The following is a 129,584-nucleotide window of genomic DNA, read 5'->3' on the forward strand; positions in this document are numbered from 1 at the left end:
TCTGAGATAAATATTTCAATCCAAATATTCCAGAATTACCTCCACATCAGCCTAACTCCACTGAACCAAAAATCAATCACAAAAATTCAATTTTTTAGTAAATAGGGTAAATCATCAAAATTCGTCTAGTTAGAACCTTACCCAAAAACAGAACCTTATGAGCAAAAATGCATATGCATGACCTATTTTATACCTAAACAGAGTGTAACATAAAATAAAAATGCAATCACAAGCAAAACAATATGTTGACGAGTGTAGTGTTGCCTCTCGTGTTGCCAACATCAACTCCAATACCATAGTTTTTCAAAAAGTATTTGAGACATACACACTTGATTACCCTTGATATAGAAAATTTCAGAAGTGGTAGCTTTCACACTAATCGAACAGTCTTCATTGGACTCAATTAGGTAGCTTTTTCCATTTTCTTCCAATTTGGATAAAGTTCGTATTTATGACATTGGTCAACAAACTTCATAAAAGATTATGACACTGAATTTGCGAAACCACCTTTCACATGGAACAAGAACATGGAATACACGTACATCCCTCAACTACTTAGTGGTTTAGTCAGAGTCTATTTTGCAAGGGCCAGTGTGTTTCAATAACAGTTTGCAGAAAAACTTGGCATTGAGTGAATCAACGAACCAGAGATTTAAACACCACACAAAACAGAATGAGTGCAGAATGTCTAAAAACCTTAAAAAATGCATGACAAGAAAAACAACAGTGTTGCCGGTAGTGTTGTAACACCGAAGACAACACATGCAAGGGATTATAATGCACACATGCTGAGAGACCTTCGAAGAGTTGAAAATCTCTCATGATCTAATGCTTTAGTAAAGATGTCTGCCAATTGGTTATTGGTTCCAACAAACTCCATTTGAATCATACCTTTTTCTACCAAATCTCGAATAAAGTGATGACGAATGTCAATGTGTTTTGTGCGTGAGTGTTGAACTGGATTTTTTGATATATCAATAGCACTCGAATTATCACAATAAACAATGGGGGGTTCACTCTTAAAACCATAGTCTTCAATCATTTGGTTCATCCAAAGAAGTTGTGAGCAACAACTTTCGGCTGCCACATATTCAGATTCAGCAGTCGAAAGTGGCACACAATTTTGCTTACGACTATACCATGAGACCAAATTATTGCCAAGGTAAAAACACCCACCCGTAGTGTTTTTTCTATCATTCACATCACCAGCCCAATCGGAATCACTAAAACCTACAAGGTTAGTGTTGGTTTCCCTTGTATACCACAATCCCAAGTCCAATGTACCCGAAACATATTTCAAAATTCTCATGACAGCTTTTAAATGGGTTACCTTTGGATCAGATTGGTATCTAGCACATAAACACACACTGAACATGATATCAGGACGACTAGCAGTCAAATACAAAAGACTCCCTATCATGCTGCGATACATGGTGTTGTCAACACCAGCCGTAACACTGTCTTTTCCTAATTTTTTACTCGAGCCCATAGGAGTTTTCATGTTCTTAACATTCTCTTTGCAAAACTTTTTCACCAAGTTCTTTGCATACTTACTTTGACAAAGAAAAATTCATTCATTTGTTTGCTTAACTTGCAATCCAAGGAAAAAAGTTAACTCTCCTACCATGCTCATCTCGAAAGTAGAAGACATGCATTCAACAAAATTATCAACATGTTTTTGGGAAGACGCACCAAAGATAATGTCATCCACATATACTTGACAAATAAGAATTTCACCTTTGGCCTTTTGAATAAAAAGAGTTTTGTCAACTTCACCTCGTTTGAAGCCAATTTCGAGTAAATACTCGGTCAACCTACCATACCATACTCGTGGAGCTTGCTTCAAACCATAGAGTGCTTTCTTCAACTTGTAAACATGATCCAGGTGATGTGGATCCTCAAAGCCTTTGGGTTGCTTCACATACACTTCCTCATTCAAAATACCATTCAAAAACGCACTCTTCACATCCATTTGATAAAGTTTTATACCCATATGACATGCAATAGCTAGCAATAATCGGACTGACTCAATGCGGGCAACAGGAGCGAAGGTCTCATCAAAATCAACCCCCTCAACCTGCGTATACCCTTGAGCAACCAACCTTGCTTTGTTCCTAATGATGTTTCCTGATTCATCGGTTTTATTTTTGAAAATCCATTTTGTACCAATAACATTACCATGATCAGGTGGTGGAACCAAAAACCAAACATCATTTCGGACAAATTGCTCAAGTTCTTCATGCATGACATTTACCCAAAATTTATCATTCAAAGCATCATTGACATTCTTGGGTTCAATATTGGAGACAAAACAGGAATGCATTACCTGAGAGTACACAGAACTCATGCATACTAAACCAACCATCTTGCGGTAGTCAACCTTGTCCTTACCTCGAGTTTGCCTTGTTCCATGCACATTTTCAATAATCTGTGATGAAGGATGATTCTTCTGTATCTTGCTTGGAGGGTTCTTTTCAGTAATCATTTCAGCTTCCTCATTATTTTGGGAATTTTCCTCATGAATTTCTGAAGGAACCAGTGTTGTGTTTGGTGTTGTAACATCTGAGGCAACACTGTGTTCTTCGGGAGAAATTTCTAGCAAGCCTTCAACATCATCTTCAGCAGTTTTTCCTTTGAGATCTACACCATCATAAAAAACAACATTAATGGATTCCATCATTGTTCTGGTCCTAAGGTTATACATCCTATATGCACGACTATTAGTAGAATAACCAAGGAACAAACACTTATCACTCTTGGAATCAAATTTTACTAGGTGATTTCTATCATTCAAAACATAACACACACAACCAAATATATGAAAATAGTTAAGATTTGGTCTCTTTCCCATGAGTATCTCATAGGAAGTCATTGAAGAACCACTTCTCAAATAAACCCGATTGGAAATATGGCACGCTGTGTTCAATGCTTTTGCCCAAAATCTTTTGAAGATATTTTTTGAGCTCATCATCACCCTAGCCATCTCCTGCAACGTTCTATTCTTCCTTTCGGCAATTCCATTCTGTTGAGGAGTTTTTGGGGCAGAGAACTCTTGTGAGATACCCATCTTATCACACAAAGAAGAAAACAATGAGTTCTCAAATTCCTTTCCATGATCAGTTCTGATCCTTGCTACAGTCAAAGTATGTAGGTTAGTAATCTTGGTAAACAACTTCTTAAAAACACCAAAAGTATCTGATTTTTCTCTAAGAAACCTTATCCATGTAAAACGAGAAAAATCATCAACACATACCAAAGAATACTTTTTACCTCCATAACTTTCGACTTCCATGGGTCCCATCAAATCCATGTGCAAAAGTTCGAGACACCGTGTTGTCCCACAGTAACACGGGATGCGCAACACGGGTTTGCTTACCTTTTTGGCATGCACCACAAACATATGGAACACCAGTCTTTAGATTTGGAAAACCTCTGATAACTTCATACTTACTCAGATTCTTTAAGGTCTTGAAATTCACATGTCCAAGTTTTTGGTGCCATAGACTAAACTCATCAATCTTTGAGTGTCTACATGCCAAGTCTTCACCTAGTTGGTAGCAGTTATCCACTGATCGTGTACCTGTGATAACACAACGATTAGCATTATCAAAAACTTCACAAGTATTTTTATCAAACTTCACATGCAAATCATCATCACACAGTTGGCTAATTGAAATTAAATTTGCATTAAGTCCTTCAACATGTAAGACGTTGTGAAGCTTTGGAAACCCTTCCACATTGAGTGTTTCTTTGCCAACAATCCTTCCTTTTGCACCTCCTCCATAGGTCACTCTACCACCATTCTGTTCAAGGTAGTCCGTGAGGTGATCTTTCAAACCTGTCATGTGCCGAGAGCTTCCACTATCAAAATACCAATTACCTGCAGTGTTAGCTTTCAAGGAAGTATAAATAACAAAACATCTAACATCAGGCTTTTGTATCCAGACTTTCTTCATAGTGGGCCTCTTTCTGCCAGTGTTGCTCTTGGTGTTGGACAACACGGAGGGTAACACTTGCTTAGATTCCCACAAAACATAGTCATTTTTAAGCTTACGACAAAAAGGCCTGATATGACCAGATTTGAGACAATAGTGACATACAAAAGGACGCTTCCATTGTTTTGGCTTAGGAACAGAAACATCTTTTTCAACAATGAGTTTCTTACCTTTCGAAGCAGTTGAAGGATGGTTCAAGGAATCATTACCTTCCTTCACAAACACTGGTGTTTTGGAACATTCACCAGTTTCAAAAACACTTTCTTTAAAACCAAGTCCAAACTTATCATTCTTACCCATAGTCAAAATGGAATCAAGTTTGCTCGAACTGGAATTAAATTTATCAAGTGTAGTTTTTGCTCTTTCAAGTTCAGAATTCAGCAACCCTAATTCCATATCTTTCTTACTCATGAGAATTTCCAGTCTAGCCACAACAGCTTTCAATTTAGTATTCTCTTTTGTAAGAGTTGTGTTCAACTGATTCCTCTTGTTCCAATCACTGTATAACTCTTCATAGAGTTTTTGAATACCTTCCAGAGTATAAGGATCAGCTACCTGTTCTTCATGATTGCTGGAATTGACAAGGTTAGAAGCAACAAAACAAACAGATTTTTGAATAGTGTTGCGTCCAGGTGTTGCAACACCGGAGCCAACACCAAGAGGATTAATCTGAAAATTTTTCTTACTCTCCAGTAAAGCAGTAAAAGATATGAGATCTATCTGTTCAACCTTTTCTTGTTCTTCTTCAGAATCATCATCACTCAAAGAAACATTCATACCTTTCCGAAGGCGATTTGCGCATTCATAAGCATAGTGGCCATATCCCTTACATTCCCTGCATTGAATGTTATCAAAATTTTTGCTTGAGGACTGAACCTTACTATCATACCTTTGACGAGGTCCTCGAGTAGCAGCAGGTTTTTGAGGCTTCTCTGAAGTAGGCAGTCTAGGAAAATTTGAGGATTGTGCACTTTTCACATCCTTCTTTTCTTTCATTACCTTGAGATAATCAGTAAATTTCTTCGAGATCAAGGCAATAGAATTTTCCTCAAGATCAGAATCCTTTACTTCCTGTTGAACTTCAGCAAAATCATTGTAAACATTATTAGATACTTGAAAAGCAATAGACTTACCTTTCGAGTCATCTTCGGCTTCCAACTCCATCTCATAGGTGCGAAGAGAACTAATTAACTCATCCAAACCCATTATAGATGTATCTTTTGATTCATCTATAGCACAAACCTTGGTGTGAAATCTTTTGGGAACAGAACGAAGCACTTTCGATACAAGTCTCTCGTTCGAAATAGGATCACCAAGAATAGATGCTTCATTAGCAAGGCTCTTCAACCTTCCATTGTATTCCATGATGGTCTCTGATTCCTCCATTCTCATTTTCTCAAATTTTGAAGTTATGAGACGCATCCTTGTCTTCTTGACACTAGCCGAGCCTTCACAGTGGGTTTGTAGTTTCTCTCAAGCATCCCTAGCACAAGTACAAGTACCAATTAGATTAAACATGTTCATATCAACTGAAGTGAACATAGCATTAAGAGCTTTAGCATTATAAATAGCCGCAGTATTCTCTTGGTTGTCCATTGTGATCTTGGCTTTGGTCCTAGTACATCATCATCTCTCATCGGTGGTGTCCAGCCATCAAGAACACGTTGCCAAGCCCTGGACTCAATGGATTGAATATACATGCTCATCTTCAATTTCCAAGGGCCGTAATTTGTTTCATCCAAAATAGGTGGACGAATTGCACTTGTGTACGGAGTGTTCATAACTAACCTGTAACACAAACCAGGAACTCACTTAGTAAAGTCAAGTGGTGGCTCTGATACCACGTGAAATAAACGGTGTACATGGTTGTTATGTAAAATAAGACAGTGTTGTACTTCGTGTCGTAACACCAAAGACAACACAGTGCAACGGAAATTTAAAGCGTAAATAAAACTCAAGTAATAACTTTTGCATGAGTATAAAACTCGTGCGGGTGCCTTATGGCTAAATATCACTAGTAAACGTAAGAGCAGTCTTACAAAATAATCCTAGTAATTTTACGAAAAGTCATTAAATACTAAATTTTTCAACACGTTGAGAAATCAAACTTGCATCCTAAAATACGACAAGGTATAAAAACTATTGGATGCAACTCCTGTGGCCTAAATTGAAGAGACAGTAAAGATCTTCGAACAACACTATTCCCACAGTGTTGTCTCTGATGTCTTCAACACGAACGGCAACACGGGGACATGCAACAACGATGGTTACAAACCTTGCTTCAGAATTCTTCAAGATCTTCACTCGAATTCTTCAGAGTATGCGCAGAGTAGTTTTCGTCTGAAGCCCTTATATTTCTTGTGCGTGGAAATCCTCTTTTATAGATAATCATCCAAGCTTTGAAGATTTCCTTAGATTGAGTCCTACAAGAATAGGTAACAATCTTTTAGTAGGAAATAAACTCTATCAATACATGGAAATCAAATCATGATAATATCAAATTATATTTTATCAATTAATCACATTATCACGATATGATTTAAACTTTGGCAAATATATCTTTAACATATACGAGATATACATGGAATATTTACCAAATAATCTATCTTGTCTAGAAAGCAAAATCTTCTAATTTCCAATTAATTGGGGCCGAAATATACAAGGAATAAAATTCCTTTCAGCCTCCCACTCTTAGCCTAATGGTGTGTTGTGACGGGTTGAATTAATATTTTGTTAACCTGCTTAAAAGGTGGGCGACTTGCCTTCATCCTGTCTAATGACAGGTTGTAACGGGTCATGGACCAACTCGCCCACCAGTGGTGGACCTACATGGTCCCGAAAGGGTGCGATCGCCCCCTCTGAAATTTTAAAAAAATTTAGTACTATATACATAATATCACTATTAAATATAAATTTAATTGTAACTGCATCTTTGAAATTATTTTTAATAAAAACTTAGTACTATGTATATATATATATATCTAAAATATTAATTTAATTTTATATTGATTAAAAGATCTTTGATGAATAAGATAAGAATAAATTTATTTTGACATATATATAATAAATTTGGCATTACCCATATCTTTTTAAAGAAAAAGAAAAGTCTTTTTGACTTGAATGTGATAAGGGAAATTTATTTTAATTATCCATCTGATTTCATCAAGTTAAAGATATTTTAGTACCAACTTGATAACTTTATTTTTTTTACATTTGAAAATAACAATTAGTTCTCTGAAGTTGTTGAGATTAGCGAACTTGCTAAAAGAATGGTTCAATAAAAAAATCAATTATATCATTTGGTATACAGATTTACTTTTAAATTTAGCATTATTATTATTGTTGCAACTGTAAAAATAGAGTTATCAGTAATGAAAATCATAAAAACATCACTTCGTAATAGGTTGAGAGATGATATGTTGTTAAATGATTGTTTGATACCATATATTGAGCGATGTGTGTTCGAGACAGTTGATAATATATGTATTATTCATCATTTTTTTGATTGAGTATTATTCATTATTTTCAGATTATAAAATCTTTGTAAGTGTTATTGTAAAAACATATGAAGTTAATTATATATGATATTTGTTATATATTTTGCGTTGTATTAATTTTTTAAATTTGTTGAGTTCGCCCCACCTGATTAAAAATCCTGGATACGCCACTGTCGTCCACTGACCCATGTTTGACACTTCTATAATGTGTAATAAACTATAATACCACTTCGGGGGGAAAAAAGAAAAAACTATTAATACCACGAGACAACAATTAGATTACGTTCGTATTGCCTTTGCTTTTCAAGCATTACACTTGATATAAACGTCCACAATTTTAATTGTAACTTTTAATTATTTACTCTTGTTTTTGGTTTAAAAAAATCAAATTAGCAAAATTCAATAAATTCTATGGATCTTCGCAACTACTTTACTAATAAAACCCATGGCACTTATATATAAATGATAATTATGGAGAAAATAATCTTAACGTGTTTACTAGCAACATGTCCAGCAAGTGTTTGAGTTTTTTCATTTTTATAGCCTTCGTTCTGGCGTCAGGTAAATAAAAAAAAACATTTATCTTTTCCAACTCTCCAGTTTTGAGTATATTTATTCTTTCTTTGTAATATAAATAAAATATTAATGGGGAGAATTTTTCAAGCAAAACAGTAAACAAGAAAAAAAAATACTAAGATTTAAGCACCATTTGGAATCAGCATCACTATCTGTTACTAGTCACAATTATTTGCATGCACAGGTGAACGTCGGAGACATACCATGGAGGGTAAAATTGACATTTCACCGCTCCTCGCGCCGCCGAGAAGTGCTCCTTCCTCAAGGACGGCGACGTATCCGTATACGTGTGTGAGTATTTTGGGAGTTTGTGGCAAGACTTTGAGCCCAGAAAGATGCATACAGCTATGCAATAATTACTATACGGGCCTTAATCCATATCCACATTGTGACCAATACCCCGGGATTGATGAGGTCTTTTGTTACTGTGAACACTACTGTTTGTAAAAGGCGGAATATATTTGAGGAATATTATATATGATTTAAAGAAATTATGTATCAAGATGCGATTTAATTTTAGATCATATGTTAAATTTATGAATTATGTTTTCTACAAAGGAAGATTACGTACATTTTCGAATGTTTTCTTTCACGCAAATTAATACTAGTTGATGAAACTAAAGAAATAAACTTTTGGATTTGATGGAATATATATATATATTGGAGAGGCCATTTAACTAAAAATTTCTCGAGGATGAAATCTTCCACATCTCCACATATTTCTGACAAGTCGAGGCTACCGCGATATTAATATTAAATGATTTATGCTCTGCATGTGTACATTTGAAAGATACAATATTGGTGCTGCAAGGATTGTTTATATGATGAGAAAGAAAGGGTATTGTTGAAAGAAAAACAGCAGTAAATATACAATATAAGTGGAGAGAATATAATTTATTTAAGATAATCCAATCGATGGAAATGTTCTGCCTTTTGTAGACATAAAATGAGAAGCCACATATTTTAATTCTCTCTAACTGATTTCAAACAAACTAAGAAATAATCAAATCCTAATTAAGATATAGCTACAGATTTTGACCCACTAACATTTGACTTGGTAACAAATAATTAATTAATTACCATTTATTCTAATAACTTAAGAATGAAATAAATAAATTTATTTAATAACTGATAAGTATTGATGTTGTATTTCAATACTCTCCCTCAACATCAGCTTTCTTTCTTTCTTTTCTTCCAAGCTGCTGGCGAAGTCTTTCGAACTTGTTTCCACTCAAGCCTTTGGTGAACAAATTTGCAACTTGACTTTCTGTGCTGATGTGATTCAAATCAATTTCCTCTTACAGAATTTTTTCTCCGATAAAATGATAATGCACCTCCACATGTTTAATTCTTGCATGAAAGACTGGATTTTCTGCCAAACGTATTGCCGACTGGTTGTCGCAATACAATGGGATTGAATAATCTGTTGGTTGATGTAATTAAATCCTTCAATAATTGTAGTAGCCAAGGACTCTCTTGAGCTGCCATAGCTGCGGCTCGATACTCTGCTTCCGTTGTTGACAAAGATACAGTAGGTTGCCTTTTGCTACACCAAGAAATTGGTCCTTCTCCAAGCATAAAAACATACCATGTAGTTGAGCGTCGAGTGTCATGGTCACCGCCGTAGTCGGCATCACAGTAGCCAACTAATTTGTGACTTCCATCCTTTTTGTACAATACACCATAATCAAGTGTATTCTTCACATATCTCAAAATTCTCCGAACAACATCCAAGTGAGGCTTTTTTGGAACTTGCATGTATCGGTTCATCACTCCAACTGCATAAGAAATATCAGGTCTGGTTATAGTTAAATAAATCAAACTACCCAGCAATTTTTGATACATCGATGCATCTTCCAAATCTCTCCCTTCATGAGCACACATTTTGGTATTTGGATCCATCGGAGACAAAATTGACTTGCACTCAAGCATCCCAAATTTCTTCAGTAAGTCTCTTGCATATTTTTGCTGACAGAGAAATATTCCCTCTTGAGTATGATCAATTTCTAGACCAAGGAAGTGTTTGAGCTGTCCAAGTTCTTTCATTTGAAAACGAACGGATAAATTCTTCTTTGTTTGAAGAATTTCTGCTTCATAATTTCCTGTTATGATTAAATCATCCACATACACTAGCACAATAGCTAGCTGTCTTCCATCATATTTGACAAACAAACTGGAATTACAGATGTAATTAAATAACCATTATGAATTAGAAATTCTCCAATCTTACCGTACCAAGCCCTCTTAACCCATAAAGTGCCTTTCGTAGCTTACACACATATTCGGGATGAATTTGACTCTGAAAACCCAAAGGTTGATTCATGTAGATCTCTCGATCCAACTCACCATGTAAGAACGCATTCTTTACATCCATTTGCCACAAGTTCCAAACTTGACTGGCTGCAAGTGCAAGTAAAACTCGAACAGTTGTAAGCTTCGCAACTGGGCTAAACGTTTCATCATAGTCTAGTCCATATTGTTGAGAGAACTCTCGAGCAACAAGTCGAGCCTTGTGCCTTTCAATTGAACCATCTGAGCGACGCTTTATTTTATACACCCATTTGCAAGAAATAGGCTTCACATCTTTTGGCTTCGGTACAAGCTCCCAAGTTTGATTTTGTCGTAATGCAACAATCTCCTCGTCCATTGCTTTTTGTCATTCTGGATTTTGTAATACTTCTTCAAAAGTCACCGGTTCTTTTTCATTTGCTTCTTCTATTATTATAGCATTGACATATTTAGCATTTGGTTTTCGAACTCTTGTCGATCTCCTAAGAGAAGCTGAGTCTGCCACTCCACTGGATTCATCTTCCATGCTTTGTTGTTCAAACACACCTGTCCTCCAAGAATTTTGTCTTGTTCTTTCTTGGATATCATCCCCAAAATCTGTAACATCATTTTTATCTATGCCCAGCTGGATTTGAGAAGATTACAGTACATCTTTAATGAGATTTTCATTTTCCAACAGCCACCAAGAAGATGCTTCATCAAACCCCACATTTTGAGATGTATAGCACTTGCCAGATGTAGGATCACAACATCTCCACCCCTTTCTTTGATTGTCATATCCTACAAAAATACACTTAACAGCCTTCTTGTCCATTTTGCTATGTAAATGATCAGGTATAAACACATAGCAAACATAACCGAAAACTCAAAAATAGCTGACCGTAGGCTTCTTATTCCATAATAATTCAAAAAGAGAATGAAAACATAACCTTTGTTGAGGAAGCCGATTGATTACAAAGGCTGCAGTTTGCATTGCTTCTGCCCAAAACCGTTTAGCAACATTTCTGGCATGAAGCATACTTCGACATATTTCAGCTAGATGTCGATTCTTCCTCTCCGCAACCCCGTTTTGCTGTGGAGTGTTTAGACATGTGAATTGATGATATATTCGACATTCTCGAAGGAAATTTCAAAACTCGTTTGAGGTAAATTCACCTCCATTGTCAGTGCGAAGACAATGAATTCTTTTACCCATTTCTGCTTCTGCATCTTTTCTGAACTCTTGAAACTTTGAAAAAGTTTCAGACTTTTCTTTCATGAAATACACCCACAAGTACCAAGAGAAATTATCGATAAAAGTTACCATGTATTTCATCCCACCAATGGAAGTTTGCGTGATAGGTCCAAACACATCCGAGTGGATTAATTCCAATGGCTCCTTTTCTTTAAATTTGGATTCTTCATATGGTAATTGATGTGTTTTTCCATATTGACACCCGACACATATGGTGTCTGTCTTAACTTCATGTTCAGGCAGCCCCTTCACCAATGCTTTTTTCATCATCTCATTTAGCTTGAAGTAACTAACATGACTTAGCCGCATATGCCATAAATTTGTTGTCTCATTTCTTTTAGTTTTATCAACATAAGCAGTTTCTGCAGACATTACATAAACGGACTCCAGTCGTCGTCCCTTCATCATGGGCTCTTCCATGATCTCAAGATTACGATAAACCTTTACATCTTGCGGACCAAACAACACACAATGACCTGAAGATGTTAACTATGATACCGAAATGAAATTATTTTTCATACATGGGACATGATATACATTGTGAAGTGACACTTCTGTGGCATTATTTTGAGGAGCGACTATCGTATTACTGATATGAGCTATCGGTAATTTTGAATTGTTTGCTATCACCACCACTTTCGACTTCCCTTATATTCTGCCAAGTCTTGCAACTTTTCTTTATCATCGGTCATGTGATTTGAACATCCCGAGTCAACAATCCAGTCATTTTCATAATCAATCTGTTCCAAATTTGTTGTTGTGAGAGCTAGTTCCTCGTCTTCTGCAGCATATAAGGCCTCGTCATCCCACTCATCTTCACTTTTCGAAGCAGCAACATTAATCTCCACCAATTTTTTCTTCGAAGGACAAGCTTTCGCCATATGACCTTTCTCGCCACAATTGTAATACTTTCCTTTAAATTTCTTGCCATAGCTGTGATTTTTTGAATCACCCCATGAACAGGTATGTTCACTGCCTTGATGATCTTTTACCTTATCATTACTCTTTTTAGACCAACCAGCTTTGTGTTGCCTAGAGTTCCCTTTGTTTTTATCGACGTAGAGTGCTTCCTCTTCACCCTTAAGCGAAACTCCTCCCATTTGCTTAGCTAGTGCTTCTTGTCCAGCAAGCAAATTTTCAAACTCTACTAGTGATGGCTGATTTTTCCATCTTTGTACAGCAGCAACTGAAACGACCCTAACTCTATAATAAATAAATATGCGGAATTTTTTTTTTTTTTTTTTTTTTACTACTAAATAAAATATGTACATATATGCCCATACATATATGCACAGAATAAAATATTTAAAATAGATACATGACTAAATAAATAAACAATTAAATACTTAAGTAAAATGCATTTTTGAAATAAATAATTATCTGAGTCAACCTCTATAATTCAAAATGTACTGCATAAATAAAATAAATAAAAAGTGTGCATGCACTAAAATATTTAATAAAATATTCAATCACCTCAACCCATGAAAATATTAAAATGTATCATAACATAACATATATGGTGACTCAGAAGCTGTCACGGTCACGGGGCTACTGCAGCACTGCTCATACGTCCTCACCACCGGTAGGAGTAACCTGCTCCTCTACGTACTCACCTGCACCATATCAGTGTAGTGAGCCTAGAGGCCCAACATGCATACTAACAAGGGTTTAAAATAATTTAAATCAATTTAATACTAATACATACATATACACGAATGAGCATGCTTAAAATTACATAACATAACTTACTTAAATAAACATAAATAACATAATACATAACATACATAATATCATACATATTTGAGTTGTTGAGCACTTATTTTCTTAACATCGAATGGTCCTATCCGTAAGTGTGACCCATACTTATAGTGCGACTGATCAGTCTAAGAAACCATCGTACGAGGCTGGTGGCGAACCACCCATACATAAATGGCAGAAAACTGCCCATACATAAATGGCAGAAACTGCCCATACATAAATGGCCACACTACTTCAATTTCCACCTAAAATATTTTTATTTGCTCAACCATAGAATTTCAATCATAGCATAAAAATTGATTTCATGAATGCATGTACTTAAATAAATTGTGTGTCCTTCATTTATATTTAAGTTATTTTCTAATATCATATAAATATTCAAATAACTTTTCATGCATAAAAATAATTAAATATAAACTCAGGACACATGCAAATTTCTCATGGTTTGATTCAGCTGCTGGCCCTAGACATGCAAGCCCATTAACTTAAGACTTGGCCCAATAAATCAACCAAAGCCCATTAAGACTAAATTAGGCCCAATAACACTGTCCCTGGCCCAATGGGCCCTAAAGTCCAATAACAGGCCCAATAACTTTCATGGGCTCCCAAGCCCATAAAAATTTCTGGCCAACTTAAAAATTTAAATAAAAATTATTAAAAGCCCAAAAATAAATAAAATAACCCAAAATAATTTAATGGAACCCAAATAAATTAAATGGTACTAATTAATTTTTTTTGGGAATTTAATTAGCCCATTTAATTCCTAATTAACTTAAAAACTTAAAAATAAAAATACCCGAGCCCAATTAAAATAACCCGGACCCGGACCCACTTAACCCGACCCACTAACCTACTGACCCGACCCGGACCCAAGACCCGACCCGAAAACCACCAGAAACCCTAAGCCCGACTTCCCCCTCTCTTGTTACGTCTCGGCCGAGAGCAGCAGGCCTTCTTGGCCTGCTGCCGGCCGGCTCCGGCCGCCCCTGGCCGGAGCGCCGCCGCCCGGACGTAGCCCACGTCCGGGCGGACCTAACCTGACCAGGCCCCAGCCCCCATGCAGCCAGGAACCAGGAACCCGAAGCCCTCTTCTCCCGAACCCTAGCCTGCGCCGTCTGCACCTTTCTAGCTTAAATCCATTCGGCCGAGCCCTTCTCAGCCCCAAACCCTGCCATGGCTCGATCCTTAGGCACCCTAGGACCTTACCTGACCGAACCCTCAGCCCCGAACCAAGCCATGCCAACAAAATTTTCGTGAATCATGAATCATGCGTGCAATCAACAACATTAAATCGATTTTCTGAAAAATACTTAAAAGATTCAGATGCCTACCATAACTTACATGATATATATACTGATATAGCGTAAAAATAAGAAAAAGATCATGCCTTTCACCGTAGACGACGAGAAACACGGGCGTGGGACGGTTCCGGGACGGGGCGACAAAAAATGAACTTTGGAGCTTCAAAGATCTTGGCTATGGTGTCTTCTTGAGCTGCTGGGTCGAGGAAGGAGAGTGGAGGGGTGGGATGGCGGCTGATGGGAAAGTGACGTGTGGGTGTGTGTGGGGTTGGGTAGATTAGGTTTTAATATTTAAGAAAATAGGTTTTTAGGTTAATTAATAATAATTAAAAGTTTTAAAAAAAATAATATAAAATTTAAAAATTCTAAATAAAAGTTCAAATCAGAAACTTAAATTATAATTTATAAAATCCCGAAATTAGAAATTAGGGGAATTTTAAAAATACTAAAAAGTCAATATTTTGACTAATTTTGGATAAAAATGACCCCTAAAATTAAATAAAATTAAATACTTAAAATTTTGAGATAATAAAACTCAAAATAATATTTTAAGGCTCCAAAAAGGTTCATAAAATAATTTGGCTAGAAAGTTGTCATCTCGTCCGTCCACGGTCCCGTCTACGCGATTAAATAATAAAAATACTAAAAATCATAAAAATCACTAATTATGGGTTAAATGCTTAAAAAATAAATTAAATCATGCATAACTAATTCACATAATTATTTAACCCATAAATCATAAATTTAAATAATTAAATATCCTAATTATGCAGGCGGATTTACGTATTTAAAAATACCGGGTGTTACAATTCTCCTCCCCTTAAATTGAATTTCGTCCTCGAAATTAAAGTACTTACCCGAACAACTCCGGGTAGCGAGTCCTCATATCTTCCTCAGTCTCCCAAGTAGCTTCCTCCTCCGAGTGATTCAGCCACTGGACTCTGACCATCGGTATGACCCGTGTCCTAAGCCTCCGCTCCTCTCTAGCCAAGATCCGCACTGGTCTCTCCTCGTATACAAGATCCGGTGGCAACTGTAAGGGCTCGAAATCCAACACATGCGACGGGTTGGAGACATATCTCCGAAGCATGGATACATGGAAAACGTTGTGCACTGCCGCTAGCCCTGGAGGTAGAGCTAAACGATAGGCCAACGTGCCCACTCGCTCCAAGATCTCGAATGGCCCTATATATCTCGGATTAAGCTTGCCTCTCCGTCCAAAACGCGCTACTCCCTTCATAGGTGACACCTTCAAGAATACGTGATCACCTACTGCGAACTCCAAATCGCGTCGTCTGGCATCTGCATAACTCTTCTGCCGACTCTGCGCAGTCCTCATCCTCTCTCGAATCTGCGTCACGATGTCAGCTGTCTGCTGCACAATCTCTGGACCCAACAAAATCCTCTCACCAACCTCATCCCAATGCACCGGAGATCTGCATCTCCTCCCATAAAGTGCTGCATAAGGAGTCATACCTATAGACGACTGAAAGCTGTTGTTATAGGTAAACTCCACTAATGGCAGTCTAGTCTCCCAAGATCCTCGAAAATCGATGACACAAGCTCTCAGAAGATCCTCGAGAACCTGGATCACTCTCTCAGACTGACCATCTGTCTGGGGATGAAATGCTGTACTGAACAAAAGCCTCGTCCCCAAAGCTGTGTGCAGACTCTTCCAAAACGCAGATGTGAATCTCGGATCTCTGTCTGACACAATAGACACTGGTATGCCATGCAGTCTAACAATCTCTCTGATGTAAAGCTCTGCATACTGTGTCAAAGTATAAGTAGTCTTCACCGGCAAGAAATGAGCTGACTTGGTGAGTCTATCTACAATCACCCAAATCGCTGTGCAACCTCTGGCACTCCTCGGTAAGCCAACCACAAAGTCCATCGTAATATTCTCCCATTTCCATTCCGGAATAGGAAGAGGTCTAAGAAGTCCTGCTGGACGCTGATGCTCTGCCTTGACTTGCTGACAAGTCAAGCACTCTTACACCACTCTCCCGATGTCACTCTTCATCCCGGGCCACCAATACAATAGCTGCAAGTCTTTGTACATCTTCGTACTTCCGGGGTGAATGGAGTACGGAGATGTGTGAGCCTCTGCCAAAATCTCAGCTCTCAACTGATCGACGTTCGGTACCCACATCCTACCACGGTACTGAACAATACCATCCTCCACTGTATACAAGAGATTACCTCTAGCCTCATCTCTCTGTCTCCATCGCTGTAACTCCTCATCAGTAGACTGTCCCTCTCTAATCCGATCTCGCAGAACTGGCTGCACCGTCAACACTGACAAGCTCGATGCACAACCACTCGGATAACACTCCAAGCCAAATCTCTGAATCTCGCTCTGTAGTTGTAACTGTACGGTCAAACATGATACCACTGACGACTTCCGACTCAAAGCATCGGCCACTACATTAGCTTTACCCGGATGGTAGCTAATGTCACAGTCATAGTCCTTCACCAACTCCAACCATCTGCGCTGTCTCATGTTCAACTCCTTCTGTGTGAAGAAGTACTTGAGACTCTTGTGGTCTGTGAAAATCTTGCACTTCTCGCCATACAGATAGTGCCTCCAGATTTTCAACGCAAATACCACTGCTGCAAGCTCCAAATCATGCGTCGGATAGTTCTGCTCATGAATCTTCAACTGTCGCGACGCATATGCGATAAATCTGCCACTCTGCATAAGTACCGCGCCCAAACCAAGCTTGGACGCGTCGGTGTACATCACTAACTCCTCATGTGGCACTGTCATAGCTAACACAGGTGCTGAAGTAAGTGCATCCTTCAGTTGATCAAAGCTCCTCTGACAATCTGGACTCCAAATATACTTCGCGTTCTTCTTGGTTAAGGACGTCAAGGGTACTGCAATAGAGGAAAAACCCTTGATGAACTTCCTATAGTATCCTGCTAAACCCAAGAAGCTGCGAATCTCCGAAGCATTCTTTGGAATCCCCCAATCCCTCACTGCCTGCACCTTGGACTGATCCACTGCAATCCCATCCCTAGAAATAATGTGGCCTAGAAACGCCACCTGCTCCAACCAAAACTCACACTTACTGAACTTTGCAAACAGTCGATGCTCCCTCAAAGTCTGCAAGGCTGTATGCAAATGTTGTATATGCTCCTCAATGCTCCTCGAGTAGATCAATATGTCATCAATGAATACAATGACAAACTGATCTAGATACGGCTGGAAGACACGATGCATGAGATCCATAAAAACTGCTGGAGCATTGGTCAACCCAAAGGGCATCACCAAGAACTCATAGTGCCCATATCGTGTCCTAAAGGCAGTCTTAGACACGTCTGAATCTCTGACTCTCAGCTGATGGTAACCAGATCGCAAATCGATCTTGGAGAATACCGAAGCTCCCTGCAACTGATCGAATAAATCCTCTATCCTCGGTAGTGGATACTTATTCTTCACTGTGACTCTGTTGAGCTCTCGGTAGTCGATGCACAATCTCATGCTGCCGTCCTTCTTCTTCACAAACAACACTGGAGCTCCCCATGGAGAAAAGCTAGGACGAACAAAGCCCTTCTCCAACAGCTCCTGAATCTGCTCCTTCAACTCTCTCATCTCTGTAGGAGCAAGTCGATACGGTGCCTTAGAGATAGGCACAGTATCCGGCAACAACTCAATACTGAACTCCACCTCTCTCACTGGTGGAACTCCTGCAACATCGTCAGGAAAAACATCTGGATAATCACGTACCACCTCTATATCTGATAAAGATCTGCTAGAAATGTCTGAGGTAGTGGCCACACTAGCAAGAAAGCCCTGACATCCATGGCGCAATAATTTCCTCGCACGAACAAGTGATATCATCTGAGGAATACTGCTAGACTGAGATGCAAAGAAAGTAAACATCTCACCTCCCGCTGGCTTTACTGACACTGTCCTACGTCGGAAATCAATAGAAGCTCCATTAACTGATAGCCAGTCCATACCCAAAATCAAGTCAAACCCGGTCAATGGAAGAACCACTAGATCTGCTCGAATGGAGTGTCCCTGCAACTCCAATTCCAGATCCCTGATGACACTAGTGGTAGTGATAGTCTGTCCGGATGGCATGGTAACATCGTAACCACAGTCGACAACCTCCGGTGTAATGCCTATCCGTCTGATAAAATCTCGGGAGATAAACGAATGCGTGGCTCCTGAATCTAGCAACGCAAACGTGGAGTTGCCTCCAACTAGAATTCTCCCTGCACGCAGAAGATTCCCAACAATTCATACCACTACGCTCCCAAGGTTAAAACACTACAACCCTTAATTCTAATCACAAAGAAACAAAATTCTTATTCTAGCATGCTGATAGTTAAACTCAAGTAACAGGCATTCAAATATAATCGCAATAAACAAAAGCAAAGAATTGAAAAAGGTCTAGGGGTTAGGTATACCGGTGATCAAGGAGGTATCTGGGTCAGCCTCCTCTGCCTGCATCACATATACTCGCCCACTGACGTTCTGCCTCTGCGGGCAGTTGGCAATCTGATGCCCCGGCTCTTTGCAACGATAGCAGACTCCTGCTCCCATAAGACACTGCCCGGAATGCATCTTCTGACACTTTGGACATACTGGATATCTCCCTGGAGTAGGGGCCCCGCCCCTAGTCTGCTGCTGTGGCTTCCCCTGAGGCCTCTGCTGATTCGGGCCCTTAGATGGCCCTGTAGACTGCTTCTTCGCAGGTGGCTGCGAAGATGGTCGCTGATACCCTGTCTGCAGAAACTGCCTCTTACCCTGCTGCTCTCTCTGTATCTCTCTCCGTCCCTCCTCGGAACGCAAGGCCCTGCTGACTGCAGACTCATATGTAAAGACGTCTGCCATACGCACGTCATGCCTGATCTCCGCCTTCAGGCCCTCCACAAACTGTCGCAGCTTCTCCTGCGGACTATCAGCAATCATGGGCACAAAGTGACAGCCCCTCTCAAACTGGCTCACGTACTCCACAACAGACCTGTCCCCCTGACGGAGACTCATGAACTCCCGGATCATGCGACTGCGCACATCCTCAGTGAAGTACTTTGCGTAGAAGATACGCCTGAACTCGGCCCACGTCAGTGTAGGTAAATGGACCCCTCTAATTGCACCCTCCCACCAAAGGGCTGCATCGCCTCGCATCATGTACGTCGCACAGCTCACCCTGTCGGCGTCTGTGATCCCCATATAATCAAAGATGGACTCAAGAGAGCGAATCCATCCCTCAGCCACCAAAGGATCGGTGGTACCAACAAACTCCTTGGGCCCCTTCTTCTGGAACCTCTCAGCAACGTCCTCCTCATGGGACAGTCTGGGACGTGCAGCCTGCTGCTCCAACAGAGCAGTAATACCCGCCATCATATTAGCATTGGCCTGCTCCAATGCTGATAAAGGATTCTGCGGAGGTGGCGGTGGAGGCGGAGGTGAAGGTGGAGGTCCCCCACGTCGGTTCACTGGTCTGGGAGGCATTCTGCACCACCACATATTACTTTACGTAAATCGCCATGCATAACTAAGTGGTTTAAAAGTAATGCTAACTTAAATTCAAAGAATTAAATCATGCTATAAACACTTAAAACTTACAGACCGGTAGCGTGGATTTCTGAGCTAGCATAGCAGTAATGACCCCTCCAAGGACCGTGCTCTGATACCAACTGAAACGACCCTAACTCTATAATAAATAAATATGCGGAAATTTTTTTTTTTTTTTTTTTTTTTTACTACTAAATAAAATATGTACATATATGCCCATACATATATGCACAGAATAAAATATTTAAAATAGATACATGACTAAATAAATAAACAATTAAATACTTAAGTAAAATGCATCTTTGAAATAAATAATTATCTGAGTCAACCTCTATAATTCAAAATGTACTGCATAAATAAAATAAATAAAAAGTGTGCATGCACTAAAATATTTAATAAAATATTCAATCACCTCAACCCATGAAAATATTAAAATGTATCATAACATAACATATATGGTGACTCAGAAGCTGTCACGGTCACGGGGCTACTGCAGCACTGCTCATACGTCCTCACCACCGGTAGGAGTAACCTGCTCCTCTACGTACTCACCTGCACCATATCAGTGTAGTGAGCCTAGAGGCCCAACATGCATACTAACAAGGGTTTAAAATAATTTAAATCAATTTAATACTAATACATACATATACACGAATGAGCATGCTTAAAATTACATAACATAACTTACTTAAATAAACATAAATAACATAATACATAACATACATAATATCATACATATTTGAGTTGTTGAGCACTTATTTTCTTAACATCGAATGGTCCTATCCGTAAGTGAGACCCATACTTATAGTGCGACTGATCAGTCTAAGAAACCATCGTACGAGGCTGGTGGCGAACCACCCATACATAAATGGCAGAAAACTGCCCATACATAAATGGCAGAAACTGCCCATACATAAATGGCCACACTACTTCAATTTCCACCTAAAATATTTTTATTTGCTCAACCATAGAATTTCAATCATAGCATAAAAATTGATTTCATGAATGCATGTACTTAAATAAATTGTGTGTCCTTCATTTATATTTAAGTTATTTTCTAATATCATATAAATATTCAAATAACTTTTCATGCATAAAAATAATTAAATATAAACTCAGGACACATGCAAATTTCTCATGGTTTGATTCAGCTGCTGGCCCTAGACATGCAAGCCCATTAACTTAAGACTTGGCCCAATAAATCAACCAAAGCCCATTAAGACTAAATTAGGCCCAATAACACTGTCCCTGGCCCAATGGGCCCTAAAGTCCAATAACAGGCCCAATAACTTTCATGGGCTCCCAAGCCCATAAAAATTTCTGGCCAACTTAAAAATTTAAATAAAAATTATTAAAAGCCCAAAAATAAATAAAATAACCCAAAATAATTTAATGGAACCCAAATAAATTAAATGGTACTAATTAATTTTTTTTGGGAATTTAATTAGCCCATTTAATTCCTAATTAACTTAAAAACTTAAAAATAAAAATACCCGAGCCCAATTAAAATAACCCGAACCCGGACCCACTTAACCCGACCCACTAACCTACTGACCCGACCCGGACCCAAGACCCGACCCGAAAACCACCAGAAACCCTAAACCCGACTTCCCCCTCTCTTGTTACGTCTCGGCCGAGAGCAGCAGGCCTTCTTGGCCTGCTGCCGGCCGGCTCCGGCCGCCCCTGGCCGGAGCGCCGCCGCCCGGACGTAGCCCACGTCCGGGCGGACCTAACCTGACCAGGCCCCAGCCCCCATGCAGCCAGGAACCAGGAACCCGAAGCCCTCTTCTCCCGAACCCTAGCCTGCGCCGTCTGCACCTTTCTAGCTTAAATCCATTCGGCCGAGCCCTTCTCAGCCCCAAACCCTGCCATGGCTCGATCCTTAGGCACCCTAGGACCTTACCTGACCGAACCCTCAGCCCCGAACCAAGCCATGCCAACAAAATTTTCGTGAATCATGAATCATGCGTGCAATCAACAACATTAAATCGATTTTCTGAAAAATACTTAAAAGATTCAGATGCCTACCATAACTTACATGATATATATACTGATATAGCGTAAAAATAAGAAAAAGATCATGCCTTTCACCGTAGACGACGAGAAACACGGGCGTAGGACGGTTCCGGGACGACGGGGCGACAAAAAATGAACTTTGGAGCTTCAAAGATCTTGGCTATGGTGTCTTCTTTTGCTGCTGGGTCGAGGAAGGAGAGTGGAGGGGTGGGATGGCGGCTGATGGGAAAGTGACGTGTGGGTGTGTGTGGGGTTGGGTAGATTAGGTTTTAATATTTAAGAAAATAGGTTTTTAGGTTAATTAATAATAATTAAAAGTTTTAAAAAAAATAATATAAAATTTAAACATTCTAAATAAAAGTTCAAATCAGAAACTTAAATTATAATTTATAAAATCCCGAAATTAGAAATTAGGGGAATTTTAAAAATACTAAAAAGTCAATATTTTGACTAATTTTGGATAAAAATGACCCCTAAAATTAAATAAAATTAAATACTTAAAATTTTGAGATAATAAAACTCAAAATAATATTTTAAGGCTCCAAAAAGGTTCATAAAATAATTTGGCTAGAAAGTTGTCATCTCGTCCGTCCACGGTCCCGTCTACGCGATTAAATAATAAAAATACTAAAAATCATAAAAATCACTAATTATGGGTTAAATGCTTAAAAAATAAATTAAATCATGCATAACTAATTCACATAATTATTTAACCCATAAATCATAAATTTAAATAATTAAATATCCTAATTATGCAGGCGGATTTACGTATTTAAAAATACCGGGTGTTACAGCAACAAAGCCCCTATATTCAGGTCTTAAACCATGGATAATTATTCTCTTCATCCTGGTTTCTCCAATTGAATCACTTGGATCCAACTCGGTAATTTCACGGCATAAAGTTTTCACCTTGTGGAAGTATTGAGAGATCGTCATGCCGCGTTGAGCTATCGACAAAAGTTCACTCTCCAGAAGTTGAAGCCTCATGTCATTTTTCTTTGAGAATAGTGTGGCGAATGTATCCAAAGTGTCTTTGGGAGTTTTGGCATCCTTTATATGCTCTAGCACATCTTCTTCGACCGTAGTCTTTAACACAAACATTGTCTTGCCTGCTTTTATCTTCCACTTTCTTAATGTACCATGTACATCCTCTGCCTTCGGTTGCACAACTTCGCTTCCATGGACAACCTCCCACAAATCTTGGCCTTGCATGTAAGACATCATACATGTAGATCAAGTATTGTAATTTTGATTGTTAAGCTTCTTGATTCTACCAATAACTTGAAGATCACTGATCTTCTCAATTGGAAAAGAAAGAAGAAATATTTTGTTGTCAGCAACCGCCTGGCTTTGATACCACAATGTTGAAAGAAAAACATCAACAAATATACAATATAAGTGGAGAGAATATAATTTATTTAGGATAATCCAATCGGTGGAAATGTTCTACCTTTTGTAGGCATAAAATGAGAAGCCACGTATCTTAATTCTCTCAACAGATTCCTAACAAACTAAGAAATAATCAAATACTAGCTAAGAAATAGCTACAGACTTTGACCCACTAACATTTGACTTGATAACAAATAAATTAATTACCATTTATTCTAATAACTTAAGAATGAAATAAATAAATTTATTTAACAGCAGATAAGTATTGATATTGTATTTCAATAGATATATCCTAGCTACCTTCGTGTCATACAATTCCATCATACATGGTCTATGTAATGACCGCGATTGCCTGAGGGCCTTTCAATTGTTATAACTCAATATAATAATAATAATAATAATAATAATAATAATATGTATATGTATATCAATATATGATTGATATATATTGATGCAGATTTAAAAATTTATTAACACGTGTGTATACATTTTAAAAAATTTATTAATACAAATGTGTGTGTATATATATATATACATATTATATAAATAAGGATACTATATAAAAATTAAATATATTTAAATTTTATAGAGTTATATTAATTTATTAATTGCAATAAATTTAATACGATTTATCATTTTTTTAAACCAAATTGATATGTAAAAATTATTTACATTGATATATAAAAATATTATAAAGAAATATAAATAGAAGTTATTGACACTCGATTAATAATTCTAGTACATAAATCAAAATTATAAATTACAAATTTCATAGGGTTCTAAAAAAGTTTATAAATGTCAATAAAATTTATGAAAAACAAATCTGCAAGATTCTGTGAAAATTTAAAAGTATGTGAGATTCTATAAAAGTTTGTAAAAATTCATCAACTGCACAAAAGTCTGTCATTTAAAAAAATTCAGTAAATCTATGCAACGAATACACTCCCCTAAATTTTCAATCTTGTAACTTGCATGTTTTTTTTTGGGTCATGTTACGTTGAATTTTCATTTTTAGTCATCTAACTTGTGTATCGTTTTCATTTTTCATCTTTTAACATGTATTTTTTATTTTCGGTCCTTTTAATAATGAACGATAAAAAAAGGTCAAAAATAAAATTAGTACAAGTTAAAGGACAAAAAATACAAACAATATATAAGTTACATGACTAAAAATGAAAATTCACCATAACATGATCAAAAATGAAAAACATTCAAATTACAAGATTAAAAATACAAATTCATTGTTAACATGACCAAAAGTAAAAAAATTACTAATAACAGACCAAAAATATAGTTCTCTTTTTTTTTTTTTTTTTTTTTTTGGCTCTTTTTTAGATTTTTGCCCCAACATAGAGATTAGGGGGTCGTTAGCCGAACCCAGGTCGGAAGATCGATTTGATCTGGTTCGTTTTTTTCCGAACCACTTCAGTTAGTTTCAAACTGTTTCGGGCCTTCTGCTGGATCTTTATAAGCTTTCCGATGCTATTTTTGACCTATCTTGAATGACCCTTTAACATGTTTTATCTTTTAAACTTGTAAAACAAGATTCGCGTCACTACACATTACGAATATTATGAAATTAAAAACTAGAATATTACATGCAATCCGCTCATCGTTTATGAAGGAAATTGATTATACAGATTTTTACTCGATGACACGTGACCTTAGCCACATTCAATTATTGATTAAATAAAGTATGTTTAAGTTTACATGTATTGAGTTAGCATGAAGGGATTACCCAGGCCAATACATACTAAAAAGCAACGGCGGTAGGTCTAGGAATGGCATACCGGATCAAAATATCGAGTTTTCGGCATATCGTACCGAAATTTTTTTGATATACAGACATTTTTTTGGTATACCACATTTTTTCACTATCTATACGGTATCAATATGGATTTTTTTCGTACCAAAATTTTAGAATTTTTGTATCAGTATCGGTATGAATTTTTTTCATACCAATATTTTTGATACGGCATACCAAAAAACCACCCCTAGGTAGGCCGACTCACCCCGTTCCGCCTAATAATAGGTTGCAACGGATCGTCGACTGACCCACCCCACTAATCTATTTTAACACTTCTATAATGTGAAATAAACTATAATACCACTTCTTGGGGAAAAAAAAGAAAAAAAAACTATTAATACCACGAGACAACAATTAGATTACGTTCGTATTGTCTTTGCTTTTCAAGCAATACACGTGATATAAACGTCCACAATTTTAATTGTAATTTTCAATTATTTACTCTTTTTTTGGTTTAAAAAATTAAATTAGCAAAATATAATAAATTCTATGGATCTTCGAAATTATTTCACCAATAAAGCCCATAGCACTTATATATAAATGAGAATTATGGAGCGTAAAAAAGTCAACCAAAGTTCAAAGATACAAAAATAGTCTTAACTTGTTTACTAGCAACATGTCCAGTAAGTGTGTGAGTTTTTTCATTTTTCTGGCCTTCGTTCTGGCGTCAGGTAAATCAAAAAAAATTTATCTTTTCCAACTCTCCAGAATTTAGTATATTTATTATTTCTTCGTAATATAAATAAAATATTATGGGGAGAATTTTGCAATGCAGTAATAAACAAGAAAAAAAATACCAAGATTTAAGCACCATTTGGAATCAGCATCACCATCTGTTACTTGTCACAATTATTTGCATGCACAGGTGAACGTCGGACACATATCATGGAGGGTAAAATTGACATTTCACCGCTCCTTGTGCCGAGAAGTGCTCAGTCCTCAAGGACGAGGACGTATTCGTATCCGTATCCGTATCCGTATACGTGTGTGAGTATTTTGGGAGTATGTGGCAAGACTTTGAGCCCAGAAAGATGCGTACAGTTATGCTATAGTTACTATACGGGCCTTAATCCATATCCACATTGTGACCAATACCCCGGGATTGATGAGGTTTTTTGTTACTGTGAACACTACTGTTTGTAGAAGGCGGAATATATTTGAGGAATATTATATATGATTTAAAGAAATTATGTATCAAGATGCGATTTAATTCTAGATATGTAAAATTTATGAATTATGTTTTCTACCAAGGAAGATTACATTTTCGAATGCATTCTTTCTCACAAATACTAATTGATGAAACTAAAGAAATAAACCTTCGGATTTAATGGAATATATGGAGAGGTACATAAACATTTAACTCAAAAATTTCTGGACGACGAAATCTTCCACATCTCCACATATTTCCGACAAGTCGAGGCTTAAAAGAACGCGATAATATTACCTCATCTTCTTGAATCTATAAATAGAGAGCCTGAAACTTTGATCACTCCACCCTGTTGGTGCATGTGAGGATTGCAGATTTTAGTTCTTCTTTGTTCAGTGAAGTTTCCACGATTACCTGCCAAAGTCATGCAGATATATAAACACTTTTATTAGTTCAGTTTTATCATTTTTTGAGACAAAAGGGTTGTTGATCGTAGGTGGAAGAAATTGGGTTTCTGGGGGATTGGGCAGGACTCTCGCGAGCTAGGTTTTGGCTCGAGGTCAGGGGCTGCTTCGAGAAGGACTTTCAGTTTGGAGGTGAAGGCTTTGGTTGGGCTTGAGCTAGGTCCGGGGCTGGAAAGCTTGTTAGGGTGGTTCGAGGTTATATACAGGAATGCTAGCAGGAAACCACTGCTCAATCAAGAATGGTTTGTCTACGATCTCCACTCAAGTGTTTCTAACCGAGCGATTGCTAATCGAGCGACTTCTTGAATTAGGTTCAAATGCTCACTCGAGATTGAGTACTCAATTCTAGCGAGTGGTGCTATGGCTAATTGAACCAAGCTCAAAGATGGCAATAATTAGCTTTTGATCGACTTTTGTGAAGCGAAGTATGCACGTTAAACGAGAAAACGTTTCTCACCATGCCCCTACAACCTCGCTCCAACCCCACATCAACACACTCTGACATACACAACAAAAAAGCGAAAATTCTGATTCCTTTGGCCCAGTTCAGAAAACATTGTGATACATAATATATCTCCTTTTTGAATAAATAAAAAAATTATTGCATTTCATTTAATTAACAAACAAGCTGCAACTAAATGGAGTTGGGAATGTTTTACCTCCTGCACCCTATTTCCTGCCCGAGCAAGCAACTTGTATTGTTTCTCGAACATAGATGCCATGTAAACCTACAAAAATTGAATAAACAAGAGTTCGATTCCAGTATGCAAAACCACAAAACGATTAAGCTATTGCCATCTTCCATTGTAGATATGCAAATTTCTTTTCACAGATAAGCTATGCAATAGAATTTGCGTAAAAAAAATTGGAATGCAGACAAATATATTAGTATCTTACCTGAAAAGTTGGAGCCAAACCTGGGCTCAAAAAGTATCGTCCTTTCGATACAGATTTAATTCCTTCAAATTGCAGCAGTTCTTTGATGAGAGATTCCACATCGGTCCACTAACAGATATTAAAATGTCAGGATTTCCCTTGTCTCTTGATTCAGAGATGCAACTATAGGAACCAAAATATTTCTTCTATTACGAAAGATTTAGATATAACCTCCTCTGAATTTGGCTGAGCTGCTTCAAGTTTATCACCTAAGGAATCATGATCGCCAACAACAGCCTCCAAGGCCTCAATCAGTGGATCTGGCTGCCATGTAAGCAAATATTAGATCATCTTTTATTTCAATGTAAACTTAGTTAACCAATAATAAAATAATATAAAGTCATTGACCATGGAGAAGGGTTACCGTTATTTCCTTCAAAGATAAAAAGATACGATCAAGAGAAAAATCCAGTTGGTGAACTTTGGCATCAATAATCTGAAACCAACACGGATTAGATAAAAGTATAAGAGCATCATAAGGAGATTTATGACAGAATCTGTTGGATTAGTTGAGTAGCAATTGTCTCCTTAGTTCGCTAATATGGTAAACCTATGTGGCATGTCAATTGAAACATGAAACTTGATATACGATTTAAAATATTTTGAATCCACCATTATAAACAATTATAGACATTTGGTCCAGGATAAGCAGTTCAAATATAATGTCAACCAGAAAATATATTCCATATGTTTTTAAAATACCTGGCCTACTTTAAAGTATGATTCAGGATCCAAAGTGGCATCCCACGAGACTTCAGATTGATGAATGAGTGCAGGCACACCTTCTACCTATAACATATTTTTGTTCGTAAATAAATACTCAGTTGTCGAAGATGAATTGTCATAATCAATTTTGCTTAGAAAATTGTTGCACAAAGCATTTGTTGTCGCAATATATCATAACTTGTAAGAAGAAGAATTACATATCAGTTTTCAAGTACGTAATATTTTACCTACCTCCACGAAGACACCAAAATATGTAATTTTTTTAATGCAACACTTGACTACATCTCCAACGCTTAGTTGTGCCTGCAATAGAAAACAATCTACATACTCAAGAGGTGTAGTCTGGACAAAATAAAATATCTTACTTCCAAAAAATAAAATATCAAAGAGAACAGAAGCAATGTGGTAATATTATTTTGAGTGAGAAAGTAAGAAAAAAATTTCCCGAAATGAAGTTTCTCTGCAAATGTTGCCTCCTTATATAATATTTTACAAGTGACGACAAAGAGTAATCGGATCAATTTCATCAAGCTATACGTGATCTAGGCCCTATATTTCATGCAAAGTAGAGATGATTAAAAGTTTTGTGAGAACCGATGTCATCAAAATGATAGACTCGCTAAAAAATCATACTAATGGGTCGTAGTCAGTCAACAAGTTTAGCGGTAGATTCATGGGTTTCTCAGGATATGATTGGGATGACTCCAAGATTGAGAGACTCGATAAACAGCACCAAAATACATGGATAGGGGTTGCCATTGATATAAAGGGTTGTAATAACCGTAACTTTTAAATTTCAACCTTTGCAGCTCATCAGAAGTAGATAAATATGCTGTTAATGCTTCAAACGTAGAAAAAGATAGAATAAAAGAAACAATTACATTATGAAACAAGACTTTTTTTACCATGAGACTTCTCTTCTTTTCGACCAGTTCTTCTTTCTCTTTTGGTTTTATAGAAAATATTAACCTCCTAGAATTTCTGTCGACCAATACTGCACCAACTTTAATTTTCTGCAAGAACAGTTGTACTTGTGAAATGTAAATAAATAAAAATGATGATTTTCTTGATGCCAAACATTTTCATACAAACCTGACCAACAAATGAAGATAAAAATTTTAGTTTCTCTTGGTCGTAAATCATGAGAAGTTCTTCAAGTTTCATGTCAGATGATATCTCTCTGCTACCTTTATTATCAAATTCTGAATCAACTCCTGATTCAGAGGAATCACTCAAGCTAGTAGATTCGTAGTTTCCAATTACACCAAGATTTTGCCTGTAAATAGATGGATCTACACCTTTCCTTCTCAACCATGACTCAAAAGCCAAGAACTTCCACCGAGCAGCAAGATTGCGATAAGGTAAGAATCCTATCAGGGAACCAAAAGATACCTGTACATGTAGTGGAAAATTTTAAATTGGTGAGCCAGATATAAAACTAAATTAGCAACACTTCACCACACAAATATTTGTTGGATTAATCGAACTCACAACAAATCCTCTAGTGCTGGAGCTAATCAATTCCACTTCTTCCCGATGCCCTGTCTTCACAAGCTCTTCAGCTCTAGCCCAGTCATCATCTTCACGCTCCTAGATGAGTTGGCAACATTAAATCATATGAAACATCTTATATGAGTATCTGATGAAAGATCACACCAACCTTAACCGGTGAATTTGAGATGAAATTCTCAAGTTCCACAGAATTCCCCAAATTTTTGACATTCAAGGGAACCCCCTCCTGAATTTTTTGATTTTCTGCTTTCCGAGGAACGTCTAATCTGCAAATAGTATAATAGTTAAAAATAAAGAATTAAAAAATTAAGCCTCATAAGTGAAATCGATAGTAGAAAAACATAGTTAGCTCTGAAAAACAAATGCATATGAAAAAGAGGGTGCAGAGGTAGACAGATATTACAGGCCTTTTAGGTTTTCCAATGAGGACAGTATTTGCAGATGTTGCAGGTGTACTTTGAGAAGCTCCATCCGAAGATATTTTCACATCGGACCTCATATTAGACTGTGATTCTTGAAAAAGAAATGGCATATTCGATTAAAAAAATCAAAGTTTAATTATTCAAACCTGCTACATTTTCTGAGCCTAATATGCTAAAACTTTACAAATATAATTCGTACATCAATAAGATTACCTGCTGCTGATATATTAAATGAGTTGGAGACCAGGGACTTATCTTCAGCATCAACGTCACTAGAGCTAGGCTCGCTATACTCCTCAGATAATTTGTCTTCTTGCTCATCCTTCGAAACATAATGTATCAGCTCTGGCTTCTGTAAAAGCACACTAGGTTTCGAAATTGTATCTTCAATTTCGTCCTTAACTACAGATTGGGCATCAACAGAATTGGAAGTCTCCGTCCCTTCCCCTCCATCCGGGTTAACTGTCATCTCAGGTTTCTTCAACAGAGTTATATCACTAAACCTCTCCTTCTGTGGCTCTTTCCACATATTCAATGTTAGATTTGGCTTCATTCCAAATCTTGAATATTTTTCATTACCATCATCCTCATTAAACAGTTTCGGTTTTCGCAAGATAACATCAGGAACATTGCTTTTACTCTCTTTGGTTCCCGTTTTATTCGGTTCATTATATTTTTTATTGTCTGATTCCACTGGTTTATCAGTTGTCTGAAATTTGGCCCCTCTCTTGGGAACTGGCCTAACCAAATTTAATCCTTGCACGGTTTTTGTCGGATTTTCCCCCTCAGATGCATCAAAATGGAGCTCCTTCGTTTCATCATTCGATGTTTTACCTTTCTTCTCATCTAATAACTTCTCAATATCCAAGTAAGAAATATCTGGATTTGACTTCCTACCCATGATCTAAAAATTCAAATAAACAGTATTAATTTCTATTTCTGCTGAAGCAAACAAAGGTTCTATGAATGAAAAAAATGAACAAATATAATCAATCCCATTCCACTAAATAATACTGGAGAAGAAAGTTCTTAGTTTTCACCCCAAACTCTCACATGATTAGAGAACTGCTCGTCTGCTCCCTTGAACTTCAGATTGCATCACATTGCCGCTTTGTGATCTTCAAAATCATTTAATAATAAAAATTTGGTTGATTTGCTCTAACTTTGTACTCTACTTGACGGTTTAATGTGATTAAATTTTTTTCCAATTTCCAAAAGTAGAAGAAAATTACTTCTCTTGTTGAACTTATCCAATACATTTGCAACTTGCAAGATTGGAAGAGGCTAATACAAGAGTTTCTTCAGTTTCCTGGAGAGCTTTATAAATGTCAGGACTGAAACTATCCATTAAGTACAACTACATCAGTGGGAAATGCTTGATATTAATCTGGTAGTGGTAACAAATGGCAGCACAACAGTTAGCAAGAGCAAGGCACTAGAGATGGGTAACTGATGCATCATCTTCTACCGATGTGAATTTCCAGCTAACCCTCTGGCTTCCCACAAAATATTAACGAGGAGTCGAGGACAACAGCAGCTGTACTGCTCGTCTTGTGCAGCATAAATGTAAGGAATATGTATGAGTTATAACTATAACAGCTACTTCCCGAACCCGATTTTATCTAGCCTCACCCACTATAAATACTAAAGATTTAGTCGAGCCTTCACCAGCTGCATTCCCGAACTCAGCCACAAACGCACACTCAAAAGGATGCAAGAAATGTTAGAGACAGCACTTCACAAACCGGTCACTGTGCAAGACTTGCAAAGACCTTACATACAGTGAAGGAAAGTCATGGTGATCCATCCACCATATAGTATCACTGATCCACAGGATACATGAATGTGGATGGTATCAACCAAACTGTCCTGGTCTGAGTATACGAGTAAAGGTACAAAGTGATGCATGTCGTATCTCATCATGAGAATTCAATGAGTGACATATGCTGTATAACAATGACAGTGGTACATGTTAGATATGCAAATATCTCGACTCCACAATGCAGTTTTCCAATATTGAGCTAGAGAATACCACCTATTGTGATTATGAATATCAATTCATTTTTCTCCATGATCTCCTATGAGACTGACTTACTTTCAAAGACCTCAAACCAATCATGAAAAGCACCTCATAGTTGTGCCCACACTAACAAAATTTAATATTTCATCGTTGTTTTATAATTTTTTTTAAAAAAAATATTATTTTCACCCCAAAATACAATGGTTCGCCTCCTTTCCTTCCCTCAGCCTTGTATACTAATTAACTTGGACTGCTCCTCACTACAAACAGTTGCTAGGTAGTACATATCTTTATCAGTAACTTAAGAAACAACATGACGGAAAATTATGAGCTAAAGAGACAGAGCAAGAAACACAAAAGTCCAATATTTTAAAAATAATCCACTTAAAGCAGCACGTTGATAAGATAGTAACAAAAGGACCTTCGCCAACGTTATTTTGGGGTCTTCACCGATCATTCTCCCGAACTTAAGCTCCATCTGATCCCATTCATCAAGACTGGGCTCATCTTTCGAGGCAAAAATGAAAAACTTTCTGGGTTTTCTACGAGGAAAAGATAAGATTCTTGATTTATTGGAAAAGGATAAGAGTTGAGGAAAGAATTGAAGTGCAGATGAACAGCTTGCCGGGGAACTCTTGCTGAGAGTAATTCCATCCATTATCTTTGAGTAAATAATGCGAAAAATTTATGTGAAAACAGTCAGAAACATCGCGAGAAGCTTCAATTCAGTGAAATTTGACGCAGTGGAGCGGAAATCGGTGAGAGTTGCTCAAGAGAAAGAGTGATTGCTTCCATCAGTTTATCCACAACAGAAAACGTAAACGTGATTAGAAAACGTAAACGTGATTGGCACGTGAGTGTGACCAAACCGGAAAACAATTTGTGCTCTGTTTTTTTGTTTATTTTATATTATATAATATAAACTAAAATACGTATTATATCAATTATAAACTATATTCAAATTAACTTACAATGGATCTTTATGACATTTCATATTTTGATAATAATTCATCGTACAATCATTTAATAACTTACTAAGTATATATTTTTCAATATATATCGCATAAAAGTTATATCATTGATCTATCGACTATCATTATGTTATGAAGTTGATTTTTCACAATCTTTATAACTTAAAATGTTCTTTCTAGTGTGATAGTACGACAGTCAAAATCAAAGTCAATGTTTAAAGCTTGTAAACCAATAAATACACTAATTTTCATCCATATGTCAATTTTTTTTTATGAGTGATGTGTTGAAGACAATAATTGAATACAATTTATTTTATTAATTTAACCCATACTAATATCATATCAAAAAAATTTTGAGGGGCGTCAATGCCCCCTCTGGACCCTTAATGGGTTCTTCGTTGAGCTAAAACATGAGTAATATAATTTTCGTTTCTTCGAATATGGTATCGTAACCCCTTGAAAAGCCCTTGGTTTTTTAATTAAAAAAACAAATTTCTAAATCATCTGAAAAAATTGTAATTTTGCTTGAATATGTGTATTTATTTGTGAAACTCAATATCAATGAGTAATTTTTAACGATTAGTATCCTCAGGTTGGAAATGAGTAAAATTATTAGAAAAATAAATATAAGAAACTAAAATTGAAAATTTGACGATATAAAAACCAAAATCACATAAAGATAAAAGAAGTCTATTGTGCTACAGTCTCACGGATCGATATATGTGAGACAAGTTGATATGACTTATTTTTATAATAAAAAAATAATATTTTGAAATAAAATAATAATATTTTTTTTCATAGATCGGGTTGAAAAATAAATATTTCTCACAAAATCGACTCACAAGATCGTCTATTTTTTTATAAAGATAAATATATAGAAAATACATATTTTTTCATTTAATTTTTTTAAATAATTTAAAAAATATCGAGAGGGAAAAAAATTGAAAGATCACTATCCGAGCCTCGGTCCCTCATTTAAACGGACTTTCCGAGTTCCGACGGTGGTGATTTGCAACCGGTCACGCTTTTTGAAATTCCTACCAATCATATCCATAATTCTTGAAAAAGGGTTGACCCCGAAGGGGACCCCATCCCACATGAGTTAGAGGCTCATTGGCTCATGCGGGGTTAAATCGAGGGATGTGTACGAGTAGGCAGGGACCTAAGGAAGGGAACAACATGGTCCAACCCCCAGAGCATACCCCCACATGTTTCAACAAGGAATATGCTCCACACGAGGATCGAACCCGCAATGCTAGGGAATTTCTTCCCACGTCACCTCAGGTCTTACCAACTCGCCTATGCCTATATGGGCATCATATCCATAATTCTTGAAGATAACTTAGGTTGGTGTTTGCAACCTCGCACTCAACACCAACCTCGCACTTAATTTTATTTTTAAAAATATATTCTTATCTAATAGTTGGCGATATAATCAATATTATATATATCTCGGGATGTAGTACAATATTTTTTTTTTTAGCCCATTATTACAATATTCTTATTAAATATAAAACTGAACTAAATATTTGATAACCTAGTTAATAAAATATATATATACTTAAATATAAAAACTTGACTTAGGTAGTGTTTGGAAAAATTTCTACGAAGCAATTCTCAGCTTTTCATTAACAAAATTTCATTTTGTTAATGAGAAACTAAGCTTTCTAAAAATTCTCCCGTATACTACCTTAATATTTTAAAAAGTTTTCATAATCGAGACATGAAATAATTAATTATTATTATTTAATGAAATGGGGCACATGGGGCACTGCTTGTGCTCTACTCCGTGTTCGATCGATTAATCCAACTGGAAATGTTCGATTAAATGCGCCTGTGGAGAATCCAACAATGGCGCCACCCCAAATCCACAACTCTCGCCTCTTACATTTCACATTCCTCCGCCGTACTTGAGACCAAGATTTCGTCTCAGTCGCAAAATCGCTTGTCGGAAGAAAACGGCGAATACAACATCGGGCCTGTCAGCGTGAGCGACGCAACCTACTGGACGCGACGCATTCACAACCTCTGCACCGACGTTGACGCCGCTCTCCGCCTCCTCCATCTTCTCAGTCTCCGGGGATACCGTCCCAACTCACTTAACATCAGCAGCATACTCCACGCCCTCTGTGATGCCAATCGATTCGATGAAGCTCACCATCGCTTTGGTCACTTCGTTTACTCACATTGCGCACCAGACGAGCGCACCTGCAACGTTCTTATAGCGAGGTTGCTTGATGGACGTGAACCTTTTTGGACGTTGCGCGTGATGAATGCGTTGGCTGCAGAGAAGCCTGAGTTTGTGCCTTCTTTGGTAAATTATAATCGTTTGATCGATAATTTGTGTCAGTTGGGGAGATTGGAAGTAGCCCATTTGATGTTGTATCATACGATAAACCGAGGACACTGTCTGAATGTTGTTTCATTCACAACTTTGCTTGATGGGTATTGTGGAATTGGTGAAGTGCGGTCGGCTGAAAAGTTGTTTGATGAAATGTCTGAGTATGGAGTGAGTCCGAATGCGCTCAGTTATTGTGCATTGTTCCGTGGGGTGTTGAGGAAAAAGGAGTTTGATTACGGGAGAAGATTGATGGGAATGATTTGGGAGGTCATGGAAAGAGAAGAAGCTACGCAGGTTAATAACACGGCGTTTTGTAGCTTTATTGATTCTTTGTGTAGAGAAGGGTTGTTTCATGAATTATTCAAAATTGCTGAAGATATGCCTCAAGGAAAGAGTGTTCTGGAAGAATTTGCGTATGGACAAATGATTTATGCTCTGTGTACATTTGAAAGATACAATGGTGCTGCAAGGATTGTTTATATGATGAGAAAGAAAGGGTATATCCCTACCTTTGTGTCATACAATTCCATCATACATGGTCTATGTAACGACGGCGATTGCTTGAGGGCTTTTCAGTTGTTAGAAGAAGGAATGGAGTTCGGATATATTCCCTCAGAGTTCACCTATACAGTCTTGGTCGAGGGTCTTTGTCGTGAACTAGACCTTGCTAAAGCAAAGAAAGTTCTAGATCTAATGTTGATACACAATGCCATAGAACGAAATAGGACTAGGATATACAATATATATTTGAGGGCTCTTTGTCATATCAATAACCCTACCGAGCTTTTAAATATACTTGTTATGATGCTTCAATCCCAATCCAATCCAGACGTCATTACCCTTAACACTGTTATAAAGTCATTTTGCAAAATGGGGAGAATTCCAGAGGCCTTGCAGGTGTTTGGTGATATGACGACAGGGAAATTTTGTGCTCCAGATGGGGTAACTTTCACTACTCTTATATATGGACTCTTGAATGTGGGAAAAGTTGAGGAAGCTGTTGATTTCTTGCGAAAGGCAATGACTGAGAATCATTTTTCTCCTGGTGTCGTGACTTATAATGCTATGCTTCGAGGATTGTTTAAATTAGGCCGAGTAAACGAAGCCATGGAAGTTTTTGATAGTATTGTCCATGGCGGGGTGGCAGCTGATTGTGTTACTTACACTATTATAATCGATGGGCTGTGTGAATTTTTTCAGATAGATGAGGCCAAAAGGTTTTGGGAAAATATTGTTTGGCCATCAGGAGTTCACGACAATTTTGTTTATGCTGCCATACTTAAAGGCCTTTGCCACTCGGAAAAATACAACGAGGCCCATGATCTACTATATGAGTTGGCTGATTGTGGGATTACTCTCAACACTGTAAATTATAATATCGTTATTGACCATGCGTGTAGGTTAGGTTTGAAGCGAGAAGCTTATCAGATTGTTGGTGAAATGAAAAACAATGGATTAGTACCGGATGCTGTAACATGGAGAATATTGGATAAATTGCACAAGAATCCATAAAAGAGCAAGCTTGGATTAACCTGTTCAATCAATTGAGCTTGCATTATGAACCGCTAGCTGCCAAGATCATTTGAATTGTTTTATAGAAAAAGATGCTGGAGTCTGGACTGATGGTCTTTGATCAAGGAAAACGGCATCGGTCAAACTTCATTTTTAAAAATAGCCGTCCTCAAATGTATTTGAGCAATAAAGCACATGGCGAAATGGATGTATTGTCTCATCCATATTGCGTGTCCACCTGTATATGAGGACGTATACCTGAAATTTAGTGCCTGTGCAGGTATATTTATCTCTTGCTTTGTAGAAATACTTAGATAAATGGAAAAATAACCTACGAACTAGGAAAGCAATTCGTTGTTACTCGATTCAATTTTGATGTCCTCTTGATTTTCTTTTCAGGGTGATACACATTGGTACTATTTTTTTATTTTGAACTGCTTCTTTGATTTCCATCTTATCTTTTCTGTTTTATCTGCATATAAATCTGAATTATAGGTGCTTTAATGTGCTTTATGATAGCTTTCAGGTTCAGGCCACTCTACTTGTTTCTGTTTATGCATTGAGATTGAGGCTGAATATGTGACGGTCATCGATGCTGCACAAGCTCAAAACCAGCGTCAAGATAATCATGGCATGGATTTGCAATAGCCGAAAGAATTGGTCTATCAACGATTTACTCATGGATGGTTCAAAGTTCAAACCGAAGAAATCGGACTCTAATTTAATCAAATCTGTAGTTGCCTCACATGAAATTTTCTGGTGAATATCCATCTTCTATAAACATGGGATAAGTCTTGGTAATGAGGGAATTTATTCTCTTTGTTTCTTTTTGGATTTTTATCCTTCAGAATTTGAAATTTTGAAAACCCGTGTATTATTGTGGATGATCGGAGCAAAACCGATCCACAGATTTATCCCATAACGTATATGGACTTGGTTAAATTTTCATTTGATTAAGTGAACATTATACAAGTTTCATCAATACGAGGTCATCTATCTATTTCAAGGAGCAATGTACTAATTGTCAATTACTTGTAGTTGATCTTGTTTCAAGATCTGAAGTTTGAAATGAAGTTGATCTTGTTTCAAGATTCTGAAGTTTGAAATGAAGTCTCGAGTTCGAAACTCAGTTGTAACAAACTCTTTTTTACTAAATATACACATATATGTGTGTGTGTGTATAATGTACTAAGCATACATTTTTGTTGCATCGTCTTCCTTGTAAAATATCAATAAAGAACCATTCTGCTTCTAAAGAATCGATTAAATTTATTGACTACGAAGAAGTTGGTAAAATTCAGGGGACTGAATAGTGTTTGCAAGCAAAAGTTAAAAACTGAAATTAAAATTGATTAGCGTTTGATAAATAAGTAATTCTAGTTCTAATTGGAGGCAGAATTTGTGCAGGTTATTATTAGTTCATCATTATTTGAACCCAAAACAATTACCATTGATTTGAGAATTCAGATCATGTCTATGTCACGGGTGACGTTAATGGTTAGTGATCCAAAATAGTGGCCAAATTTCATAATCATGTATCTACTCAATTTACTCAAAATCATCAATCAATACTACCAGAAACTACATCAAACCGTAAATACAAAAGACACGGAAAAAAAAAACCCCAGAAAAGCTAATCACAATATCTTGCAATCAATTTCCAGAAACTGAAACTGTACTTTCACACATAAAAAAAAATAAATAAATCAGCACCCAAAGCATGGAAACAGCTTCTTAGGCACGTGACCGGTGGCACGGAACGACGCAGACGCCTCCTCCACCGTGAAAACAGCATGCTCGCGATCAGCTGCAGCAGTCGCCCGCATTTCTTCAGCTGTTTTATGAATTATAGCCATCTTATTCTTCATCTTTTCCCCATATTTCCCCTTCTTATTTTCAAAATTTTCCTGATTTAGTTCAGAGTATGAGACAGAATTTTACATGTAAAATTAACTCCAATGTAGTTAGCTAGACACAATATGAAACCTATACTAACACAATGAATCAATGTGCTAGAACCAAGACATTAATCCCAAACATTGTAAGGATCCATACATAATCATAGCATTCAAATTTCGACCGACAAAACTCATCGAGTCGCCACCTCGCTCGCCCGTGTCTCGGCCTCCTCCCGGATCAATTCATCAAATACAAAATATGGAACACAAAAAATAATAGAATCTGAATTCTTGAAAATTATTTTCACCTCAATTTGCTTGAGTTGAGCATCGATAAGTGCTCTTTTGGTGTTCTCCCATGCATCTATAGCAGCCAACTTTTTGTGAGCCCTGAGTTAATATGTAATGAGCAATCAAGAAACATTTTACCTTATATATGTATGTATGTATAACATATTACATATGGAACTAAATAAAATACAAATTTTTATAACATTTAACCTCAAAGATGATCAAAATCAAGAAACCTACTTGTTGTCTACTTTAGTTTTTTCATTGTCTTCCCAAGCTTTAATCAAGGCCAATCTCTTTTCCATCTCAACCCTTGCAAGTGCCGAATCTATTAAATAGAGCATCGAATGTATATAAAATTTTGAAACAAAAGACTATCAAAATCAAGAAAATTTATTTCCCGAAATATATAAAAAAACCAAATTACCCATTCCTTTTTCATCTCCATCCTCTGCTGCTTCCTCTGGTGGAAAAAAAAACATTTCATGGACAATTTGGAAAAAACTCATAAATCACTCAAAAAAAAATTTGAAAAAAAAAACTAAAAACTAAAAACCTTGAGGTATGAGAGGAGGCTTCGAGGGTGCTTCTAAATCCTCCTCCTTGAGCAGTGAAACAAGTGCTTTTTGCTCATCAACTTTCTTTGTTTCTTCTTCTGATCCCATAATTAATTGATATATAAATATATATTTTGGGTTCTTTATGCTTTTCTTTCTTCTTTTTTTTTTTTTTTTGGTCCCAAGACTCAAGATATGTCAAGTTTGGAACAAAGGAGTCACAAGATCTTCTTATAGAATTTGGAGGCAACCGGCAATGGTCACTCGGATCCGTCTCCTCCTAATAATAATTTAATTTAATTTATCAGTTACAATTTAAATTTTAAATACCATAAAGTATGAAACCTTTATTATATATATATATATAAATATATTCTCATTCACTTTTATGTTGATACAATTTTATTCTTTTTTATATATAAAAATTATCTCTTGCAATAATATAATCTTCATTAATTTGTTTTATACTATGTCTACAAAATAACGAAGATCTCAACGCACCCGTCAGCATGTTTTATGTTTGTAGCACTCTCATGTCGTCCATGCCAAAAATTTGATATTCGTATCATATAGGATTGATGTTATTAATAATAAAATTTATGATAGAAAAGATATGATATCTATATTATCCCTATTATTATAGGCGTGTACTTGTTATTATTAGTATTAATTAATAAAATCTTTTATATTATATATATATGTATATATTATAATTTATATTTATAATATAATAAAAGAGTAGTGGGTGGTAGGTGAGTATCGTTGGAAAACGCCAAAATAAGATGAGAGAACAGTTATGGGTGGCAGTATTTATTGTGTTTCTGTTTAATTTACATTACCAAAGAAAAGCACATGGATGAGTCTGTTATCCATTTAAGTAAATAAATAAATACTAGTTAATTAAAATAATAAATAGCATAAACTAGGAAAGTAACATTTATTACAATTCAATTCTGACATCATAGTCTCGTACTTTATTAATAATGATTAAAATAAATATTACAATATCTCCGGTTGGGGAAAATGTTGATGCTGGTGTTCAAAGAGTAGCATCTATCACTTTTTTTAAAGTATGTGACACAAAAAAAATTAGATCGTTAGTGTCAAGGATAATAATCCCAAAAATCAAGGCACGATTGATTAGAAAATCATATCAAGAGCAAGATTTTTTTATATAGCTAATCGGCATTATTTCTGACAGACGATTTTGTATATTTTTGTCAACATATTTTTTCCTTCTTTATCAAACCTTTACATGTATTTATATTGAAGAGCCGATGATCAATAAAATAAGAGAGCTTCCGCTTATCTTCAATTATTCTCATGGCATCAGAGCCAGTAACCCAAAAACAAAACGCAAAGACTTCATCTTCTTCTCTATCGAAGCAAGAACCTGAACTCAACCTACAATCTTTTCACCAATGTTCTAGTTTGATCTCTATCAAACTAAACTCTGGAAATTTTCTCTTATGGCGCTCTCAAATCATCCCTCTAATTCACAGTCTTGGTATCTATCATCACATCACTGTGAATGAAAAACCTGTTGAAGAAATTATGAATGAAAAAGGTGAAAATATCTTAAACTCCCAATACCGAATCTGGCTAAACAACGATGGACTTCTAACTTCATGGCTCCTTGGAACCATAATTGAAGATGTTCTTAGTATGGTCTTTGGAGACGCAGAAACAGCTTTTGATCTATGGGCATCGCTCGAGCAAAATTGCTCCCTGTCACCATTGAAAAAGAAGGAAATCTGAAGAATCTATTGATGGTAATCAAAAAGGGCTCTCGTTCACTCGAGGAGTACCTTAAAGAATTCAAGTTCATATGTGATAATCTTGCAGCAATCCAAAAGCCAATCCCAGATCTTGATAAGGTCTTCCAGTTAGCCAGAGGGCTAGGACCCCAATATTCAGAATTTCAGAAAGCATGGCTCACAAAGCCACCATATCCTACCTTCAATCAGTTTGTTCTAGCACTTCAAAGTCATGAACAAACATTAGCATCACAACGTGAGGAGGAAAAGACATATATTCAACATGCTCAAGCCTTTCTTAGCCAAAAGGCTCGAGGGCAAAATGGACGAGGAGGACGTTTTAACTCTCGTGGCAGAGGTTTCACACCAGCTGGACGATACAATAATGTCCATAATGTTGCAGCTCGACAACATCCCAACACCCCAAATCATCCACCCAATTTGGACCTTCAGCGAACCAACAACTCAAACAGTCATGGTAAACCTACTTGCCAAATATGTGAGAAACCTAATCATGTTGCCATTGATTGTTGGTACAGGTTTGATCATTCATACCAATCAGAAAATTTGCCACAAGCTCTTGTTGCACTAAATCTTAATAATGACAGTGATCCTTCATTCTATGTTGATTCTGGAGCTACTTCCCATATGACCAATGATGCAGGTAAACTATCGTCATTACAGTCTTATATAGGCAATGATATGATCTTTGTGGGTGATGGAAATTCATTACCAATATCTCATGTTGGTGACTCGTATGTCTCTACAGAAGATGGAAATTTCAAATTAAATGATGTTCTTGTTGTTCCGCAACTAAAAAAAAATCTGATATCAGTTGGAAAATTTACATCAGATAATTTTTGCATATTTGAGTTTACATCTTCTAACTTTGTTGTTAAGGACCAAAACCAAAGGATAATTGCGAGGGGGCATAAAAAGGGACAACTATATGCGTTGGATGGAGTCTTTCATGAAGCTTTGAACGCAATAAGGAAAAGAGGTTCATCTTCTGCTATTTGGCATCAACGACTGGGGCATCCTAACTCAAAGTTATTGTCTTTGTTGAAAGAAAAACATGTCATTGATGTTTCTCATTGGACAACAAAATCTCACATATGTACTAGCTGTCAAATGGGTAAAAGTTGTAGACTCCCTTTCAAAATCAATAATAAAATTTCAAAGTTTCCCATTAAAAAGTTCATTGTGATCTTTGGGGACCGGCTCCCGTTACTTCAAGTCAAGGTTTTCGCTATTATGCAATTTTTGTTGACGATTTTAGCCGATTTACTTGGTTATATCCTTTAAAGCGAAAGCCTGATTTTCTTAATTGCTTCATCAAGTTTCAGAAATTTGTGGAAAACCAATTTGATCAGAGAATTAAAATCTTTCAATGCGATGGAGGCGGTGAGTTCAGTTCGATTTTGTTTATTGAACACATTCAAAACAGTGGCATTGAATTACATGTCTCTTGTCCTGGAACTCCTGAGCAGAATGGTATAGCGGAACGAAAACACAGACATATAGTTGAAACAGGGCTTACAATGTTATTTCATGCTAATCTGCCATTATCTCTGTGGGTTGAAGTTTTCTTTACTGCTGTGTACATAATTAACCGTCTTCCATCATCAGTTTTGCGAAATGAAAGTTCTTATCACAAGCTTTACAAGAAGGATACAGATTACAATGCTTTACGAGTGCTAGGATGCTTGTGTTTTCGATCTTTGAGACATCAAGGTAGTTCGAAGTTTTCCAAGAAAACATATCCATGTGTTTTCATTGGATATAGCCCCATGCACAAAGGGTATCGCTGCTTGGAACCAAAAACAAAGCGGGTTTATATTTCAAGGCATGTCATTTTTTATGAGGAAACTTTTCCTCTCAAACCAACTCAAGTGATCCAAAGTGCTCAAAAGTTTACATTTTCAGAATTTCCAGACCTTGATGAATGGTTTGGCATGTCAAAAGCTTCCCATACAGCTTTTTCCAATGAAGAAAACTGCAGAAAGGATCACTCTCAAATTCTCATTGCTCCTGATTTTACAAAATATTGTGACAACGTTTCAATTGCAGGTCACTCCTTGACAAATGAAGATATCACTCTCAGAACAGTGGAACATCATATTGATGATCAAACAAGCTCACAAAAGAACCATAATTCTGATCTAGGAGAAGAAACTTATGTCAAAACACCAGAACATGCCACAGTGCAATCTGAAACAGTGGAAACTCAAACACCAATCATTGAAAGCCCGGAGCCAAATTCTGAAATTATCTCTCGTCCAACTCGACAGCACAAACCACCATCTTATTTGCAGGACTATGCTATTGTTGCAACTGAAGGACAACATTCATCTTTGCCATATGAACCGCATACCCTCAAAGCTGCCATGCAAGATAGGCGCTGGATTGATGCAATGGAAGATGAAATTTCTGCTCTCAAAACCAACAACACGTGGCAGTTGGTCCCCAGGCCATTTGGAATTAACATCGTTGGATCAAAGTGGGTTTATCGTATTAAACGAAAGAAGATGGAACGATTGATTGCTTCAAAGCACGATTAGTTGCTAAAGGTTTTACCCAAATCTCCGGCATCGACTATGAAGAAACCTTCAGTCCAGTAGTTCGACCAACTACCATCCGGCTAGTGATTGCACTATCCCTATCACTTAACTGGCAGATGAGGCAGCTTGATGTTAAAAATGCATTCTTACATGGCAACCTTAAGGAGGTTGTTTATATGGAACAACCACCAGGATTTGTTGATTCTACCAAGAAAAATCATGTTTGCGTACTCAAAAAGTCAATCTATGGATTAAAGCAAGCACCTCGGGCTTGGTTTGATAGATTATCCAAATATCTGCTCGAACTTGGCTTTTATTGCAGCAAATCAGACGCTTCACTCTTTATCTATCGCAGTAATGACATTATTGTTATTATTCTCATATATGTGGATGATGTTCTTCTTACAGGGAACAATCCCGTGTTTGTCCAGAAATTAATCGACAAGCTTGGTCGCGAGTTTGCAATAAAAGATCTTGGATTGTTGCATTATTTTCTTGGTGTTGAAGTGACAAATTTTCAGGGTGGTGTTTTCCTGTCCCAGCAGAAGTACACACGCGACTTGCTTCACAAGACAAAAATGCTTGAAAGTGCTTCCTTTGCTACACCAATGGCGACAAAAGACAAAGCCCAAATGTCACGCTCCGAGATTGAGACGTGCCACCGGCGTTGTTTCAAATTCACACAAATTATAAAACAACCAGCCTCGTAGTACAGTATAAACCAAACCAGTCTATTATCATAAATAAATTCCAAAACATTGTCTTTACAACTCGATAAATCCAACAATAACAAAACCAATGCGAAAGCGTCTAAAAACTTAATAACAAAATATTAATGTGAAAATCCCAATAATAAAAATAACAAAATTTAGTCTTATTGATCATCTATCACCATCCCCAAACATATCTTGTTCACGAACTTCTACATCATCATCTTCATCATCTGGGAGGGAAAAGTAAGGAATGAGTGTTTTGAGAAACACTCAGCAAGTGGGGGCCGATCGATCATATCAAATATATACATATATATATATATATTTATTTCAAAAACTCATAGCATAATTCAAAGCGTAAACATTTCATATCATGTCTTAACATAGCATAGCATGAACATCATCATAACATAATTGACATGACATAACATAGCATAACATAACTTTGGCCAGACACTGAAATTCCTCTCATTATTCGTGGCTAACTGATCAGTCCCCTATATGTAATCCCTCTAAGGGGTGAGGTCATAGAACGGTTATTATACCCACCGTATCAGGGCCATAACATAACATGGTTCGGAAATTCCCTTTCCACTCCTAATTCGATTCATAACAGTGTCAAAACATATTTTCAGCAAAACATCATCATGAACAATATTAAATAACAAAATTTCAATGATTAGCATAAGCGATCGAATTTTTAAATCATACATAATAATTTTAAAACATAAGCCCACTTACCCAGTATGTTGGTACGAAAATCAATGACTTGAATAAACAAAGCTTTGACCGAAACTTCAGAGAGCAATTCCCGAAAATTGGCTTACTGACTTCAATAATTTTTGGTAGAATAGATTGGACTTCTCTTCACAACTCTCCACTCTCCTTTTTCAAGCAATTTCCTTTCAAATCCTAGATTATCCCCACGTGAGATTATGAAAAAAGAAAAGTTGACAATTTCCTTTGACCCAAATCTTTGCAGCCTTGAATTCGAAAGTGGTCTGACACAACTTGAGACAAAATTTCAAAAATAAAGAAAAGAGGGTGGACCGAGTGATGACTTTAGGTGGCAGCCTTCACGCAGAACATGGGCAGAATAATTGTAATTTGCTGCTCTCGAAAATATGGAGAGGAAAATGAGAGAATGGGTAGGATTTTGGACGAAGGGTATTCTGAGAGCTGAAGGGTGGTTCTTGCACTTAAATAGGAGACTAAAAATCGTCCAAAAAGGAGGAAGAAAATCTCCTTGATTTCGTGCATTAAGGAAGGAAAAATCTGCATCCATATAACTTGGTTCGGTTGCTGCCAATACAAAGATTTGTTCCAAGATTTTCGCCATCACCGTGCACTAATTAGAATGAAATATTTGCCTTCCATGCTTGAGAGTTTTATTCCTTGTTGAAGGAACTTGGGGCCAACGTTTTGGGTTTTTACACCAATCATCTGATTCAAAACCCGTAGATGAAACAAACTTTCGAAGCATAGTTGGTGCCCTTCAATACCTTACTTTCACCAGGCCAGATATAATTTATGCAGTCAACAAAGTCTCTCAATTCCTTAGCAATCCTACACTAGTTCATCTAAAGGCAGTAAAGCGAATTTTGAGATACTTAAACGGTACTCAAAACTTGGGTCTCCGTTATATAAGCCAAAGTCCTACAACTCTTGTTGAATCTCACAGCAGAAACAAGAACAGAGAAATAACCAAACTCACAAATATAACAGCATAACAAGAAACAAGCTATCAACTCAGAAAATCAACACGAACACAGGGAATTACTTGGTTCGGATTATAACAAATCCTACATCCAAGGTTCTGGGTTTTCACCCAAATGAATTCACTAATACTCAATCAAAGATCTCGTCCTTTACAACCCCAAATCACATGAATCAAGAGCTACACCAGAAACTCAATTGATATACACAAGAACAAGAAGAATACAGGGATAATCGATGTTCCAGCTCCTTCAAGATGCTCCTCGACTTTCTATCTCCAAGATCAGGAGATTTCCCTTATCTGTTCTTCGAATAAATGATTAGGCGGAAAAACGATGATCCTCTCTCGTGGCTAGCTCTCTCTGATTGTTTTAATCTTCCTTGTTGCAGTTCGTACCCTTAATTCTGTTTTGAGCTAAGTTAACGATATCAACTAACTGAGAGTTAATCCAAGCCATTGGATCAAGACTTAACTCCAAGACCAATCTTGACCCTCCATTGCAACTAATTGCAAAGTCAATCATAAAGTCTTCACAAATCTCCACCTTTGACTGAATTTGTTGAATCAAGTGAATCCATCTGAGTTCCTCTTAAAGTAAAGCTTTGATTAATCCAGTAGCTTGAGCATACCCAATGATTGATTGAGTTTGCTCAATGGTACTACTTTCGTCAGCATATCTGCAGGATTGATCATCGTATCAATCTTCTGAATCTTTACTAAGCCTCTAGATATGATGTCTCTCACAAAATGTAATCGAACATCTATGTGTTTTGTCCTTTCATGAAAAACAGAATTCTTGGACAGATGTATCGCACTTTGTGAATCACAAAATACTGTTACATTTTCCTGCTCAAAACCTAATTCAGAAATGAATCCACCAATCCAAAGACTTTCTTTCACTGCTTCAGTCAAGCTAATGTATTCAGCTTCTGTTGTTGATAAAGCAACAACACTTTGTAAGTGTGATTTCCAGCTTACTACATTACCACCAACTGTGAATACATATCCTGAAATCGATCTCCTTTTGTCAAGATCAGCCGCGTAATCTGAGTCACAATTACCAGTAACTTCACATATATTTGCAGTGGTCTTTGAGTATTTTAACTTCAGCTTTGTAGTTCCTTTCAAGTATCTCATAAGCCACTTAACTGCCTGCCAATGCTCTCGACTTGGTCCACTCATGAATCTACTTAAAAGTCCTAGAGCATATGTGATATCTGGTCTTGTTGAGACCATCATATACATAATACTCCCTACTGCATTAGAGTAAGGAATATTCTTCATATGAACAGCTTCAAGCTCCTCTTGATCTTGCGTCACTGCCACTAACTTGAAGTGTGCTCCAATAGGTGTATTTACTGTCCTTGCATCAGTCATTTTAAAGAGATTTAAAACCTTGTTTATGTACCTCTCTTGCGACAAGAACAAAGTTTTCTGTTGTCTATTCCTCATAATCTCAACACCTAATATTTGTTTTGCTGCACCAAGATCTTTCATTTCAAATTCAGTATTGAGTTGCTGCTTTAAACTTTGAATTTCCCTAGGATCTTTACATGCTATGAGCATATCATCTAGATAGATCAATAGATAGATGTATGACTGATTTTGAAGTTTCTTGAGATACACACAGCTATCATACTTTGATCTATAATATCCTAGTTGTAGCATAAAATCATCAAACCGTTTATACCACTGCCTAGGAGATTGTTTAAGGCCATAGAGAGATTTCTGTAACAAGCATACTTTTCCAGATTGATGTCTAACTTCAAAACCTTTTGGTTGAGACATCAGAATCTGTTCTTCAAGATTTCCGTGTAGGAATGCTGTTTTAACATCTAACTGCTCTAGTTCAAGGTCTTGTATTGCAGTGATAGCAAGTAGAATTCTGATAGAAGAATGCTTAACCACAGGAGAGAACACTTCATGATAATCGATCCCTTCCACTTGTGAAAAACCTTTAGCAACTAATCTGGCCTTAAACCTTGGTTCTTCAACTCCTGGAACTCCTGGTTTCCTTTTGTATATCCATTTACAACCAATCACCCTTTTATCTTTAGGCTTATCAACCAATACCCAAGTGTTGTTCTTGATTAAAGACTTGAACTCATCTTGCATAGCCCTTAGCCACAATGCACTGTCCCTACAGTGCATAGCTTCTGTATAGGTGGTTGGCTCTTCCAGATCCACCAATTCAGCCACATTAAGAGCAAAGGCTGTAAATTCAGAAGATGCAAATCTTGATGGCAGCTTTATTTCTCTTCTGACTCTGTCCCTTGCTAGTTTATAATCTTCCAGATTATGATCTTGATCCTTATCATCACCTTGTGGATCTCTGTTTTCTGTTAAAACATGATATTCTTGATTTTCCATGTGACTGATATCATAAGAATCCTCAGATTGTTGGTGATTAGCTCCACCTTCATCCTTATTCTGAGTATTGCTGTATGAGTGAACCTGATCAGTTTCCTGTAAAGCCTGCTCAGCTTGTTTAGAGCTGGCTGCTGCTGGGACATCTTTGTTAGCATAAAAGACAGACTCATTAAATACCACATCCCTACTGATTATGCACTTTTGCTCATCTAAAAGCCAGATTTTGTATCCTTTTACACCAGTAGGATATCCTAAAAAAATACCCTTCTTAGCTCTAGGACTTAACTTTCCCTGATTAGCATGAATATACACAACACAACCAAAAATCCTTAAATGCTTATAATTTGGTTTCAATTTAGACCACTTGTTTTTAGGCACCATAAATTCAATGGCAGAGGAGGGTGACAGATTTATCAAATAACAAGCAGTAGAGGCTGCCTCTGCCCAGAATTTTGGTGGCAAACCACTTTCACTAAGCATGCACCTTACTTTGTTCATTATTGATCTATTCATGCGCTCTGCTACTCCGTTTTGTTGTGGTGTGTAGGTACAAGTCCTATGCCTAGCAATACCATTTTTAACACAATATTCATCAAACTCATGATTACAAAACTCTAAACCATTATCAGTTCTCAAGATCTTTATTTTATTTCCAGATTGGTTTTCAACTAAGGTTTTCCAATCTACAAACTTAGCAAAAGCTTGATCTTTTGTTTTTAGGAAATAAAGCCAAACTTTCCTAGAGAAATCATCAATAAAGAAAATAAAATACTGAGATTTTGATAGTGATAGAGGTACCTGTGGAGAGCCCCAAAGATCAGCATGTATATAATCCAGAGGTAGTTTCGTATTATGAGAAGCTGTGTTAAAGCTCAATCTATGAGTTTTCCCAAGGACACAATTTTCACAGAAGTCCAAAGCAGTGATCTGTTTTTGATCCAGGAATCCTTGTTTAATGAGTTCTTGTTGTCCTTTCAAACTCATATGGCCAAGTCTTTGATGCCAAAGGTGTGTATGATTCTTGTCAGTTGTAGTAACATTGATTTCTGATGTCAAAGTAGTTCCTTGAAGAATATACAATCCATGCCTTAGAATGGCCTTCATAATAACCAGTGATCCTTTTACCACTTTAAGAGTGCCACTTTGTGCTTTATAACTCAGCCCCTTTTGATCTAAGGTACCCAAAGAGATCAGATTTCTCTTCAAGTCTGGAATATATCTTACATCTGTTAAGATCTTGATGGAACCATCCCACATTCTCAGCTTAATAAAACCAGTCCCTTGAATTTTACAGGATTGATTATTCCCAAGAAGTACATATCCTGAATCTGCTCCTTGAAATGCAGTGAACCAGTCTTTCCTTGGAGACATGTGATAAGAACATCCAGAGTCCAATATCCATTCTTCCTTAGGATCTTCAGTGGAGATGGTTAAGACCTCAGCTTCTTCATATCCTTCAAGGATATTTGCAGCATCTGTAACAGGAAGATTCTCCTGTCCTTGATTCAACTTTCTTAAAGGGCAGAACCTCCTAATATGGCCCTCTTTCTTACAGGACCAGCATGTTCTCTTTGGTCTTGACTTAGATCTAGACTTTGATCTACATCTACTTGCTGATCCTTTTCTTTCAAGTGACCTACCTCTTATGTTCAAACCTTCTCCAGTAGATTTATAAGGCTTGCCATTAGCCTTCAAATCTAGTTCCTTGGAATAAGCAGCTCATGTTACTTCTTCAAGAGTTAGAGTTTCTTTGCCATACTTCAAAGTATCTCTAAGATGATCATAGGCCTTCGGCAGAGAATTAAGTAAGAAAATAGCTTGATCTTCTTCATCAATTTTCACATCCATGTTCTCAAGATCTGATAACAGTTTTGTGAACTCATCAACATTCTCATCAATCGACTTATTTTCATCCATATTATAACTGTAGAACTTCTGCTTTAGATAGATTCTATTAGGCAACGCTTTTGTCATGTATAATTGCTCTAATTTGAGCCACATATCAGCTGCCGTTTTCTCCCTTACCACCTTCCTGAGAATTTGGTCACTTAGGCTGAGAACAATAGTGTTTCTAGCCTTCTTTAATATTTCAAGCTTATTCTCGGTTGTGTCTGGAATCCTTGATTCTCCCTTCAGTGCTTCATCTAATCCTAAGTTTCCCAGGTGTGCCATCATCTTCTCCCTCCATAGATTAAAATCATTCTTTCCATCGAATTTCTCCACTTCAAACCTTGATGTGGGCATCGCTAACGAATATCCATGGCCAGTAGACATTCCTTAAAGATTGTTCACTCAAGAGATAAGAAAGAAAAGGGAATGACCGGACAATTCAGATTTTGAAGAAAAAGGAGATCACCTACTCAGAATCTTCCGCCCCAAGATCTTAATCTTGAGGCTCTGATACCACTTGTTGAATCTCACAGCAGAAACAAGAACAGAGAAATAACCAAACTCACAAATATAACAGCATAACAAGAAACAACCTATCAACTCAGAAAATCAACACGAACACAGGGAATTACTTGGTTCGGATTATAACAAATCCTACATCCAAGGTTCTGGGTTTTCACCCAAATGAATTCACTAATACTCAATCAAAGATCTCGTCCTTTACAACCCCAAATCACATGAATCAAGAGCTACACCAGAAACTCAATTGATATACACAAGAACAAGAAGAATACAGGGATAATCGATGTTCCAGCTCCTTCAAGATGCTCCTCGACTTTCTATCTCCAAGATCAGTAGATTTCCCTTATCTGTTCTTCGAATAAATGATTAGGCGGAAAAACGATGATCCTCTCTCGTGGCTAGCTCTCTCTGATTGTTTTAATCTTCCTTGTTGCAGTTCGTACCCTTAATTCTCTTTTGAGCTAAGTTAACGATATCAACTAACTGAGAGTTAATCCAAGCCATTGGATCAAGACTTAACTCCAAGACCAATCTTGACCCTCCATTGCAACTAATTGCAAAGTCAATCATAAAGTCTTCACAACTCTCTATGCCTTTAGTGATGCAGATTCGGCTGGTTGTCCCATCACTCGCAGAAGCACTACAGGTTTTTGTGCTTTTCTTGGTGCCAACTGCATTTCATGGTGTTCAAAGAAACAACCTACAGTGTCTCATTCCAGTTTTGAAGCTGAATATCGACCCATGGCCTCTGCAACTGCCAAAATAACATGGTTAACCTTCATTCTCAGAGACATTGGAGTGACATTAGCAGACCCACCACAATTGTTTTGTGACAATGTTAGTGCACTCCATATGTCGGTGAACCCTATGTTTCATGCACGATCAAAACATATTGAGCTCGATTATCATTTTGTGAGGGAAAAAGTTGCAATGGGGAACCTCATTACACGACACATTCCCTCCTTGTCTCAACCAGCTGATATGTTTACAAAGTCATTACCTAAAGATGCTTTCCAAAAATTCAGACACAAATTGAGTGTTCATACTCTTCCACACACCAGTTTGAGGAGGCGTGTCAAGGATAATAATCTCGAAAATCAAAGCACGATTGATTAGAGAATCATATCAAGAGCAAAATCTTTTTATATAGCTAATCGGCATTATTTCTGACAGATGATTTTGTATATTTTTGTCAACATATTTTTTCCTTCTTTATCAAACCTTTACATGTATTTATATTGAAGAGCCGATGATCAATAAAATAAGAGAGCTTCCGCTTATCTTCAATTATTCTCAGTTAGATCTAGTATATATATATATATATATATATATATATATATATATATATATATATATAGTATCGACGAACTATCGTTTTGGATCCTATATCTAGAACTCAAATATTTAGTTTAAGAACTACTAGATGATCGATCGATTAGATGTATTTTTTCACACATTCATATATTACATTACATGGATAAAAATAATTAGAGTATATTAATATATTTTATAGCGATTGGATAAAAAATTACGATGCATACCATAAAGCAACATAAACAAATCTCTTCAATTTATTTTAAATAAATTAAATGCCACATGCGATTTCACGTGCCTTTCAGAATTTTTCAACCGGAAATGACTTTCGGCAGTGGATACATTTAACCAACCGACCAAATCCAACTCAGACTTTGACGTGTTTTCACATTTTTTTTTATACTAGCGGCGGATGCGTGTTGCATGTATATAAAATTTTATTTTTTAAATTAAATATATATATATTTTAAGAATAAAATATATATTATTTTTAAAATCTTAATATGGTGAAAATTTTGTACACAATCATGGAAATTTTTACGATAAATTTTATTTTGAAAATGATATTAGATGATTTCAAAATGTTGAAGAAATAAATACTATGAACTATAAAAAAATTGGAAGTTAGTTAGTGGGTTTGTGGTGTATGAACCGTGTGTTTGATAAGTAGACATGTGGATTTTTAGGACTAATTTGGGTATGTGTATTAAATGTTTTTACTCTTTTTTTAGTTAGCAACGTATGTAATTATAATTTTAGAAGAAGGATAATTCTGTCTAAACAATTAAATTATCAAAACAGTTTTTCTAAAGGGTGGAGTCATTATAATATTTTCTTTATATATTTACTTAATTATTTATTTATTATTATTATTTGGTACAAAAATATATTTATTTTGTATATGCAGATGATCATTTCGAATTTAAAATAAATTTATTGTATATAAATAAATTTAAAATAAAAGAAAAAGGATTTCATTTATATAAAAAAGATTAAAAAAAATTATGTAAACTCCGCTAACAATATCGCCTAAAAACTTCGTTAACATTTACGATCTATTTCGTTTTTTATTTCTATTTATCAAACAAATTATATTAATGCTCAACAAATCGTTTTTTATTTCTATTTATCAAACAAATTAATTATATTTGACGCACTAGAATACTACTCCACTCATGCAAGTTTAACCCAACAAATTACGTACCCAAAAAATTCATTAATATTTTTTATTTTCGAATAATCTTATTATGTGAAGATTTACAAGACAATATCATGAAAATCCAAGTTATTGCCAGCATCATATAATTATAATCAGACCTTTTAATTTTTCACCATATTATATATATTATGCTGGAAATAAGATGGATTTTCATGTTATATATCTTTTAAATCTTAATGGTGAATTAATTTATAATCTCAAAAGTAATATAAAACTTTATAAATAAATAAATATATAATTCACACAAGGTTTTATTTGAATTCGAGTAATCTAATTGTGTGAAGATTTACAAGACAATATAAAAATCCAAGTTATTATCTCATTTATCTGCATCATATAATTTAATGTGACTTTTTCACGGGATTATATATATGATGCTAAAAATATATAACATGGATGTTTATGTTATCTTGTAATTTATAATCTCAAAATTAAAATAAAACTTTATAAATAAATAAAGATATATAATTCACACAAAGTTTTATTCGAATAATCTAATTGTGTAAAGAATAACGAGACACCATTATAAAAATCCAAGTTATTGTCAACATCATATTATAATTTAATCTGACTTTTTCACCGGATTATGTATATGATGCTGAAAATAACATGGATGTTCATGATATCTTGTAAATCTTAATGGTGAATTTATAATCTTTAAATTAAGATAAGATTTTAATTTATAAATAAAATAAATATATATATCGATTTTAATGGAAAAGTCGTGCGTGTTTAAAAACGAGTGGAAGGCGAATTCAGCCATAGGAAGACAATGGTTGCTGTCAATTTAACGTTTTCCATTCTCTTTGTCATGTTATTTTTCTCAGGTGAATTAATCCAATATTTCTTACGTACACCCCTTTCAGAAATTCAATGCATATTTTTTTATATATATAAAGAAAGAAATTATTTTAACAAATTTGAAAACGGCAAGCATTCGATCCGATAAAAAGTTTAAACTATAGTTAAAATTATAAAGATGAATATTTGGATTGGTGCAGGTGCATCACTTGGTAGAGATGTATGCGAAGAGGGGATATCTGTATGCGGAGAAAAGATATGCGACTTAGAATGCTGCCGCAACAAGTGCATAAATAGGCACACCATCAATGATGCTGGCGCAACATGTGCACCTATACCTGGATTTGGTCGTGTTTGTACATGTTTTTATTATTGTAATTAGATTACCATATTTTCGCTGGAAGATGAATTATATTTATATATATGTGAGAAAATTGCAATTTTAATCCGTTATATATTCAATTTGCAATATTAGTGAAGTAAGTTTTTTTTTTATTATTTTTATTTTGATATTTCAGTCTTATTTTGTCCATAAAAAAAAAACCAAATTCATCGGGATTTGATGAACTGACATCTAGATTGATCATGTCGCAAAAAAAAAACAAACAAACAAACAAATTGGGGATCTGACCAAATTCTATTTCCGCCTATTGATTATATAAAATATCAAATTTTCGATTCATTAAGTATCATAAAACATATTTTCAACAACAAAAATTTATCGTATAACACAAATACCAAACATAAAAAATAAAAAAAAAACATAGTTTTTTGTGCTTAAATCTTTAGTTTCTAAAAAACGTGACTCATACAATATGCAAGGTCATAAAAGATTTGATTTGTATTATTATCTCCCAAAACTTTAGTTGGAATACCGATAAAAAAACAATAGATATGAATTAAGATAATAAGAATGAAAGACAATTTCTTATTGCTCTTCGAACATAGGTTGTTGAGTAACAATAGAACAGTTTGAACGGTATTCTATTGCTAACAATTTACGTAAACAAATTTGTAAAAACTAATCATATTTTCACATATAAATGCGAACATGGAGCCACCCATAAATATGGGTAGGGTTGATCCGTCCATCTCACAAGAGACCTACTCATTTATTCATTCAATATTTATAATATAATAAGGACTAAAATAATTAATTGTTTAAATAATACTCATGCATGATTATCTTGCAGTTTAATTGGAAATACTAAAGCTAGATAATAAGAAAAAGTTGGATAACAAGAATCTATTATAAATTGAAAAGAGAAAGAGAAATGCTAATTCATGAAATAGTCATTAAAAACTGGTTTGATTAGAGAAATGAGAAGATCAAAAGAATTAAAAAAAATATTTTTTTCTTAAGAATCGTAATGTTTGGTTGCAAAAGCGGTTTTAAAAGTGTTTTTCTAAAAGTTAGAAACTTAGAATCTCTAATTTTTCGGTTTTTGTTTCTAATGATACATAATATAAAAATAATATTTTAATAATTATCCAAAAATCAAAATTACATTTACTGTAATTTTTTTTAATAAAAATTGGACTTCTTTAAACATTTTTTTAAAGTTGCAGCTTCTTATTCAAACTGACTCTAAATCGTTCAACTTTAAATAGAAGTTTCTATGAGTATTGAATTAAGAGAAGAATGTCACAGATCTCAGATTTAATTTCCGAAAATTTCTTCAAACGATTTTCTAAATTATTTCTTAAATTGAGACGATTAACTAAATTCAGAAGAATTTGTTCGCACTTTTCATCACCAAGTTAATGGACTTTTATCTTTAAATTTACGCGTACAACATTTCCGAATATTTCACATAAGATATTCGTAATTTAAGAATATAATCTCTGTAATAACTTAAATTTTGAAGTTTATTAAAGTAGTCATCCTGTGGTAAAAGCAACCATTAAAGAAGAAAATACAACTATATATATGTGACACAGTCGATAAATTAATCCTAAATAATTTGAAAAATTGAAGCCATCTGAAATGGGTGTTCCCAAACCAACATTTTACCCAATGTTTTCATAATCGGACCGGTGATCGAACCGGTCTACCTTCAAAAAATGGTCCAATCTGTCCGACCGTTTTAACCGGACGGTCGGACCGAAAAACCGTTTATATAATATAATATAATTAATATTATCTTTTAAATTTTAAAAACCTAAAATATGTATATAAATAGACAATAATATATTTATCATAGTTTAAAAATAAAAAACTATATAAATATATTCAAAATATTAATTATAGTTATATATATATTTTTAAAAATAAATTAACTAATTAAAAAAACTCTAATAATACTAAAATAATATTTTTAACGAAGTACAAATTTCAAATAATCATGTATATGTATATAATAAAATATTAAATTAAGATTTTAAAATTTTAAAAACTAATTTTTAAAAAAAATAAAAAAAATTCGAAAAACCGGTTCGATCGGTTTTTTGCCCGGTTCTTGGCCGGTTCGACCGATTTTGACCGGTTCTGAGCGGTTTAACCGTGAAAACGGTTTTTGGGGTGTTCCGGACCGAACCAGAGACCGGTTCCCGGTCGAACCAGTCGAACCGGCCGGTCCGGCCCGGTTTAAAAAACAGTGCATTTTACTTTACCTTCTCCTTGTTCTATTGCTTTCGTCAGGTAAATCAATTAATTTCTTCTCATAAGAAATAATTGACTTCGAAATATATATTACCTGTACTTATAAAATGATTGTCAATTATTTTGTATGATAAATATAATTCGATTTTACTGAAAAACATACCATTTTATCAATATGATGCTTGAGAAAAAAATTATATAAAATAAAGAAAACAAACAAAAATACTTGAGTGATTGAAATGTCGGAAATATTTTCGCTATATATCTCACTCGATCTGTTTCATTCTCAATCATGTTGTCAAGTGCAACTCTTTGGTCCATAATTAACTCGAAAATATAATAATTGTACTATATTATAATAGTTGAGAGGGCTAGAAAAACCGTTTGTTTGAGGACATCAACTTTCCTTTATAATTTTGTCTTTCTCTTCACATTTTTCTCACGTAAATATAATTTTTCTCGTAACTTTTTTTTCACATTTTTTTGACATGTTGACTAACTTTCTCATGTTTGCTTGTCTTTAATTAGTTATTTTTTAATCATATTTTCTATCGTACGACGTACAGTTCATTTGATCAGTATGAAATATAAAAATATTTTAAAAAACATCCCGTATGAAATCATGTTGTGATCGGTATAAAAATATTTTGAAAATAAATTTTTTTAAAAATTTTTTATGAAGATAATAGATACTTTAATATCTCATAGCACATAAGTTTCTTGATTAATACTAAATTACAGTCGAAAGAAAGATGAAGGTCGAGGCGACAGAATGGTGTGTGATAGGGCTTGGTGTATGTGGGGAGAGAGTTTGCAACGATTATTGTTGCCAGAAGAGGTGCTCCGACCGCTATCCGGCATCCGTCGATCCAAAGGGAGCTTGCATAAAGACAATAGGAATTCCAGTTAGTTTGTGCAATTGTTACTTTAACTGTGGATCAATAATATAACCTATAAACTAGTTTAAATAAAAAAATAATAATGAATAAATCAAGGCAGGAGAAAATTATTTGGGTTGAAAATCATGATATTTGTGATTATGTTGTATTTGTATATCTAAATTATACGTGCAAGGATTTATGTATTTTGACTATTTTCACAAGATATATCATATATATATATATATATATATATGAGTTTCTTTCAAATATCCACCTACCATTCTCACCACCATGCCCACCAATGAAGTGGCACTATTCTATTGACCTACAATTTATCACATCTTTATCACATCCAATAGAATAGTGTCACATCATTGGTGGGCATGGTAGGTGGGCACTTGAAAGAAACTATATATATATATATATCCATATAAAATCTTTTCACTACTTTTTTTTTTTTGTAAGTTGATCATTGATAAACTAAATTTCCATCCGCAAGGTTCTCAATTTGTAAACCAATACAAAATTTCATTTTGACTAAATCTTTCATCTCAAATTCTCTTTTCAAGACATCAATTGTATTTTCAAGTTCGTCTGGCCGACTTCTGATGATATTTTAATCATCAACATATACAACAATAACGAAAAATTTTGATATGTTCTTTTAAATAAAAATGCATGAAAAAATTGGATCATTTTTTTAGCCTTCTTACAACAAATAGTTGACAAGTAGCTTGTACCATATGCGCCTGTATTGCTTTAATTCATACAAAGATTTTTGCAGTTTCATGGAGCAAATATTTTTTAAAATTTAATTTGAATCAGTTACTTCTGAAATCTTAAACCCGGCCCTTCAGGAATTTTCATGTAAATATCATTATAAAGTTTTCCGTAAAAGTATGTGGTAACAACATCCATAATACGAATTTCAAATATTTCTTGTACGACCATGTCAATTGTTAGAGTAGATGTTCTGCAAGCCATTTGTTGGCTAGAAACTTTAGTGACTTCAAGTGTAATGAATAGTATTTATTTTAAATATAAGTATTTTTACTCAATTTTGGCATTTATTTATCTGCATACTCATGCAAGCTGCATAGATAAAGACCTTAAAAATATTATACTAAATAAATATGAGGTTGTACATGTGATTACAATCATGAAACACGTATCTTAAATTACTGTATATTCTAAAACGAGTTCTTGATCGATTTGGGCGTCCAAAAAAGGATAAGGATTGCTCGAGCTCGAGACTAGAATCTGTAATGATGTGTACCACGTTTCATTGGTATGAACATTGAGATGTTTAACAGTACAAATTGACGCTCATACGATGAGTTCACTGAACTACCCACCCTCGGACATCCCGAGTGGTTATCATTCATCAAGTGGATAAGTATGTGGTCATGGTTGTACACCATTAGTTAACCCGAGAAAACAGTGAGACTCTACGTGTTAAGTGTAACACCCGGTATTTTTAATACGTAAATTCGCATGCATAATTAGGAAATTTATTTATTGAAAATTTTAGATTTATGGGTTAAATAATTATGTGAAATTATTTGTGCATGTTTTAAGTTATTTTTAAGCATTTAACCCATAATTAGTGATTTTCATGATTTATGGAAATTAATTGTTTTGATCGCGTAGACGGGACCGTGGACGGACGAGATACCAAAATATTTAGCCAAAAATATTTTATGAGTTTTATGAGCCTTAAAAATAATATTTTAAGGTATTTTGTCAAGAAAATTTTAGTATTTAATTATATATTTATTTAAGGGTTGATTTTTAGCCAAAATAAGTCATTTTAATGACTTTTATTAACTTTTAAAAATGCCATGTCTTAATATTTCGGGATTTATTAATTTTATATTATTGTAACTTGTATTTGAAAGTTTAAAAATATTATCTATATGGTATATTATCTACCCTAGTTAATAAATATGTAATTACCTTATATTATCTATCCAAATCCCCTCCCTATCTCACGCCCGAAACCCCTAGCCGTCTCCATCTTCTTCAGCCCCCATTATCACGTTTTCAGCAGATTGTAGAAGCCTCCATAGCCGATTCTTTTAGTTCTTGAGAGTTCTTCATTCGATCGTCGTCCCGGAAACGTTCTACGCACTTGGCTCTATTGATTCTATGGTGCAAGGCATGTTTTCTTTCTCAAATTTTCATGCCATATCAGTGGTTAATAGTGCGCGTGTGTATGCATTAGAATTATTCAAGAAAATTTCAGAAAAATCGTTTGGTTTTGGTTGTTATGCACCTTGTTCATGTATTTCTTCCATCATGCTCACGTTTTTCTTCCTCCATGACTTGTATGACTGCTGGTCAGGGTCCTTCAGGGTCCCTAGGTTGTGTGAAAGGGGTCTGGACTCGAGTGGCTCGAGTGGTTCGAGCCAAACGAGCCCAGGTAGGCGCTGGTGCAGGTTCGGCCTCCATGGGTGCGTAGGTTTAGGGTTCTGAGAAGGGGGTTCGGTGTTGGTGATCTAGGCTGCATGGGGCTGGGGCCATGGGCAGGTTAGGACCGCCCAGACGTGGGCCACGTCTGGGCGGCGGAGCTCCGGCCAGGGGCGGCCGGAGTAGGGCGGCAGCAGCCCTAGAAGGGCTGCTGCTCTCGGCCGAGCAGAATAGGGGAAAGGGGCGTCGGGTTGTGAGGGTTTGGGGGATCCGGGTCGGGTTGTTGGGTCCGGGTCGGGTTCAATAAGTCATGGGTCAAGTCTAGTGGGTCCGGGTTAAGTGAGTCGGGCTCGAGTATTTTTATTTTTAAGTATTAAGTATAATTAAGTGTTAAATGGGCTCAATTAAATTCCAAAAATTTAATTGGGTTACATTTAATTAATTGGATGGAATTTAATATTTAATTGGGCTTAGAAATGAAATTTTTGGGCTTAAGTTTGTTATTGGGCCAGTCTCAGTGTTAGTGGGCCAGAATTTAAGAAAATGGGCTTGAGTGTTAGGGCCAGCAGTTCAGTACAACCCATGAAAAATTGCATGAGTCCTGAATATATATTTAATTATTTTTATGCATGGAAGTTATTTTTAATATTTATATGTTAGTATGAAATTAAATTAAATATATATGAAGGACACACATTTTATTTAAGTACATGCATTCATGAAATAATTTTTATGCATGATTTAATGTTTGAGGTTGAGCAAAAGAAAATAATTTTATGTTGGAAGTTGAAGTAGTGTGACAATTTAAGGGGGATTCATCCCCATATGTGAACTATTGAAGGGCAGTTTACTGCCAATTTAAGAGGTGATTCGTCACCGCCACGTACGTTGGTTTACCACGCTGATCAGTATTTAATGTATATATGGTTACACTATGGATGCGACCTTTCGATGTTAGAAAATACTTTGCTCAACAATGTTTATGTATTATTATGATATTCAAGTTTAATTTAAGTTTATGTTATGTTCATGATATTTTTAAGCATGCTCATTCATGCATATGTTATGTATTAGTATTAAAGTGATTTAAATTATTTTAAACCCTTGTTATGTTAGCATGTTGGGCCTCTAGGCTCACTATACTGATATGGTGCAGGTGAGTACGTAGAGGAGGATGTAGTACCCACCGGCGGCGAGGACCTATGAGCGGACAAGCAGTAACCCCGTGACCGTTGTCTGAGTCTACGTCATGTTTTGAATATTTTTATCATTTTATACATTTTTATTTATTTTCAGTGGTGGATATTATTACTCATCTTATTTAAATATTTTCAATGCATGCAAATTTTATTTATTTTGCTTATGTCAGTATTTTATTAAATGTTAGACTCAGATATTTAATTTATTAAAGGTTGCATTTTTATTTAAGTTATTTATTTTTAAATCTATTTATTCTGTGCATATATGTATGGGCATGTATGTACGTATTTTTACTTAGTAAGTATAAAACAAAATTTCCGCATATTTATTTATATTTAGAGAGTTAGGGTCGTTTCATTAAGACTGTGCTTTGACTCGTTTACCGACTCCATGAGGGTCATCAAGTGGCGAGATTGAGTGCAATTGCGACACATGTAGAAGTTAGAGCATTGTAGTCGGGAATTCACCGCTCGTCTACGTGTGGATATCCTATGTGATCTAATGAGATGATAGTGCATGAAAACTCTAGCCAGAGTATGAGATATATGTGCATTAGGGTAAAGTGGTTCCCTAGTTGCACATGCGATGCTACTATGTATTCTCAAAGATGCATCACATCGTTATCGAACTTCACATGCAATCCTTGATGAACCAGTGATTGCAGATTCGATCGGGATATATAAGATGAAGGGACTGTACTGTACGATAACCATAATCGATTGATCTTGTAGGCACTATCAGTGATACATAAGAAATTCCAGTACGTTTGTGTAAGTGTTATTTTAATTGTGGATCACGAATGTAACCTATAAACTAGCTGGATTCTTTTTTAAAAAAATAAATAAATAAATCAAAGCAAGAGAAAATTATTTGGGTTGAAAATCATGATATTTGTGATTATGCTGTATTTGTATTATCTAAAATATATATGTAAGGATTTATGTATTTTCACAAGATATATACTACATGTGTGTGTGGGTGGATGTACAATACACAATACACACATGAACGCATCCTCAATTCATTCATTAGAATTTAGAGTCAATATCTTTCTCCAAAAAAAACAAAAACAAAAACCTTAAAATGAATTCATATCAGATTAAATAAATTAATGGGCCAAAATACAAAACACACTTCTGATAAGTTCATGGCCCAAAAGTTAATATAATGGTCTGATTTAATTACCCAATTACGAATCAACATTCAATTTATTTAAACCCCAAAAGAATAGTCCACATGGACCAAATCTTCACTCATAGGACATGGTTAATCTCCCATATCAACACCATTTCATTAAAAGAAAATTTCTTCTATCATTGTATTTCTCAACCTCGTGATATGACAAAGGTAGCGTTCGGTACATACACGAGATGATCGAATAACATGGATGTATAATATAAGTGAAAAATTAATTAAATACAAATATTTTTTGTATCATAATTATTTATATGATATTTGTATGAAAATGCTCGATTATTTTATAATTACAAATAATATGGTTAGAATGCCTCGATATGCGAGACACGTATGGCCCACCAGAGAGCCGGGGCTCCCATTTATTAACCTATGAGTTAAAATCTCCACTCACTAGTTTTTTTATATTGATGTGACAAGTCATGGAGTACCGAGTATTCACTATTCAGAGGAGCGACCAATTTTTTTATTTTTTTTGTTTGCTTTCTTTTATAATTTTTAAAATATAGTCCTATAAACTAATTAATTACAAAAAAATATTTGTGTAATTAATTTGTAGTTCATTTACAACTACCATCGTTAATAAAATATTTTTAATTTTCAATATTTTGAAATGAATATATCACTAAAAACAAACTGGTATTTTAAAAATAATAAAATTAAAGTAATAAAAATACTATCATATTTACATAATTATTATTTTCAATTAAAAAAATTTATACAAAAAGATATCTAAAGTTTTAAATGTTATCATAATTAGGGGTGCAAACGAATCGAATCGAGCCGAATAATGGTAAAATTTTAAGGTTCGAATTCGGCTCGATACGAGTATATTCGAGTTCGAGCTCGATTCAAAGTTCGATAATTTCAAATATTTTGGCTTGAGTTCGGCTCGAAATGAAGTTCGAGTTCGAATTCGGTTCGAAATATTCGAACCTATTCGTGAACTATTCGGATATTATGGTTCGAAATGCTCGAAATGTATATATATTATTATATAATTATATTATATTAATTAAATATTAAAGCCCGCGAACTATTCGCGAACTATCGAACAGAGTAATTTCGGCTCGAGCTCGACTAGAAAAAAAATTCGAACATGTTCGAATTCGGCTCGAGTTCTATAAACTCGAATACGAATCAAATATTTATCGAGCAAGCTCGTAAAGCTCACGAACAGGTTCGTTTGCACCCCTAATCATAATCTTTACACTTTTTAAGTTTTTATAAAAAAATATTTAATAAAAAATTACTTTATATGCAACTTATTGCATTCAAGAGAATACTAATTTATACAAAACTAGGGCCTAGGGGGTCAATAAATCTTACGAGTTAAATTAAACTCTTCATTTGATTTATTTCTATGTAAATTTACATTAAATTCATAAACTCATACTTTAATTTGTATTCAGTTTTTCTAAAAAAAAAAAAGGTTTTTATATCCCGTGATCTAAAAAAAAAATCTGTACTCCTAGACTCATATGTTTTTTATCGGATGAAATTTGGTACAAAACATTGAAAATATGATACAAATATATGATATTTACGTATCAACTGTTTGAGATTCGGTATTATTGTATGATTTTTGAATACTCAAATATGTATAAAAATATTGATATTAATGATACATTTATCTTATTTTGATAAAAATCAATAAAAAAACATTGGAAAAATGATATTAATATATGATATTTGTGTATCAAATATGTTAAAACTTATACAAATATATGACTTTTGGTACTCAAACATATATTACAAGTGTTAGATATTAATAAAATTATTCATATTTTATACTCAAAATATTATTTTTTGTATCAAATCTAAACAAATTAATACTCGAATATTATATATTAGTACCATATTTTCAATTTTTTGTACCAATTTTCATCCTAGAAAAAACGTGTAGGTCCGGGAAGTGCAATTTTTTTTTTTTTTTTGACTTAAAGAGTGTAAACACCTGTTTTTTCTTAGAGATACTAAACACACATTTGAATTTGGATTTAGAAATTTAAAGTAAATTTATCCTTGATATAATCACAATAGTCTTAAATTAATCATTTTTTAATGTCGCCCCTTGCATCAAAATGTTTTCCCCAAGTGTTGTCACAAGACTCACAACTTCATATTTGATATTTCGATTTCATTCCATGTACATATTAATTTCAAAATTTTCACTAATTTTTTCCACTTTCCAATTAGCTACACAATTATAAATACAACAAATCTTTAACTAAATGAAGTATTTAATTTTATTATTTTGTAAAAAATAAAAAAGATATTACACATATACATGTAATATTAGACGTATGTGTACTGTTAGCAGTGTATATATTAACACAGATGGACAAAGTATACAAAAGTACGAGGCCTGACACGAGAGTCCTCTGCTTCTGGGCATGGCGACGAGCATGAAAGGTTACTACTCAAAGTTTATGTCTTTTTGTCCAAAAAAATAAAAATATTACGCAATCAATTTTTTTTAATTTTTTTAATATGATATGAAATTAATGCTTAAATAGATTTCGACTCACTTAAACTTCAATTCGATTTTCCAAACAATACTGGGCTCTCTAATTATCATAATATATTTATTGAACCTTTTCCATGCATAACTAAGTACATTTTTCAAATTTTAATTTCAAAGTTTCAAATTTTATTTCAAATACTACTCCCATCTCAATTATACATGCCACTTTTGTTTTTTTTAAATGCTTTTCCCAAATGTATAATCTTGTAATATATTCAACAATATTTTTCTACCCTATTACTAATATATATCTCTATGCAAAATGTGTTAACTATTTTTGTTGAAAAATGAATATAAAATATGTATATAATTTATTTTTTCAATATTTTTTCTTTTGTCATACCCCAAGAGAGATGAAAAGAGAGTATATCTTTAACTATTTTAAATTTATTATTATTATTTTTTTTTTGAAAAAAATAGATACAGAAGTATACAAGTAGCCGTGCAACCCCTTCCTCCTTCAAACCTGTTAAAGGCATTGATTACAGTAATTTTTGCTTCGTACAATGACGAAAATTAAAAGCTAAAAGCCCCACACCCACGCACCGCACCCCTTCTTGAATTAAATTTACATACATTTCAGTGCTTTGCTTTTGCTGCATTTCGTTGATTCCATCTCACCCCTGTTCATTTTCTTGATTTGTCAACAACGCCCTTCTTTTTTTGGTTTCTGTTTCTTTCTGGTTTCTCACTTCAAGTGGTAGATTTTTTGTTGCTGAAGGATTGGATTCAGATACGACTACCGGTATTTCTTTCAGATTACAGCAATTTTTCAAAAATTTCTTGAGTTATTTGGTTTTGTGGCATTTTTTTTTGGTGTGTGTGTCTTTAAAGGTTCATTTTTTGACATAAAAAAAAAACCGATTTTGTGTTGAAATTAGAAAACTTTGATGGGTTTTTTGTTTTGTTTCTGGTAAAAGATTAATCTTTCCAGATTTTTAACTTCACCACACACATTTGTGCGTGTCTCTTGTCTCGGGCAACGTAAATTTAACTTAATTTAAAATTTTGCTGCTCTAGATTACGTTGATCTTTGTTTAAAACCTTTTCATATCTAAGTTTTTTAATGATTTTTATTTAATTTTTTTGAAAAAAAAGTGGTCTCTTTTTGCAGAGATCAAAGTACTTTGGCTTTCCTTTTTGTAATTATACTTATTATTTATATATCATTCCTTATCTCTTTAGTTCCTTTGTGGAGTATATGCAGTTTAGACTCAGATGTGACTAAAGTACATGCATCTTTTCTTTTTCTTAAGCAAACCCTTAATCTTCAACAAGCATTTTGTATTTGCTTTTCCGGTTATTAATTGTTTTTCAATTTCAAGAATTCTTTGTTCGAGTACATGGATCTCTCCTCGAGGTGCACATGAAACTGTTGACCCAATCTTTTCCTTTCTTTAAATAAAAAAAAGTAAAAAAAAAAATCTCCAAGTTGTTGCCACCAAATTTTTCTTGAAAAAAGCAGTGTTCTTTTTGTTACACATATTAGATAGAGTTTAGTTATATTTCTGAAGTGTAATTTGTGAAAATTTAAGTAAAGATTATGTCATGTACTGTTGAATATTTTGGATGCTTTTTTTGCTGATCTTAGGTAGGTGGACTTTTCAATGAAAGTGATTTCATTTCTTGTCTCTATTGCCTATCAATCTTTGTTTTAATAATTAGTGATTATTGCTACTTTAGCTTGTGGGCCTGTCAAATCCATTCTCAAAGACAAAATTTGGATTTCGATTTGCACTAAAATAATATTTGTTCAAGTTAGATCTGCTTATGTGCCACAAAATACTGTTTTAATAACTCAGATCTTTCTTTTTCTAATATAGGTGGATCAAATTTGGTACCATTCCCCTCTGACCTGAATATTAGACTTTAATTGAGGTTGTATTTTTACTTGCAAAGGTCTTGCATTGCAGCTCGTTTTATGAAGTTTATTTCTGCAAATTTTGTCCCATTCATTATTCATGTGACTTAATATCTTCGTTTGAGAGGTGCGTTGTGGTGCACCCTTTAATCGAAGTTATACGGCAAATGTTGGTTTTGTTGTGATTAAACATGCGTTACTCGTGTATTGTATTTGTCCTTTCGGTTTTCATTTGAATACTTATGCTTGGCTTTTTCTGGCATAATTTTTTTTTCTTTCATTCAATGCTATTGTCTGAAGACTTGTTATTCAAGTTCCAATGGTTTTTCTTTGTTGTTGTTGTAGCAATCAGGACCTGGAAACTCATCATTCTTCGGAGCGTGATTTTCTCATCGACAGCATAGTGCAATTACTATGGTAGACCTGAAGATAGGAGTTGACGTGATTGGTGCTCAAAATCTTTTGCCTAAAGACGGACAGGGTTCATCTAGTGCCTTTGTGGAGCTTTGCTTCGACGGTCAAAAGTATCGTACAAGTATCAAGGAAAAAGATCTCAATCCGGTGTGGAATGAGAGTTTTTTCTTCGATATATCCGATCCATCTGCCCTCAACACTCTTACTCTTGATGCTTGCATCTACAATAATGTGAAAGCAGCTCAAACTAGGTCCTTCCTTGGAAAAGTAAGCATCAATGGGACTTCCTTCGTTCCCTACTCTGATGCGGTTGTCTTGCAGTATCCTGTTGAAAAGCGCAGTATCTTTTCTCGTGTTCGTGGGGAGCTAGGACTGAAGGTTTATGTTACAGATGATCCATCGATAAAGTCATCTGCTCCTGTTTCTGAGGTTGAGGAAACTCAAGTGACCCCGGAGCACGTTGCTAAACCTATCTCCAATTCAAGTCAAAATGTTAAATCAGAGGCAAGACACACATTTCACCATCTCCCAAAGCGTGAAAAGTCAGAACCACAGAATCATGCTTCAGCATTTTCAGTTCCTCATCAAACAACTAAATATGTGGCAGACGAGATGAAGGCTGCTGAACCACAGCCTTCAACACTTGTTCGGGTTCAATCAGCAGCATCGGCACAACCAGTCGACTTCTCGCTTAAGGAAACAAGCCCTTTTCTTGGAGGGGGACGAGTTGTTGGGGGTCGTGTGATTCGGACAGATAGGACATCTGCAGGTACTTATGATCTTGTTGAAAAAATGCACTTCCTTTTTGTCAGGGTAGTCAAGGCTCGTGACCTTCCTGCCATGGATGTCACTGGGAGTTTAGATCCGTATGTGGAGGTGAAAATCGGAAACTATAAAGGTGTTACCAAGCACATTGAGAAACAGCAAAATCCATTGTGGAATGTGGTTTTTGCCTTCTCGCGGGAGCGGATGCAAGCATCTGTGCTTGAAGTAGTTGTCAAGGATAAAGATCTCATGAAAGATGACTTTGTCGGCTTCATCAGATTCGACCTCAATGAGGTCCCAATGCGTGTTCCACCAGACAGTCCTCTGGCTCCTGAGTGGTATCGACTCCAAGATAAGAAGGGAGAGAAGACAAAGGGTGAATTGATGCTTGCAGTTTGGATCGGTACTCAAGCAGATGAGGCATTTCCTGATGCATGGCACTCTGATGCAGCTACACCAGTTGACAGCTCAGCTGCTGCATCTGCTCTCATACGTTCAAAAGTTTATCATGCACCACGCTTGTGGTATGTCCGGGTACATGTTGTTGAAGCCCAGGACTTAGTACCATCGGAGAAAACTCGATTTCCTGATGCTTATGTTAAGGCACAGATAGGCAATCAAGTTACGAGAACGAAGCCGGTTCAGTCACGAAATTTCAACCCCCTATGGAATGAGGAGCTGTTTTTCGTTGCTGCAGAACCCTTTGAAGACCATCTTGTTCTGACAGTCGAGGATCGTGTGGCTCCTGGGAAAGATGAAACGATCGGGAGGGTCATTTTACCATTGAGTATGGTTGAAAAACGTGCTGATGATCGCGTTATTCACTCTCGTTGGTTTAATCTTGATAAGCCAGTTGTCGTGGAGGTTGATCAGCTCAAGAAAGAAAAATTCTCAAGTAAGCTCCATCTCCGGGTTTGTTTAGACGGAGGCTACCATGTTCTTGACGAGTCGACTCATTACAGCAGCGACCTTCGGCCCACAGCAAAACAACTTTGGAAGCCTCCAGTAGGGATCTTGGAACTTGGTGTGTTGAATGCTGTTGGGCTTCACCCAATGAAAACTCGGGATGGGAAGGGCACTTCGGATACATATTGTGTGGCAAAATACGGGCACAAATGGATCCGAACCCGTACTGTTGTTGACAACCTTTTCCCGAAATACAATGAGCAGTATACATGGGAAGTTTTTGATCCAGCAACTGTCCTGACAGTCGGTGTCTTCGATAACAGCCAATTGGCCGAAAAGGGTCCAAATGGAAACAAGGACTTGAAAATTGGAAAGGTTCGTATTCGAATTTCAACTCTAGAAACGGGTAGGGTCTACACACATTCTTATCCACTGCTTGTTCTCCAACCCAACGGTGTCAAGAAAATGGGAGAGTTGCATTTGGCACTACGATTCTCATCAACTTCTTTCGTAAACATGCTCCACGTTTACTCGCGACCCCTACTTCCGAAAATGCACTACATAAGGCCTTTCACGGTCATGCAGTTAGACATGCTACGCCACCAAGCTGTCAACATAGTGGCCATGAGGTTGGGTCGAGCCGAGCCCCCACTTAGAAAAGAGGTCGTGGAATACATGTCTGACGTCGACTCACACCTTTGGAGCATGCGCCGAAGCAAAGCCAACTTCTTCCGGCTAATGTCGGTCTTCTCAGGCCTGTTTTCTGTAGGGAAATGGATGGCTGATATCTGTATGTGGAAAAACCCTGTGACAACCGTGCTCGTGCACGTTCTATACCTCATGCTAGTCTCCTTTCCGGAGTTGATCCTACCTACAATTTTCCTTTACATGTTTCTGATAGGAATATGGAACTTCCGGAACAGACCAAGATATCCACCCCACATGAACACCAAAATCTCACAGGCCGAGGCTGTCCATCCTGATGAACTCGACGAAGAGTTCGACACATGGCCAACGTGTAAAAATCCGGATCTGGTCCGGATGAGATATGATCGACTGAGGAGCGTTGCTGGGAGGATTCAGACCGTTGTGGGGGACATTGCGACTCAAGGAGAGCGGTGCCAATCTTTGCTAAGCTGGAGGGATCCTAGGGCCACGGCTATCTTTGTTACTTTCTGCCTCATCGCAGCTTCAGTTTTGTATGTCACGCCATTTCAGGTCATTGCAGCATTGGGAGGTTTGTACATGATGAGGCACCCGCGGTTCCGGTACCGACTGCCTTCCGTGCCGGTGAACTTCTTCCGGCGACTTCCGGCTAGGACCGATAGCATGTTGTAAACTATATGTTATATATATGTTGGTTTTGGACATTATTTTGGATTGGGACCCTATTCTAGGTGTATGTTTGTAATGACTTTCCATGTGATGATTGGCATTTTAAAGTCGGACTTAAATTTATTATTATTTTCTTGGACCAACGGCTTAAATTATTGTACTTGTTATTTGATCTTGTTATGACAACAATTTTTAAAACAAAAGAGTCTTCTTATGCATGTTCAGTCTCTATATTTGTAGAGAAAGATAATATTTTTTTTGGCACAAAAAATAATATATTTCACGAGTTAAGTGGAGTATTATAAGCACGTGCACGTATTTTAAATACTTAAAAACTTTAATTTCTATGGTATTGTCTTGCTGACTCAATTTTGTAAAATTAATTTATAACTCATGAAAAAATATTATTTTTATGCTATAATTATTATTTTTCATTTCAAATATAGATCGGATATAAACTCGTCTCATAAATGTATATATGTGAAATTGTATCATTTTGATTCAACATCTGCACATTATGAATACAAACATTTGACTCTCAAAAAACACAATATTGTGATTATCATAAATATTGAGAGTTTCATTTGAAATTCCATATAATACATATGAATTCTCGAGATTTATTTTTTCGAAACAAATCAAAGTGAAAAAATTCTTGAATTTAAAACATTTTCAAATGAAAATTTGCTAACTTACAATCCAAAATGTTGATTGATAACATAAAGTCTTGACTTTTTCATAGACATCCCACAAATTTATTTTAATTTTTAAATTAGACAGGACACACAATTTTGTAGGAAAACAAATCTTGATTTCCGCCTCCAAAATTAATTTGAATCAATATATTTCATTTTCAAGTAAAGTCAGGTTCAGCAATTTACGTAATTGGTTCAAATACCAGAAGCTAGATTATAGAAGGTAGCCAAAACATCAAATGAAAGTGGATCGTTTTTTTTTCATTCCCGAGGAAGTGCATTACCTCTAAGCCCGAGACTTTTTCTCCTCGGATCGGAGTCGGTCATTCTACTTACCGCTTCTTTTCCCAGCCAGCCTACGGCACCTGAGCTGCCATCTGATTACCCGTGGGATCTAATGGAACGCGAGCACTGGCGTATAGCCTTCTTGGCTTAGGCTTTCAACTAAACAACATGGCCGCTCCTGAAATCTTGTTGCTGGAACCCCCCCGCAGGGGGCCGGTGGTGGGTTGAAATAGCTTCCCCCTCGTGTAAAAATCTTAATATCAAATCTCTAAAAACCTATTTTATTTTAAATCTTAACTATAAATAATAGATGTCCTATATTTCAGTTTTTTTTTTAAAATAATTAATATATATTATTTTTATTTTGAAGTTGTATATATATGTTTTTAATTGGAGATAAAATTATTATAATTGAGTTTTGAATTTGATAGTTGGTCTACATACCGATCTATTTTATGATCATAAAAATTGTCTAACATGAACATATACAAGTAAATAAATATTTTATTCGATTTATTATTTAAATAAATATTATATCTTATGTCAAAAATATTAAATTTTATTTTTCAGTAAGTTTTGAATCGAGTTATGTGATATGATAGCCGACTGTGTTTTATGATTTGTAGAGCTTAGCTGTATGCACATGGTGGGAGGCTATGCTTCCACGTAGCTCTAATTTCACCGTACACGTGATAATACGCAACCTCTATTTATTCTCTTTTTTCCCCTTTGGATCTTTATGTATTCTTGAGCATTATGCTCTATTTCTCGACTCGGCATTTGATTAATCTGAACAAATTCGTCGGACCTTTGAGTTCTTTCTCGATTTTGAAGAATACCCATTTCGTTTCACCACCTATTCCTTCGTTCTCTCTTCCTTCGCCGCCAGCCGAAGCTAGATTCGCGTGTACTTCAGCTGTCTCCGCTGTTTTCAATTCAAGAAAACCTTTGTTTCTGGGCGTGAGAGTAGATCGCACGATGGCCAGCCAGTCAGCCCCGCCTCAATCAGTTCACGACTTCACTGTGAAGGTACTTTTTCTTCTCTCTAATGTTTAACCGAGTGGGTTGAGTTCTTTATATGTATATCCTTTTTTTTTTTTTTTTTTAATTTTATTTTTGCTCTTTAGTTTGGTGTGAAGGATGTGAGGTTATTATTTTGTTGATATTGGAATTTCTGATATATTTCGTGCTTGGAGAGGGTAATTTGTTTGGTGTGATTGAAAAGATCGTGGGTTAGGTAATGCCGATATGTTGGTGGTTGAAATTAACTTAATTGGTTAGAGTTTGGAAGAAAGAAGAGGATGAGTTTGTAGTAGGGCAGGCTTGTCTGGCTGAACAGCCTCAAGATTTCAAATTGCATTTGTAAAAGCATTAGATATGATCTTAAAAATTTGATGAGATTTCAAATTTAATATAGAGAATATAAGTTTCACTCCCACAGATTTGTTTGACTAACCCCTGGTCCAATGTCCAATTGAGATGTCCTTTCCTACAACTAGCTTATGCTTTTCTTTTTGTGTCCATTTTTTCATTGATAATGTTGGTGGTTGCAGGATATCAAAGGAAATGATGTTGATTTAAGCATTTACAAGGGAAAGGTCCTGATTATTGTCAATGTCGCCTCGGAGTGGTATGATTTAGCTATTTTGCATTTCCCTTTTCTATGTTGTACTAAAGAACAATGGTTTAGAATTCGGGCGTAGGAAAGGAACCCTTCCGTGTGCCCTCGAACCTTTATGTTATCTTGCATGCTTGGGATTGCTTTTTGACTTGTGCTCACTATTTAGGCCCTTTCAAAAAATATTCTTGGGAAGCTAATGTTTAGTTGTTTTTCTTATTTGTTTGACATGCTTGAGACAGGGATACAAATTTTTGAAACATGCCTGCAGGTATAGATGAACCTAGATAGTCAAGTATTTATCTACAGTATACTTGCCACGTATTACTGGCTTCTGATGTCTAAATATTTTCTATGATATACATGCAGGGATTTTTCTTAATTATTCAAGCTTTTGTGCACCACTTGAGTATAAGCCATTCCAATTTAGTTTCTGTTTGAATTAGTAGTGCATCTGTTTACATTCCCATGAAGAATTGGATGTGATTTCGTCTCTTATCATTTGCAGTGGCCTGGCCAACACAAATTACACTGAGTTGGCCCAGTTGTATGGAAAATACAAGGATCAAGGTCTGAAATTTTTTGTCTAATTCTCTTTCAATTTTTTTTGTTGCATTTTGTATTTTGGAAGTAGCGAATTTACTCCTGCTACAGAGCTTTTCAAGACTCAAAAACAGGAGTTCAAAAAAAAAAAGTACTCCTGTTTTGAGGCTTGAAAAGCTCTGTAGCATTATTTCTTACAACAAATGCGTATTTGAAGCTTGCTGTGTGGGGGTTTAATTTTATCCCATAATTCGTGTAATTTTATCCCTGTATGATAAGTCTCCATTATGAGCAGGTTTGGAGATCTTGGCATTTCCATGCAATCAGTTTGGTTCACAAGAGCCTGGCACCAATGAACAAATTCAAGAGTTTGCTTGTACTCGCTTCAAGGCCGAGTATCCCATTTTTGATAAGGTAAAAATTATATACATCGTGGGTTTCCTTTAGTTGGTGTTTCCCGGACTTCTCACTTTGATCAAATTATCTGGATCGTGAAATATCTCCTCCCTATCGTTGGCTAAGCTGTTCCAACATAGCTACAAAACAACCTTTACCTGTCGTGTCAAATGTACAGGTCGATGTGAATGGCGCCAACACTGTCCCATTATACAAGTTCCTAAAGTCAAGCAAGGGTAGCCTCCTTGGGGATGGTATCAAATGGAACTTTGCAAAATTTCTTGTCGATAGAGAGGGTCATGTTGTTGATCGTTACTTACCCACCACCTCTCCTCTCAGCATTGAGGTAAAGACCCGAAATCATGTATATGTAGGTTTTTTCTGTTTTGTGGCACTAGCTCCTTTATAAACAGATAACTTACAAATTCCTTCTCGTGAAAACTTTGCAGAAGGATATTAAAAAGCTTCTGGAGAAGGCATAAATAAAGCCGTTTTCGGGTTTGTTCGGGCTTAGATGAATAAAATTCCCATTCGAGGATGTGGATTCTGAATAAAACGTTGCGAGTTCGCGAGTTTCGTGCGTGTTTAGGATTAATGCTGGGTACGAACTAATGTGAGAAACCTTTTATGCATATGTAAATGTATCAGTATGTATGGCAGCTGTTGTGCTATGACATTTTAGCTGAGAATTCACTGGTTGCGATTGACTTTTCTGTTGTAATATTTTGTATGCTGATAATAATTTTTATGGCACGTCTCTCCATAGAAACCAGTAAAATATTCACCTTCACATTTTAAGGAATACTTCATCCATTTGAACGGTCTTTGCATAATAAACGAATCGAATTGAGCCGAATAATGGTAAAATTTTAAGATTCGTATACGGTTCGATATAAGTATATTTGAGTTTGAAGTCGATTTGAAATTCGATAATTTCAAATATTTTAGTTAGAGTTCGGTAAATATTCAAACTCATTTGTGAACTATTGTTCGGATCGAAATATTCAAACTCATTTGTGAACTATTGTTCGGATCGAAATATTCAAACTCATTTGTGAACTATTTTCGATCAACTATTGTTCGGATCGAAATATTCAAACTCATTCACTCATTTGTGAACTATTGTTCGGATCGAAATGTTTGTAAATGTTTGAAATATATATATATTTATTATATAATTATATTATATTAATTAAATATTAAGGCTTTGCTTATAAAATAATTTTGGCTCGAGTTTGGTTGAAAACGTTTATTTTGTCTCGAGTTTGGTTGAAAACGTGCGAATTCGGTTCGAGTTCGATAAGTTCGATTACGAATCAAATATTTATCGCACGGTTCGAAAAGCTTACAAATAAGTTCGATGCGTTTGCATCCTGTCACCTTGCTCCGGTGGGATTCGAAAAATGTTTCCAATATTGTAAACCATACGTGAGAGGAGTGGCGGAATACTACAAGGTTCGCTTGAAAAGGTAGTTAAACAAGCAAATCAAAGAACATGAGATGTAAATAAATAATAGGGATGTAAGTAAATCAAGTCGTTTGTGAATAATAGAGATGCAAGTAAATCAAGCCGTTTGTGAGTTATCCAAAGTTCGATCTGAGAAAAGTTCCTTCTGTCCAATATTGTAAAACTTGAAGTTAGGGATTTATTTTAAATAAATCAGAGAGACGTAAGCGAATGGAGTCATAAAGTTTGTTGGGTTCATTGAACAATGTTCATTTAGATGAATAATTTAAGTTCAAGTTTTATAATATTGAGTTCGTTAGCTCGTAAACATGTTTATAAACAAAGTTCAAGTTTTACAATATTGGACACGTTTGCTCGTGAATATGCTCGTGTGAAGGTTTGTGAGTTAGCGTTTAAATTAAAAAAATAATAGTTATGATATTTGATTTTTAGATTTAAATATGATAAATGTATAAAAAATTATTAATTTTATTTGTCAGAATAAATTATAAATTTTAATAAGATTATTATATTTTTCGCAATTTAGCTGAATTTAAGAAATAGAATAAATTATAAATTTCAATAAGATTATAATATATTTCACAATTAAGCATTTACTGAATTTAAGAAATATTTAAATTTATAATTTAAATTTCTCAAATTATTTCTCAAATTTAAAAAATTATAAAATCTAATGAAATCTTCAATAAACTCGTAAGTCATGAATATATTCATTAATTTGAAAATAAATAAGTCATTCAAATTTTCGACTTGACTCGATTACATCTTTTAAGAGAACATTTAACAAAAATTTTTTTGCAAGACTTGAAACTTACCAGAGCCAGAGGATACTTGAACCAAATGACAGTTTTCGCCTTTTCGGAGGTTAGATATCCTGATATTAAATGGAATATGTGTTCATACTAGCACCGAATGATACTTTTGGATTTCCTCAAAGAAATGACAAGAAAAGAGAGTACATACCAATTTGTCGTAGCACAATATCGAACCCTTGTTCAGTCGATTCATTTTACGTACAAGTAGCATGTCATGTAATCAAGTCATCCTATGGTGGCAGTAAAACAAATTCACCAAAAAAAACTAATATGTTCGGAAGTAAATCAAATGAATAAATCGATTAGCAGAGATCTGTATACAATATCAGCTGTTTTGTACATAAAAGAATGGAGAGAGAGTCTCGAGCTCTGAACGTTTTCGAGCCACTCTTCTTAAAGTTTTTCTGTTCCTCCACAATAATCTATCACTACCACTAAAATTTCTAATAGTAGTCGAATCCACATCGATAAAAGTCTTCTTTGGGAAGGACTTGTGTCTCTGCGAGTTCCTCCTCAACTCAGAGCGCCTCAATGGTGTATGAGGCTCTTCAAATTTGCTACAAGAGTATCTGTCAAGTGAGAGGATGAAGACTTGAGGAAAAAAAAAGCCATGTGGATGCCAAATTCACATCTAATTTTTACATTTTTTGTTAAGGTTCAAGAAATGATTAGTGCATCCATCATGCACAGGGGGATTCCAAGTATGTAAAGGGAGAAGATTTACATAACCAAACTTGCCTCTCTTGTGTTATCGATTTTGATGCACAAAAATCTTCATTTGGTTGAAGATCACAAGCAGGACAGATGTAGATCTTTGGTGCCAATGAGATTTCTACGCAATCAAAATGATACCATTCATCACATTTATCGCAAGCAACCATTGCTCTTCGATCATAGGGTCTTCGGCAGATGCAGTAAAGCATACTTCGATCCCTCAGTAACTGAAGCAGCAGAAGCATCAGGTCAGAAACAAAAAGAAGTGCAGCTGAATGCCAGAAATAGTTGTTATAACCACCTTAAGCTCCTTTCCGCAATATACGGGTAAATTTTCACCCTCCGAGATGAGTTCAAAAACTTTATTCAACTCAAGCAATCCCCCATCCATTGAAACCTGCTTTCATTAAAAAAATACAAAATAAAAAATTGCGCAGTAAAACCCTGAATTTTCAACAAATGAATCAACTGGAAATAGACCTTTTTTGCTGTATTTGCCCACTGCAAGCCCAGATTTCCAAATTCTTCCAGTTTCAGTCTATAATAATCTTCGGGAGGAATGTTAACTGCATCTCCCTAAAGCATGATTTGAAGAATATTAATCACTAATATCTATATCGACTTGGATATTTGAATTGCCACAAATTTATGCCTTCTTAAGGAAACTGGACACAGAAGCATCATTGCGCTCCCTGCCACTAAAACTAGGTCAGGGACCATAAGCACCCGAAACTAGCTCCAGGGCTGAAACTTGAGACTGAAGTAATATGATCAAATTAACGCTGAAATAAAAGGTAAGAATATAAAATTAACGACCATTGTACACATCAGGGGCATATCTTAATATTTGGCCAGCTTTCGTGTTTATAAAGAAAATGACGAGACACATTGATTGCAAGTCAGAGATCACTGTGTACAGAAAACCTTCCAAGTATTTTATGGCACCAGAGCCTGCACCTTCTACTTATAGTTTCTAAAGAATTTAATCTTATTAAGAGTTACTATCCTTTCACTCAGTTTAAATGCAAACAAGTGTTGAATCGTTGATCATGCAATATTGCTGTTTATTTTAAAGAACCAGTTCTATTCTTCAACAAAAATCTAGATATGTTCAATCTGTTAAAAAAAAAGACATTGGACAAATTTGAAACACAGTTTAAGTTGGAAACTAATGGATAACATACTTCTTTCAGATAATGCTGAACTTGTTGTATCGTTGGCTTCTCTGAGCTTTCTAGTAATTTTTCAGCTCTAATTTTCCATGAATTCCGGGTCAATGCCAGATCAAGTTTTTTAATTCCCGGCCCATCACAAGCAGCTGCCACTTCCGTAGCCTGTGCATGATAATATTGCTTAAACTCAATATTTTCAACTTTGCTTCAACTCAAAACGTACAAGACATGTCAAACCAGAATGCAGTCAAGGCATGACAAGCACTTGAACTGAATGCTTGCCTATGACAATAGCACCTAAAACCAAATAAGCTTCTAAAAAATATTGGCATGGCAACCAATTGCATCTAGAGGCCCTGTAACAAGTACCTTCAAAGCAGTGCAAAGCTTTCCAATGACAATTGTAAGATCTTTGGCAACATAAGCAAGTGCAAAATCTACTAATTCTGTTAAGAAATCATTGCATGCACGTGCTTTCTCAACAACTTGGTGCAGTACCCTCCTTTCTTTGTTCCTGTGAAAATAGCATAACTATTTCAAAAATAAAAATAAAGTGCCCTCCATATTTCTTTTGTCCTTTAACATAGATAGAATAAAACTAGCACATAACCAAATGCGTCAAACATTTAATGACTTAGGTAAGCTTTTCTGGTTATCCTTTTCTTTTTATGGAGCATGTGGAACAAAAATATATATCAATAACATTTCCTGCTCCAATATTACACTAAATTCCGTATAGTAAGAAGTAGGAGTAGCATAAACAGAATAATTTGTGTGGGTCCTCTGTGAATTCTTGTCGGATTACCGCTCTACAACTCTTATTAACATCTTTTACTTGACAATCAGCAATTTTTTAGCACAGCGGGGGAGGGTGAGTTGATGTATTTTGGAGACCAATGCTGTATGAAATATTTTCAAGATCATCAAAACATACATTCATCATGAACTTGGTAGTATTAGACATGCTTTCAAACTACATTTGTTTTCCAACGCTGAGAATAAAATGAACAGAGCTGTACAATGTCCCAGAGTCGATACTTACCCACATATCTGCACAAACACTTGTGTTTTGTATATCCCATTAAAATAAATCCACAAACTCGGCTCACAAAAAGGGGGAAAAAAGACCAAGAAACTTGAAGGTGTATTATTTATTGGAAATGACCACACAGCGATTTATATCGACTTCCATGGCCATCCAATATCAAGATGAAATCAACAAACAAAGAAAGCCCAAAAATAAGTGAGGTTTACATGGAGCATAAAATCAAATATTGAGCAAGAACCAAAAGTGCAACGCCAACTAGAAAAAGGAAGGACCCATCTGCAACCCCAACTTGCAAAATGGAAGGACCCAACTGCAACCCCAACTAGATAAACGAAGGACCCAAGAGAAACCACGACTAGGAAAATGCAAGAACACAAGTGTCACCCTATCTAGAAAAAACGCAAGTACCACAGAGGATAAATGCAGACTCGTAGGGTCCACCTCCAAAGATAGAAAACATAGAGTCAGAATTCATGAGAATGACAAGTGTAGAAACGTAGTTCCAAAGGAAACTTTCTTGAGAGGTGAAGAGTGATAAATGGGTTGCTGCTCCAAATGAAGACTCACAAACTAGGGAGCTACAATAGAAAAGAGCGGCGAATACACTTAAAGATAGATATGGTTATTTCATTATTTGAAGAACTCAAAAAATTTCTACTCAATCTCTTCTCTACCTTTCCACGTTCTTGCTTTCATTTATAACCTCCCCTAGATATTGCTATTTGTAAATCAACCAATATATTCCCAAACAGTTGCAATCAAAAGTGGATCACAGATGCCCCAAAGCATAGACTTAAGATTGCTAATCATAAAACCATATTGGTCATAATTGCCGGTACAACCATAAATCACCAAGAATGTGCAAAACCATATCCAAGAGTCATTACTTCTTCGATCAGAACATGTATAGTAAAATTTCCTTATTCAATAAACATACAGAGGCATTTTGTAAGATCAAGTGGCATGCTCCAAACAACAATATGTGGCGATAAGCTCAGCAATAAAATGAACAACAGATATTCAATTCTAAGACTGGGAAAATCCGGATTATGCATCAAAACAATATGGAATTCATACCACGTACAAAGGTCATTGGCATCTGAGAGAAGAATAGCAAGCTTATCCAATTCAAGATGCTTCAGTCCAGCTTTCTATGCATTGAAAGAGAGAATCAAGAAGAGAACATTTTCTGAGGTTTAACTCAATAGTAACGAATGGTTAATTACAAACCAGAGAACCAAATCCGCCATGAGGAAGTATGGAACTTTTCATAAAGTTGCAAAATGCGCAAACAGACAACATTGCATCTTCTAATGATGGTGTTGAGCAATGACGATGAGAACTGCGAAAACATAGGAAAAACATGGGCACTTCATCACAACTAAATTTTTGTTTAAAACCTACGAGCCATTGAGAGAAAGTGGGAGTATCAACAATTGAGCCAGAAAGCTAACCCCTCCTTGCAAACAGAACATGTCAAAAGCTCTTGTTGCTCAACATTGCTGGAGCAGCATGTGCAAAAAATTATTGCCGCACCATTTTTAGAAGTACTGTATATGTCAAATGCTTTCTCGAGGGTATCTTTGATCTGCAATGGTGTACATGTTTTTAAGATCTATGCAGAACCAAAAAGCTAAATTTCCAAAATCATATTATCAAACAGAAACAACTGATCTGCATAAACCTCAATGAGAGCAAAAAGCAATGGAATCTCTTTGGTGACAGTCGGCTTAATTACGTCCTCGCACTCCAGCATCCACTGCTCAACCTTATTTACTTCAGAAAGAATCTTCTTTAGTTCACTACATCTGAATGCCTCAGCATTCCCAACTTCCTGAAATTCAAATCCTTGTCTAATTACATCTTTTTTTTTTAATAAGAAACTGAAATATTATTAGAAATCAAAGTAACTACAAAGGAGGTGGACCAGTGGTCCACTAAGGCAAGTTCTGAATATTAAATAAAAATTAGAAGCTACTGACGGGCTAAATTCCAGTCCCTGTACAAATCCGAAACTGTTAAAGACTTGAAGTGTTTTGAGATTTGTAACCAAGAAGCTACTCTCAATTTGATCTTGTCCCAAGTCTCTTCACTCGAAACCTCTTCATCTTCGAAAATCCTCCTATTCCGTTCTAGCCAAACGATCCAGCAGATGCATTGTGTTATTGTAGTCCATAGAATTCTCCCTCTAATGCCCAGATAAGACCCAAGATTTGCTGCGAACAGTTCCTTCGTGTTCTTCGGTGTCACCCATGATAACCCAAGATCTTTCAAAGCTAGCCACCACATGGAAATTGTGAATGGACAATGCGCTAGCAAATGATCCTGCCATTCTCCCTCTCTCTTACACAGAACACACCAGTTTGGGTTGAGTAGACTCTTTGGGAACTTCTTTTGGATCATGTCGCAAGTCGGCAGCCTACCCAATACTCCAGCCCAAGAGAAAACCTTAACTTTTGAAGGAGTTGAAGCTTTCCAAATCGATTGAAAAAGATTATCTTTTGGAAACAAGTCGGCAGCCTACCCAATACTCCAGTCCATACCCTTGTCTAATTACATCTCACAGAAGAAAAATTGAAAACCAATGTAAAAGAAGGAATTATTTTGTTTATGGCCAAAAGTTTCACATGGTACTTCCAACACAACTAGAAATCTTGCAAGCCTTCGAAATATTATTTTTCCAAGTCCAAATATTCATAAATTATACTTGGGAGTAAATAGATATAAAACAAAAATGAAAGCGCATAAACCACCAAAAGTATATAGTCTAATTAGAAATTGTGAAAAAAAAAATTTATTAAGTATGCATAATCAAACCTAATTCTGACGTAAACTAAAAGGAAATGCGAAGATTATGCACTATTAAGCCTAAGATAACGGCGGCAGATAACTCTGGAACAGAAAAGGTAAAAAAATCAGGAGTTTAGGACACATATACTTTATAAGTTCTCGCCTTACTATCCTACTCGTTGAATCGACTTCCATTTCTTTAGCATGTACTGTCAAATGTATGATAAGGAATATTAAGTCAAAAGAAAATACAAGTCAATCTTATCATAATTATTGAACCGCTCTTGAAAAACATATCAATTCAACAATTCCTACATAATACCACTAATAGTCACAACTTGAATTATCCATCGCAATACTATATTTTCCAAGATGTACATTTTTTTTGAATTAGAATTTTCTCCTCGATAGACAACTCAGGACTAAGTAGTCACCTACAAAGCACGCAGACTTGATCACGGTTTTAGAACTCTGGGTATTTTATTGCATCTCAATCACCAGTGTAAGCTGCTTTTCGAGTATTTTGGATTATCACAATTCACAATAAGCTAAGAAGAACAAAAAAGAATGGGAAAACTCGACATTGACTGAACAAAACATCTAGAGCACCCCAGTATCAAATAGCAGGAATAAACTTCAAGGAAAATTTCAAATTTTATTGAAAAAAAGAAATAAATCTTATTTATCAGCTTACCTTCAGTTGCAGCAACACATTCCATGTTCGATCTTCAGAGTTCAGTCCAAAAAATAGAATGACTTGCTCCAGCCACAAACTGCAAAATTGCGAAGCATGTCAAAACAGAAATTTCAGACATCCGAAAATAATGATGGTTGATGAACTATCGATGGGCAGTCCACGACACTAGATTTAGGTACATTTTATGAACAGAATAACAGGCCCAAAGCAGTCGGAGCATGGAAAGTAAGGCCACTATCCCCTCAAGGAAGATAAATTTGATGAATGAATCTGAAGATGATAATTGTGACCCAAACTTCTACAATGATCTGAACTGTAAACGAAGGCAACTTGTACCACAACACAGGTGAGTAGAAAAAATTGACACCTAATTTAATTCAGAGAAATTTCCATCACCAATTATCAAGCAACCACAGATAGGGCATAGTACAAAGTCCTCCAGCAAGAAGGTAACACTTAAGCTTTCAATTTTTCCCAGAGTTGCACATCATTATTCTTTAAGGTTACGACTCCCTGCAATCCATCGCTCTTTCTTAGTTCCCGTAATCATCAATCATTTCAAGCGATTTCTAACTTATAAACTCCAATAAAATATTGCTCTTTGTTGTATTACCATTTTCCTCATAAATTTCAATGCCACTATCCCTCAGGGAAGATAAATTCGACGAATGAATCTGAAGTTGATTTTAGACTTCAATAAAATCATAAATTTCATAGACAACCATACATAATTTATATTAGTTATATGTCTAGTGCCTCATAACCTTTTTTTATTGCCCCAAGTGGCAAGTGACCAACATCTGCATTCATTCAACCGTAAAGCAAACTCCAACTGTATATGATATGTTTATATTACAAAAAAAAAGTTTTAAGGGTGCCCAAACAAACTTTGAGATTGATTGACAATATCGCACATGGTGGAGCAAAGTAGCCGATAACAGGAAAGTAATTAGTCCTCACAAAATGTTTTCCAATACCTTTTTTTCCACTTCTTTGAATAATCAAAATAATCCAACGTGAGAACAACCAAAACCTTTTACTTACTTGTGTTTCTGAACGGCGTCACGAAGATGGCTAACAATAGTTGGAAATGGTATATATATTTTCTGCAAATTCAATAGATCATATCAATGCAGATTTTAAAAAATGAAGACGAAAGAGCGCATATTGATAGTATTTTTCATCTACACTAGAACTTTCGCGTGCGCACGTGTAAAATAGTTGACGTAACATAAATTTATATTTCTATTTTTCGCAATCTAAACTATATTGGAAAAACAATTATTACTAGAAAACATATATATAAGAAAGAAATAAAATTAAATTATAAATGATTAATTATTTTAAATACTTTTAAACATAATTATTAATTTTTACTCCTTTAAAATAGGAGGAAGAAGTTTAAAAATAATGTGGGTACTTTAGGTAAAGCAAGAAAACTCTCTCTTAATTAATAGCACTGGATATTTGTAGCCAAAAAGCAAAAGAAAATAGTAGACGACCTCAGATAAAACAAGAACTTCTTCAACACTGCCCAGCTCCAACTGTAAGCGACCACGAGGATGAAGACATTCGAGGGCTTGCCCGAGCCAATTTAGCCCATCAATCAACGCGACCACCAAAGTACATGATTTATACTCCAAAGGAAGTTTGACAGCAGCATCAAGCATCATTCCAACTTCCTAGAACAAGATAATTTGTTACATAGACTGCAATCTATAAAAATAAAAACTTCGATCCAAATGAAGGTATTAATCCAATAAACCTAAAATAAAGAAACAATCAATGTAATTTTCATCATTCAATCTCACTATGGAAAAAGAAAGATATGTAAAAGAAAAAACTAAAGTGATAAATTATCACATAAAGCAGTACACAGATTGGTATCAACAAGAATGCGAAAAGAATGCATCATTACTAAAATAAACAGATCCTAAAGCCATAATTTAATTGGACATAAATCAATAGAAACACAAAGGATGAGTGTCTTAACAATAATTTCCCACAGAATAACCATTTAGCTTTGTTGATTCTGAGTGAAGAATTTGAATATCATAAAACCATGAAGAATGAATGCGACACAACAAAGATTATAAGTCGTTTGCCCATTAATGCTTACACTGAAAAGACAAAGGCAGGATTAATTATAACCTCTTATTTAGACCATAATATCTTTGTGAACTATGGTAAACAATCTTTCCCAACTAAATAACAATAAACTTATCAAAATTTCATTACACTCTAAAAATATCAAATTGAAGTATAGAATATATTCTTGATTTTTGAGCTCCACTTAAATCAAAGATAGAAACCCGAATTGATGAGCTCAACAGGAAAACATCTTGGAAAACATAAAAACCTTGCATCGTTTTGCGTTCAAAATCAGAGAAACAGAGAGATAAAGATAAGATGGGTGGGAGATTCTTCGGGTTTTTCTGAGTCAAATCTTTCTGACGAGTCCTTCTTTCCAGACAGGGATTTCCTTCATTTCCTCTCTTTCATATCGTTTGGAAAATGCCAATCCCATCGAAGGCACAACTTTTTTCGTGGATTGCGGTGCAAGAAAGCTTTCTGCCTGTGAGACAATGCAAAAGCGCTGGCCCACGTGCTATCTTTGCTCGAGTTGGTGTGTGTAATGTCAGCAAGAGGTGGAGACTCGAGACCATATCTTTATCCATTGTCCTTTATGTCTAAGGTATAGAGCATTGGAAGAGCTGGGTCTAGTTTGGGTCGCTCCGAGGTCAACAAAGGACTTATTTGTGGCTGATCTAGAGAGACCTTGGGTAAAAGGGGGAGAATTTTTTGATGGTGGTGGTTCACTGTATTGGCTAATATGTTTGGCTGGAGGGGAATCAGAGGATGTTTTATGATATCGAGGTTTCGAGTGAAGCGTGTTGGCAAAAAAATTAAGATTCAGAAAAAATTAAGATTCGGGCATCCACTTGGACTTGGAAGCATGAGGAGTTTTGTTCCGCTTTCGGTTTCAGATTTACTCAGAAATTGGAGCTACATATATTGTTAATATGTTTGGTGATGTAGGGGATTCGTGTGCTAACAACTTATCCACTTCTGTAATTAAATTAAATTAAATTTTTTATATAATATAATCTTGTTTCCTATATATATGAAAATAAATAAAAGGAAATATCACTACATTGATGTCATTGAACTAAATTCCACAATTAATAAATATATGTGATTTTAACTAGGTTGAGGTAACTAGAAACTGCTTGGAATATTCAGCGACAACAATATTTATAAATGACAGAACAACCTCCAAGTAATTGTGTAATCATCAAGAAGTAAAACAGGCAGTTTGTCTTGTACTGGTCAAGTCAATTTTTAATGATCAAGCTAGCAAGAAGTAAATGTAACCAACAAAAAATGAAGGCACAGATAGACTATTCGACAAACAAGCATGGGAAGAGAAAAGAGCATGAAACATGTAAACATAAGTTTGTCGATATTTGTAAACACAGGAAGAGAATATCACCTCACTGGTGGGGATAACAAAAGAAAAGGAGAGAGCTTTAATGAACCACTTGAGCATAGAACAAGCATCTTGAAGTTTTGGGATCATAGTGAACACAAGACCAAGAGAAAGACCAGCTTTCATGGCAGTCTCTATTGAAAGAACTTGACCCTCAAGTTCAGAAATGAAACTGGTGATTCCATCACCAATAATATCAATTTTCCATAGCTTCTCCACAGCTTGGAGTAATGAGCTGGCATCCTCCTCCCAATCAGTGCATTTCTTCAAAACTTTGTCAAGCACTGATCGTTCTTCCAAATGAATCTTCAGTTGCTCCGACTCCAACACCAACTCCTGCAAAACTAATGTTCCATCATGCCACATACTTCAATTTGGCAATTAACTTTTTAAAAAAATTAAAAATAATAATAATACCTTCAAGACATCAACTCGAGGACATGACTCTGAAGCTGGTATATCGGATGAGTCATGAATCAGAAATGGTTTGGACTTCATCAACCAAACATTAGTCACTGATATTGCATCAATGACATCATGGAGAGATGGTAGAATAATGCCAATGTCTTCAGAAGCCCTGAAAAATTATGAGTGTAAAAAATACTAGAATAATAGACAAAATATTTGATAAAAGAAAATAAAGTTAGGAGCGTAACCTCAAGACATCCTCAAATTCAGATATCTCTCCCCTGCTTCCTAGACAAAGTTTGGCTCTCTCTTCCACTGACATTGCAACTGCAAGTCTTTGGGAGAGGTCAGTAAACAGCTTTTCTTTCTCCATCTGTAGTCTGAAATTGGTACAAAAATTTCAAGCTTCCATATTTCCCCTACACGTCTAAAGAATATCAAATAAAGCAACAATTTCTTCTATGAAAAGATGCAAAATGGAATCATACGTGGTTGCCTCCAACATCAGTTGTCGGATAAAGTCCATGGACATTTTACTGCGAAATGCCTGCGTGAATATACTCATAAACAAAACAGTTGGGTGTCCACAACACATTATAGTCTATAGATAGCTCTTGGAAGGACAAGTGGAACTCAATATCCTTACGAGATACACTTTAAAATATAAAGCTATTAATAACCCACATGATATCAGAACACAGACTTATTTATATTCTTCATTCATGACAATCTCGTGTACACCTTAAATATTTAATTTTGGGCCTCCATTCTTGAATCTGGTTTACACATGAAGGGACGTGAAAATATTAATTCTAGCATAGATTCAAAAATCATAAATGGAAAAACTACACTCACCCTAGATATAGTATTTGAACAACAAAACAGAAACATTTCTTCAAACACGTCCAAGAAAAATAGAATTTTTAATATAATGATAGGCAGGTAAAAATGAGAAATAAAAATTAGTGTAAGGAGAGTTGCCCCCTTCAAATGAAAGCATGTTAAAATTTATATTAATTAATTAAATTTGACAACTAAAAAACATTGAATCAGCCCATCCATGATTAGAAGGTAGAGCTCCAAAGAACAGCTCTTGCAACATTACCTTGATTGCTTTAACTCGGCAACAAGCTTTGGTATGCTCAAGTTCAAGACAGGGTAACTCATTGACTACATTGAAAGTAAGAAGGAAAAATGGTGACATGAAATTAAGCAAGAGAGCTAACAAGTATGCAGCTACATGAACAAGAGTGTAGAATGATTCAAGAATAAGGGACCTTGAATTTGAAGCAATGATGCATCTTTCTGAAGGATTATCAACTCATCAACTACATTTTCTTGATCCTCCTGATCCTGAATGTTCATAAGAACTATATTTACGCGGGATTTCCATGATGTGGTATCATCATAGTATTTTCTCAGAAGGTTAAGCTCGGGAATATTAACAGTAAAATCTTCGAATTCACTAAGAAATTGTTCGACTTCCTGCACATAAAAAGAGGGAGTAACTTCCAATGTTAGTTTCGCATCAGTGCCCTCATAGAATATAAAGCTCGAATTAATAAGGCGCAACCTCTAGTGTGTTCCGATTTTTTAACATATCACTGCAACGAGACTGGCAAGATTTAGCTTCCCTCGTCAAAAAAGTAAGCGGCTCAGTTTCAGGAACCTGAAGCTGTAGGTCTAAAATCTGGAAAGTATAAACGGAAAAGAATAAAATATGAACCCACTACGAAAGAGATGTTATTTCAACGATAGAGCAGTTGAGGGACGTAAAAAGAGAACGGGGAAAGAGTGTTTGAACGACCTCTGCCTCCAGCTTGCAGAGCATATCTATCTCCACCGAAGAATGAGATTTCTGATTTATGCAATTTCTGGCATTGTCCAACCAAACCTAAACAATGTCACAAATATATTACCACATCAGAATAAACAGAATCCTGATAAAACATCACGCAATGGCACAGGAAGAATTTTATGTGCCTGTTATTTCCATTAATACATTTACCAAAATGCTACATCAGACAATCAGAGTTCCTGGCTACAAGATTAAGAAGGATCTCACTAATAAAAAATACCATATGACTTCTCTTTTAGAGTTCGAAGATGAACATGTAGATCTTATCTCAATAAGTTCCACACCGCATCAAAGTAAACAGTGTTGTTAATTTCGCGAGAAGGATCACAGAAAACTGCCAATATATTATCAAGAGAACCAGCTGTCTGCTAAAAATTGTTTCAACACATAAATATCAAAAGAATGTACCTTCACAGCTGATAGCTTGTACTCTAGTTTCTCACTTTCTGGTATGTAGATTGGTGAATCAATAGCCTTAGAACATAAATTTTGCAAATCCGCCACCTGAAGAAACAAAAATACAAGCAAAGTAGAGCAGAGGTCATATAGAGTGCACTAAATTTATTGCAAGTCCAACAAATCACATATCAGCATCCATTTGTCAGGATGCACTTGAACAAGTTAGATGACGTGTAGAAAGAAATACAAAAATATAGGCAAAGATGCCTCCATAAAATAAGGGGATGACAACCATTACACTGCCAACATCTTTCAACTGAAATAAAATTGTGGCAACTGAAACAGCTCACTCACAGAAATTTCAGAATGTTCAGATAGAGCAGAATTAATTTCGTTGGTCAGCTTGCTAGCTTCTCGTTGGTGTTCCTACACATAATTTAGCCAAAATTAGTGAGAGCTCCAGAACCCAACTCATGAAAGAGAAAACCCTGAAAACATTTGGACCTGTAATTGAAGATGGCCAGGCTCATTGCAAGGTACATTGCTTGACCTCAGTAACTTGTTAATTTGATCCATCTGTATCTTTTTAATGTCACATTTATGATCCTTGGACCATAATTTGACCATAGAAATGCATTCTCTCACATCTTCTGCCCACTTCTGTGCTTGAACCAAGTTGTTTCTCATCTCGCGCACCTATTGGGCACAGATCAGACATCACAAAATAGCTAAAATCTGGATGGAAACAAAAACAAGGGAATTTTGAGCTTACAAAATCCATTTCAGAACCAGCCCAAAGAAATTGCTCAGCTTCCTCTATCGCAGTGGCATATGCATGCCTAGAGTATGGATGCTCAATAATCTTACAAGCCCTCAAAATCCACTCTTCAGCAAGTTGTACAAGTGTAACATGACCACCCTTTACCTAAACAGGGAGAAAAATGAAAACGAACAGTAAGTATCAGTCACATGAAACCGAAAAGTCATGGCCAATGATAGACAAGGGGAAACTAAAAAAACTGTGGCAGTATGGCAGGCTAAACAAGATTTGTATATACAAAACAAATTTATGCACATATACAACAAGCATGCATGATTTCAACTCATAACTATGGTGAATGAAATTTAAAATAATTATAACCAGTAACACTTTTATTCGGGCAATAGCCTCTAAACAGAGTTCGACAAAACTGTATGCTCCTTCCTATTACATAGATTGAAACTTATTTTCCAAGCGGCATCATTGCATTGTTACTATGTGATTCTCCCTTCCAAAAGGAAAAGGAACTAAATCAATCACGCACATGGTCAAAAATAACAAACTAAACGGCGATCATCACAAAAATTTAATTTAAAGACATAAAAAAGGCTATCATAATTTTCCGATTTACATAAAAACTAAAATCAGGGAAGATATGTGACAGCACACCAAAGTTTAACAGTTTAGCGCCCTAAGCATGAGGGATAAATAAAATAGACAATAACATAAATTCAGGCTACGATGCAGCCAAAGTAGGCTTGGAGTGCCAAATTAACAAAAGAGTTTGCACCAAAGAAACTACACCCATAAAAATAGAAACCGATGTCAAGTTAATTCTATCGGTCATGAATAAGATTGAGTCACCACCTTTTTAGCCAATGCTACTGCTTTTTCAGCGCACGATTTCCTCCGTAAAACGCTAGCTGCCTCCTTTGAATCCGGTTTATCGACTGTATGAAGCAAATCATTCAGTTCCGCCAGAGAATGACGATAAAAAAGGCGAAGTTTATTTGGCGTGCATTCACAAAGGTGTTCCCAGTGCTGCATAAAAGGACAGTGAATTCCATTGCTTGATCTCAAATAGTCTCATAGTTGTTCAAAATTCAAAGGGAAAAATGGACTTGAGCATAGAGTGCGTCATATGACATTGAATTGAAAATAGTGTAACCATTACATCATCAAAGGGCTTGACAAAGATATAGGTGCAACATCTACTCACATTTTGAAACAAAACTCACAGCAAAAGGGAGTCACGTTTTTTAAGAGAACTTGTTAATGAGTTTCTAAAGATCTAGGTTTTCTTTGAAAATCCATAAACTCGACCAAAATAAGTAAACTGCATACTTACAAACCAATCAAATGTATGTCCATTCTAGGAAGTTTGAGTGCAGCTAACTAGCTAAGTGAAATCATTCTCACAAGATTTTAAGATTTATAATCAGCAAAACATAAATCAATGCTCCTACTCTCTTCTCCCAAGGTGATAAAGATAGTGGGTCCAGAGGTCCAGCCACTAGATTTATTTGAATTGCCTGAACTCTTATGATATCAACATAGTAATCCCAGTCACTCACCTCTAAGCAGACGAATGTCAATGGTCTGCATGTGCAACCTACGGCTGAAAGATATAAAAATTGCTGGCAAATGATGCACATAGAATCCTTCAAAAGAGAGAGAGGCATAAATCAACAGCAAGATCCTACTAATCTAAACTAGAGATCACGAAAATCAACCTGCGTTTCAAATGGCTTACTCACCTCTTCTGCGCCAACGTACTCGGGCCGTTTTCGTGAAACCATCTGGGAGGATCTAGTGATTCCATTTCTCCATAACCTCTCCCTCCAAGTTTTCTCTTGATCATATATCCTATGCAATTCTGTTTTTAAGTAAGCTGATAATCTGGCATCATTCTCATTCTGCAAAGAGAAAACAGTATATAAAAGATACAAAAACCCTATACTACTAAAAGACAACAACATTATTTTATTTTATTTTTTTAGATTACAAGCATAATCTTGATCAAGATTACAAATATATAATGTAATTGTCTGCACTGCTGACGGGACTTGAGATGAACTCGAGTCTTGTTTATCTCAACAAGAGCAGAGAAATTACAAAGAAAACTTCTAAAGACAATAGCTTATAGTACAAAATATGAGCACAAAGCTGACAAGGAGACAGACTGTAATGCATGCACAATTGAAACTAATAAGAATGTGGATGTAATTTTATTTTAAGAACGTAAATTATCACAGCACATACTTAATATATATCTTTAATGGAGAAAAATGAAGGGGGAAAAAGGATCACAGGGAACCCCTCACGATTTCATCACCAAGAATATACCAATTAGATTTTTTTCCTCTTAAATTGCAGTAGTCAAAAGCTACTCTGGTGTCCAAATGTTAGTCAAATTTATTTCCTCTATCTATCTATACCATGTACAAATTTCATGTCTCATGCTCGACTTCTTTCAGTTATGTCCAGCTGTAGCATTTTATACGAGATCTCCAAGTATTATGGGTTTGGGAGACGAGATCATTAAACAAAATGCAAAGGCCATACCGGATTATTCTTAACTTTAACGTGAAGGGGATAACATTCAAGAGGATATATTATTTAAGGCTAAAACTCAAGAATCCATTAATTGGCCAAGGAAAACTGAGCTCTCCAAAACTATCTAGCATACTAGATCGACAATTTAAGAGTAAGCAAAAACTAAGAAATCTGTTTTTCTTTTCTTTTGATAATAAACAATAATATATTACATTGATAAGAGCTATAATTACATAAGAAGGAAAACTCCAGTCCCTATATGAATCTGAACACAAAAAAACCTTAAAGTCCTAGTACTTCCCAATCCAACTAGGGGCCCGAAATTTTATCTTATCCCAGCACTCTTCCCGTGTCCCTTCCAAATTATCAAAAATCCTCCGATTCCTTTCAAGCCACACTGACCAACAATACAATGAACGATGACTATCCAAAAAATTATACCTCTCCTACCCAGATCGCGATCAATATCCGCTGCAAATAAATCCTTAGTTGATCTCGGAGTCACCCAAACCGAACCAAACTCCTCCAAAGCTTTAGACCAAAGATAACTCGTAACACGACAATGAATAAAAATGTGATCTTGAGTCTCCACCTCTTGCCGACATAACACGCACCAGTTAGGACATAAAGAACATGTTGGCCATCTTCTTTGCAACATCTCACAAGTTGGTATCTTCCCCAATACAAAACTATCCACGAGAAAGACATGCATTTTGGATGGGATCGGTGATTTGTAGATAATGTGATAAAGAGGAAAGTGGGAAGACCAACTAACCGGGAAGAAAGACTCGTGGAAGGATTTAACTGAGAATATCCCCGAAGATTCCAAAACCTATTTTCTAACATCTCCAGCTCTTTCAACCAAGCTGATCCTCTCTAAAGCTCCTAGCAAACCGCTCAAGCATTCATTTCCTCATCCCTCAAGTTTCTTCGCAGATGTAAATCCCAAGAAAGGAAGGAGAAAATGGATGAATGATCAAAATGAACAAAATAGGAGATCGGTTTATTCTGCACTGTTGAAGTCTGAAACAAAGAAGGAAAAAGATCCTGGAAAGCTGATTCCACCCCCCCTCCCCCCCCAAACACACACACACACCACCTGGCCTCCCAAAACCTAGTCTTGTTACCCCATTTCACCACAACCCTCGGTGACTGAAGAAAAGCCGGATAAATCCAAGAAATGAACTTCCAAGTGCTCCTGAAAGTCATTCCTCGCTAAGCCCACATCCTATCCATTCGCGGTCCAACACCCCATAACATGATACATATTGTTGTCTTGTAACAACTTGGAATCAGAGACAGTGGTTATGGTGGACTTTCGGGGGCTACAAGAACAATTACGACATATCTCAAAAGCGAGAGTATAATTGCAATATCCTTGAACTCACAAGTTCACAACTAGCAAACCAGAAGGCGAATATCAAGAAAAGCCCAAATCATAGTTGTTAAAAGTCAAAATGCGAATGTTTGGGCAAAAGGCTCAACTAGATTCATCCGCTGCCTTGACATAGGTTGAGCACATATCATAAATCATAAGCCTTCGTCACTTTAAAGGCTCAAGTCACCATTGAGACAGGCTTTTAAGTGTAGGAATACCAAATTGAAGAAAAAATCCAATGATTAAGTCCACATTACCTTTGAAATTGAATAATATGTCTGTTGATACCCAAGTTTATCATTAAGAAGTTTAAATAAGCAACTGCGAAATACATCAAACAAGTGAGAAATCGAACGAGGAAAGCCAAACCTTGGCAGCCACACACAGAAGCTCCTCATGAGATAGAACAGCAGCTTTATGATAATGTCTATAAAGTTCAGCTCCAAAACCTCCATGAGGTAGCCAATCAGCAGGAGCAAAATTAACTGCCTCAGCACAATTCAAACCTGTCATTCCAAGTGGAATTCAGGAATGCCAAATGTATGCACCACAATAACGTATGGACACTATGCAAGGTGCGCCACATACATGCCAAGACTTGAACACTAAACCTACATAAAATAGAAGCAAAATGCCAGTTTTGACTAACCAAAGTTAAAGCCTCCATGATAAGACCGAGGAAAAGTGATAACAAAGTTCCCAGGCTCCTGCCATAATCAATATCATCATGCAAACAATTTCAAGTGCATGAAAGAAATATAGGCAAAACATAAATCAAAAGTAAAACATGAGGACTAAATACAAGAACTTTCAGCCTCATTTCCTCAATATTTGAGAGTCCTAGCATCTTGGTCTGAATCATGAGACTTGTTTCAATGCATCAGATTTTGAAAACGTAGAGATGACCACAGAATAACTGTTTAGACGAGATATAGTATCCAATGTAATAGGCTCAGTTCTGGAAGTTAGTTCACGACAGTTTAAAAGAATAATATCAGTTAATGATGCATTTGCATAATCCAGCAACTTGACAAATTTCAAAATTTTCAAATAAGATTAATAGAAATCAATGAACAATTTAAAAATTAAATTTTTTTTTAAAAAAATAAAATCTAGTTAAATGCCAGGGCAAGATGGATAGACATAATCCAACGGTTTTTTTTTACTAGATTACTGGCAATAGTAAATACCAGCTGGGACTGAAATCATGAAGCAGAAATATGATTTCTAGTAAACCTTACAAAAGAGAAATGAAAAGGTTTTTTATTCAAGTGTTAAAACGGTGTACCTGCAAAATGCTGCAAACTGGGACTCCTTTTGCGAGCAAAACAGATGGATTTAGCATGGTGACAAGCTGGAACAATAGATCTGGTTGTGCTTCAAACAGATCCGGCAGACTATCTCGCATAACCTGCATAAAAGAGAGGTGCAAGTAATATGCATGCTTGTGACCAAGGGATCAAATAGAATATGAGAAACCAGGCTTTGTATCTATCAAACAAGCACATATAGGACCAAACATTTCTCAAAAGTAAAATCGTTCAACCTTCTAAATTATAACATTGGAACAATTGGTTGTTGGGAATATTTGTTTGAGGGAATAGGGCTTTGTTGGGAAAATGGTGGTGGAGGTTTTATGTTGAGGATAAACCGGTGTGGAAAAGAGTCATATTGAGTAAATACGGGTTACAAGAGAACGGATGGGATACGGGGTTAGCGAAGAATGTCACATTCAGATGTCCATGGAAATTCATTTCTCGATCTTACTTGGCTTTTCACCAATTAGTGAGGACAGTGGTTAAAGGGGGAACAAAGGTCAGGTTATGGGAAGATAGGTGGTGGGGGGATTCTTCATTTCGGGATTTGTTCCCATCTTTATATCAGATTTCGTCGGTTCATAATTTACCTATCTCTTTTTTTGCATCCTTTGGTAATCATTCGTCCTCTGTATCTTGGGATTTGCATCTTAGAAGGGTTCTGAGGGATGATGAATTAGATGAGCTAAATGCTTTGATAGATGTCTTAGATAGGGTGAGATTGGTTGAAGGGGTGGACGACATAAAAGTGTGGGATGGGGATTCTTCAGGTGTATTTTCAGTCAAGTCTTTCTTCGAGTCCTTCTTTCCGAGTACTGTTTTCCCCGTTTTTTCATTATTCAATGTCATTTGGAAGGCACCGGTTCCAACAAAAGTTCAAGTGAACGCAGTGTTGGGCAAGGTGTCGACCTCAGATATGATGCAAAAAAGGTGGCCTACTTGTGCTCTATGCCCCAATTGGTGTGTGTTGTGTCGGAAAGAGAGGGAAACACAAGATCATATGTTAATTCATTGTACTTTCACGAGTGGGCTTTGGGCTAGGGTCTTGACAGAGATGAGGCTGGTTTGGGCGGCTCCGAGATAAACGCAAGACTTATTTGCTTTAGATCTCGGACATCTTTTGGGCAAGAAAGGGATAATCTTTTGGAGGGTGGTCGTTCACGGCGTCTGTTGGTCAGTGTTGCTGGGGAGAAATAGAAGAATTTTTGAAGAATTTGAAGAGTCGATCGACGAATGCTAGGAAAGGATCAAAATTAAAGTTTCTACGTGGATAGGATCTCATGTACATTTTCTATATATTTCCATCTCGGATATATTACGAGACTGGGCGTTTGCATTTTGTTGATAGGGATGGATTCATGAAAGTTAGGATCATGAAAGCCTTCTTGGCGATGGCGGATCACTTGTCCGCATTTTGTACATCAGCATTTTATAGTAATTAATATTAATATAATATGTTTCTTATCAACAAAAAAACAAAAACAAAAAACAATCGGTATCCATGTATTTATTAGGTAAGTAGGTAAATTCATTGACGAGACATTCAAACAAAAAGCAATCCATGTTGCAACCAGTAATATGACAAAATATTAATTAATGGGTAAAATGTGTTGTGAAAACTGATAATTCGCATGAATGGAGTAATCATCAGGGCCTAAAAATATAAGAAAACGATCTTTCAGTCCTAATTGTGTTGTCTTGTCATTGTTTACGATTTACAGAGAGAGAGAGAGAGAGAAAGAGAGAGAGAGAGAGTTTCATAGACAAAGGGAGCAACATCTTAAGGATGAACGAGACAGCTAACCAGTTTAACCATAATTACATGCATGACACACTCGATTCAAACAAAGTTCATCAGTTGCAAGAGGAGAAAATATATACATATATACATATGGTCATTATCTATAAGAAATACCTTTTCAAAAGATTGGGCTTCATTGCCCGGGACACTGTACCAACATTTTGGTTCTCCCCTAAAAAGATACACAAAAATGAGTCTTGTCGTGGTATTAAAAAAACAGCATAACAAATTCACGTTGAAGATATTAAATTCATTCTCAGACGAAAAATATGAGACAAGGAAAGGAAAATGGTCCACAGATATAGGACAAGTCGCATTATGAACAAGTATGTATTTTTCCCGAGTAAAGAGAGGAGTGAAATACATTGAACTAGTATATAATTTAGTTCAATTGATCAAGTTGGATTACGAAAATCTTGAAAAATTAGAAACTAGATATTATTTGTCAGCAACACGTTCACATACTCGTGTTACAACTTTTCAGTAATGCCTAACATATTCAATTCACAAGCTTTGGGCAGCATGAATGAAACATTAACACAATGCAAATATCTGTCACGCTCCGGGCCCAGGCCCGCTCCTGCGCGACTGCACACACAATGGGCCCCTATAGCAACTACTTCGTATTCGTCCTCGATTTACGAAAATGATTAACTCAAGTTGCTATAAAAGTCCATTGTAGCTCATTATAAACTCATTTTAAATCCTTCATTTTTCTTACGTGGGACAGGGGTATCACAATCTCATTTGGGATGTTTCGGGATCTCTTGAAAGCATCAAACAAGAATAATATGATTTTGTCCATGCTAAAGTTATTATATCACAAATAAAAGAAATAAATGAGTAAGCCTCTGTTTGTATGCTGCGCCAATAATATTACTAGCTTAAACCAAATTCTTGGTTGTAATCTACACACTTATCAATGCCAAATGGTATAAATCAGGAGAAAAACATGACATAAAATTTCTCATGGTTCAATAGGATCAATCGAGTCACTTGTGATGCCAAAAACCGATAATTCTGTAGAAATTCAGAAAAGGATATATGTGGTGCAAGTAAACATTATGCAGCGGCGTCAAACAAAACAAAGAAAATCAATACAGAGAGATGTGGATTGTAGCATGTATCAAGCAAAAAAATATGCCTCAAAAAACTCTACCCTATAACCGAGCAAGCATTAATATCTGAAACAAGAATCATTCTAGGAGATGGTCTAAAGTTGAAGATAACATTTTTAAGTGGTTAATAATTTCAAAATACCTTTAAGTAGAAATGGAAGAGTTCATCTTGAACAATTCTTAAAAATAACACCATACAAGATGTCATTGGAAAAAGGTATGGCAAAACTCTAATGTGCATAAACTCTCCCATCAAATAAAAATTTCAAGACTAATAAAATCACAGTATCTTATCGTTAGATAATAAGATCCATATATGGTGGTTATGGATGGCAAGCGAATTTGAAGACTGATAACTAGAATGACTTAAGACCAAAATCAAACCAAATTCTTAGCCTGATCCAGAAAAATGTATCAGCAGGATTCACACAAAATTAAGCACCTGCTTCTTTCTCATATATTTGAAAAGTCTTTGCTAAAGAGAGTTTTTAAGCCAAATAGAACACTATTTGCAAATTGATTAGAGTGCATCAACATATATCCTGCTTTGCACGTACTTCATCTATGAGTTACCAATCACTTTCTTTGCTTCAGCAGGTATTAAAGAAAAAAGAACATAGATAGCACTATCCATAATAATATTCTTATCTAAATTTCTAGATTTATCTAATTGCATGCCAATAGAGGCACAAATCCATTATTTCTTTTCAGTTTGGATACCGATAGATAGACCAAAGAAAAAATTAAAGTAGCACTTCCTCAGAAATTACTTTTGCCGAACTCTACGGAGTTGATCAGTAACATACCAATGGAGGTAATTCATTGAGTAAAAGCAGTGGTCCTCAAAATGCCAGCAAAATGAAGAGAATAGCATCCCAACATAAAGCCAAGGTACCATGACACCAGCGATGTTATGATGCACAGATCGAAGCATCGAACCTTGTAACCTAGGTAGGTTGTTGAGATTCCATGGGCTAGAGCAGTATTCATTCCAAATGTTGGCATCTACAGATGATGGTTTTTTGTCAATTGCACGAGGAAACCCACTCCCATAAACGGAAGTATCTAAATCACTGCCATACATTATTTCCAATTCACCAACCGAACCCTCCACGATTTCCCAGAACTTTTGTTCCACTTGCATCTGTGAAGTATGCGCTGAGCCAAACCACTTTTTCTTCAAGCGATCAGCCACACGCCTAAAACCTTCTAATGAAAACTGCTTACCCTGCACAAAACCAAAACTATCCTTATCCGAATTCAGGCACTCAAAACAGTACCAGTTTCCAGGAGGAATCCTCTTTAATGGTGGCGACAAACAATAAATGTGCCAACCCTTGTTACACCTATCACACAACAACATAACTTCCCCGTGCAACCCACTTCTGCACTGTTCACATATTTGACCAAGCTCCTCTTCCTCTACTTTCTGAGCTTTGACTCTCTCACCCTCTTTATTTCTTCGTCTTCTCTTGTAACCCAAAATTTCATCCTCTGTCTCACATTTCTTCCCACAATTCAGATCTCTCTTACAACTCTTATTTTTCTGTCTATTCAATCGATAATAATACTCTTCATAGTCATGCAAATGTTCCCAATACAACTGAGACAACACATGTTTCGAACATTCCGAAATCTTCCCTCTTGCCCGCACGAACCTAAACACCTCTCCCCACTTTTTCGCCCTAGTAACAGCATCATGCCCCCCGAATCTCTTCACTGCATTAAACAACTTGCAGAAGTCCAACAGCTCCCCCTCAAACACAACTCGTTTCTTCGCCTTCTTGCCACAATGCTTCTCCAGAAACCGGTTATAATCTAACGCAAAAGTTTTGGGATCAGAAGAAGCACACCGAGCTTGCAACTGATGAATGGCCTGGGTTTTTGTAGGAAATGCGAAGGAATCCATGTCCAGGGCAAACGGGGGTTTCCAACTACTAGGCGGGACAATCTTACATATCCCATAGGGCTCTGCTTCTGGTCTGATCGTGTTTATATAGTCTAAAGGGTCCTTGAATTCCTCCTCGCTCGGATAAAACACTGGCCCTGCGGGTATGTTCCGTGGCCCCAAACCACTCGATAAATCATCACTCCAGCTTCCCATTGAAACCCTCTTTCCCTCTTCCCTCAGCCTCCCCTTCCCCATAATTCTTTCACCCAAACTCAAGAACTATCCAAAAAGGAACGCGTATAACTCCAACTACAAATAAAATGATTAAAAAATATATCAATAAATATCCAATCCAAGTAAGAAAAATATATTTCAATAACTTCACAGTGAAACCAGGATGACAAAGCAAACTAAAATTGGAACAAAAACAACCACGTACCTTCACATAGAAGAAAGACTTCTGGTACTAGTCAATCTCTGTATAGAGAATTGCATGCGAAAGCGGAAGAATCAGAATAAAACCCAGTGTTCGTTGTCATTTCTTGTAAGTTTTTACGGTTTAGGGTTTTGAAATCTGGTCCTTGTGTGGGGCAAAATTGTCTCAAATGTGATCCGATAAAAAAAAAACTAATTAATAGCCGGTTTGGTCCACGAAGTTTACATGGGTCAACTGGCATTTTCGCAATTTGCCCCAATATTCTCGTTTTTTACGTTGCTCCTTATTATTATTATATTTTTATTGAAATTTACATTTACATATATAATATAATATAATATGGAATATGGATTCAAAAAATGTATATATATATAATATGGAATATGATATATTAAAACATTTGTGAAGGAAAAATTAAAAATATTTTTTAAGGAATCTTAGACGCTATCTAGTACTGGCAACTTCCGGCCACTTTTCAAATATTTTTTTAATGTTTTTTTTTCCAAATGATTTTGCTAATGAAGTTCTATATTAGGACGAGTTTCAATTAGAATATATATATATAAGTATTTTTATTTTTATGTATGCAAAAGTGGCAAATATTCATGTGATGAATTATCGATTATTGTAGTATTTCTATTTTCATCTTCAAATTAAAAAATATATATATATTATTGATATATGTTTTTTTAGCTTCGCCTCCTTTACATGATTACATCCATATATATATATATATATATATATATATATATATATATATATATAACCACTCCCAAGAATAACAAATCACCGGCATAGAATATCGGAATAGAAAGAAACAAAGTGATTTAATAACACGATAGTGGAAAATGTGTGAATCCATATAACTTTGCTAAAATCATATGAGAAAAAACTGATAAAATCATATGAGAAAAAATTGAAGATAGTTCAAACCTTTGTATGAAAAATTCATGAGCTAAACCTCCATTGTTGTTAAGTTTGTCTTTAAAATCTTCTGTCAACAAAATTTTTACGGTGCATATGTTTTTAAAATATCTAGAAAATACATTATATTGAAATTTAAGGTATTCGAAGTCGAAAATAATATTCTTGAATGTAACAAAAATCTTCATAAACTTAGTTTTGCCTCAATTTCATCAAACATCTTTATACCAAATATTTGAAAATCGTTAACATGCAAGGTAAAGATAAAAAAACTTATATATTATTCTATTTTACGTTCAAAATATCATTCACTCTTCATAGCCACAAATCATATGCCCATTTCACATCACACATGCTGCAATCAATTAAGTAGTTTGTCATTTGGTAGTAACTTTACTCATGTTCCAAACCGATAGTTTAATTTTTTGCAAATAGTTGAAAAACTTGCATGAAAAAAGGTTCATAGTTTTCCAAACAAGTTGTATATTTCCTATGATCATACCCACCAGCTACACGAGCCAACAAGAGGGGAGAAACAATATATCAAGATGGCGTGATTGGATCGATCTTCAAAGAACCCCGTTGAAGTTTGCAAGGAGGGATTTTACATGATTCTGAGATGGAAAATAAATGAACAAACAGACATTATTTCCAGTAGAAATTGAATAAATTAATGCTTGTTGTTAGAGTAGCGTCTAGACGGATTTATCGTCCTCTAGATCAGCGTGGATGAAGGGAAAAATGGCTCTACCTTTCCAAATCTCGAAATTCTTCTGGTTAACCACGGAACCGGTCACGTTTAGCAGCACATCGAAGAGCATTTCCCGTGGGGTGTTCTTCAGTTCCTGGACCACAGTATAGATGCTCTTCCCATTCTCAAAATAAATATGATTATTCGGGTGTTTGGTACTCTTGCAACCAGCGTGGCTCTCGAATTCATAAGCACTTACCAACTACATGGCATGCAATTAGTGGGAGAAATAAAGTTTCTTAGAAAACCGCGATGTGTTCTTGATTATAGACAAAACAGATACCTTAACAAGCTTGCACTCCTGGCAACCACATAGGTAAAGATTTCCATTTACTACTCCTCGAAGCGTCATCTGCACAAACATAATAATCAACATGAACAAGCCTTGAAAAGAAAGGTAGAGTATAATATCAGAATCAGAATTTTACCTCTCTCGACCATGAAACATACTTCACTGGAACCCCGTCGAGTATGCCAGTTGATAATAAGCTTTTTACATTAGCAGGGAAATTATGCCGTGATGTTCTTTTAGTCGCCTTTTGTTCCTTTTTCTTTTGTGCTCCATCTATCTTAGAAGTAGATGCTGAGATAACATTCAAACTTTGGTGTCCTACAGAATCTCCATCTCCCAATGCGCCTGAAATTTGAAATGGCAATACAACACAACTGCTCACGAGCCCACCTGAGGAATCATTCTCCCCGGCATTCTTAGGGAAACCTCGGAAAGGTGTGGCAGTTTGTTCACTGTTTCCACAGTTGTCACTCAATGGTAGGGGACTAGAATTTTCAGTGCTGGGATCGATTCTTGGGGATATGACGACAGCTTCTGGATGACCCTGATACGACGCCATTGAAGTGATGGCATTGACTTCCTTACTATTAGACAAATTTGTATGCAATGCTTCATTCGAACCATTGAAGAAAGGATATATTGTGAAGAAGTTCCCATGGTAGTAGTTGTGAGTAGGAAAAAATGACATGAAATTACCATTTTCCTTTTGATACCAATTCAATGTTGCAGTATTTACACAGTTATTGTGTTGATTATCAGGAATATAATTGCCATCTCCTTTGCCAGAGGCTTCGCTAAAGGCATGTCCAAGCGAAAAAATATAATTTTCTGTCCCACTGAAAGGAGGAATGGCTATGAGAGGATTTCCATATAAAGTGCTATAAGTATGTCCAAAAGACATGTCATTTTCTACCCTTGGTTCATTCTTATTTTGAGGGCAGAACAAGTTCTCCAGCAGTTCAGGGGAGCGATTTTCTGAGACCGTGACCTCCTTAACTTTTACTCTTCTTACAGTTTTCGGACACAAAGGATCTTCCGAGGACCGGTGCATGGATAAAAAGAGGGCCAAATCATCTCCAAGTTGATCCCCAGAATCCTTTGTATTAATGTTCAGACTAGAGGAATCAGTGGTGGGAACATTCTTGTCAGAATCATTTGAAGTTTGAACAGGCTTGGGGATGAATAAGCCATCACCTATCTGACCTTCAGGGTGATAACTGGAAGCATCAGACCATAAAGGATCATTCAAAATTGCTGCTTCCGAAGTTGCTTCGATGTTAACAGATTCTACAGCTTGCTTCTTGTTGAAAAATGGCTCTTGCTCGGAGGCATCCATAGACAATTGATGACCTCTCTTTTGGTTAATTCCAGTAGAAGGTTCATAACTCGTCTCACTTTTAGCCAGATAATCATAGCCATTCTGCATCCAACTATCATTTTTCTGAAAAGACTTCCAACACCATTTGAGCATTTTAAGACTAATACAGGCTACAGCACATTGTTCAAGAAGAGGTTAAGCAACCATATACCACATGTATAATTTTTCGATGGTTCAAGGATGGAAAACATTGCAGGAATAATTGGAAAGTGGGAAGATAATGAAGAGCCAATGGCAATGGTAGAGGAGAACATGAACATTGAAGAACAAAAACAATTCTATTAGTGTTACTAAAAAGAGAAAATTAACAATTACAGTAACAAAAAGTATATCAATAAAACATATTCGCAAACAAAAAACGCAACAACATAGGTATAGTATTTCAAAACAAGTACAGTGTATGACGAGTTCTTTCAAGTGCATCAATTTGCGTTTTGACCAACGGATTCTGAAGCAGAATTTTTCCAATCCATCATTTGAGGAATTTGACACGCTAATACAAAACCCAAGAAGTGTGTGCAATAGCTACTTCCTTTTGGTAATTTTTTCGGTGCACCGTGATAGACACAAGATGAGGACATATTTTCAAAGTAACAGTTACAAACAAATACACATTAGTGAACAAATTTGATGCACATTAACTGTCATATTTTTTCAGCGGACTCTACGTTAATAGTGTGCTTAAATAGAAAATATTTTGTATTCATCCTAAACCTACCCCCTACATCATTGACTCGTCATTACATGAGTAAAACAAGCGTACTCCTATAAAGAAATCCACGTGCAATCATATAATCTTGCACCAATATGCACTCAGGCGGAGTAGTTCATGTTTCAAATTAGATCATATAACTTCTACAAGGTTCAAGGAAGGAAGAGAGTGCAACAAGAAATGTTTTTGTAAAACAAGACTCTGTCCCTTGAAACAACCAAACATGTAAATTATGCTAGAATGCTATGCACATGTCACTTTGTATTTTACAACATCATGTAAATGATAACATTTTCATTTAAAAGTTCGAACGCATAGTGTTATTCATATTTTTAGAGAATACACATTAGATTTTAAAGTAAATTTGGCTTAATGAAAATATTTTATTTGACTTTGTCCCTTGTTTAATTTCTTTGACAGACCCACAAGTTTTTCTTTCACATCTTCAAAGAATGCTAGAGAAATGAATACAATGGATTTTTTCATGCACACATGTACTGCATCTTTATGTGCACTCAATAACACGAGTTTAAAACGAATCCAATATAATCCAAAGATGCTTCAATAAACAGTTAATTATCTTCTTTTTCCGTGTCACTGGAAACGGTAGCTCATTTTTATTTTGATACAAAAGAAAACAAATTAATGTTCATTCAGCTTCACTTGTAAATGCACATTGAAATTTATATCCTACCATTTTAGTCATTTTGTCGTTTTTCACGTTAGATGTCCGTTTGCCACGTGATGCACGAGTAGTAATGACGATAGAATCAGAACCAGTGACAAATGGAAACAAACAATATAAGATACCGTTACCTGTAAGTGCGAGTTGAAAAAGAAAAGCAAATTCTAAACATATATCTTATTAATGCAATATATATCCTACCACGTCGCCCAATTACTTATCATATAATACCGTTAACTTATCTCTTCGAACAACATATGGGCACGTTCATATGCATATTAATGCAGCGTAATCACGTGTATATTTTCGTACATAAAAAAAACACATGCAAATTCAAACACGCGCGCAAAATCAAATAGTTTATGAGTGAATCACGCCAAGGATCAACTTCTATTTGAATGATGATTCTAAAACAATGAATCAGACAACCAAAATATCAAATGCGAGGGTTTTTTTTTCCAATAACAAGCATAAACAAAAATTGCCACGAAACAAATAAAAGTTGAGAAGATGAAGGATTAATGAGAATGAGTACGGTAAAATTAAAATGAAATCGCGATATATAATGCACACAGCACAAGACCAAAGAACAAGAGAACTTAACCCTTAAAAATCAAAGTTACATTCATTTCACTAAAACCAGAATTAGAGCTTTACCATTTTGTATGTACTGTAGCCTCAATATAAATCTGCTTTATCTGTATCAGCCATGCACGAAGAATAATACACAAATCAGCACGAATTCGATCATAAATCATAAACTGATGCAAAAAACAAACAAACAAACAAACAAGCATCGACAATTCCCTCCAAAGCAGCTACCATTTCCACTTAGAAACTCAATTTTACACCATGAAATTGTTCATCCATCAAAAAATACATTCACATTTTTTTTATAAAAAAAAGGCTACAAAGAAATCTACAAACATGCATTGATCAAACTTGCCTAGAGAGAGAATCTAGAATGACTTGATCAAAAATGAATTTCATCCCAAACCCTATTTAATTCAGTGGTGTTCAACAATATAATCAACTGAAAATTCACTCTCAGGGATTAAGAAAGATCAGTTATACCTTCGATGAAGATTAGCAATCCTGATCGTCCGACTGAGTTTCCGGCAAAGATACAGTTTTTATGATCAATTTTTAGCATTTCGGTGTTTTTCTTTGGATTAGAAAATATATAATTCGAGCATTTTTACTAATAAAATTTGTTTGAAAATTGCGGAAAGAAAACCACCGGAGGACTTCGAGGCCCGAGACTCAAAGTGGAATTCAAGGGGTTTTATACTAAGACACTGGATTCGATACGCCTGGTGTAGGTGCTCCAATACTCTGACACGAGACACGTGTAATAATAAGGAAAATGGCTATTATTTGCTGAGTTGGAAGATTCTTCGGTGTGTAAAATAAAATAAAATTTTCAAAAAGTAGAAAATAAATAAATTTATTGTTTTAACAAATATCATTTTTCCTATTTCAAACGAAAAATAAAAACAAATCATTTTTCCAAGAAACAATGTTGTAGTAAAAGCTTCTTTATCCGAACTAGAGCGAGTTTGGTTGGAAAAGTCAACAGATTAAAATTTAAATTTTTTTAAAAAAAAACAAATATCTTGTTTTGTTACAAAAGTTAGTTTCGCTTTCGCAGGACTATAATTTACGTTTTTTTTTACTTCTACTTCTTTAAAAAAAAAATACAAAAACAAAAGTGTTTGAAAATACTAAAACTGACTTTTTCTTTAATAAAAATACTTTAAAAGGGTGTTATTGCTTAACTATTGTTTAAGCTACAACTCCAGTTTCTAATTAATCTCACCCTAATTCATAGTTATTTTAACTTTTTTTTATATGTATAAGATAAAGCTTTAAAAAAATTCAAATACTAACATTTTTCCAAAAACGCGGTTCTAAAACATTGGTATTTCTATACTTATTTTTGCCTACAGACAGACTATATATTAATTAATGCGTTGTGATATCTGCGCGATTACTCTAAATCTGAACCATAAATTGAAATTAGATGAAAATACAAAATATTTTAGAACCAACAAATTGAAGATAATGATTTTTTTGTAACCCAATTAGTATATTTGAATTTTATTTTCTTTCTTTCTTTAGAAAATCGTGGAAAAGATTACATTAATAATAAGATAAACACGAGTTTTATGAGATGCATGTGATAAAAGATGGATAAAATGTTAGCATAAGAATAATATTTTATTGATCTGACATAGTCAAATTAAAATTGGATTTACTATTATTCTAACACAAACACGACCAATAATAAGATTGTGTATATTCACCAACTCTATTAATGAGGGGATAATAACCAACAAAAAGTATAAAAGCACGTTCATAGGTCACGTTTGTTGTGTTAATTTCTTTGGACTTATCTATGCACATAACAAGCTGTGGGGATTCCGGGAATGGCACATTTATTGCAGATTTCGTGAATTTTATTATGGGTGGATTTTGAGGTATTGTATCTTTGTTATTATTTTCTGGTCCTATTTGTTTAGGTTGTATTTCTTTTCTTTTCTTTTCTTTTTTTGACGAGATATTTTTTTTTTTTTTTATCTTGTCACAATCATGTAGTTCGGCTTTCATATTTAGTATCATTTTTCTATACTTTTTTTACCATTATCCATGTTAAATTAATGCCATTAATTATAAGTACAATTTTTTTTATCATATTAAAATCTTCATTAAATATAAATTTACTTTTCTAAACACTTTTAAAATTTGTGTGAAAATACACGCAAGCCTATATAAAATAGAATATGTTTTAGTATAATATATATATATATATATATATATATATATATATAGTTTTGATATCACGCACTCTAGTGTGCATTATTTTCGTGTGGGTTTTAGTGATTTATAGCAAAAATAAAACACGAAAAGTTGCTCACGAAAATTATGCACACTAAAGTGCGTGATATCAAAACTATATATAAATTTTCAGCTGCCAAACCAATGATACCCAATTCATCCCCGGCAACTAAAACCCGGTAGTGGATTTTAGTGATACGAAATTTTTTTTTAAAAAAAAAACAACTAAAATCCGGTAGTGGGTTTTAGTGGTCGGGGACGAGTTGGGCAGGAATGGTTGGGCAACTGAAAATTACTATATATATATATATATAGTAACACCTACACCCTAGGGTGCAGAGTTTTTCGTGAGTGTAAAAAAAAATGATCACCTGCACCCTAGGTGCAGGGTTTTTTGTGAGCGACTACTAAAACCCGATACCGGGTTTTTAGTGCTTTTTTTTTACACTCACGAAAAACTCTGCACCCTAGGGTGCAGGTGATCAAAATTATATATATATATATATATATATATATATAGATATTTTATTTCTATTTTATTAAAGTTGAGGGGCTGGTGACCAACCATTCTTTTAATTAGCCCTGCACTATATATTTAATTACAATAATGTTATTTTATTTTGTCTATTAATAACTACTTATTTACGAAAATTTTATTCTCATAATTTTTTTTTTGTTTTTTATGGATATTTGTTTCAAAAATGTTATTTTTTATTTCACTATTTATTATTATTATTTATTACTTTCAGTTACAAATTGAACAGTAAAAAGCAAGCAACACGTGTATCGGGATACTATATGAGAAGTTTTAAGCTGCCCAAAAAATTTATGCCCACTTCATCCCCGACCACTAAAACCCGATGCCGGGTTTTAATTGTTTTCGTTTTTGATTTTTCGCACCACTAGAACCCAGCACCGGGTTTTAATGGTCGGGCATGAAGTAAGCATCATTTTTTGGGAAAAAAGATCCTCTGTTGTGGAGAGAGAAACAACACATGATATTGTGCATTGAATAGTCTTCTGTAATTCATATCACAAGATTAAATAATTAATTATTTAATTAATTACACACATGAAAATTCATATCACAAGATTAAATAATTAATTATTTAATTAATTACACACATGAAATATTAAAATAATGTCTATTTTAATGCACAGTTTCATGTGATGTTTCTCTCTCCACATCAGAGGATCCGGATCCATTTTTTGGGCAGCTGAAAATTTATCTATCTATATATATATGGGTTTTTCGGATGTTGCATTATTAAATATCTGAATCGTAATAATAAATTATTTGAAATACTTAAGCATTTAATCCAGTTATTCTTTGTTTTTTCAAACATTTGAGAATTAAGAATTGATTTGAGAGGCCAAATGCCGATGGTCGTGTAGCAAGTGTTTTCGGAACCGGACCGGACCGGCCGGTTCGACCGGTCGCCGGTCGCCAGACCGGTCCGGTCTAACACCAAAAATCAAAAAATTGGTCCAACCGATCAGAACCGGTCAAGAACCGGTTGGACCTGCCAAAAACCGAAAAACCGGTTGAATCGATTTTTCGAATTTTTATTTATTTATTTTTTGAAAATTTAAATTTTTTTATTTTAAACCTTAGATTTAATATTTTTATATATAAATACATTATTATTTGAAATTTTTACTTCATTTAAAAAAATATTTTAATAATTATTGGTTTTTTTAAAAATAAATAATTTATTATTTAAATAATTTATAACTATAATTGATATTTTAAATATATTTACATATTTATTTAGCTTTTAAACTATGTTAAATATATATTTTATGTTTATTTATATAATTTTTGAGTTTTTAAAATTCCAAAATATATTATTTATTATATTAAATTTTATAAACGGTTTTCCGGTTCGACCGGTTGAATCATTTTTTTAAGTAAATTGGTTCGATCATCGGTCCGATTATGAAAACACTACGTATAGCGAAGTGAGTTTAAATCTCTCACCTCATTAGAGGGCGTTAACACACACATTGTATATGTATTATGAAATGTTAATTTATCAAGATGATTTATATATACATAAAAATTTTTTAAATTAATATTCAATTAGAATAATATTTACAACCGATAATATTAAGTAAAATTTGATTTCTTATAATCATGAAGTAAATTTTGTATCTTTTTTGTGATGTTGAATGTAGTTGAAATTTATTAACAAATATCACAATTATATACAGAAAACATATGAAATTAAAATCATGATCATTTTATTGACTTCAATCTATACATGTCAAAACGAGTCGGTGGGGCGGGGCGGCCCGCCATTTGGGCGGGCCTCCAAATGCTCAACTCAACCCAATCCGCCTTGGGCCACGGGTTGGGCGGGCCGGCTCGCCTAATTTTTTATTAATTTTTTTAAAAATAAATGTTAGTTTTTTAATTAAAAAAATTATAAAAACACTTGAAATTCTAAAAAAATGAAAAATAAAATTTAATCAAATAGTTTAATTGATATTAGAAAGTATTACTATGAAAAATTAATAATATATAAAATTAATTAGTAAAAGAAAATATGAAAAAATAAAAAAATACTAAATATTTAATTATCATCAAAATTCATTCCAAATAAGTTCAATAAAACTAAAAAATATATGTATAAAAAACACTAAAAAAATACAATTTTTCCAAAATAAAAAATAAAAAATTGGCGGGCCAGCCCGCCCTAACCCGCGCGGGCTCAGCCCGTTTGGCCCGCCTCCAAATGGGTTAAGATTTGCCCAACCCAACCCAACCCATTTTTATGGCGGAGCGGGCTGGCCCGCGAGTTCAGCCCATTTTGACAAGTCTACTTCAACCTACGAACTATTTATATTCGGAAATGAACAAATATATGTTAAATCAAAAACATCATTCAGAATACAGATACAAACTCAACACCTACAATGGAAATGTGTCTTAGATCTAAGATAAATAAAATCAAGGCAAATCTTCCTGTTTTCTTGTCCAAAACAGGCCAACCAACTTTCGTGATCCATTTGGGTAGGAAATAATGATATGTTCAATGTCAATTAACACGTTATCTTGATTATGATATTTTATAAAATAAATAAGATTCAAATTTTAGTATATATTTGTATCAATTAACAAACGTTAAATCTGATCCATACCATTATAAACAAAGAATTGAAAATCAAAATTGTTTCATCGCAAAGCCAAGTCTTGAACACTACATAAAAAGAAATAGATTATAATTACATTTATTCATTTTTGAATGAATGCTAAAAAGAGAAAACACCACAAGATTCTTATCCAACTTGGAATCAATTTGACGACATTAGTTAAAGTTATCATATGATTGATTTGCACATAAAAACCATCAGTGTGTTATGGATCTAGGTTCTAATACATCAACCATTTGCGTTTTTACTTTGTTCATAAACAGCTGTAATATATTTATTATATTCAAATACCTAAAAAAAAATTGTGAATGTTGTAAAAATCTAAAATCAAAAAATATATCAAAATATACATAATTTCATAACAATAAGATATCATATAAAACTTGCTTTAAAAAAATAAATTATATAAAACATTATGACAAAATTTTAAAACACAAAGAAAATAATCGTAATGAAAAAAAAAAAAAAAACAGTTTGGTATGATTCTGTGAAACAATAACTTGTGAATTACAAATTGGCGTCTCACTTTTTTATCAATGACAAACCAAACTATCTATACTAAAGTTAAGGATTTATTTCAATTGATTTCATTGCATTTTTCTTTAAAACTGCAAATCATTAAAACATATTTATTATAATTTTAATTAAATTTTAAATTATTTGTGTGTAAATCAGTGGCTAGTGATAAATAAAAGAATTTATCTGAGAGTTAACAACAAGTGATAAATGGATTCTAAATTCCTAACTTATTTTTATGCTCAAGTATTTTAAAAGAAACGTTATTTATTTGGACAGCCGAAGGGAATAAAGAACTCTTTCAAAAATATAGATCAAAATTATTTTTTTTAATAATATGATTCCAAAATTGAAACCAGCATCAATTCCCATAATATGATTATAATTTTTTTTTTATAAAAACGATACCGTACAAGCCCAATACTGAAATTAAAATTTAAATAATAACGATGTCTTAATATATCAAATGATTCCATATAATCTAACTAATTTATTTATATCAATTAAATTTAATTATGATTTTCATTAATAAAAATTAAATTTATCGTTCACATTACACGTACATATTAAAATTTTATCTCACGAGTCCAGCGGAGCTTTACAGTTTAAAAGAATAAAAAATAATTTCAGTAAAAAAAGAATAAATTTCAGTAAAAAAATATGCGCCTCGATTGCCCGAAAATAACCAAGTATGAGATCTAATTCACATCAAGCTGAGACATTACATACTTACATATGATAACGGACCCGCGATACATGCCAAAGGAAATGTATATGAAAGCATGCACAAGATTCTCTACAAGTAAAAAATCAGCAAATGCACATAGAAAGCGCGAAAAGCTAAGTCGAGCCACCCCTCAATATAGCAGCTCCTCGAAAACAGGATCAACGCTTTGTCCCCACTTCCCATGGTACAGTTCGAGGAGCTTTTCAGCTGGTGTTATGCCTGCATGAGGTGTTTTTAGAACGAAATATGAAACAAAATCGATATCATTCAAAGCCAACGAGTGATGCACGTTAAAAAAATGAAGCAGAAAATACAAGTGGAGGATGTCCTTGTCCAAATGTTGAGCGATGAACTCGGTTTTAGAAATAAGGTTAGATAATCTCGAGGAGTTTCTGAGTTTTGAGTTAGGGTCACTTTTTTTAATTGCCCATCATAGATTGTTCGACACTTCTGCAATGGATCCCATGTGATCATGCAAAGTGACATAACAGTGATATAACCTACTCAATTCAGAAGTAAAAGTTTGCAATGCAACTAAAGATATATGAACTCGCGAGCTTACCAGTTTTAACCACTTCACTCACTTCATTTAGGAAATTGGTCTCCTTAAAGCCTCTCCTTTCTAACCCATCCTACAAGGAGAAATATACAGACAGAGAGATTTCAATAAGCTCAAACAGAGGTAATATATGAGAGTGTCGCTACCTATGTAGATTATAGACAATGCAGACTACCAAAACAATGACATTCAAATTGACCAGAGATGAATTTGCTTTAGAACTATTTGGAAACCTTTGCCAACTTCACGACGTCTTGGGCAACATGCTTCAGCAGTCCATCCCGAAATGGTGTCTTCAAGCCACTCTTTGGTACCTACTAAATAGTTACAGATTAGAAGGGTATTTTCATGGCTATTACAGAACTCTTCATAGTCAGAGATTATATTAAGAAAACACATCTCCCCAAACCAAGCCACGTGTAAGTGTTGCGTTGCTAGTGAACAAAGACTTTCTTTGTCCGTGGAAAGTTACCATTTTTATGGAAAGAGTTAGCATCTTCCTAGTATGGTAAGGCAGTTCCAGGATTTTCAGTCCCACCTCTCCCCTCCCTCGTCTTGGCTATGCTTCGAGTTCTCTTCCTAGGAGGAGAGGGGAGATTCCAGCCATCGGCAGTATACCCTCCCTTCTTTTCCAGTCGGCTTTGTCCTGGCAACTAGTCATTTTATCCCTAACCAGGCTTTGCAGGTCAAAGACCCAACTTATCTTGTTAGGATTACAGCTTTGATGGGGTTTTCCACGTCTACTACTGTTTTTTCGGTCAAAGTAGCTTTTACATCTAGATGTCGGGGTTGACCATTGACCCCATTCCATCTATTTTGCTCCGCTATGCATCAATAGATCAGGGTCTGCCTAGCCCTAAACCTCAACAGGTTGTTTCAGGAAAAAGAGCAAATGGTAGCAATGGCATCATAAATAAATAACATAAGGGTTTCGAATTCAACGCAATATCTTTCAATCTTCTCCGTCCTAAATTTGATCCACGGTTCTTTTTCCATTATTATTTTATTGGATATCTTGGGTAGGTTATTATTTCAGAGAGGGGAGAGGACGTTAGGCTTTGGAAGTGGATGCTTCGGGAGAGTTTTCAGTGAAATTTTTCTTTGATTCTTTCTTTCCAGAAGCTCTGTTCCCAAAATTCGATCTGTTTCGAACCATTTGGAAAGCGCCGATTCCTTCTAAGGTAAAGGTATTCTCATGGACGCAGTGTTGGGTAGGCTGCCGACTTGTGATTTGATCCAAAAGAGGTCTCCGAAATGTCTTTTAAATCCTAATTGGTGTGTGTTGTGTAAGAAAGGTTGAGAGAGTATAGATAATCTACTGGCGCATTGTCCATTCACGAGTACCTTATGGTGGTCAGTGCTAAAGGATCTGGGATTGTTGTGGGTGACTCCAAAGACAACGAAGGATTTGTATGCAGCAGATTTGGGATGTTCATTGGGCAAAAGAGGGAAAACTCTATGGGAAATTACAATACATTGTGTTTGTTGGAACGTATGGCGGGAAAAAAATCAAAGAATCTTCGAAGACGTAGAAAACTCGATTGAAGAGATTTGGGATAAGATCAAACTGAGAGTAGCAGTGTGGTTACATAGTTTAAATGATTTCCAAGCTTTTGCGATTTCAGATTTGTATAGGGGTTGGAGTCTGGTTTTGAATTAGCATAATCTTCATATTAGACCCCTAGACTAACTCGTGGACCTCTGGTCACATTTGTATGTAACTTTTAACTTTTTTACCTATTAATAACATGACATTTGTTTCTGATAAAAAAAAAAAAGTAACATAATTCCAAGTATTTTTTGCCATTTTTTTTTAAATACGTGAGTTGAAGCTTCTAAATAGAATTCCATAAAGATCGCGGCTGATAGGCATCGATGATCATTAAGTTGGGTCAGTTCACTCATGCTTTCGGAGTTGTGGAAATTTGTTCCTCAAATCCCCCCCAGGTGATTTGAAATTCAAACTCATAATTATTCAGATTGCGGGTGATAGATAAAGGGATACTCTGTCTTATCATATATCAAGCAAAGATAAAACAGACAACCATCATGCTTTACTTATTGTAGAGCTCGGCATCTCTTTGATTTTGCCACAAAAGGAGATAAAGAGAAAAGGTCATGGCGTCAAACCTCAATCATGTTGAATGGTGAAGTCTAAAGGGATAAATAAAATAAAAATATCATATCCGCATTCTAGAATTTCCATTCTTTTCTTATTCTCTCATAGAAACTAATTTATATCATAAATAATGTTTAGTCCACATTACCTTATTCCTCAGCATCTGTCTTTCCTCTGGAGTCCAGTCAGCTATCATGTCCAGAACATTTTGTAGAGACACCTCATCGTAGAGGAGACCTACCTGAAATTCAAAACTCATTAGAGCTTGTAAATTCAACCAAAAGAGTGATTTTACAAGAACTATGCCTATTTTAGATTTGAAAAGTGAGAAAACTTCTTAATAACCTACATTTGTCCAACATTCCCCCAATATTTTGAACTCAATTATAAACATTTGCTTATATTCTGCTAAACACAACACGTCATGCACTGCAAGTATAAGAATGAAATACCCAGAAAGCAGGTAGAGCACATAGCCTCCTCCAAGGCCCTCCATCAGCACCTCTCATTTCCAGGTATCTTTTAAGCCTAACCTGAGATAGGAGAAAAGGGCCAAAACTCATCAATAAGATCAAGATGATGGGCACAATGCTTGGTGAACCCTAACCAACTATGCCAACCTCAGGAAATATTGTTGTCAAATGATTCTCCCAATCGTTTAGAGTAGGATAATCACCAGGAAGACAAGGAAGTTTACCAGCCATAAAATCCTGTGGCAGATTCATAATAACCACCTTAGACAAGTAGCGCATAGATAAGATGCAGATTTATAGTCATAGAATCAAAGATAGAAAATAACCCGGAAGGACATCCCAGCGCAATTAATGTACTGCTTCTTCCGATAGACAAAGTACATAGGCACATCAAGAGCATAATCTACATACCGTTCAAACCTGTAACCATATATGTAGTGATACACGTAAATGCTACTTCTTCCATTCGCGACGCAAAGTACTTTCGATGGTAAACACTACATCGCGAATAATAGAAAACAAATCCATGACCTGGCGGAGGCAGACACGACACAACATCGACAAAACAAATTCTGGTGACCGCGACATAGGATGTTATGTAATTCAGAAGGTTGTGGTGATTGTACTATAAATGTTGTAGCCCTTGATAGAAGGGTGGGCTGTGTTATTTACAGCACAAAGGTAGTGGACTCGGCAGCAATAATGAACCTCAGCAGTAGGTGTTGGGTTGTGAATGTTATAGATTGGCTGTTGAAGTTGATCAATGGTTAAGACGAGATAAACCTGTCCTAGCTTTGTCAAGCTTTTTATAATTCTATCTGTGAATGGATGGGGACCAAGAAATCAATTTGGAAAGGTCTACAGAAAAAGTTGTCTGAGGGAATAGGTATCTCAAATCTTAATACAAAATGGAAAGATTCTCAATCTCTTTGAGGTGGAGGGAGTATATGCTGGTAGGGGTAAAACCATCCTCACAGGAGAAGTATATTAAGAAGAAACTCACCCAAAAGAGTCATCAAACACAAAAGGTAGCATCCCAGCTCGGTCATTGTCAGTATCTGTCCAAATTTGGCTGTAGGAAAGAAAGAACTGTTAACCATGAAACTTAAAAGTCCAGACAAATGTTCAGAAAATTTGGAAAAATGAGAAGAGATATCGAAGAGGATTATGGTAGAGGACGATAAAACTACCTTCTCATGCTAAGATAACCATTTGGTTTGCCCTCAGTGAATGGCGAATTGGCAAATATTGCTGTGGCTATCTGTTCCAAAAATTAGTTAGATTCCCGAGAACTACTGAAAATTCCAATGCCAGAAACAACCAACTTACAGGTTGTAAGGCTAGGCCAGCTCGAAACTTCCTTATCATGTCAGCTTCAGAACTAAAATCCAGATTGACCTGTAAAATATGAAGTCACAAAAGAATAACAAAAACATCTTATAAATGGCAGTTGAGACCCTCCTGGACCAAGTACACATATGTTGCAGCAAGCCCAAAGAGTTTCTGGTATCTTTGTTTTAAATCAGCTTTATCCTTACCTGAACCGTGCAAGTTCGAAACATCATATCGAGTCCAAGTGTCCCAACTTTGGGCATGTAATTTCTCATGATCTCGTATCTTCCCTGATCCAGAATATTTTGTCAGTATTCGTAGCACCTAATAGATTTCAAAGCTTTAAATCAAATACCAGAAAAGAAATGGAAGCAAATTACATGAAACAAAGTATGCATGAGCAACAGAAAGAAATGGACCATCCGGAGTATAAAAACACATACCAAGTCATTCGAAAGACAATATGAACTTCAATAGTCTAACTGTATTTACATCCGAAGCATGTTATTTGGTGGCCTTTTTTACATTTAAATATTTTCTAGTTTGACATCAAATGATAAGGATGGATATTTGAAGCAAATATGTACATAAATAAACGTACAAACTGTACAGTTATTGTTAAAAAGAAACCCAACCTACCTAATGCACACCACTATCTTTAATTATAGGAATTACATTACTAAATTAAAAGCTGTTTTATACTTAAATGTATTCTTTCCTTGTATCATGTTAGGTCTTTTTGTACAGAGTTAAAGAAAATATTATCTATCTTCAATCACAGCTAACACATGCATAATTGCCGTACAGAAACAACTCATGCATGGTGGTAATTTCTTAGAAGGAACGTAAATATAGAGAAAGGATAAGAGAACCTTTCTTATGGCCCAAATAGCAGTGATAGGAGTAAAAATAGAACTAGTTAATTGGTCATTGAATTGTGCAGACACGATGTTCCACTGGAACATGAACATTATCTGCTTTAAATTTGCATAAGATGTATGATCTTGTGTAGACAATACCTTGGGCATTACTGGTATAACTTCACGTCTCCATTTGGGCTGAAAGCCAAGTCCTAGGAATCCAATCCCCAACTCCTCTGCAACTGCTTTGACCTGAGTATTTCATTTAAAAACTGATATTATAATAAATCACTCGAGTCTGATTCATTAACATGGCTACAATGAACTTTCTAAAGGCATAAAGTTTGAGGAACTGGAATAAGTGACAAGAATTAGCAGGACATCTCTCTCAGAATTTTCTCCCATCTCTCAGTCTGCCTGACTTCATTACGTGACAGTAACACGCCAATAACCTTCAGTTCACATTACATTTTTGTGAGATTTGTACTGGTATCACACCCTGGAGACCAAATTAACCGATAGATTCAATGCTTCACGCCAATATCCTTCGGTTCACATCACATTTTTGTGAGGTTTACACCGGGGCGTAAACATAAATTTTTATTCTGATGGGCAAAATTTATTTTGAAGCATACTTGTGAACATAAAAGGCATATGTACTCTCAGAAATCAGAATTTTGTTTCGCAATTATCAAATAAAACTCATCAGATTAAATCAATTTTTTGCAGCTTGCACTCAACAACAAAAGCATAGATTGACATAACTCAAATTTATAATTAAAAAAAAAAAGCCAAATCAGAGTGTCAATTTGACAGTTAAAGTTAGACTTCAAGATGATTTCAAATTATAATAAATGAATAGAACATTAGCAGTGTTCCACACACAATCACATTCTTAAAAAACTAACCTAAATTTGAGGTGGGTTTTAGCTACTTTATCACTCAAATTCCCTCCCCTGATTTTCATAGAGAAAAAGGAATGCAAGTTTTTTCATTTATTAATATTGTGGTCCAAAATAGTCTATATATCCAAGCAGAGAGCGAGAGAGAGAGAGAGATGAAATATCACACTTTATGGCGACACAGTATTTGTCCTGTAATGGGAGAAAATATGTGCTACAGTTACAAAAACTAAATCAGAAGGGTTTGAGAATAGCAAACAAGATTTCTTGAGGAAAAATAACGAGAAACACAAAAATACTTGATAGCCATTGCCACATACATATAGAGGACAACAAACCTGGTAAAGATGTGAATTAACTTCAGCACATGTTTGATGCAGAGTTTCAAGAGGTGCACCACTCAGCTCGAACTGGCCACCGGGCTCCAAGGAGATGCTTTGTTTTCCCTACCAATAGATGGTCAGATTTAGTGGTAGAAATTTAATCTGGAGAAAAATGAATGAAACCTCAATGTTTAATCCAAAATGAAAGGATCTCGAGATTAAGTCCAATGGCACAAGCTCAACAGGAACATGGAAGATGTGATAAAATGCTTGTTAGAAACTAGACAATGTTGCCACAATTAACTATACACTGCATAAAAGAAACAAAGAAAAATGCATCCACGAGTTGACTAAGAACAAATCATACCTGTTTGAGTCCAATAATGTAGTCACCTTCCATTATCTTATCCCAGTCAAATCTCTCAGAAATGGCATTAAGCATCTCAGCTATTTGTTCATATTTCATGGGTTGTAAAGTTCCAGTTTCGAACCCAAATTTTTCATGCTCAGTCCCTATCCTGCATGGTCAAAAATAAAAAATCAGAATTTTACACGAGTGGGATTCCCAGAATATAAAATAGTTAACAAATGTACCCAAAAAAGTAGTAAACAACGGAAGAAAACTAAAATTCATTGTCGCAGATAAACAACCCAGATTAAACTGCCAGGAGATTCCCAACAAAAAAAATTGAACTCGACCTTCAAAAACTCTAAAAAAGTCGAAAGCCATGAAAGTGAAAGAAATCATAAATTGCAGGTTGGGGAGTGGGGAGTGGGGTCTGTAGCATCTGGAAGCAAATTAAAATATCTTAATCAGTTAAGATGCGTAAGGTCCACGATGAACAAAAATTTTTGAACTATTTTCAGTGATCTGGATGCAAACTATTATATCTTAATCAGTTGAGTGGGATATGTAACGTCCACAATGATCAACGTTTGAACATTTTGAGGGTCGAATATCTAAAAAAGCAAGCTTATAATTAAGGTTAGCAATACTCGCAGTGGAATAGAAATATTTTCCAAGAAAAGATGAACCGAATCCAAGTACCAATAAGAGCTAGAAGTTGAACCTCCATTTTTCCTTCGTCTTGCAGCCAGAAGCAAGGTAACCTACAAGATCTTCTTTGGTCAGTGGCTCTGCTGCAACAACAGCATCATCAGTAGGAGGACTTGCAGCCACGATAAATCGTTGTCCTCGACAAAGTACTGCTCCAGAGACATCTAACCGCAAGTTTTGTGCTGTCTTTGATGAATTCCAAGAAGGTGGACGCAAACCAGAGAAGATTTCCTTCGTCTTGGGTGCCTCCATCGTGCTAACACTGCTTTTAATTCCATTATGTCTAACTTTACACTGTATATCATTAGATATCCAGTGTGATGAGCCAGGTTGGGACATCATCGCCATGTCTCGAAGCTGAAAACTTTAGCAAACGACCCAAAAGGCCCATTAGAGAAAACTTATATGTTCACCATTTCAGGATAGAATTTCTGCGTATATGAACTGGAAAGATAACAATCACAAAATGTCACAAATTTTTATGATTTTGATGAGAACATACTTTCACTGAAACAGATACATAACGAGAGGTTATGCCCACATTTATTATGACTAGTTAAACGACCGATTAATCCCCAGATAGCCATTGAAAGGAGATTTTGTCCATGGACCCTACTAATGGGTGTTAGAAGAGTGTGAAATTTTATATAAATTTCCAGAAAAATTATCTTAAAAGCATCGCAAGGTGCTTGAACGCCATTTGACTTCATTTTTCAGCAATACTCCTCTTTACAACAGACAAACAATATGTCCATCAATCCATACTCGAATCGAGCTAAATCACACAAGTAGGACCAATGAACAAGCACTAGCTCGTAAATTCATTTCATAATTGTTTTTTTCCGTGGATAATAGATAGAGTGACTTAAACAAACCCCACAAGCAAGAATTACTCCACGCGAGATTAGAATAAAAACAAATGAAAGAAAGCTCGAGATAACACAAGAAGATTATCCGAAATTGAATCTTGGAAGGCAGCGCAATAATAAACAGTACAAGTAAATATCAGAAGGGGCATCATACAAAGAGTTTTGGTTTCTCCGAAGCGCCGCCGCTGTCGCCGCCGCCGCTGCCAAAGATTCCTATAGAGCTTTTGTTCCTTCAATGCAACAACTGCAAAGCAAAAGAACCAAAAATATATATGTATATAAATATAAATATATATAAATATAAATATAAAAGAAACAAATGCGGAGATGGGCTCGGGTGCGGCGCCATCCATTTCATTATGGTGGGGTCCCCTTTCTGCTTTTCATTTTTTTCATCATCAAATATATTGCTATATTTTAAAACTTTCAGTTAAAAACAATTGATATAAAATCAAATATTTCTCTATATTAATGCATCCACATACTACGTAAAAATATTTGAAAATATATAAAAATTAATGTGTAATTGAATACGAAATCTTTTCTTTTTCTTCTTTACCTTCAAAATTTGAATTTGATGCATCTGGAAAAAATAAAATTTCAATGTGAGGTTTCTTGAAATTATAAACTATATATTTATTTAGGTGTGTGCATTTGATATTTTATTTTAGTTATGGTTTTTAATTTTATTTTACTTTTATAAATATGTGTATATAATATTACATCTTCCAATATTTTAAAAAAGGATCTGTGACGCCTAAAATCCAATCTATTAAATCGCATGCATTAATTTAATAAATATTAGGATTATTATTTTTATGTTTAATTGATTTTAAATTCTTTATATGAGTTATGTGTTAATAAATATTTTTATTATTTATTCAGTGATTTTATTTTACTAACTATTTAACTAATGTTTTTATTTGTTTAAGTTTATGTGTGTAAATGATTTTATTGTGCAATTTAAATTGTTTTAAATATTTTCAAAGTTTAAGGTTGCATATTTAAATGATTTTAACTGTTTAACTTATTTATTTAAATACTTTTGATTATTCAACTTGTTTATTTTAAATGTCTATTTATTTATTTAAATTATTTTTAATTGTTCAAATTATTTTAAAAGTTCTTATTTCCGTTTGTCTATTTATTTAAATTATTTTAAACATTAGTCTAGCCTATTTAAATTATTTTAAACATTAGTCTAGCCTATTTAAATTATTTTAATCGCTCTATCTATTATTTAAAAATCTTACTCATCGCTGCGACATCAAAATATTTAAAGCGTTGATTTTAAATTCCTAAGTTAGCGCTTGAAATTTTTTAATTTGGGTTTCATGTCTAAACCTGTTTTAATATTTATAATTTTAATTTTTGATATTTAATTGCTTAAATTAGTTTTAAATTCTATATTATTTAATCATTTCAAATTTTCAGTGATAGTCGCTTTTAAATTTAATTTTTCTTGCGCTCTTGAACTATTTCTTTTAAATCTCTGCAAGGATTAATATTTTAATTTCTGGGCTATCGAATTCGATCTTTTATTTTATTTGAAAATCTTGGGTGCAGATTAATTTAAAAATGCAAATTATTTTTTAGTTTAACACTTTAAATTTTAATTGATATTTTCACCCACGTTGGGAATAACCCTAGCTTTTAAAATTACACACACAAACACCTTAACCCACGCACACCTCCTCACACACTCACACCGAGCCGACTCCCCTGTTCCCTTAGCGTGAGATCAATCCCTTCGATTCTTCACCAGGGGATTTGCAAGCATCATTTCTCCTCCAGTTAAATCGTACCTCGGCTAGCTAGAATGGTGATTTGAGCTCGGTCCCTGCATTTCTCACATTCCCTCCCGCCTCTCTCGCGACGCAGCAACAGTGATTTTCGATTTCTTGTTTAATCTAGCTAGGCAAGATTGTGGTTTCGTTTCTCGCATTTTATATACGAATATTGCGTGTTGCATTTGGAGTTATAGGTTGCAATTCCTATTTTCGATTTTTCTGAAAAGTAACGATGAATACGTGCCCTGCTTATTTGTTCTCACGGCTGGAACTTTTTTTTAACACTGTGATTTTGATTGTCGTGAGTTTGTTATTGCACATATGAGTTAAATGACGGAGTTAAAAGATTTGAATGCCATTGTCTATATACTTGTGTATTTTCGAAATTTTCCAGAATATGTTGGCTGCCTTGTTCGTGTTTTCTGTCGTGTGTTGATGGTGTTTGTTGGTGTGATGATGTAGGGGCTACCACGGGTGATATGTAGTTCACGTGGTAGCAATGGAATGGGTCGGATACGTTTTGAGACTTGGTTAGGGGCTGTTCGAACTTTTGACAGAAACTAAGTCATGTTTCTTGGCTGCTGGTTCGATCTTTAGCATGAGTTTGTTGTTGGTTTCGATGGGGTGATGGCGTAGGGTTACCACGGGTGATACGTAGTTCACGTGGTAGCAATAGAACGAGCAAGTTTGAAATGGGATTGAGGTGGGCAAGTTCGAAAGGGGCAGTGGTTAGGGGCTGTCTCGGTTAGCTTGAAGCTGGACAGCAGCTAGGGAAATTTTGTGGCGGTTAAGGAGTTGCTGGAGGTGCCTAGAGGATTGACAATGATACTAAGATAGTGGTTCGAGGATCGTGGAACAATTCGATACATTTCTGGGTTGAGTAGGACGTTGACATTGGGCAGATTTCTGGGGGGCATCCTTGCTGCCCGAAAGCGTGAGATTTCAACTGGGTTAAGGGCTGTATTCGGTGAAGAGCTCGGGGCTGGTGGATACCTTAAGTGCTAGGGAAATTGATGTTTCGAGCGGAATTCGAATTTGGTTGAGTTTTCCCTAAACTTTAGGCCTTGAGTCTTAGGAAGAGCAGAATTCTAGGCACATAACTTGCTGTTCGGGTTTGAACATTTTAACCAGTGTTAGGATCAGAATTTGGGGAAAGTTTCAGGACTGGAAGTAACTCGAGAGGTTAGGATTATGTCGTTTCAAGCGGAATTCCCTTCGGACAAGTATTGAGTGAGTTATAAGATTTTAGGGCGTACCGCTCCATTTACCTAAGTGCGTTAATCATGGTTTAGAATCTCACCCCTGGTACTTTCCTAAATCACTATTCCAGTCATTCGCCATCAAGTCTCTTGCATGTACATTGAGTAAACAGTTTTTTTTTTAGTTCATTACTTTCACATGTGCTTGCTAAGTCCTTTATCCAATAAAAAAAGAAAATTACTTTTCGAACGAGGTGAATTGATTGTGACTATAAAAATGACGTGTATGTGTAGGGTTGGGAGACGTTCTGACCTACCTTACCAATGGATGTGTATGTGTGGGGTTAAGAGACGTCTTGGCCTACCTTACCAAATATAGACGTGTAAGCGTGGGATTGAGAGAAATTTTGGCCTCCCTTACCAATCACAGGGCAAGATGAGTTTAGGAGACATCCTGACTTTCTTGCGGCATAGTGCACTGCAGCCATGATCATGATCGAAACCACAAGGTCACAACTCAAGGATCTAAGTTCGCTATTTATATGTTTATGTTCAGGACCATGTTATGCAATTTATTGAGTTATTTGACTTAGCCTTGCACTTGTCATATTCTTGTACTCGCATCTTTTACATGTTCACTAATTTTAAGTTCAGGGGCACTAACAGTTATTTTATTACGCACTATTTTGAATTTTGTGTGTGCTTGTAGTTATGTAGTACTCGTTATCCCCCCATGATCTTGCTGGGTCTTTAAGACTCACGCAACTTCTTCCTTCTTTCAGGTGAGGAGTATTTCTTAGAGACTGAGGGGCAAGACTATCGAGTGGACTGCGATGCGGGCACGACACATCCCTCTGACCATGCCAGTCTTCCGCAAAAGTTTGTTGTATTACTTTAAAGTCTTTTATCTAGTTAACTTAGAAAATGTAAATGTAAGGGTTTATTGTAAGTTATTGGGTTTGTATTTATCAAATTATTTAACCTTTGGTTGTTCGTGTGTCGAATCTTTTTCTTAGGTTCCCGTTCTTTTCTCGGTCTATCTCGTTAGTGTTGTTGGTTGTGATTTTAAATTTGCTGTCTGTGACAGGTTGGTTGTTATATAAATAGATAGGTCATGCCGAAATTTATTTGTAAACCTGTATTTTTATTTAGTTTAATTTAAAGTAGAACTAGGGTCGTTTCAGGATCATTGTGAATTTTTTATATATTGATTATCTATATATCACTATTATATTATGTATCTTAGAACTTTAATATAAACATTGTTAGTTTAATGAAGTGTAAATATTGTTTTTAAATACTCTAAAAAATAATTCAAATTTTAATCAAAATTTATTCATTTAACCAATGACAAAAAAAATTGGATTTTTGAAAATATTTATTTATTGTTTAAAATTTTGATTTAAAAAATAACATACGCTTTTTTATATATTTTTCTATTTTTTTTTTGTTAGCAGTAGTTTCACTTGACTAAGATAAAAAAGTTATTTTAGCTGCAAAAGATTTTATCTTCATTTAAGTGCTATCTCTGACACGAAATTTTTTTATATAATATTTTTTTATATTAAAAAAAATTCGTGCATCGTACGAACTAATATAGTAATATTAATATTGGTTAGCAAACGATTTTCTGATTATACCTTTATTTAATGAGCTAATTATATAATTTCATTTTTTTCACACTAATCCGGAGTGTATCAACTAACAAACAATTTTCGAGTTTTATTTTAATTTAAGTTATTTAACGAGTGCTTGTATAAATTGTTTGTTATCTTTTCAAATAGTTAATTAAATACAAGATCCCAAATTAAATAGAAATACATTAGGGCAAATTTAAAAAAATACTGCTAAATATGGACAATTGTATGTATACTCTGACGAACGAATAAAAATGATATATATAATCGAGATGAGAAAAATAACAATATTATTGCACAGTTACGATTAGTCTGATATTAACCGATAATATACTCAATATTTGATTCAATTGTTATAAAAAAATCAGCCGTGTCATTTTTCTATGTGATGTAATATACTATTTAATGTACGAAAACACATGTGCCTCATTTACAAATATTTATAACCTTGAGACAATGCTTTTAGAATAAAACCGAATAAAAATCGGCATTCTACATTTGTAGAAGTTTAATCTCTTTTTGTTAATTGAGATTAATGTCACTAAACAATATATTTGTAAATTATGCTGGGACCATTAATTTATGTCATTACAAACAATCATTCCAAATTCCAAATTCCAAATTCCAAATTCCAAATCAAATTTGTGGGGACAAATAATGTACCGATATTGTAATTATATACTGGATTTTTTTATATGACCTAGGATCGATGATTCGTATATATAGCATATAATTATTGAAGAAGTATTACTATATATAAAGTACGAGTCTCTAAAGTATGAGTATTCTTAACTATATATTTTTTTTAAGCAACTGAGCAAAGTAAATACCATTTTGGTATTACAATTCAACTGAAGGCTTAATCGACTTTCATATATACTAATGTGTTGATGCACGCGTTGCATATTTGTATAATATTTTTTCAAATTAATCTGGTTTATATTCAAATATGAGTAATATCATAATTATTAAAGTTGTCGAGTGACTAAATTGTAATTTGAAATGTTATAATTTTTATTTAAAAAAAATAAAAAACACAAATGTGTAATATATGTAACATATAAGGACATTTTCGACAACAAAATATTTTTTATATCAATTTTGATATGTTGTCTACTTACCGTACCACCCAATGTGTACACCATTGAGATGTCACTCATTTATTGGATGTGGTGAATTGTACATCTAATAGTTGAGTGACCTCAATGGTGAATACAGAGGTAGCATAGTGGTGATCACGGTTGGTGGACAGCATAACAAAACTCTTCTTTGTATATAATAAATATATATAATTTAATTTTTACTTAAAATTTAAATTTGTATAAAATTTAAGCATAATTTTAAATTTGTATAAAATATTACTATGGACGCGGAGTTGCATACACATTTTAGCATAATAATACATGCAGTCCAGTTTTACGTATACATACATATGGTACCTGTATTAATTTTTTTTCAAAATCCATTTATTAAAAATTTATTTTTTTAGAATTATATTTTAAGCATATGTGATTTTTTTAAATAAAAAAGTGAATATTTTCATAATTCAATTGATTTGTGCATAAAGATAGGGGTGAGCATAAATTTGGTTAAATCGAATTAACCGATTGAACCGATCTAATTCAGAAATTCAGTTCGTTTAACTTTGAAAATTCGGTTTTAATTTATTAAAAAATATATCAAATCGGTCAAATTTCGATTTTTGATTTTAAACATTCGGTTAACCGATTTAACCAATTTTATAAAATAAAATATTTTTTTATATAGATTTTAGACCATTACTTATGGGCTTACAAATTTCAATCTAAAAGCCCAAACCATTTAGCCCTGAGTGGTCAAATAAAATCAATATCGTTTAGCCCACAATCTTCTATCCCCAAAAATTCATCGTTCATCCCTTATCATCTCACTGGCCTCTGCGCTCTTCGTCTTCGATCGTCGCTCGTTCATCTCTCAAAAAGTAAGTGAATTTCTTTTCCGGTGAGGTGATTAACATTCCCATTCCCTCAAACAGATTAATTTTCATCATTTTTGTAATGATTGTTGTCATGTTTTTAAAGTGAAATTACATATATGCTTTACGTATGCAATGACTGATTTGTGGGCAAATAATGAGATTGTTTTATTACAATTGCACAGTTTTGCTGCTGATTTTTAGTCGCACAAGGGGGTTTCTTAATTTTTTTTTTATAAAAAAATCCGTTAAACCGATTTTTTTTGGTATTACAAGTAAATACTCATCGGAATATCTCTTTTATCAAGTGTTAAATTTACGAGAGAATAACTGATACAATTTCAAAGAATTTATCCCAATGGGACGAAGAGGAGCGAGCAAGATCGGGAAGAACGCAGTTTCAGGGCCTCAGCCGCGCGCTTCCAGGACTCTTCTAGAAGAAGCAATTGGTAAGAAGCAGGTGAATGTCAATGCGAGAACTATGAGCAGAATCGACCACCTGAAAAGCCTCGCGTTGTGGGCCGCTACCGAAGCTTCTATTCCGTCGCTTGGTGCTTTCTTCGGACAGCGCCTGGCTGCGTCCACCGAGTCAGTGGGTGTGCGCTCTGACCCCAGTTTGTTTTTTTGCGAAAGGTTTGATCTTTCCCTCTTTTTGATATCCGTGCGTATTTTTCTGAATCAGGGTGTTAGAACTTGGAAGCCGAATTTATGTAGTCTGGTTTTGATTTGTGTTGTGAGAAAATTGTTTCTTGCACTAATGCGACAGAAACAAGACTCGCTCAATGACTTTTGCTTATTTTCTCAGTATTCTATTGTTCTTATTCTTTGGTGTTGTGGTATTGCTTCTTTGTATCAAATTATCTTGATTGAGTTTGTCTTCAGTCGATGAATATTTTTTCTAAACCAAAAAAGCGAAATTGTGTGCTAAGTTCTTTAGGTGGTGTTTGGAAATGCTTAAAAAATGTTATTATGAAATCAGAATTTCGATTAATCATTCTGGTTCGTATGTATCAGAATTCAGTTGAGCTGCTTTTCTTTTTCCCTCAATATTGTCAGGATTTTAACTTGTTAGTGAGAGACCGAAACTTGCTATTTTCTCGATACAGCTTATCCAAGAGGATCGTATAATCTTAGTTCTCTATTTGTAATTGAATATGCGATATCAGGAAGTAAGTTGCATTGATACAACACCCACTTTCCTGTGATTCGAAGAGTTTAATGCAAGTACACCAGTTCACAGCTATACCACTTAACTTTTTCCCCCTCATCTATATATGTCAGATATAGATTATGAGTTATTTTATGTGTGCAGACAGAAAACTAGTATTAAACATCCTTTCTGCTTGAGCCTTCTCTGATAAATAAATGGAGTTGTGCTTCAATGTTATTGGATGACAATTCTACCACTCTACAAAACACTGGAAAAAATAATTTGTTCTTGGGGACGTTTGTTACAACTTACTTCGCCATCTTTGTGTATGAAACCTTGTCATTGCATATGACTTTTGATCTATCCGCACCTATGAAGGACATTTCTGTTACTATTAACGATGATGTTACTCAATCACCCTTTTGATGCTGTCCTTATTTTCATAAGAGCAATATTCTCTGGTTTTGACTATGCATTGTTGTACATCAGATGTGAATCCATTCTTCAACCTGGTCACAACTGTACCATCAGGATTGAAAAGAACAAGCCGAGTAAGCGACGTAGCCATAAGAAATCTGA

General features: G+C 35.2%; 9 protein-coding genes across 25 annotated transcripts in view; 4 read left to right on the forward strand and 5 right to left on the reverse strand.

Annotated features, from left to right (window-relative positions):
* Positions 1 to 26,692: 26,692 nt before the first annotated feature.
* LOC140872090 (uncharacterized) lies at positions 26,693 to 33,445 on the reverse strand. Of its 2 annotated transcripts, XM_073274830.1 has the most exons (14): positions 33,044 to 33,445; positions 30,816 to 31,506; positions 30,588 to 30,693; positions 30,329 to 30,446; positions 30,160 to 30,258; positions 29,761 to 30,060; positions 29,574 to 29,681; positions 28,896 to 28,971; positions 28,645 to 28,727; positions 28,307 to 28,378; positions 28,114 to 28,206; positions 27,904 to 28,011; positions 27,666 to 27,734; positions 26,693 to 26,956 (listed from the first exon to the last, which is right to left on the reverse strand). In XM_073274830.1, exons 1-14 carry the CDS (start codon positions 33,278 to 33,280, stop codon positions 26,882 to 26,884), a joined length of 2,235 nt encoding a protein of 744 aa, XP_073130931.1. In that variant the 5' UTR covers positions 33,281 to 33,445; the 3' UTR covers positions 26,693 to 26,881. The 2 variants fall into 2 exon arrangements, 1 of the variants encoding a protein (XP_073130931.1); XR_012147758.1 differs by lacking the exons at positions 26,693 to 26,956; positions 27,666 to 27,734 and having other exon boundaries at positions 27,952 to 28,011; positions 28,114 to 28,202.
* Positions 33,446 to 35,370: 1,925 nt separating this feature from the next.
* Positions 35,371 to 38,446, forward strand: LOC140871799 (uncharacterized). 2 transcript variants are annotated; one of them, XM_073274518.1, is made up of 2 exons: positions 35,371 to 37,726; positions 37,966 to 38,446. In XM_073274518.1, the coding sequence occupies exon 1, from the start codon at positions 35,422 to 35,424 to the stop codon at positions 37,444 to 37,446; it is 2,025 nt and encodes a 674-aa protein (XP_073130619.1). In that variant the 5' UTR covers positions 35,371 to 35,421; the 3' UTR covers positions 37,447 to 37,726; positions 37,966 to 38,446. The 2 variants fall into 2 exon arrangements, with proteins under 2 accessions (XP_073130619.1, XP_073130618.1); XM_073274517.1 differs by having other exon boundaries at positions 37,973 to 38,446.
* A 543-nt stretch (positions 38,447 to 38,989) lies between these two features.
* LOC140872309 (remorin 1.4-like) lies at positions 38,990 to 40,379 on the reverse strand. Its single transcript, XM_073275130.1, has 5 exons — positions 40,192 to 40,379; positions 40,063 to 40,098; positions 39,876 to 39,963; positions 39,653 to 39,734; positions 38,990 to 39,353 (listed from the first exon to the last, which is right to left on the reverse strand). Exons 1-5 carry the CDS (start codon positions 40,298 to 40,300, stop codon positions 39,153 to 39,155), a joined length of 516 nt encoding a protein of 171 aa, XP_073131231.1. The 5' UTR covers positions 40,301 to 40,379; the 3' UTR covers positions 38,990 to 39,152.
* Positions 40,380 to 66,365: 25,986 nt separating this feature from the next.
* LOC140871789 (multiple C2 domain and transmembrane region protein 7) lies at positions 66,366 to 71,279 on the forward strand. 4 transcript variants are annotated; one of them, XM_073274491.1, is made up of 3 exons: positions 66,366 to 66,614; positions 67,693 to 67,750; positions 68,076 to 71,279. In XM_073274491.1, the coding sequence occupies exon 3, from the start codon at positions 68,145 to 68,147 to the stop codon at positions 71,151 to 71,153; it is 3,009 nt and encodes a 1,002-aa protein (XP_073130592.1). In that variant the 5' UTR covers positions 66,366 to 66,614; positions 67,693 to 67,750; positions 68,076 to 68,144; the 3' UTR covers positions 71,154 to 71,279. The 4 variants fall into 4 exon arrangements, with proteins under 4 accessions (XP_073130592.1, XP_073130593.1, XP_073130594.1 ...); XM_073274492.1 differs by having other exon boundaries at positions 67,693 to 67,747; XM_073274494.1 differs by lacking the exon at positions 66,366 to 66,614 and adding an exon at positions 66,910 to 67,229.
* A 1,524-nt stretch (positions 71,280 to 72,803) lies between these two features.
* LOC140871553 (probable phospholipid hydroperoxide glutathione peroxidase) lies at positions 72,804 to 75,435 on the forward strand. Its single transcript, XM_073274102.1, has 6 exons — positions 72,804 to 73,159; positions 73,684 to 73,760; positions 74,257 to 74,318; positions 74,587 to 74,705; positions 74,866 to 75,033; positions 75,137 to 75,435. Exons 1-6 carry the CDS (start codon positions 72,887 to 72,889, stop codon positions 75,167 to 75,169), a joined length of 732 nt encoding a protein of 243 aa, XP_073130203.1. The 5' UTR covers positions 72,804 to 72,886; the 3' UTR covers positions 75,170 to 75,435.
* Positions 75,436 to 77,184: 1,749 nt separating this feature from the next.
* On the reverse strand, positions 77,185 to 100,965 carry LOC140871683 (lysine-specific demethylase JMJ17). 7 transcript variants are annotated; one of them, XM_073274313.1, is made up of 35 exons: positions 100,806 to 100,965; positions 99,282 to 100,675; positions 97,472 to 97,529; positions 95,529 to 95,651; positions 94,890 to 94,947; positions 94,610 to 94,746; positions 92,064 to 92,222; positions 91,881 to 91,967; positions 91,174 to 91,347; positions 90,319 to 90,471; positions 90,051 to 90,242; positions 89,901 to 89,972; positions 89,556 to 89,651; positions 89,097 to 89,183; positions 88,863 to 88,979; positions 88,567 to 88,774; positions 88,395 to 88,459; positions 87,778 to 87,836; positions 87,538 to 87,669; positions 87,299 to 87,458; positions 86,885 to 87,217; positions 84,894 to 85,073; positions 84,436 to 84,497; positions 83,389 to 83,467; positions 81,589 to 81,738; positions 81,359 to 81,492; positions 81,135 to 81,246; positions 80,982 to 81,055; positions 79,226 to 79,370; positions 78,869 to 79,018; positions 78,165 to 78,260; positions 77,986 to 78,081; positions 77,709 to 77,911; positions 77,292 to 77,539; positions 77,185 to 77,200 (listed from the first exon to the last, which is right to left on the reverse strand). In XM_073274313.1, the coding sequence occupies exons 2-34, from the start codon at positions 100,619 to 100,621 to the stop codon at positions 77,296 to 77,298; spliced, it is 5,535 nt and encodes a 1,844-aa protein (XP_073130414.1). In that variant the 5' UTR covers positions 100,622 to 100,675; positions 100,806 to 100,965; the 3' UTR covers positions 77,185 to 77,200; positions 77,292 to 77,295. The 7 variants fall into 7 exon arrangements, 6 of the variants coding, with proteins under 6 accessions (XP_073130414.1, XP_073130415.1, XP_073130413.1 ...); XM_073274314.1 differs by lacking the exon at positions 77,185 to 77,200 and having other exon boundaries at positions 77,242 to 77,527; XM_073274312.1 differs by lacking the exon at positions 77,185 to 77,200 and having other exon boundaries at positions 77,242 to 77,539.
* A 1,146-nt stretch (positions 100,966 to 102,111) lies between these two features.
* On the reverse strand, positions 102,112 to 106,737 carry LOC140872325 (uncharacterized). Of its 2 annotated transcripts, none has more exons than XM_073275145.1 (6): positions 106,619 to 106,737; positions 106,202 to 106,242; positions 102,906 to 104,189; positions 102,761 to 102,829; positions 102,478 to 102,679; positions 102,112 to 102,340 (listed from the first exon to the last, which is right to left on the reverse strand). In XM_073275145.1, the coding sequence occupies exons 2-6, from the start codon at positions 106,202 to 106,204 to the stop codon at positions 102,270 to 102,272; spliced, it is 1,629 nt and encodes a 542-aa protein (XP_073131246.1). In that variant the 5' UTR covers positions 106,205 to 106,242; positions 106,619 to 106,737; the 3' UTR covers positions 102,112 to 102,269. The 2 variants fall into 2 exon arrangements, with proteins under 2 accessions (XP_073131246.1, XP_073131245.1); XM_073275144.1 differs by having other exon boundaries at positions 102,906 to 104,210.
* A 5,914-nt stretch (positions 106,738 to 112,651) lies between these two features.
* On the reverse strand, positions 112,652 to 121,537 carry LOC140871250 (glutamate--cysteine ligase, chloroplastic). Of its 3 annotated transcripts, none has more exons than XM_073273672.1 (16): positions 121,430 to 121,517; positions 120,420 to 120,763; positions 119,717 to 119,867; positions 119,365 to 119,472; positions 118,284 to 118,376; positions 117,471 to 117,554; positions 117,262 to 117,330; positions 117,123 to 117,193; positions 116,936 to 117,004; positions 116,259 to 116,352; positions 116,080 to 116,169; positions 115,912 to 115,992; positions 115,608 to 115,700; positions 113,574 to 113,654; positions 113,344 to 113,413; positions 112,652 to 113,000 (listed from the first exon to the last, which is right to left on the reverse strand). In XM_073273672.1, the coding sequence occupies exons 2-16, from the start codon at positions 120,752 to 120,754 to the stop codon at positions 112,912 to 112,914; spliced, it is 1,578 nt and encodes a 525-aa protein (XP_073129773.1). In that variant the 5' UTR covers positions 120,755 to 120,763; positions 121,430 to 121,517; the 3' UTR covers positions 112,652 to 112,911. The 3 variants fall into 3 exon arrangements, 2 of the variants coding, with proteins under 2 accessions (XP_073129773.1, XP_073129772.1); XM_073273671.1 differs by having other exon boundaries at positions 112,653 to 113,000; positions 120,420 to 120,770; positions 121,430 to 121,537; XR_012147660.1 differs by lacking the exon at positions 112,652 to 113,000 and having other exon boundaries at positions 113,371 to 113,413; positions 113,574 to 113,657; positions 120,420 to 120,770; positions 121,430 to 121,537.
* A 6,203-nt stretch (positions 121,538 to 127,740) lies between these two features.
* Positions 127,741 to 129,584, forward strand: part of LOC140872207 (uncharacterized) — a 2,457-nt gene continuing 613 nt past the window's right edge. The window contains exons 1-4 of one of the 3 annotated variants that reach the window (XM_073275001.1): positions 127,741 to 127,861; positions 128,041 to 128,074; positions 128,152 to 128,488; positions 129,495 to 129,584. The exon at positions 129,495 to 129,584 is cut by the window's right edge and continues 613 nt beyond it. In XM_073275001.1, coding sequence (XP_073131102.1) covers positions 128,214 to 128,488; positions 129,495 to 129,584 — 365 coding nt within the window. In that variant the 5' untranslated portion in view covers positions 127,741 to 127,861; positions 128,041 to 128,074; positions 128,152 to 128,213. The remainder of the gene's footprint in view (positions 127,862 to 128,040; positions 128,075 to 128,151; positions 128,489 to 129,494) is intronic. The other 2 variants (XM_073275002.1, XM_073275003.1) reach the window with 2 other exon arrangements.

Source organism: Henckelia pumila, unplaced genomic scaffold (assembly GCF_033568475.1).
Source record: "Henckelia pumila isolate YLH828 unplaced genomic scaffold, ASM3356847v2 CTG_461:::fragment_3, whole genome shotgun sequence".
NCBI lineage: Eukaryota > Viridiplantae > Streptophyta > Magnoliopsida > Lamiales > Gesneriaceae > Henckelia > Henckelia pumila.

Coding starts and splice junctions, on each gene's coding strand:
- LOC140872090 (XM_073274830.1), bottom strand. CDS start 33,280: ATGGATGGAATTACTCTCAGCAAGAGTTCCCCGGCAAGCTGTTCATCT. Junction 30,061..30,159: donor CCAGCACTAGAGGATTTGTT/GTGAGTTCGATT, acceptor CTACATGTACAG/GTATCTTTTGGTTCCCTGAT. Junction 28,972..29,573: donor AAAAGAAGAGAAGTCTCATG/GTAAAAAAAGTC, acceptor TTTCTATTGCAG/GCACAACTAAGCGTTGGAGA.
- LOC140871799 (XM_073274518.1), top strand. CDS start 35,422: ATGCGCCTGTGGAGAATCCAACAATGGCGCCACCCCAAATCCACAACT.
- LOC140872309 (XM_073275130.1), bottom strand. CDS start 40,300: ATGGGATCAGAAGAAGAAACAAAGAAAGTTGATGAGCAAAAAGCACTT. Junction 39,735..39,875: donor AAAACTAAAGTAGACAACAA/GTAGGTTTCTTG, acceptor ATATTAACTCAG/GGCTCACAAAAAGTTGGCTG. Junction 39,354..39,652: donor CTCAACTCAAGCAAATTGAG/GTGAAAATAATT, acceptor GAACTAAATCAG/GAAAATTTTGAAAATAAGAA.
- LOC140871789 (XM_073274491.1), top strand. CDS start 68,145: ATGGTAGACCTGAAGATAGGAGTTGACGTGATTGGTGCTCAAAATCTT.
- LOC140871553 (XM_073274102.1), top strand. CDS start 72,887: ATGCTCTATTTCTCGACTCGGCATTTGATTAATCTGAACAAATTCGTC. Junction 74,319..74,586: donor TGGAAAATACAAGGATCAAG/GTCTGAAATTTT, acceptor CATTATGAGCAG/GTTTGGAGATCTTGGCATTT. Junction 75,034..75,136: donor CCTCTCCTCTCAGCATTGAG/GTAAAGACCCGA, acceptor AAAACTTTGCAG/AAGGATATTAAAAAGCTTCT.
- LOC140871683 (XM_073274313.1), bottom strand. CDS start 100,621: ATGGGGAAGGGGAGGCTGAGGGAAGAGGGAAAGAGGGTTTCAATGGGA. Junction 88,980..89,096: donor TCTGCAAGCTGGAGGCAGAG/GTCGTTCAAACA, acceptor TATACTTTCCAG/ATTTTAGACCTACAGCTTCA. Junction 78,261..78,868: donor TTCAGCATTATCTGAAAGAA/GTATGTTATCCA, acceptor ATCATGCTTTAG/GGAGATGCAGTTAACATTCC.
- LOC140872325 (XM_073275144.1), bottom strand. Junction 102,830..102,905: donor ATGTTTCATGGTCGAGAGAG/GTAAAATTCTGA, acceptor ATGTTTGTGCAG/ATGACGCTTCGAGGAGTAGT. Junction 102,341..102,477: donor GAATTTCGAGATTTGGAAAG/GTAGAGCCATTT, acceptor TTTCCATCTCAG/AATCATGTAAAATCCCTCCT.
- LOC140871250 (XM_073273672.1), bottom strand. CDS start 120,754: ATGGCGATGATGTCCCAACCTGGCTCATCACACTGGATATCTAATGAT. Junction 116,170..116,258: donor GCGCTGGGATGTCCTTCCGG/GTTATTTTCTAT, acceptor AATCTGCCACAG/GATTTTATGGCTGGTAAACT. Junction 113,001..113,343: donor GAGTGAAGTGGTTAAAACTG/GTAAGCTCGCGA, acceptor CACCTCATGCAG/GCATAACACCAGCTGAAAAG.